This window comes from Mesocricetus auratus, unplaced genomic scaffold, assembly GCF_017639785.1.
Source record: "Mesocricetus auratus isolate SY011 unplaced genomic scaffold, BCM_Maur_2.0 Super-Scaffold_100019, whole genome shotgun sequence".
Taxonomy (NCBI): domain Eukaryota; kingdom Metazoa; phylum Chordata; class Mammalia; order Rodentia; family Cricetidae; genus Mesocricetus; species Mesocricetus auratus.
The window spans coordinates 24,750,586-24,894,764 of NW_024429200.1; the positions used below are offsets into that span (position 1 = coordinate 24,750,586).

General features: G+C 38.5%; 1 protein-coding gene across 5 annotated transcripts; it reads right to left on the minus strand.

The window, feature by feature from the left end:
• Nucleotides 1–36,833: 36,833 nt before the first annotated feature.
• Mdfic (MyoD family inhibitor domain containing) lies at nt 36,834–116,273 on the minus strand. Of its 5 annotated transcripts, none has more exons than XM_021233501.2 (5): nt 115,966–116,273; nt 115,509–115,706; nt 96,295–96,417; nt 65,618–65,896; nt 36,834–39,521 (listed from the first exon to the last, which is right to left on the minus strand). In XM_021233501.2, exons 2-5 carry the CDS (start codon nt 115,600–115,602, stop codon nt 39,274–39,276), a joined length of 744 nt encoding a protein of 247 aa, XP_021089160.1. In that variant the 5' UTR covers nt 115,603–115,706; nt 115,966–116,273; the 3' UTR covers nt 36,834–39,273. The 5 variants fall into 5 exon arrangements, with proteins under 5 accessions (XP_021089160.1, XP_012976600.1, XP_040584469.1 ...); XM_013121146.3 differs by having other exon boundaries at nt 115,509–115,709; XM_040728535.1 differs by lacking the exon at nt 115,966–116,273 and having other exon boundaries at nt 115,509–115,801.
• Between the last annotated feature and the right edge of the window lie 27,906 nt (nt 116,274–144,179).

Here is a 144,179-nt window from a genome sequence, read left to right on the forward strand (position 1 = left end):
AGAGGGAGGTGTATCTCTGTGAATTCAAGACTAGCCTGGTCTATAAAACGAGTTCCAGGATAACCAGAGCTACAAATAGAAAGCCTGTTTCAAAACAAAAAGCAAGCAAACAAACAGCAATAACAAAACAACAAACAACCCCCAGAGTAGAGTAGCCACCATTGGCTAAGGATAGACACAACGAAGTGAAGTTGTTTGTAATTACTTTACTTTACTGATTCTTTAGTGTTGGCCTCTGTGTCTGGCCAGAACAGCTTGTGTTGTCATGGGAATAGCAGCAGGAAAGGCCTAATTTCTTTGTGATGCTCTCTGAGTAATTCTCAGGTGGTTCCCACTGGGCAGCTTTTGAATTATTTTTCTAAAATTATATTGCCAATTGTCATCAAATCATCAAAGTTAGACTTTTACATTCTGAAAGCTTGTAACAGCAACATGCAATCTTCTGACTAAATGTAAATAATCTTATAACTCTGTTTGTTCCAATGTAGTCAAGGAGAAGGAAAAAACATCCTGTTGGCCACAGCTGGCATTGACAATGAGTAAATGAGGAAGACCAAAGATGAAAACCTTTCACTTCCCCACACAGTCTGACTAGAGCATAAAAGAGGTTAATTTGCCAAACAGCATGACACTGACCCTGGAGTTGCTTCAGTACATTAATCTTGTGCCCAAGTAGCAGGCTGGGAAAACTTGGCCTCCTGCACCTTAGAAGAACAATACGTAAACAAACATGGAGTAAAATTCTGAAATTACATCCAATGTTCTATGGGGCAGTTAACAATAGATCTGATGGAACCAGACAGACTGGGTTCAATGGCCAGAGCCCTTGTGCAAACTAAATCTGTGGTCTTGGGTGGTTTCTCCAACTTTGAGAACATCACCATTTGCAGAATGGTCTGAGGAATTTAAAATTAGGAATGTTGAATGAGTTAGGTATACAATGATCTTTCAGACATGTCTGGCCTCCAATAAGGACTGTACTTTTGAATTTGTTTTCCTTACTCATATGTCTATCCTTTTTTCTTAAATAGAGTCTCCTAGCTTAACTTAAGGTGACTTGGAAATTATAGTTCTCCTGCCTCAGCTTCTGGAATGCCAGGATTTCTCTGTGGACCACCTGCAAGCATTTTCCTTACAGTAGGACTGCTCACATTTGTCTTTTAACTTAGATTACTGTTTCAGACTCTTAAGCTACAACCCATATGTTACATCAGTGAATCCTCAACATTGAAGGATAATTGAAACAAAACAGCAGATACCAGGGCTTCTCTGAATGTAGCTGTCCCTTTTTTCTTCTGAGAAATGTCAGAAATAACAGGGGCAGTCACTTATTGTATTCTCATTCCCTGGAAGTTCAGATCTTAGTCTCACATAGCTAGGCTGCTGAATCCAAATTCCCCTATAACCAATCAAATTGTGTGGGCAAGCATGAAATCTTGGTTCAGAGGCTGGTGCACGATCTATGGGACTTTCAGAGCACCTTTCCTAGGCTTAACTTATTCTGGCTACTTGTTTCCTTAGTCCCATCACCCTGCTGCGTTCTTTCCTCGCTATCTATCCTTGACTCTGAACTCTGGCTTCAAAGTTGAAGAGCAAATCTAGAAAACTCACATTTTCTTTGTAATGTATTTAACAATTTCCCTAAGATTACAATCCTGATGTGGATTCAATCATAGTTTGTAGGAGGAGGTTTTTTTCATCGGGACTTATTAGTAATTATAAATGCTCAGCTGATAGCTTAGGCTGATCTCCAGCCAGCTCTTAAAACTTAAATTAACCCATTTCTATTAATCTGTGTGCTGCCCTGAGAATCATTTACCTCATTTATGAACCTCCCATGTTGCTTCTTCCTCGTTCAGCTTTCAACTCCTCCAACTCTACTCTCCTTCTTCCCAGCATTCTCTCGGCTCTAAAAGTCCTGCCTAGTCATTGGTTGATCACCATTTTTAACAATGGAAGAGCAAATCTTCACAGTGTACAGATAGATTATTCCATAGCAACAGTCAGGTACTTCTGCAGGTGAGTCTCTGACTGTGACACCCATGACTCTTCCAAGAAAAGAGGCAGAAAGAGAGCCATGGAGTTTTGCAAACTATCCACTCTGGACATCTTTTTGTCCACAAAGCAGCAAGGGATTTTTATCGACCTTAAAAATACAGTTCAAGGTTAGCACTCAAAAAATAAAGCAAAGACAAACAAACAAATAAACAAAAAACCACAGATCAAAGAAGCCAAAGGGCTAGAAAGGATTGGCACATTGCTAGTGAGGCAGTAAGTTGTATAGATAACATGAGCTGCTTTGTCATCATCATCATGATTCAAGAGTTCTAGGAGGATAAAGGAATTCTCTGCAAAGAATTATCCAACAGCATTAGAGGAATCAAATCTTAAGAAGAATGTGATATGTTATAATTTTGACATACACAGTAGGTTCTTGAAGCGAATGCAAGAACTTCAGCAAAGTTGGACTGCAAGCATGAAAAGTAATGTCACCAGCTGGTCTTTCTGGAGTGTATCAGATTTCTTCCTACTTCTTTGACTGCCTGCTTCCTCTTTCGCTGAAGGAATTCCTCATTGGCAGCCTTTTGTGTTTCCAGACCTACTTGGCACAGAATCTTGACTCACACTTCTCAGTGTATTCCATTTGGATGCTAACAGGTATTCCAAGTGTCCATTTCAGTGAGTTTCCAAAGTACAAACTACCTTAATCCTGTGAATTTTCTCTAGCATTGCCTCTTATAGTACCAAGTGGTCCTTAGAAGTCTACCATTATCCAGAAAAGACAACTGTAGAAAAAGTTAGTGGTATCTCTGTGCTGATGCTGCAAACACCGAAGATCATCAATTTCTTGACAATTATAAGATTAGTGAAATCTATGTGGACTCAGTGACTATATTCTGGGAACAATAGAGGCTCCCATTATCAATCCTCCATACAGCAGATTTGGATATTTCTGTTAGAGTCCATTACCAAGTAGGACAAAGGTTTGAGTTAAACAATTTTTGTTGTTCTCAAAGAGTTTTAAAAACATTTTATTTATAACAACTTCATCAGAATTTGGGTACATAAAGTGGGAAACGCACACACATGCACACATACATGTAGGGAGAAATTTAGTACTCCGCCATTAGCCATGTGGCATATTAGAGGCACAAACAGATGAGGTAATAAAAGGGTGGTTTACCACACTGCTAACCACACCCACTTTAGGATGTAGGCAGTGAACTACATCACTAGCCAGGCCCACTTTTGGGCATGGCTAGGGGCTTGTAAGGAGGAAGGAATAAAAGACTGAGTAGCAGAACCTCTCATCCCTATTTTTGGCTTCCATTTCAGTGGCGGGAAAAATACTCAACTCATCTGGGCTGCTTGTTCTTCTCTTTTGATTAATTTCTACAATAAAGAGTTACCTATACTCCCAATAAGTGTGCCATTTATCATTGCAGATTCACACACACAAAATAAAATAACAGAATACTTAAAATTGCCTCCAAGATAATACACACCAGTATATCAGTAATAGACACTTGATTAATATATACTACTTTCTAAACACATGCCCTACATTCTTTATTGTTATAAACTCAGATAATGACTTCTAAATTAAGGTAGCAGCCTTTTTGGGAGGGGATACACACACTAACCACTACTAGGTGCTTAAGACCATGACTATATAAATATGATGCTTTTCTGTATACATACAAGTCTGTAGTAAAGTTTTTTGTTGTTGTTTTGTGTGTTTTATTAACCAAAGGAATGGAAATTTGCTGTGAAATTGTGTCTTCTAGAAATGTCAAAAGCTAAACCTATTATACCTGTGAAGGCTCACCAACATGGCTGCCTAAACATAACCTGAACAAAAATGACACCAATGAGCATGCTAACATGCAAGGGAGAAATTTCATGAGACCTCAACCTTAGATAAACTACTACAATTAAAGAATGCTGATCGTGGGAGAAATTGTCTACTGTAGGGAAGAGCACACCAGCTGGTTATCTAATACCAAATGGTCAGCCCTGGACACATGACAAGTCAAGTTTAATTTACGTATTAGGAACAGTAAGAAGTTAATGACCATAATTAATAGTAAAACAGTGATTAAAAAATGTGTTATAATAAATATGTTAATGTTGTCTCCGTCTCATAATATCTTGCTATAATGTATTCACACTTAAGTGTTTGAGATGTGAAACAATACAAGGTAGTAAGTAGTAACTGTAGGTAACTAAAAAAATGAGAGGGAAACCAAGAGTATGAGGAAATTACTGTACTTTCTCCAACCCACTGTCAGTTTTTCACCTTGTTTCAATTATTTGTCCGTATTTTCTTGTCATTTGTCATCTTTTTGTTAACTTATTCATTATCTCCTGGCTTTTAATGATCTTAAATTACAGCTCATAAATTAAACTTTCAGTTTCAAACACAGGATTTAAGTTTTCACTAAGTGCTGTTCATGTCAGACTAAAATTAAGCTGGCCCATTTCTCTTATATTGCATATACAGATGAGGAAATGGGGTTTCGTTTTGTTATTTGATGTACTGGAAACAATGTTCTTGTTTAATGACAAAAACGAGAAGTGAGTCCTTAGCCTCCTCACTCTTATGAGTTGTTACTTCCCTTGTATGACAATTTGATTCTGTTAGTACGTTAAGAATGTGGTTTTCAGCCTTGAGTGCACATTAACACTGCCCGGGAACGTTTATGAAGCCCCAATACCCAGGTCACATGCTTCATCAATTATTCAGAACCAGTATACTTAGAATTATCTAGCATATTCTAAAGTGCACAAAATTGAGCTGCATTGTGTATGTCTGTTCATACATAAGTGAAATACAGGTATGGGAGACGAGGTTCAGAATTTGAGCTTCATTTAGGAGCAAATGAAGAATCAAGCCACATTTTAAAAGGCTTATTTGTAACATGATGGTTTTGTGCATATAATGAATGACAGCAAAGTGACTGGTTACTTACATAGTTCATGAAATAAGAGATAATAAAGACCTGGATTCAGGTGGCAGTGACACCATCTGGGGGACATTGAGAATGTCTGAGATGCTTATGGAAATAGTTTTACAAGACTTGGAAATACTGTATATGAAGACTACGGGGAGAAAAATTCCAGATCCTTGGCGATTGTGCCTCGCCCAATTCTGGGAGTAATTTGTTGCCCACATGTGGTAAATTAACACTTTGAATGACAGTGTGCCAATTTGCAAATTACTTCTTTCAGGGAATTAATGACTACAGAGTATAATCACCATGGCATTATTTTATTGGCATTAGCATTAATAAATATTTCATGAACTACCAAAAATTATAGTCTCAACATTTTGAAGAATAGACATTGTTCCAAAATATGAAATTCCAACTTTAGACTCTTACCAGAGACAACATATTTTCTAAATATTTATAAATAAAATAACAATTCATTTGAGTAGCAGATTAATTGAGATGAGTTTCAATTATACTTAATACTAAGTAGTTTTGTTTATGTAATTATGGTCTGAAGGGCTTGAGGAATCAAGCAGCATGATTTTTAGTGCTATTTAATTGTAACATTGGCAGATTCAAGACTAGGTCTCAATTGCCTTATCTATGAATCAAATAAAATACTTTGTATGTATGACAACAACAGTCCAATGAAGACTTCCCATTTAAGACAGAGAGCTACAGAGTCTTACCTTTGGGCACATTCTTCTGTTGTGTCTCTGCATTAATTGCTACCTACTGCAATAAAAAGCGTCTCTGATACGGACTGGCTGATGTACTAATATACAGGTTTAACAGTGTATCATTAGGCTTGTTGCTATGATCCTTTAGCAGAATAATAACATTAGATTGTCTCCTAAGCCTATTACCTATCTAGTTTCAGATTCTTAGTCCCTTTGACAACGCCATGTATTGGTTCCATCTCACAAAATGGGCCTTAAATCTAACCAAAATGTAGCTAGTTACTCCCATAACATTTGTCCCACTATGGTTCCAATACTGCTTGCAGGCAGGTCTCTGTTGTCGATCATGGGGTCTATAGCTGCACGAAACTGGTGATTGCTGTTTTCTTCCTATAGTTCGAAAGGTGCCTCTCGGTACCACAGTGGTCAATAGGGCCAAACTTCTAGTTTTAGACATTCATGGAAACAATATTTCCCATACTGATACATACATACAGTATTTCCAGGACTGATACATGCATGAATTCACAGAAACAGACCACACTCACAAGATTCGTATGGATTCGAAAGAGACAACATTCCTGCACTGAAAAGTGGAAGTACACAATATCCCACTCACAATCAAGAATCTATTTGTCATTGATACCTGCTAGGAAAGAGAAAAGCAATTTTCACCAATGGACTGTTACTTGGTATGTCAAGACACTACATGCCATGCCCTTTGCCAATGAGGACTTAGCCAACAGAATTATTTTGTGTATCTTTTGTGTCACTTTATTTTCACAGTTTTTGTCTTATTGACCTTTTCTTTTCTTTTGTTTATCTGTTTTAATTTTCTTTTTATGATGTTCTTTCTTCGTGTGATTTTTTTAGAGAAAGAGAGAGTACACGAAAGTAGATGGGTAGGGAGGTGGAAAGGATATAGGAAAATTCAAGTTTGGCGAAAGAATATGATAAATTCTATTACATGAAAAAAAATTCAGAAAACCATCTGAATCAGATATTTTACCATGTTAGGTTTTTCTCTGTTTACTCGTACTGTTGTGATTTTTCTTTTTTAATTGAAAATAGAGTTTTATTCACATACAATAATCCTGTTTGTAGTTTCTCCTCCCTGCTCTCCTCCTATACCCACTGCCATTCTGTCTCTCACTAGAAAGCATGAGCTTCTAACACATAACAACTGAACATGGCAAAGTGAAACGTAAAATGAAGCAAAATGTTCATATCAAAGTTGGACCTGTAGATTCAATAGGAGGAAAAGTATCCCAAGTACAGGCAAAAGAGTCAGAAGTCCTATGATAATACAAAGCTCATAGCTACAACATATTGAATTTCCAGCAAGTTGAAAAGATTTCTTCCTGGAACTAGGAAGAAATAAAAGAATCAGAAAACTATTCTTGAGCCTTTCTCATCCATGGTTTTATAAAAGCCCCCAAGCCTTGTGATACCAGGTTAAACTTTTTCTCTAATATTTTTAGAGTATTCTCTGGTACACATGATTTTGTTCCCATTTTCTTTTTTTTCTGTTGAGAATAGATTCTTCTCTCATATAATATATCTCAACCCCAATTACCCCTCTCCCTCCACACTTCCCAAGTCCCTTCTACTTCCCTTCTCCTCCAGATATGCTCCCTTCTGTTTCCTTTCAGGAAAGAGCAGACCTCCAAGAGACAACAACTAAACATGACAAAACAAGATACAATACGACAAGAGAAAAACCCTCACATGAGGCTGGACAAGGCACCCAATATGGGGGGAAAAATTCCAAGAGTCAGAGAGAGGCACAACTGGCCCCACTGTTAGAAGTCCCACACAACCACTGAGCTAACAGACATAAGACACACAGATATCCGAATACAGATCCATGCAGGTGCCATGCTTACTGCTTCAGCCTCTGGGAGACCATGTTAATCCTGACTTTCCATCTTCATATTTAGAGGAACAGATTTTGATAGGTTACTTAAGAGAAGTCAGAAAAGTGTGCTTTATACATACGGGAGGCATGCAATACAAAAGGGGGCACATTTCTTTTGGTACTTTTTCAGATATCTTTTCCACAATGGCTATATAGGCATATAAGCAAAATGACTGAATGATTCAGCAGGACTGACTTGACAAAGCACAGCAGCAAAGGGCAGCAAGTAAGAGAGTGACTCAGTCTTTTATTTTACTATCCTCTGATTCTGTAACACCAGATAAACAGTGACAGTATCACATGCCCCCAGACAGCATACCCTACCTCAGGAAAAGATTCTGCCAGACTTATCAAGGAATTATGAGGTAAACCTGACGAAACAAGGCACACTATCAACATTAACAAGGCATTTCTGAGTGGCCCATGAGCACCATTTCACAGATACCTGTCATTTAGACAAGCAAGTTGGGAGACTGTGTAAGATGTAAGTGCAAATGACAAGATCCCTGCATCAAGAATTAGAGGGCTTAGGATGCAAACAGATTAAAAAAAACTAGATTCTTAAAGGTAAGGTATGGTACTGAGGTCTTGTTTTAAAAAATGGCAAAATTATTTATTAGAAATAGTAAAGACAACTATAGACAATTGATTTGTAGCAATTAAATTATTTGAGCCCCAATTTGCCTTGATAGAACTTGCGTGCATAAATAAATAAATAAAAACACAATGGACAAAATAAATGGGATGGTATGTTGATGGGGAATATGTTATAGAAAGTGGGAAAATAGAGTCAAAGTCTAAGGTTTTAGGTTTATTGAGAGGATAAAATAGAAGAGTTAGGATAGACCTCATCTAAAAAGTGATGTGTGAACCAAGTCTGGGGAAATCAGAGGGCATCAGCCCAGGGAAAATGGGGAGGCACGGAGGGGAGGAGGGCCAAAGTTGTGCAAAGTCAGAATGAATGGTTCTCTGGGAATGTCAACGAATGAGGTGTAGATGAAGAACTGAGAAACACTGAGTAGAAGAAAGTCAGTCAACCACGAAGGTCAGAATACCGGAGCAGCTGTAAACAAGTCACATGATCAACTCAGAGCTAGTAGCCATCTTGAAGACTTTAACTTTGCCTCTCCTGGTGAAGAAACTGCATTATTGCCATAAAGCAGCTCAAAGTTCTGTGTTGAAAATAGTGTGGCATGACTAAAAGTACACTCAGGGCATAAGAGCTTATGTTGCTCTCTCAGAGGAGTGGAGTTGAATTCCTAGTACCCATGTCAAGTAGTTCATAGCCACTGATGCCCTGTCTGGGCTCCTCAGGTGCCAGCACTCACACCTGCTCATATCCCCCTCCCGCATATGCACATAAAAAATGAATTAAAAACATAGACTGAAAATTTAAAGGGCTAACCTTGCAGAAAGAAAAACTAGCACAGCTGTCACATAAGCACAGTTGTCGTGGAATACGCACAGAGCTTGCTGCATCTAGGGCATGTATCATGTACATTTTCCCCCAGGTTGACGTGTGTCCAAGACCACATAAAATACGGAACATCTTTTGGAAGGGAGAAGAAGGGCCATCCAAACTCGGTGATTCTGTTCCACTGGCTTGAAGTATATCCTTCTAAGAATTACAGTATTTTCATTTTTTTCTTTAAATTTGGGCTCTTGTTGTCCCCTGTGGATTTAAAAGCCATAACAACGTTCCTTTACTCTAACCTGGGCTATCATCCCTTGCCTCAAAACACCTGCCAGTTTCCACTTGGTCATATGTTATTTCCTCAAATCAGTGTTTCCTATATTTAACCTGTCAACATCCAATTTTAATTGTCTTAGTCAAGAGTCCACAAGTCTGTCAGCTCCTCTGGCCTGAAATCAGGAGCCTCTTGGATTCACAGCCCTTTGTCTCATCTGTCTTGGCAGTCTCTGAAAGGTTATAATGATTACTCTGAATAATTTCTTCTATGAATTAATCTTCTGTTTACATCTACACTCCTGTGCTGCTGAGGGAGTTTCCCAAGAGTCACCTTGCCATGTTGCTCCAATTCTACCTAAAGCTAATAAACAATATTTTCATTGACACATAAAATATTTCAAAGTACACAGTATAAGCTATTAGTTAGAGAAGAAGTCAAACGTTTGTAAATATTATTTAAAAGAGTCAAAGACAAATAATACTTTTGATGAAAACTGAAATTATGATTTTAGAAAAAACAGATACACAAAAACATTGGGAAGCTAGAAAAATGAAAATTACCCAACTTTTTTATGGCTCACAAGTTTAAAGTGGTTTTTTTCTGGGCTAAAATTGAAATGATAATAAGACCACATCCCACTTTGGCCTGCTGAAGGAAGGCTATGGTCTTTTTGCAGCTTCCTGGGACACCTGTACATGGAGCTCATGTATTCCTTCCATTTCAAATGCAAAAATGGCCTTCCTACTCTTAGGCACATTTTATATTTATCTTCTCACTTTTTTTTACCTTTTATTCCACATTTAATTGGTCTTTTGATTCCACCGAGAATACAAAGTTATTCCAGGGTTCCAGAACACAAACCTTTAATTTCCAGATTAGCTAATTAGCAATGGTGCCTGTATCCAATTTCCTCTAAACATGTAATATATAACTTAGTAACATGTATCATAATGTGTTCATAAGTTTTAGGAATTACAGAATGGATGTATTTGGGGGCCCAATAACTTATCTACAATAATATATTTAAAATTGTATAAATATATACATACTTTTATACATACAAAATCATCCAGATGATAGATGTCAATGTTTAATACACAGGTTTGAATAATAAAGCATAATTTTTTCATATAAAATTTCAGATCTTCTGGATTTAAACAATGACCATAAAGATCAGGAGGAAAAGCAGAGATATTTCAATTATTAATTTTTCTATTATATCTATCTGAACATCTTTCTATGCCTTTTAATGTTAATATTTTCCAAGTTGATAAATCAGATTTTTGCTTGTGTGTTTTTACTTCTGGTCTTCTCTTGCTGTTTTCCTTTTACATGACTTTCCTTTCACAGATGCCAGCCATCCTTCAAAATGAAGAGTTTTAACTTCAAAGCTTCCTTAGATCGTCACAGCATCCCCTCAACTGAAGTTCTATAACACAGCTTATACCATGAAATTGAACTACGAGCTTTGGTTGAGATTTGGAATTTAGTATCTGAACCTGCCAATAAGACGGGAAATGTAGATAACCAGTAACAACAAAATACCTCAAATTATTTTCTGAGGTATCACGTGAGACCGGTGGCAATGTAGTGCACACTTAGAAACATTTGTCAAATATACTGCTGATATTTGAGTCTCCATTATCAGGAACTTCCAACAAATTCAAAGAGCACTTGACAGTTAAAACTGTCAACTCCAGGGTTTTATTTTGTTTGTTCATTCATAAAAGCAAGTACCTACTCAATTGATGGGCTCTTTATTACAGACATTGGAAGGTTTGGAGAAATGATCATTTTTCTTCTTTTTTCATCCAGAGCGATACCTGAAGAAGAGGACACCAGGAGTCTTGATGTAGGTAGAGAGGACTTCTCAATACTTGAGATATTTAAAGCTCATCACTCCGTAGTATATTGATATTCTATTTTAAACAAAGTATTGTAAGCACTTTCTTTTCCTCGAGGCTTAAGATATTAACATTCAGATCTAGGAATAAAAGCTTTCTGAGTAATTATTTCAAAGATATAACTCAACACTGTGGTGCTATATTGTTTACAATCTAATAGTCAGTGAAGTCCAGAAAAGCAGCCTGTTATTTGCTCTTACCTCTACCAAGGCTGAAATGGAGGTCCTGTCTTCCTGACTGCAAACTGAATCTATCTTCAATGTGGCACAAATAATAAAAACCCAGAGACAGATATTGGGGTTCAAACTAAAGATCAGTAAAGCAAAACAGCCAGTTCTCACCTCTACCAATGCTTAGACCAAAGGGGCGATCCACTGAACCTCAGATTGCATCTCCAGACTGCACTGCTCTCCACCATGCCTCACAATCCTAGACTGCCTCCTAAGACTGCACTGGGATCCTTATGTTCTCTCTGGTGCTGAGATTAAAGGCGTGAGCTCTGTTTCTCTTTTGGACTGATTCACTTTCATGTAGTCCTGGGTGGTCTTGAAGTCACAGAGATCCATCTGCCACTGTCTCCTGAGTCCTTGGATTAAAGGTGTGTGCCACCACTGCCCAGATTCTATGGCTATGGCTAGCTATGCATTCTGATTGTCAGTGGCTTTATTACATCATAAACAATATAGCACCATACAACATAGCATAATAGAAACATAATTAACTCTACTGTTTTAAAATACTACACCTAAGCCACTTGGGTAGGTCACATCTTTGGGGGCATGACCAAAGAGTAAGATTGTGAATTTCAGGTGATTCCCATCTGTGCCTTAATTTAAATGAGAAATTACTTGGTCACATTCCAAAAGTTTTTATTCCATGGTCGTTGTATGTCTTTGGTTTCACCTTAGCTATACTTTTCACTATACTTTATCCTATTTAAGAAGTCATAATAAACTACTTGTGTTTCAGAATTCCTATTCATTAATAATTTTAGTGCCAGGTACCTGTCATGCATGTGTTCTTTACATTTTCATATTTTATTTTTCTTTGTTTTTTTTGGGGGGCCATGATTGTCCTGGAACTCACTATGTAAACCAAGCTGGCCTCGAACTCACAAAGATCTCCCTGCCTCTGCCTCCTGAGTGCTGGTGCACCACCACTGCCTGGACATTTTTATGTAATTTGTAAAGTAAAAACATCACTCATTTTTTACTGATTAAGAGTTTGAGCTTCAGCTTATATAATTTTTTAACCAGTAATTAGTATTTCTGTTGGAAATACTAACTATTCAGGTTAAACATTAATAAATCTTCAAAACTTGATCAATTAGAAAAATGCATAGGCAATGTAGTTGGCAATGCTACATATGCAAAACTTCATTAGGCTTTACTTAGCAGAATTCATGTGAATATGACTGATTGGAAAAAAGAGAATGGAATGTGTGAATAAAAGAAAATGAATGAGCTAAATTTAAAACAAAAATAATATGGCATAGCCCAGTGACGGGAAGAACAAGGGAGAAACTGAAGCTGATGCAGGGGGGAGGGAATTCCACTAGTATTAGACTATATTAATAAGAGCAATTGTGAATCTACCTCTGTTGTTTTACACACAAAGCTAAAACAGTTTCTGTGTGGGATGCTTCTCAACAGAAACACTAGTTGTCAAGAGTGGGCACTGAAGCAGCATCCTTAGTGTTGTCCATATGCAGTAGGGAGCGGGGGCAGTGTAGACTTTTGGCAGCTGTGCCTTGCTCAGTATTTATGTCTACCATGTTCATTTTTAAGCTTTGTTTACTCATAAAACCAAAATTTATAAAAATGGAAAATAGATTGTACTTAATATTCTTGGTATAATCCTTAATCTACTCATGTGGCAAAATCACACCTGTATTTTTGTCTTTTAAATATACGTGTCAGAAATTGTGTTCAATTCTTTAAAAAGCACAAAATCTTTCTGATGGGTATGAAGTAAATGACCTTCTTAATTTCTGGTTGTTTACTGTCAAAGCTTATCATGGGTCCTGTGGAATTTAGTCCTGATGTCTAGAACAATCAAATATATGCTAGCACACATGGATAATTAAAGTGATGTTAAGTTAAACCAGGACTGTTTAAGCCAGAGCTCTGGGTATCAGAAAGTCAAATAATAATCCTCTAGGCAAAGTACTTGATCAGATTAGTTTTCAATATTTTTATCAATAGTTTATGTTTTTGATGTTTATCTGAATCTTCCCTTCTCACCAGAATGACTGGCCTAAAGACTAAAGGAATATCAAGTGCAAAACATTTCAACATGATTTTCTTTGTTGTTGTTGACTAAATCTGGTTCTAATATGCAGAAGAATTTCCAAATATGACCCTGGAGAAAGGCAGAAAGCAAAAGCCAATGTGTTTCCCAAGGTATTATGGCTATCAGAAGGAAGTTCTAGTATTTCCTTATATACACACAATGTAAAATGAATCAAGATATGATGTCATGCTTTATTGCAATATTTATTTTCATTACAATTCACGTAGTTCATCAAGGTCAAAATGACACTAGTCTTACAAAAAATGTGGGATTTGAGTTACATCAATCATTTCTCACTCTTCAGAAAACAAACCACAAATTTTCACAAATTTAGGACATAATTCTGGGGAACAGATGGTCTCAAAATTCAAACATAAGTGGCAATATTTCTCTTTTTAAAAGCTTCATTGGAAAAAAGTTAACTTTTGTAGTTATATTGAAAAAAATGCAAAGACCAGGGCAGACAGTCCTTTTTTCTTTAGAAGTTGTAGAGGCCTTTTTTTCAACAGTGTGATTCCCTGACATCCCCCACTCTGCCATTCTGCTAAATTTCCTCTCACATCTTCTATACAGCCCCCTCCCACATACACAGGACAGAAGCCGAACAAGTGGAGAAGAAAATGATGAGAGTAATGCCGAGGGAAGACAGCAGCGTGGTTAACATCACAAGATCAGAGGGAGCCCAGAAGCAGAACCTAGAAAAATCCTTTCACAGCATGCAATATAGAACAAAAATCCCCAGAAAACTCAAATACTACTATTATCATGTTTCAAAACAAGAAAGCTAAGAAAGGTGACAAAAGGACCCAAGAAAGGATTGGACATACTTTCAGCCACCTGTGTGTCAGGTAGAAAGTTTTCATCAGGTCCCTTTAATTCTTTCCTTTGATGTATAAGCCCAATCAAGACAATAATGTGTCCTTGAACCAAAATGAATCTCCTATGATAGACTATCACTCTGGGTGATAAACAAAGCGTTTAAAGACACAAACTAGCTCTGTAGGTGGCCTTCACACACTCCAAGAAAGCTTTTGATTAAAATAAAAATGTAAGTAGGAGTAAAGTTGAAGGAAGTCACTCATCAAGTTTTATTTCATTTGGAAGACATAAACACAAGAATGAGACCTCTTTAACATCTCCACAAAGGCAGACAGATTGATCAAACAGTCAGGAAATAAAAAGGAAACACCTTCCCTTCAACTATCTAAGTGTTTTCAGTTTTAGGAGACTAAGCAAATGTAAAAGACCCTCTTAATAATTCTTTTCGGCTGTGTTCTCGAACTTGCTTGACAGTAGATAGGAGCATCTGTTCAATGGGCTTAGTAAGAAAGCTGAAAAGCAAATTTGACTTAAAGGAAGTCTGTGACTTCTGATCCAAATGCAATCTATTTTGAGGCAGCCTTCTCAGATCAAGAGGTGAATACGGGTGGGAAACCAAGTGAAGGCAACCAGAGAGCAACTGAAAGATGGAAGAACAATGGAAAGAAAAGCAAAGAAATGGGGGCCAGCTTTCAGCATGAAGAAGAGAAGTTCCGACGCGAAGGAATTTCTTCTCACACGTACCTGTAGACGTTGCTGATAAAAAACAGAACTGCTTGCCATCTGGTATGAATGAAAATATGGAGACACTACTTACTGTCAACGATTAAACAAAGTAAATATAACTGTTGCGGATGTGACCATTTTGGACAGAGTTCTGTTTGGCGTCTGGTTTACTGTGGGGAAAAAATGTCTAAAAACAATGCGACAAGGCTCAGTGACTAGCATTACAACACTTTCGCAGATTTCTCATCTCAATTCAGTTAGTAAGAGAAACCCAAAATTGAGGGCACTGGTAGTAAATTGGTTGTTTAATTTATGAGTGTGTCAGAAAGTTTCGAGTATGCATAGAACAATGCTCAACCAAAACATTTACACAAGGTCTCTTAAAGCACCACTTTTAAACAGCCACAAGTGAGAGGTAGCACAAAGTCACTGAAATTTGGGGGCTGACGGTTCCTTTTTATGTATTAAGGAAAATAGATAAGAAATGTAAACCACGAAAGAACCAGCATTTTCAACCTGCCACTTTGGTTTGCAGGTAGGTGGGTTTGATGATATGTAGGGAAAAGATGTTGGTGTAGAGTTCTCTGCAATAAAAAACTTTATAAAATGTCTTATTTTTCCTTGAAAACTGATAAAACATTTTGAACATCAGAAATTAAAGACATGTTGAAATGCCTGGTTATAAATCCTGTTTTTTGATGGCATCTAAAAATTAAATATTAGCTTTTAATTTAGTGTCTTGCTCTGAAATAAAAATGAACATAATTAGAAAATTGAACTCAAATTCTTCTGTGATTCTAATTATCAGGCCAATCCTGCAGATTGTGTGCAATCAGAAATTAACAATTCTTGATTTGTCTTAATAATAGAGGATTAGAGTGGCAAGAATAACTTAAATCAATATGAATCACACAAATATATTTAAACCAATGCTTTTCATTTTTTCACTTATCAAATAATACTTATTTTTTAAAAATTAAGTGTTGATAAGCACAGACACTTAGAAATATGCTAACAACCATTACTGTGTGTTTCTAAATGTTGCATAAAATATACTTGAAGTGTGACAAAGTACTAAGTGCTTGGGAGAAAAATCAAAAGCATCTGTAGTTATTTTGACCATGTTAATTCAAAACTTTAAAAAATACTTGTCCTATAAACATTTCTGCAAGTTTTTCCTGACACCAAATATTGAAACAAGAAATACAGAACAAAGCACGGACATTATGCTAAACTCACCAATTAGACAAAAGCACATTTAAGTATTAATTTGTTTTTGGGATAGAAAAAAAGAATGTGAGAGCAAGTGAAAGGAGAGAATGAAAGAGAGAAACACAGACAGAGGGAGAGACAGAGAGGGACAGATGGAGGATGGAGGATGACTATGGAGACACTATCTAGCTAAGAAGGAATATTTTATGAAAACTGATAGTAGCCTTTTTTATGAAAAGCAATTATTTCTTTCACGAAGGACATATTTTGGCTCTTAATATTTATTGTGACATTTTCCAGTTAGTCATTTTCTCCACAATTTAGTGGGGTTTTGTGTGTGTGTGTGTGTTTTGTGCTCAGCCTATAAAGTTTTGGTGAATATAAATTACTCTTTTCTTAGTGATTCCTTCCGTTGTGTTTAAACCTGAAATTCACTAATGATTTCTATAAAAAGTACAGTGCTATATGGATGCCATCTCTGGAGTAATAATTCTTACGTTTATGTCAAATTTTTTTACTATGTAAAATTATTAAGAGCTCCAAATATTTTAGATTTTTGATGCAGCATAACTTTTAATAAGCCAAAAGTTTGCAACTTAATGTTTCTGTGTGCTTCTTATGCAAATGCCCTCACAGTTAACCTCTTATATGATGTATACGTCTAAATCAAATAACCAACATTGGTACATTGCTGTTCATCACATCTAGACTCTGGGTTTTCCCAACTTTTCGACTAAAAACTTATGCCATTCAAATTTAAGTTCATAGTAAGAATGGCAGTAACTGCACTTGAAGAACAACAACAGCTCCTAACCACATCCTGACCTCATCACTTCAAAAAACTATTATAATATTCACTCCTTTTCCATAAGTAAACAGGTGAAGCTGCATTTTTCTTCTACATTCTAAGATACCATGTTGCAACAAAATGAAACCCTAAGCAAACATCAGACTGACTCCTCTATTGATTTAGACAGTGAAATCTTTCTTACAGTGTTTTGTTTACAATGTGTTGCTTTTGATCAAACTATAAGGTTTCTATGGAGTTTTTTATTGTTGTTTTGGCAATCATTTTCAGTATCTAGTAAGGAAACTATGGAAGGGCATAACCATCATAAAAGATTTCTGCCCCCTGTTTATTGGATCTCAACTGGTTTTGAACCATCTTAAGCATTGGTATGCTTCAAGGTCTTTGTAGAGGGAACATTTTCCTCCTAGTTAGTAGAATGCATCTTTCCCTCACTTCTTTCAGGTTCACCCACCAGAAATACCTTCCTTGACTATAGAAAGGAAGAAAGAAAGAATGAAGGAAAGAGAAAAGTAATCAAAACCCATTCAAATACAACAGTCCTTATTCCATTTATTATGTTTAATTAAAAGTATTAATAATGTGTATTTATGTATGCCTGTATAGAGGTATGTTAATGTTATTGCAGGTGCCCTCAGAAGCCAGAACAGGGTGCTGGATCCTCTGGAAATGGAGTTATAGGTGTCTGTGCTCTGTCTGTCTGGAATGCTGGGAACTGAACACCAGTTCCTACAAGAGCTCTACGTGGTCTTAACTGCTGAGACAGCCCTCCAGTATAGACCTTGTTTTTGTTGATGATTCTTTTTTGTTTTAGTTGTGCTGACTTTTTAAATTTTTTAATGTATTTGCCATTACATGCTAGTATGTCTACATGTGTATTTTCTCTTTCTCTTAGAATACAATCCTCTAACAATAGACTTTGCTTGAAAATATCTTAACAGTATATCTTTAGTAAAATTTTTATGCATGTTAAAGATTCTAATGAACACATTAGTTGTGGTAGAGAAGTCTGATTGTTCCAGCTTTGGGACACATAAGGATCACAAGCAATTCTTCTAGTAATAATCTTTTGATATTTGGTATTTATTAAAATCATCAGGATGCTGAAAGCTGTAATTTTTTTCAAGAAGAAAAATAGACTTAAATTGTGCAATATTAGTTGAGGTCACAGTCTCAGAAACAAAAACACTACATGTTCTCTCTTATATGATGATTTAGTCAATAATATGAATATATATAAGCAAAGGCACATGCGGACACAATATAATACGTGGAAAACACAACAAGAAAGGATAACTATTAGGGGATGTGGAATGATCACAAAAGTAATGCATGAGAGTTGTGAGAGAGCACATGAAGCCAAGTGTTTTTCTTGTTGGAACTGTCATGAAGTTTTCATTTTTGGAGATGGATGGGTGCATGCATAAATATTTAAGGGCTTAAAAACCAACATGCAGCTCCACAGCCTCAGAATGACTTTCTAACCGTACAGGAAGTCAGTGAGATACATAGTTCGTGGATCCAGTTAACTTTTGCGTGTGATATCTATTTTATTTGCAAGGTTTTTGAGTTAATAAAGTTTTACAGGATGGTTTGAAAACACTGTCTATCCTCAAACTTGTTTTGTGAAGGAATACAAAAATGATGAAAGTATGCAATGTATTTATTGTGACCATTTTATATGAGATCCAATTGATACACATCAATAAACAACAAATAATTTGAAGATGTTTCCATGACTGCCGGTTTGAGAAATTCAAAACTAGATTCTTTGACATCTGTACAATAGACCTGTCCAGAAAAAAAGGAGTTAACTGAATGGGAAAGCATTTCAAAGACTATAAGACTGATGTGAGACTATTTTTGGTATAAAATAGCAGCTTTAAGGGTAGGTCTTATAAAATCTTATATTTCTGCTTATTTTTTTCAAGCATCTCAAGTTGGGAAGCATTTGTCCACTGGCCTCATCTTAATAAGGGTACAGTTTATAGGCACACATTGCACACTACTAGAAAGAGCTGGAAATAGACTCTTGTTTTTTTATCTCAGGAAAAGGTTTGTTTAAGAATGTAATTTTGATGGTTTTCTAATTTATCCATAACTTGCTATGAAGCCCTAATACATATATATTTAATTTTAATTCACATTACAAATAAGTGACAATCTGAGAGCAAAGCACACAGTATTAGAAAAAAAGTCCTTCAAGGTCTGATTGCATTGTCCTTCACTAATTGTACCTAACAATTCATTCAAACTTTGAAACCTTTTTAAAAATTATGCTTTACATCATTTATAAATAACAATAGAAAATTAAAGGCCGTATGTTATATTTTGAGTTACTGTACACTCTTCTTAAAAGAAAAATATTATCAATGATAAAAAGATGTTTATTGGATTCTTGCTGTGTTATTTCTTACTTTTTAAAAGTGCTGGATCTTAGATGGCTATGACAGTCTCAAATAGAAATAATATCTCACTTTTAGTATAGAAAAGTTTTTGCACTTCAAAACTAAGCTTGCTGACTATCTTTCCCTTCTGCCTCTAATATGTCTGTCCTTCCCTGAACCCCCTATTATTTCCTGCTCTAAGAAAGTTTGGACCTTTATATTGTGGCCTTTATATCATACAATAATATTTGATATATGGCAATAGTATGTGCCTTTTTTTTGGTTTTTCAAGACAGGGTTTCTCTGTATTATTTTGGATGCTGTCCTGGAACTCGCTCTGTAGGCCAGGCTGGCCTCGAACTCACAGAGAACCACCTGCCTCTGCCTCCTGAGTGCTGGGATTAAAGGAATGTGCCACCAACGCTTGACTGTTATGTGAAGTATTGGGGAATGAAAGAAAATTCTGAGGTTGGATATATACCTAAAAGTGTCATAAAATCATGAAATCTTCTGTCCAAATAGAAATGATATTCTTAGAATGAGTTTTAAAATTTAGGTGTCTTATACAGCCTTATGGATAATCATACCCCATATATTTCCATGGTTCCATTTTAGTTTGTTTTCATTATGATACCATTGCATATTGTCGATCTAGTCTTTGAAGCTAATTATTCCTCGTCTCAAACACATTAGTAATGTGGTAAACCACATTTATAGGGCAAAGAATGATACAGAAGGAAGAGAGGTGAAGAAAGAGAAGGAGAGGGAGGAGGAGTAAGAGGAGGAGGAGGAGGAAGAGGAGGGAATTCATTATAAAGCAGGAAGGTGGTTGTGAATTTGAGGCCAATCTGGGTTACACAGTGAGTTCCAAGCTAGTAAGATTTTGTCTCAAAAAAAAATCCCAGACCAAACACCATAATAACAAATTAAATAAAAGCAACAACAACAAAAACCAAGCTCAGTGACTCTGCAGAAGAAAATGGAATCAAACCACATTGAAAATGAATGTGAGGTTGTAGGTTTGCATTCTTCTGATGTAGACAAGCAGAGCAGAAACTTCATTTACATTTACACAGAGAAGATTCCACACAATGAAGAGAACTTACCAGAACGTTCTTTGTTCCCAACACAATTTCTTATATGCTCTTCTGCCATTATGCATTGCAATTTACTGTGTCAGGTCGCTTGGCATATGATTGGTTCAAAGACACATACTTTGAGGGGCAGAAGAATCCAAGAACAATGCTATCAAGTCATTCACCTTTCAATACTTCATGGTATACAAGAATGTTTGCATAATGAGCATCACTGAGCAGAGATGTCGTCTCCTTCTGGAGCACAGAATGGTTCTTTATTGTCCAATAAATCAATTATCTCCTGTCAGCACAGAAGTAAATTGTAACTGGAAGCAACTCGATGTTTAGCACATACAGGAACGGCTTGATTGTCTTTGTAGAAATCTGAGGTCAGGGAACTGACACAAATTCTCGTACTATAGAGCAGTGTTTCCCAACCTCCCAATGCTGAGACCCTTTAATACAGTGCCTAGTATTGTGGACCCCCAACCATAAAATTATTTTCATTGCTATTTCATAACTGATGAATTTTAATGTAAGTATCTGTGTTTTCTTATGGTCTTAGGTGAATCTGTGACCGGTTGAGAACCAGTGCCTTAGACCATCCTACTGTTGTCAGTTCTGTCCCTACTTCTGAGGCTTTTTGTCTTCTGCTAGTATCCATGACTAGCATTTAGCTTGAAATTATGCTTTTACATCCTTCCCTGTTGACACTGTAAAGATATTGAAGGTTCTTTTGAAAGAATTATGTGGATAAACATCTTATAAATATTGTTATGGGAAGAAAGCTTTAAAACTACATATGTATAAACAAATATGCATCATTGTGCATGTTTATACACATTCACATTTATTTTGATGAATGTACACAAAATACAGACCCATTTTGAAGCTAATGTATACAAATAACCACATATATGTTTAAAGAAAGTTATGGGAGGCTATACAACAGACAGTTGTAAAGAATTACTGATCTCTTAGGAAAGAGAGATGATCAGACAACCAGGCTAGCAGTGGGAAAGCAATGAATAGGAAGGGAAAAAATGCCTGCAGTTGGATTGAAGTTCGTTCAGACTCTGGTAAAACAAACCACATAAATATAAGTAAATAGTAAATAAATAACAGTAAGTTGGGCAAATGTCTTTGCCAAATGGATTCCTTATCCACCAAGTTTCTTTAGTGGGATTATTCCATTGTGAAAAGATTCATCCTTATAAATAGATCTCAGATTTAGGAGTTTATGAGGAATTGTTCTTTGAAGATTGCAATGTAAATCATTGAACATTCCTTGATATAAATGGATATATTTCACTGTCTAAGTGCTTTTTTTTTTAATAAAAACCCACTTTCAAAGTCCAAATTTGGGAGCATCTAGCTAACTGTTGCATCCTGATTTTTCTTCAAAGTAATACAATTTTAATAAATCCTTCCATATATCCTGCGTATTTGTTAACTAGAACTGTCGTTTGACTTGGCCTACAGTTCTTTTCTCTTTGATTATATTGTGCTGCTGCTTCTTGGCTATATTTTACTTCTCTAACAAATATTCATTTGTTGAGAGTTTACTGGCTGATTTGCACACTTCCTAACACTCATACCACACTACCAGGTGACACTGTCTCCTGTTCCCTGCTTCCTCAGTTCATGACAGTATCCCTGTCATATAAACTAAATGTGAGTCCTTAGTCAATACTCTTCTTTGAAAGCAGCATTATTCAATGCTAAAAACAATCCTCAAATATTTCAAATTTGATATTCTAGTGTTAGACTTTTCCTTATTCCCCACCCCACAGCAAGCCCATGCTGCCTATCAAAGTGGTAATGCATTGGCCATTTCTGCATGTGTTTAGGATGGTACGTGACTGTGGTAGCCAGAGGTCTATTTTGGATATCTTCCTCTTTCACTCTATCTATCTTCCTAGATAGGATCTTTCAATGAATGTAGAGCTCACCAGTTTCCTAGACTGGCTTCTCACTGAGCTCTGGGGATTCACAGTGCTGGGGCTATGGAAGCACACCACTCCATTAGTTTCTTTGTGGACGGTAGGAATTGTAACATAGGGCCTCTAGCTCGCGAGCAAGCACTTTACCCACTGAACCAACCCTCCCAGCCCTATTCGACGGGTTGTCCCTAGTACTGTTTATCTTACTAATTTCCCATACCTTGTCTTGATGCCTTTATCACGAACAAGCTCTCCAAGATGAAAATTACACAAAACAAAAATCAACTTGGGGCCGGGCGTTGGTGGCGCACGCCTTTAATCCCAGCACTCGGGAGGCAGAGGCAGGCGGATCTCTGTGAGTTCGAGACCAGCCTGGACTACCAAGCGAGTTCCAGGACAGCCTACAAAGCCACAGAGAAACCCTGTCTCGAAAAACCAAAAAAAAAAAAAAAAATCAACTTGGGTACACTTTTTTTTTTTTTTTTTTTACAAGACAGGGTTTCTCTGTATTGTTTTGGAGGCTGTCGGTACATCCTGGCCTCGAACTCACAGAAATCTGCCTGCCTCTGCCTCTCGAGTGCTGGGATTATGGATACACTTTTGACTCCTTCTGTTTCTCTTATCAAATCCCTTCCCTTTGACATCAGCTTATCTAGGGATTGTCTGCTCCTACTCCACAGTCACTTCCCCCAGCCCCATTCATTGTCACAGCCTTGTTAGTCTCTGGAACTAGACACTCAACTTCCCTTGATATTGGTACAGCCTTAATTTTTTCCCCTAATACCTTCCTCCTTTCTGGTATCTTCCACCCGAGTTACATAGATATCCCCTCTAGCCTCACCTCTAGCTCTAAATTATCGCACTTAGAAAAACAACAAAATGCAAAACAAAAGCAAACACTGACCTAAGTAGGCTCAATTTATGGTTTTATTCTCTCCTTCAACCTGCCATTCTGTAGAGCTGTTTTTCAGCCAGGATACTTTCAGTATTCTCTGCTCTTACCACATTCTGTGATCTCTACCATGTCACAGATTTGTAAATGCCATTACTTCTGTTTGAATGACAGTCTTTCCTCTCTTGCTTTATCTCAAATCATTTGAAGACATCTTAGATAATATTTCCTTCCAAATTCTTGTTTCATTCAACTCTCAGCTTGCTGCAATTCACAACAGTTTTCAAGTTCCTCCAAGTAATTTCACCAAATCTCTTAAGGATGTATTCGTGTGCTGGAGACATGGCTCAGAGGTTAAGAATACTTGTTGCTCTTATCGATGATCCACTGGATTCCCAGTACCCACGTGGTGGTTGACAGTCACCCATAACTTTGAGTAGAGGAATTGATGTCCTTTTCTGACTTTTGTGGGCACCAAGCACACACACACATTCAAAATATACATATGAAATAAAATGAATAAATCTAATATAAACCTTAAAAGATTCGTTCACTATTTATTCACTTCAGTGTCTTTTTTATTTATTTGTTTGTTTTTGTTTTTTGTTTTGCTTTGTTTTTTGAGACAGGATTTCTCTGTGTAGTTTTACAGCCTGTGTTAATACTCTGTAGACAGGCTTGCCTTGAAGTCACAGAGATCCACCTGCCTCGACTCCTGAGTACTGGGATTAAAGTTGTGAACCATACATACCTCCTGGTCCGTTTACAGAGTCAACTGTAGTTTTTATCGTCTTCCCAATGCTTTGAAGGAAACTACCTCTTCAAACGCATATATCAAACTGAATTGAGGTGTCCCGGGGATGTCTACATGCTGGACACAAGTGTAGAAAAGGCAATGATGGGGTGAGGAGACCATATATAGGTAATTTTGGAGAAGTGAAAAGAGATTCATGAAAATGGGACTTCAAAACCGAAGAAAAGCCAGAAGCTATAAAAAGAAAAATGTCTGCAAAGAAAGAGCTGACCCAGAAGACACAAGGTCCAAGTTCAGACATGTCACTAATGTGAAAAAAGAGAATCTCCCATGAGTGACTCATGCTAAATTTCCCAGAAACTTCCACGGTTAGACTTGTATTTTCACAATTAATTTAGTTCACGATTTCAAGCTTATTCTCTCAGAATTATTGAACACATAAATGTAACAAGTACCTACGAATGTCAGGTAATTTACATGTGGCTCTCTTTTAGAAATGCTTTATGGACTGCCAAGTTCTCTTGGAAAGCCTTGGTGCTCTGGGTTTGTTACTCCAGAAAGCTTCTTTATCGGGATTTTTACCCTCTCATATTTTACCTGATTGGAGAGCCAGAATTCCATGAGCAGTGGTATTCAGCTGCCAAAAGTCTTTGAACCGTTCACAAATAAGAAAATCAACACACTCCACCACTCAGGCATCTTCAGAGGGCACAGTTTTGATTTAGACAGCTAATTCCTTTTGCCAGACAATACTGAACAGATGGAGATGATTTGAAATCCTTCCCCATCTTAATAAAGATGATATGTTGGAGAGATAGCAGATTGTTATGCTGTCCCAAATTTCTGAATTCTTAAGAAAGGGGATCTGTCATAACTCTTATAAAAGCTTATTTTCTTCCTGAGTGCTGTCTCACAGTACTTGCTAATCTATTGTGCTACAATTTGATGTTCTGTGGATATTTCTCCCCCAATACACTACCAACGGCCTCTGACAACATTTGCTGGGCACAGTATGAACGTTTTAATCTGTTCTCTATCTCTTCATGTTCTATGCATAACTGAGGTGTTCTCACACAGCTTTCATGTCTTGGAAAGAAAGAAGGAGATTTCTCACAGCAGTAACGTACTCACATATTTCTACAGAAATATCAGCAAACTTTCTTCATATCTGCTATCCAGGGAGGGTTCTGGGGTGATTTAGGTGGTTACAGCAAAACGAATATATACACATACATGTGTGTACATACTTAGCTCACCCAGGAGTAAGGGAATTTTATCTAGTCTAGTGGAAAGAAGATTAAAAATGCAAGTTTAGAAAATGTTACAAACCTAACTTTTAAAGTAAGTGAATACTGATGCATTGCAAACATAAACTTGGATAGTGTGCTTTTTCTTCTCTCTTGATAAAGCTTAGTGTAAGATATTAATATTTCATATTTTTATGCATATGCTCACACATATACAAGTTTCTCCCATTACCTTGTAGGAATTTCTGGACCATAAACTCTCTCTGAGAATTGATTCCACACTCCTTCAAATATGACTTTTCATAAGCCAACTCTTTTAAAAATATAACATTTCATGTATTTCCCAGACTATACATCAAATCTGTTGCACGCAAACATAATACTTTTACTACTTTCTTAGCGCATGGTGTTGAGAAGGAAAATTTTAATATATCGGTATGATATCTACATTAATGCAATGGCGGAATATTGAAACCACTTTTATCAGCCATGTTTCTCAAATGAAAGTGGCAGCTAATTTTTATGGTAGTTAAACTGTGAACCTGGCTCACAATCTTGCCTCTGTGGCTGTGCCCCTATGGTATTATTAAGGCAGTAGTCTTTATTCTTCATCTTAGACTTTCAAAGTTGCTATGGATATAAGAAGTCTATCATGTGGCCATGTCTATACCGGAAAATGTGTGCAGCAAATTCTTAATAGAATTCACAGGCCTTTCAAGAGATTGCAGTAAAATTTCCTGGCATTTCCAAGTCGGGTATACTGAGTTTGCTACTCTACCTGTTGCATGCCTGTCTTGCTCTCTGTATTATAACATTATATTTCAAACATCCATGTGTGAGTTTTCTTGTGGTGAGTGAAGACTGTCATTCAAATTTTGAGGTAAATATGGCAACAGTAAATCTTTCATGGAAAGTTACTGTTAGCAGCAGTAACTTTCTCTGAAAAAAAAGGCTCTTGCAATAAGCAAACTTCTCCTGTAAATGCTTGAGTGGCTTGGAAAGATATTATGCTCAAATATCCTTGTGCTTTTATGTGAATCAAGCATGCCAGATTCCTTGCTGCAATGCTGATAAACTCTTGTAGCACCCACAGTCAACAATATCTTTTCTTTAGCTGTCCTGATTCAATGAGTGACATTCGCTATTGGTAAATCCCCCACAGAGTAACTTGAGCTTACATGTGCCACGCCACAATGCTGGTAATGACAAGATCCGGAGGGGATTTGAAACCCTACCTCAACAAATTTATTTCTGTTTTTCAACATATATTCAAAGCAACACTTTGGCATTGTAATGTGATTCTTGACAGGGTAAGGTAAATTCATCATGCTAAACTGAAATGTTTCTGGCAGATGTCTACTCTGTAACAATCAAATTGAATGTAATGTAATATATGACAACCACAGTGCTACCTCTAGTTGTAAAACTTACAAGTGTAATACTTTATTAATGCAAACCTGGAACGCAATTACGCAATGCATTATCCCACCACGTTTTTTCATTTAGAAAACTTTTTGCAGACAGCTTGCCAACTTACAAACAATGGAAAAATTTTTAATGAATACGGGACGAAAAAGAAACTGTAACCTTTATATTTCAAAGATATTCAGGCATTTTGATACTTTTCAAAATCACATGCCTGTTGAAATTTAAGAAAGCATAAAAGTGAAATGCTTTCTCTTATTAAATACTAACTTTTGCTCTCCATGGAAAAAGTCATTGGTCCCAGATGAATGCTCTTCCTTAAGAGAAGAAATCATTAAAATGCCAACAATAAGCTGTGAACTCTTAAAAGTGGATAGTTTCTGCAATAACCTAAGTATGAACACCATCTATAAATTTCAACATAATTTATTGTATTTCAATTCTAAGCACCTAAAACATTTTTTAAAAGATGTCATCCAAATGAATAGTACCTTTTGGACTTCCTAATAAATTTAAAGGCTCAGCATGCGACTTCTAATCTATGGCATGCTCACTCAAAACAAAGACACTCATGGGATCCAAACACCAAACATTTTAAGTGTCTACAGCATATAGCTTTCCATGTTACAGTATTCAGACAGCAACAATTCCTGTTGCTTTGCTACTGATACTTTCAATAATTATTTCAAAGTATTTGCATGAACAAATAAGCTGCCAGTTCCTACTTGATGACCCAGTTTCCAGAGATAAATTGAGTTTCTGTTAGGGGATCTGCATTGACCCCCTTTAAGTATCTACCTCTCTCATTAGGAACAACTCCTGACACACCACTCTCCCTCAAAAAACCCACCAAGTGGCTTTCTTTCCATCTAATAGCTTCCTTTCTTTTGCCTTTATTGTGTTCTCCAAAGACTTCCTTAAAAGTCCTTAGGTATTTGCAACTCAAATTTAGATATTTACATTTGAAGTTAATTATTGAAAAAAAGCCGAAAGAGTCTTTCAATGTCTCCTTTATAATTATCTGTGAAAATTAAATAGATAAAATGGGTTGGGGTGTTTTATTAGGATTATGGAAAAATAATATATGACAGCTAGAATTCAAAGCAAGCTAGGTACCTCTCCAGGGCAGTAAACAGCCTCTCAGAACACAAAATTGGAACATCGCCAATTGGGAATTTGAATCACGTGATGCAAAAAGACAAATATTGGCAAGAATATAGTTTGGAAACTTTATTCACTAATTTTATTGCTGCTGGAGGCCAAGCAGAGATTTGAGTCATCGAATACCTAAGACTGGTGCCTGGAACTGAACTTACTTAATGTACTAGCTACAGAATTATTCACTTAGCCAATTGATTAGTTACCAGTATAGGAATGGTTAGTTGTTAGAGGTCAAGTTAGAGGTATGAGTAACTCAGTAGAGATCTTTCCTTTGAATATGCATCCCTCTTGTAAGCTGCTTAGTCAGTGTCAGATTTTGAACAGTTAAGTTTCCGTGTGTATTCCTAAAGACCAATAGCAGATGCTTGAGCATCTCTTCTTTACCAGGACCTCTGGATATCTTTGTCCATGTCACCTGCTCGTTTTATTCCTTTCACTTCTCTCACATTGAACCCATTTCTATGTATCTCATCTAGCATTCACCCTGTCTTTAATCTTATCACACCCCTGCACTTTGGCAGATAGGGAACATTAGTAGACTAGAGAATTGGAATATTTCATCCCTATTTGTCTCTTAAGATCAACTTCCAGACCATCACTTGTACAGCCATGGTTACTATACAAACTTATAAGGATTTTGGCAAAAGTTCTTAATATTGGTGATGCCGCTGTAAGAACCTTCAAATCCAACATCGTGTGCATAGAAACATAGCTTTTGTGTTTTGAAACAGAAATATTCTTTCAAAATTTGAGGAACTTGATTTAATTTAATATTCATATAATCCATATGAGACTACAGGACATGCTTAACAAATCTACTCACATGGGGCATGCTTTCTGTTAATCACGATTTTCAAATGGTCTTAGTTAAAGTCCCCCTGCCCTGCACATGTCCTTGAAAAGTCTTGCCATGGCTTGCACCAACATTTTGATAAATAAATCAATGCATAATGTTTCCAGGTTTGCTTCATCACCTCTGGTCCACCGCCTATATTGTATCCTTGATTCTGTCCTCATTTAACATCCTTGGAAGCTTCAGGTGCCCTGCAGGAAGGAGTCCAAACATTTCCAAAAAGCATTTCTAGTATTGCCTAGTGTGGCTCAGCTCTGTTTCTCACCTTCAGTCCTTCTCCATCCTGACCATTTACCATGACTTCAGAGTGTGCTGATGACTATGAACATTCTCCACATCCCAGTAGAATTATTTCCACTTTTGGCAAAAGGTCTGGGTTATCAGAAGGGTCCTATCACTCTCATCCCTCTGCTGTCAAGGGTGTCTGCACATCTCTATATTAACGCTCATTTACTTTCTCTAAACTCAGAACTTGTTGGCAAACACCATAATCACAGGGTCGTGTGTGCATCTGCATATTCATGTGTATGGACGCAGAGGACAGCATCTGCTGTTATTTCTCAAGCACAATCCACAGTGTTTTTGAGACAGAGTCTCTTATTGGCATAGAACTTGCCAAGTAGGCTAGGCTTCTTGTTTTTTCTTTTTTTTTCATATTTTTCCACATTTTGTTTAATTCTTCATAAATTATATGTACGTGCTTTCTTTTTTCTTTTTTTAAAATTTTTATTTTTAAATTTAAGTTAGAAACAAGGTTGCTTCCTATGTCAATTCCAGGTCCCTCTCCCTTTCCCTCCCCTCCTTCCACACCCTCCAACCAACCCTTCCAATAAGCCTTCATTTTCTCAGGGAGGGTTAGGCCCTCCATGGGGAGTGTCCATAGTCTGTTATTTCATCCAGGGCAGGGCCTAGACCCTCCCCCAAGATTGTAGGGTGAGAGTGTATCTCTCATTGTTAGATGGGCACCCAAAGTCCATTTGTATGCCCAGGATAAATACTGATCTACTACCCAAGGCCCAATAGATTAGCTAGGCCTCCTCACTGACTCTTACATTCAGGGGGTCTGAATCAGCCCCATGCTGGATTCCCAGGCATCAGCCTGGGATTCAATAGTTAACCCTTGTTCAGGTCAGCTGTTTCTGGGGGTTAAACCAGCCCAGTCTTAACCTCTTTGGTCATCAGTCCTCCCTCTCTGTCACTGGATTCCTTGAGTTCAGCTCAGTGTTTAGCTGTGGGAGTCTGCCTCTGTTTCCATCAGCCATTGAATGAAGGTTCTGTTTCCCAGAATATCTGGCCATGGGATTGTAGGCTGGCACTCCCCAGATCTATGTCTAAAATCCATATATGAGAGAGTACATTAGGCTAGGCTTCTTAACAAATGACTCAGGGATTCACCTGTCTCTACCTCCCCAGTATAAATAGTCAGTGCTATCACACCACTTTTTGCTTCAAGGGGACTTTCAAAGATGATCAATAGATGTTCCTTAACTAACTTTGTGAGTAAATGAGATGGCATTAAAACTATTACAGTTTACCTGTCTATGAGTGAACTGATACCCAAGCCTGTACTGGACCTATTTTAGTTCAAAAGTGCTATAATCGCTGAAGGCAAGCACACATAAGTTTTTTTATTACCATTGGTAAGTTTATTTAAATACCCTCAAATGGACACCTACTTGTGGTATGATTCATTTCTAGACTTGGATTTCTGCTATAAATCCTGCTATGTCTACTGATGTAGAATTGTTTCAGATTATGGGGGAAAGTAAAACTTCATGAAAGTCAGGGATACTACCACTTTCTTTGTAAACCCAGATGTAAACTGGAACATTCTGAGCAGTGATGCTCTTTTTTTTGCTTCCTCTAACCAAGTTTTAGTAGAATCAAACTACAGTATGAAAGATTATTAAAAGACAACATTGTTCAGGAGCCCTCTGGAGTGTCCAGTGTTCCACTTATTCTAGAATATTTGACTAGCGGTCCATGATAAAGACACCCAAACAGGCAAGGGATCCTCAGTGTTTATGCTTTGAAAAAAAATGGATAGTTCACTCAGAGTTCTTAAGTGAAGGGAGTCTATAGAAGACTGTTTGGAGAAGAACTATCTGTTGTAAGAACATGTCCAAAGGGACCGGAGTGTTAGATACCAACCAATCAGAAATGATTACTTCCAAAGCCTAGAGATGGAGGACAAGGTATTAGGAATCCACAGAAGGAGAAGCCTTGGGCAGAAAGCTTATGTATGGAGGAGGACAAACCACTGCCTATCAGAAATGAGCCAACATGCAGGATAGGAGTTAATAACAATGCCTTTCTTCCCCTTTTCATTTCTACCAGTGTCAGCCATCCACAGATGCCCACCAGAAAGCCAAGCACATAAAAGATGCAGAGGTGTTAGAGATATAGAAGGATGAATGACACTTGACTGGTATAAAAGGCATTGATAATAAGGCCCAGTCAGTAATCTATGTTATGCTGACTGACTCAGTGAAGGGTTAGTACATGCAATGGCAGTTAAGTACTTAAGTAGCTGATTTGATATATTGTTGAGAATCTAAACCAGTTTATTCATTCAAGTCAGGAAAGATGGGAGATAAGAAACATGACAGGTAGGTTTTCATGTCACTTTTCTAGGTTGAAGCAGAAGAGTAGTGATCAAATCTGTTTATTCTACTAAACAATGTGTGAGATTTCATAAGGCGTGGGCTGATATAAAGACATGACCCAAGAATACCAATTAAGTTTTCTTCCTTGCTTTATCAGCAGAGCAAGCATTACTTTGGGCAGGAAAGTCTAGTTTTATATCCCAGTTTTTTCATCTGTAAAATGGAGGTGAAAAAAATGTATATTCCAGAAGAAGTGTAGTGTTGAGAAGATCAAATAAGAAAATGGATTTGGTTTCCTTTTGAAAAGCTTAACAAGCTCTACAAATGTCAGTCTCTATCACTTGGGGATGCTATCTCACAAAGCTGGTCCCTGGGTATGTGCTTGCCAATCATCACGTCCTGTCTTTTGGACTATCTTTACTTAGCACATGGAGCACTTCACTCAACTCCAACTGAAACATCGCACACAAAGGAAAGATAAGCGTAGAGGAAATCCAAATGTGTTGGCAATACCACTGCATGTTAAAAAGAAAGAACGAGATTCATGTTGAACTTCGCTTCGGCCATGCATAGCTCCTCTTTCCATAGGTCCTATTAACTTCAAAGGGAGCTCCGTGCATGTAAATGATTATATTTATTGGATGCGCCAATCCTTCTTATCCTCCGGGCACAATTAGAAATATCATAGAAAATGAGTGTTAGAGGCTTGGATCCATATTTGATATTCTATGGGAAATTTCCCATCGTTACAGATGTTAAAAATCCTGTGCAACAGTCCTGCTATGAATTTGTAGTACTCACCATTTTATATCCTTGGAGTTACTTTTCCCCCTGTGGTTTTAGAATGATCTGCTTACAATGAAGGAAACTTAGTCTCTTTATGTCTGTATAGAGTGGTGGTAGGCTCTTTGCTGATATACAACTTGGTCTAATATAATACAAATTTAGACTGCATAGGCCCTGTCTCAAGGAACTGTTAGTGCCTTCCTAAGATTAGCCCATAAACACAGCAATTATGGTGTTGCTTTCATTTTACCTTGGGAACTGCTATCAGAGTCAATACCAAGATCTAAATTCCAGGATGCTCAGTTTCATATTCTATCCACTAGACTACACTGTGATTTCAGGATTCATTGTAAATTCAGGCATTATCTCTATCTTGTTACATAGTGAGTTTTCTCTGGGAGGAATCTCTTGAATCAATGAAAACCTCTTAGTGTGTACAGAGCCCCGTGCCTTTGACAGCAATTTGTTGCTTATTCACTCTATATTCAGGAGTCTTTCAAGATAATGGAAGTGTCTCCAAGACTGACTGTGACAAAGACCTGAATGTCCTCATTATGTTGTATCAGTAAATATAAAGAGCCTATAAATGCTACAGACACCTAGCCTCAGCAAAACTGTGGGTATGTGTTTGTGCGTTTATAAATTTATCTAAGAGGACAAGTTAATATTCAACTGTACAATGCTTTAAACTGTCACATGGAGGGAAATGAGCCTTTCAAAATAAATATAATAAATTGCTATGAGAGAATATTATAATTACATGATGAAAATATCTGTACTGTAACATACCCACATATAATTGGTGGACTTAAAGTTTCAAATCCTCCTGTAGTGCTTTGATAAGCAATTAGTTACAAAGATTCTTCTTTTCATGCCCACCTCGTACACCAACAAATAAAACTACATCAAAGTAATTTAGGTCCATCTTGAATTGTTCATAATAAATAAATAAGAAGAGGCTAACTTCAGTAAATATGTATAAAGGAAAATAATCTGAAGTCTATATAGCAATCAAATTTCTAGCGAAAATATGTGTAAGTGGGTTTATTTTGAAAGGAAAAGTCCTACTCCCAGTGTCATAACCAATTAAATTCTCCAGGTAATGACCCCATTTGCATAGTGAGCGGAACCCACAAGTGGGAATTTTAATGGGTACACCACCTGAGTGCAGTAATTGAGAGTGACACAACTTGAACTAGTTTTGTGCTTACCTCACTGAAAATTCTACTCAGATTATTTTGAATGTCAAGCTACAAGTCAAATTCCAAGATGATGGATTTGTTCTTTTTTAAGCACCAAGTTTGAATAAAAGAAATGCATTGCATATCTTTGCTTTAACTAATCTGTGTTTCTGTTTCTCCCCATTGCTTCATTTTCTTCAGTGACTGGAATTTAATTTTATTCATTAATTTGTGAATAATTAGATAAAAAGAAATAATGTCCTCAGTAGCTAAAGTGCTTTTGGATTGCAATTTAATGTACTTTTCCCAGAATATATGCTATATAGTTAAACTCACATAACGGTTTACTAAAAGGTAATTGTGTAAATATGCCCAATTATTCTTTCTGATGATCTAACAAAATTTAATGTAGTGAGTATTCTCAGATATTTCCCTTGTCCCTTACCCTGACGCTGATAAAACACACTTTCTTCAGAGCTGATCAGAGATGACTTGTCATCTGAAAGTGTTACTTCTAAGATATTCTCTGTATCTCTCGGGCACTATTCATGTCCTTGAAAGAACTGTGCACTCTGATTGAGGGATCAGATGACGGCCACATTAAATTATATAATAAAGGAGATTTTAAAACTCTAAGAGTCAGACGCATGATGAACTGTGCTTTCCAGGTTTTGAGGTGACATTCAAAATCTCTTTTGTTTCACTCTAAGATTGCTTTCAGTACTGTTTGTAGGTGTTTGACACTACTCAGCCACATCTGTAATTGGCATAGCATCCAGCAGACAGGCTCTGTACATCTTTACACTGCAACCTACCAAGTTAAGAAATGTATTGGTTCAATATAAAACAGCAGGCTGTTTTTAGACATAGTTACTAGTGCACAAGCTTTAATATGGCTTGGCTTCATCTTATAATGAGATCTTTTGGTTCCCTGCTCAACAGACTTTTATTCCTTTGGAAAAGGCTGTGAACTATGTCAAGTGGCTCGGATGCTTTTGTCCACCCTCTTTCTTGGCTTTGGAATGTAATTCCTTTGCTTCTAGCCCTTTATGCATCAGACAGAACTTAAGAACTGTTTCAGTTTTTCAAGTTCAACTTAGAATTTCTGTGTTTGAATTTGCTTTTTCCCCTATTCTGTTTAAAAAGAATAATTTCTTTCTCAACTAAATTTCACTATAGGGGCTGCCCAGAAGTAAATACCTAATTGTAGAGCTACACTTTCCTTTGTCTTCAACAGAGGCATCCTTAGCTGAGGTTGGCTAATGTGTCAAAAGACAGGTTTTGTAAAATGATCTCTTCATAGCAGATAAATGACTCTTGGTTTGTATTCATCAAATAAAGTAAGAGGAGCATCCAAAATAGAAATAATGCACAAACAACAGAACTAGGAATGTGAGCTTCTGTCCAACTGGGAGACACGGGACTACTTATCTGACAGTTGGCTGCTTCTGAGTTTTAGTTGTGGCCCTTGTGGAGAACATGCTGTGCCAGCATGATGAGAACAGTGTGGGACAGGTCTTTGCCCTGAAGGATTCTGGTTTTTAGCTGGGGGTGTGGTCATGACTTTGACCTTCTTCTCCAGATTAGCTGCTATTGTCACTAAAATTTGATCTCATAGGTAGTGTTTTTGGGCATCATCCCTTATCTTTTAAATATCTATCTATCTATCTGTCTATATCTATCTATCTATATGAGAGAGAGAGGCTGCATGAGTTTCCATGCACCATGTGCATACAGGTGTCAAGGGAGGGTGTCAGGTCCCCTGGAACTGGAGTTAGAAAGGTGGTTGTGAGTGCCCTGGTGTGAGTGCTGTTAACCAAACCTAGATTATTTTGAACATGGGTTCTCTGAAGGGGCAAGAAGTGCTCTTAACATTAAGCCACTTTCCCAGCTCCACAGATATGGACTTTTTAAAGGAAAAGCAGTAACATTGTTCACTGGGAATTTTTTTAGTAGTACCATACATGGTAAATGAAGTAACCAGTGACCATTTCTGCTAAACCAATTTCCATATTAGGGCTGTACAACAATGCCATTGTTCCCATAAACTTTTTTTTCTATTTTAAACCAATCCTCTAAAAATAATCTTAAATAGTTAAGCATTAATGGAAGCCTCTCTCAGGAGCTAATGTCCTCCCCCAGATATGTCAAGCTTCTTGCTTGGGTTGAAATTTCCTGAGCATCATGTTATTTCCTTGGGGTACCTAGTACCGATTCACTCACATACCAAAAACTTACAGAGATGAACACTGCAAGGAGTCCCCAGCAATAAAAAACACTTGGTTGAAACATAAGTAGATGTGAAGGAAAAACTAGCCATATATTAACCAGTGTTTCAAACAAATTGGCATGCTATTGCATTAGTGTAGGAAGAGGGGAAAAATAACATTTGATGAAATCTTATTTTCTCTCAGATTAGATGAAGCAATCCTATGGACCTATAATTCACAAGTAATTGAAAAGGTGGAAGGATTTGAAGTGTTAAATTAAAAATGATCTTAGCTGTGTTATTAATTAGTACCAAATATTAATTTTATATTAGTAAATGATTGATTAGGAATATGGATATACCTAAGAACTAAGTAGAATTGCAGAAGGCAAGCAATACAGTTCCTTGGCCGGAGCCTTGTTTGTTAGGTAGTGATCTTGGGTGTACAGAACTTGAGCATGGAGATTTTATGGATAGAGCATGAAAAGTTATTACATGGCCATTCTTTGATCTGGTCAGATAACACCTAATGTTTAGAAGAGTAAAATCGTTACAGGAGCCCACTGTAGAGACATAGAATAATTTGGGAGGGGTACTGATAGGAGGGAATGGAAGGGAGATTGCAGTCAGGATGTATTGTATGTAAAAACAAATTCTCATGAATAGTTTATACCACTGTTTTTGTTAAATCTCAACTTCAAAACATCTCCAAATATCTGCCATAGTTGTCTCAGGTAGAAAGACATCTGACAATGGGGTCTTACATAAAATTCATTGAAGGCAACACCCAATTTTGTAACTTGGAATACTTGAGCTTGCCATTCAGTGTCAGCATATACAAAACAATTTCTTCAGTTTCATAAATTAAAATGAATTTCTTAGATAAATAAATGAAATCAGTCTAGTAAAAAAGTAAATACTAGTGGGTCATTCATGACTAATTCCAGCACTTGGAAGGCTGAGAAGGGGGACTGCTTTGATATTGAAGTTACAGTGGGCTATATAATGAAGTGCAAATCAATCTTGGTTACTGTATGAAATCTTATCTCAGAAAAGGAAGAAAACAGGAAGGGAAGGATGGGCAGAGGGAGGGAGAAAATGGGTAGGAAGAGAGAGAGAAGGGAGAAGATAAGGAAGGGAAAAGGCGGGTGGAGGGAATGAAGGAAGGAAGAGCAGGAAAAAAGAAGCTTATATTTTACACTGTGAATATTCAAAAGAACACTGTATTTTCATAACAGGGCAGCAATGACTTGTGGATAAAATACCGCATATATTTCTCAGTTTATTACTGAGCATGAGCCTTGTGGTCTACATAAGAAGCTGGGAAAGACAGACTAGGAAATTTTTCGGGAAGAGATATAAAAGGGTAAAGAGATTTTTCAGGTTTTACATTATCATTGAAATTATTTAAATATAAGGCAACTAACATATTAATTATGTATAAAAGGATATTACAGCACAATAAAGAATTAATTTTTTAAATTTTACAATATCCAGGGTAATACAGCTCCAGTTTGAAAATATGCCACATTTAATAAGTGACAGAATATCTAACTGTAAACTATAGCAATTAGTCTTGACGGCCATAGGATTCAGCAAAACACTACATACTAAAATCCTAAAATATATTGAAACTGTTTTCACATTTGCCTATTTTTCTTTTGAATTATACAAGATGCCTTAAGGAATGGCTTGCCAGGAGTAGAGAACTGAAGAAAAGTCCTACATGTATTATGGAAATTAAATTCTAGTATTCACCAATGCTCAGTATTACAGAAAAACATTTTAAATCACTAACATTTACCTTGCAAATCATAGTGTGGCATATTTGAGCATCAGACAAACCCATCAGTTAAACAGTTTTACAGGATAACAAGTCAAATATTCCAACAATCATTAGGAGGCTTATCTACAAACAGATGCTTTTCTTCATCCTATGACATAAGCATAAGCGAACGTTGGGTATAGAAATACTACGATTCCCATTGTATTTGACACACCAAATGAAGAAGGCAGCTGTATATTAGCATTGCATTTAAACCAACATTTTAAAGTGAATGCGTGCATAAATTGCACTAGAAGGGGATTCACTTGCATTTCTTTTTCAAAGACTATTTAAAATAATAATTTAATTATAAGCTAGGCTTACTTTCAAAGGAAAAGTGAGCATTCTTATTCCTCATGTGAAAAAACAAAACAAAACAAAACTTCAGGTCTCCTAAAGGTCTAGAGGTCTAGGTTGGCTAAAGGCTTCCTAAAATGAATTGTTTTCAAATGGAACTGGAAAGAACCCCTAGTCCAAATATATTTTCAAGAGCCTACAAAGAATTAGTCAATGTAAACAAATTTTAAATTTGAAGGGAAAAAAATTCATGGGAGAATGTGTGTGAAACTGAACACTCAGCTTTCATATGAGCTGAATCCATTACTATGTAGTTAGTCTCATCACACACATACTTCTATATACTTTTAGTGTCTTTATAACCTGACACATTGGCATAATTTAATACACAATTGGAATACTGATACCTGGGGGTGGTGTTGGACATCTGAGCTCCCCCGTAGCCGATCTAAGATGCACATGCTTGTGAAATACAAAGACTATGGCTATAAGCCAACCAAAATAAATAGACCACCCCTAAACACTCCCACATAAAGAACCAAATCTTTCAAATACATGTGAGCTTTGGAAAAACCTCAAATCAGAATACTGGGATTTTTTTAATCTTAAAAAAACTAATTTAAATGAAAGTTGTTAAAAAGTGTTCTACATTTTTGGTAAAATATAGTTATGTTAACAAGGTATTATGTTTTCATTAAAATTTATAACACTTAAATTATGTGCAGAAAAGTGCATATTTGCATTAGTTCTGATTTTACAGTTTTAAGAAAGCCGTGTTGCTGAAATGTGCAGTGAAGGCACATTCTTTTTACTTGTTCGGAACATAAGACGGTTCAGGCCTCCGACCTTAAACTTTTTCCCATATTTAAGTAGCTCATCCTAAGGCATCCACAGTGCCGCACCCTCCTTCAAGCCTTCCTGAAAAGACCTGTTCTTCACTTCTGTTTATTCTTCTGGCCTCTTTCCTTTCCACTTCTGACGCCAGCACACCTTCTGGTTCACTCTTTACAGCTCCCACCCAGCTGTCCTCCACTACACTGCCTGCTGCTCTGAGAGAGCACAAGGACCTCCCTCAGCACCCTCTGGATAGAACACTGGAGGTGGGAAGCGCACAGAGAGACCAACATGGAAAGCTCCACATCTGTTTGCAGCTCTGCCCAATGAGTGTGCTTACTTAGAATGAGGAATATTCACTTTTAACCTCTAACAGATAAACATCAAAGATAAGCGATCCGGTTGAAATACCTACAGAGCAATGTCGGGTTTAGGGCAAAGAGCTGCTGAAAATGATTAGGAGAAACAGATATGTCAACAGAAAGAAGATTACAACATTGTTGGCTGTGTGTGTCAAAATGTCTTCAAATTATTATCATCTATGAAGAAGCTTCAAAAGCCAGTTAGTCAAAACTTCACATATTAAACCACATAGGTCTAGTGACAGAAAAAGAATTTCGGAGATTACTTAAAAATGAGTTAACAGTGCAAACACTGAGTTGCTTCACGAGAATCTTACCATGTGCTTTTCTTTCTCCTACAAGAAATATTGTAAAATTGTCTCCAGTTTTAATACAAACAAAAGATAAGTGTTTATGAAGGAAAGCAGATGCCACAGCATTCCATACAGATTTCTAAACAGTCCGAGGATTCACAACAGGCATCCATGATGCCACAGTCCATGTCACAAGGGCAGTTGCAGTCATCACCCATCTCGTCGCCACAGCAACAGCAGCAGGCTTCGGAGGTGCAGATGCCACATGAAGCTTGTCCAAGGACAATATTGCAGAGGGTCAGGAATTCACAGAACAAGCAGGCCAGGATACAGTGGACACAACAGTCTTCATTCACAGGCCAGAGGAGAGCACATAGTGGAGAGAGAAGGGACACAAAATATACATGTCATCCAAAGACTGTGGGAAAAAATAACTGGTCCCAGTTACAGCTCAAATGATACACCGCCCTAGACCTCTGTTGTTGATTGTGAGTTAGATGTACACCAAAGAGCTCAAGTTAAATTCTAGATGAGTGACCTGTAGATGTAGACACTGGACTAGAAATGTGAGCTGCGATTGCGTGCATGACTGCGCATGTGTGTTGGATTATCACTATGACCCACTGTGTCACGCCTCTTGGTCCCTGGTATCACTTCTCTGTATGTCTTACCAATTGTTCCTACAACCTACTGTTCTCAGTAGTACTCTGCTGAAATAAATTTCCAAAATAGAAAATGTATTTATTTGTTCCACACATAGGCTTCAAAACTGGAAAGAAAATTTATAAAAATATTAGACACGTTAATCATTAATTCAATATTTAAACTAGAGTCCATTAAACCATGATCCACATGTTTTCTTTTCCAATCAACTCACTTTCATTTTTCTTTTTTTGTTACAAAAACATTTTAAGAGAAACAGTGAGACTCTCTAGTTGGGTCCAACTATAATTGCCCATTTTAGGTACTTCTGAAAAGAAGGATAGAAAAAACCAAAAATTATAAAGTGGCTTTACCTCTGGTGACAAAGTACTTTAATCTCTATCATTTCTTGATGCCTTCCTAAGTAACACCATATTTTATAAACTGATAGGAAAAAACAAAAATGCCATATAGTATACTTATTATACATACTACTAACATATTTCTTTAAAAAATTGGGACATATTGAAGGATTACCTGGTGGTGATTTCTTGATCCCTTAACACATGTAATAGAATCATATGATTAATATTTGAGACATCTGCCCAAGATCTGGGATATTTATACTTTTTGTTTTGGCTTGGCTTGGTTTGGTTTTGCCAGACAGGGTTTCTCTGTAATGTTTTGGAGGCTGTCCTGGAACTTGCTCTGTAGACCTTGCTGGCCTCGAACTCACAGAGATCCACATGCCTCAGCCTCCCGAGATCATGAGTTAAATGGCAGGGGGAAGACCCAAAGAAGAAAGACACCTCAAAAGATGAAGTTGTTACAGGAAAATTACAGTTCACTAAACTCACCATCACCTGAAAGGCATGGATCTACACGGTTAATAGGGAGCCATCAGAACTAACACAACAACTAAAACCCAATTACACCCAAGCACTTTGGAGCCTCTAAAACATAAACAAAGAAAGCCAGTATACTAACAAGCACCTAAGGAAGCCACAAACCAAAACTTGTAATGATTACAGTGATATCAGATAAGATATCTGCACAAGTGTGTTCATCGTCTCCTTGCCAGAGAAATAAAAGAATGGATTCCTAAATTTTAGCACATCAACTACACAGTCATATTCATTAATTGCCAAAAGGGTTTTTGCTTTTCCAAAATTATGATTTAGCACAATGTAAAAGCTCACAGACACTGAGCACAAACAGTTGTATCAGTATTTATGACTGGCTAGTGGAGTCAAAGGCCACCCAAGACATTAAAATGGTGGGGATTTACAAAGCAAGAATTGATAGTAAGAATTTTCATTGGTAGAGCATGCCAAAAAGCACCATATTGGGAGGTAGAGGCAAAGAGCAGGAACTCCAGAGGAACCTTGACTTTAGCAGAACAATGCCTCCAAACAACAAACCACATCAACAACAAAAGGAGAAAATATCTGAGAAGGTAGCATACGTTTTACTTTATAATGTCAAGATTGGAGCATCATGAATCTGAGGGCAGCCTGGGGTACATAGAGAAGATCTGTCTAAAAAAATCAAATAAATAAGTCAAGTTCGGGAAGATGAACAGAGAAACAAAGTTTTAAAAAGATGAGGCCTCTGCCTACAAGTGGTTCACTGTCCAAAAAAAATTCCCTTTCCCTGGGTCCTTGAGGTTTTCAGTTTTTATGGTTTTATTCAGTCATGATTTGCAGTTTTTGCCAAAACTGTTTAACCTTTAAGAAGCCAACTGGGTTCTGGGAAGTTTGCCGATCCTAAACTGGGCCAAGCAAGAATTGTGCAATTCAGTGTACTGAGAGGCAGACTCGGCACAAGACTGACAGCTACTGTAAAATTAGCAAAAACAAAGGAACACAGCAGCAGCCAAGGTGCTAAGAAGAAAGCATAAAAGGAGATCTTTAGCAGGACTTTAGACTTAAACAGCATCGGCAAATACAACAAAAACATACTGTTATGAATTACTGCTGTCACTGTCCCAAGCCAAAGTCACCACTGGTACGCCTGTGCAACTGCCCATCTTGCAGGGCTCACACCACCCCTAAGGTAGCATCCAAAACCATAAACAGGCCTTAGCTACTGGGGGAAATAGTCTGTGACTGATCTCAGGAGCTCTGTTTTGTTGAAAACGAAACTGAAGGCTCTGTTTGGGAGAACCGCCAGTTTCTAATGAAAGCATCCCAGATTGATTTATCTGATCAGTATAAGGCCAAATACACTAGGAAATAAAGATATCAGGGAGGCAGTTTGTTAGAGCAAACAGTTGATCAAGAGCCTTCAAACAATACTTAGGATGGTAAAGTCAGGTTTACTATAGACAAGTCTTTTTTTTTTCTTTTTCATTTCTCATTGCTTCTTGATGAGACGTGGTATGACAGGTTCTCTTAATTTCTTGGAACAAAGACCCCAGCATCAGAAGTGGAACACAGGAACTAGCAGAGAGCAGAGAATTCTCAGAATCACCCATAACCCATTTTTGAGTGAAGGAAGATTTGTACGATCTTATCTTGATTAATCTGTAATAAAGTTTCCTATGACTTAAAGTGCTTGAAAATACTTTCCTTTCTGGGTAACGGACACGTAAGGGAGATGCTGAGAAGCAAGAGGCATGTTAGCATTCTGCAAGCCAAGGAAGCAATGCTGGATCAGAACTTGCAGAGTGATAGGTCACTAGTTATTGAGAAAACTGCTTTGAGACCAGGTCTGACTCTAGTTTTACCATCCAAGGTATAGAGTATCCAGAGTTCCCCACCTCCATGCTGAGTGGTGGTACAAACCATACAGGGGCTGGGCCTGACTGGCAGAGGGCATTCCTGGTCACAGATATTGCATCACTGTTCCCAGATATGACGACGCTGTGTTTGTTGTTTCTTAATAGAGAAAGCAGGCAGGTCACAGCCATAATGGCTGAGTGTCTAGCCTTTGCAAAACATCTAGCTGGTAGGGCCCAGACACAATCATCTCTAGGGAGTTCTGGTTTTCAAATGTGTGTGGGTAGGGCACAGCAGCTCGGCTGCAAGCAAATGCCTTAATGAAGACCAGGGATGCGTGGTATACCTGGCCCCAAGCCCTAGACTGACCACCTGCTGGCCTAGAGTGCCCTGGCTGCACAGAGCCCTCTGGCACATGGCAGTCCCTCGGGCTCTGGGCCATGGCTAGAAAACAGAGGCAACATTTTCCTAATGGCGAGGAAAGTGAGCTAGGTCAGAAGGTTTTTAAAAAGAAAGTTAGCGAAGAGTTGTATTTTCCACGCAGAGCCGACTTTGGGAAAATGAACAATAGTCTTTATTATCTTCTTTCTCCTAAACAAATTCAGAAGAATATTAGTGAAAAAAAGAAAGCCTGTCCTCCTGCACCCCACCAAGGGACTCCTCAAAAGTTCCCCTACCCCACATCCAAATTCTGGGATCCACCCAGTCTAAGGGAGGGGTTACCTACAGGTTACAGGCAGAGAGCATGCCACTGTGTTTCTTCTTTCTCTCTGTTCTTTATTCTGTTGCCAGTATTGTACACGGCTAATGCACTAAGCATTCCAAATCTCTTGGTCTCAAATTACAGCACTAGTTCAAGAGGTCTGTGTGAAGAGTTGTTTCAAAGTTTAGGAAGATAACACCCATATCAGAGGAATTATTGTTTTATAGAAGTTTAACACAGAAATCTGAAGAGGCATGGAGCTTTGGGTATTAGACATGTGTCTTTAAGATTTATTATGTCTTCTCCAGGCAGTGTGGTGCATGCCTTTAATCCTAGCACTTAGGAGGCAGAGGCAGGTAGATCTCTGTGAGTTCGAGGCTAGCCTGATTTATATAGTGAGTTCCAGGACAACTGGAGCTGTTACACAGAGAAATCCTGTCTCAAAAAATGAAAAACAACAACAACGACGACACAATTACCATATTTTTATTATTTCTTTACTGTGTGTATATATGACGTGTATGTAATTGCAAGTTCTTGTTTGCCACAGTATGTATGGAGATCAGAGGACAACTTACTGGGATCATTCTCTCCTTTTAGCATGTGGGTCCTGGGGGATCGAACTCAGGTCAACAGGTTTGGAGGCAAGCCACCTATACCTCCTGAGTCATCTTGCTAGGTCAGAGATACTTGTCCAACACATTTTACATGTGAAGTTAAGTCAGCGTCTGAATAGAGAGTGACTGAGATGTGGAAACAATAGCATTTGTTTACTGAATTAGCAGGTGGGCACTTGCTAAGAGCTAGGAGTGTGGCAGTGTGGTGGTGGTTGTGGTGGTGGTGGAGTTGGTGATAGTGGTGAAGGTGTCAGAATATTGAATCTAGGAAGACTACAACTCTCCTGTGTCTCACCAGCATCAGTTTTACACCAAGCTGGGACCAGTCTCCTCAAATCCAAGAAGGTCTGGGGAAAACTCTGCTCATAGCTCAGACACAAAAGCAGAGAAAGCTCCAAAATGTAATTCCAAGAGACCGACACTACAGAAGAGTGAAACAGAAAGCTAGCCAAAAAAATTAGTAATCTGTGTCTGGCTACAGCAGAAGATGTCAAAATAATAGTCTAGTTTTCCATATTTCAGTCGTTATCTATTTTCTTCAGAAGCTAGAAAGCAGGGAGGAAAGGGTAATATTATGCTTTAGTTGAGTGCATTCAGTGCTATTTTTAAGCTGGACAGTTGAAATATATCTAATGTAAGATTAAGTATAAGTTTTGGACAAGAAAATCTATAATACTTTATTTAATCACACACACACACACACACAACATTTTGAAGGCTGGCTAAATGGTTCAGAAGGTAAAACGTACTTGCCCCCAAGGTGGCTGATCTAAGTTCAATTCCCAAGATCCATGGGATAGGAGAGAACTGACTCTCATAAGTTGTCCTCTGACACACTCTCTGCATGTCATAATAAGTAGGAATACACACACACATCCAACATAAGTATAAAGAAAGTATTGTTTTTCTGGAAAGAGTAATGCCCCACAGTCTTCTCAAGGTGGTAATAATGCCTCTTATGGATAGGACAAAACAAACGAGAGTAAATACTCTAGTTTTAATGAAAACACATATGAATAAAAATTATGGAAAACTTCTTTCCAGATGGTAAATTTAATATTTTCCCCAATTTTATTTTCCAAACTGCATTTATGTCATAGCTAAAATTTTGGCTTGCTTCTTGTTATTTATAACTTTGGTTTAAGAATTGTGCAAGGCATATTTTGAAAGAAGCCAGGTTTTTTCTTTCTTTTTTTTTAATGGCAAAAGGCCCAGGATAACGTGCCCATTCCACTGTAACTGAAATGATGATGGTGATAATAAGAAAAGTAACACACTAGGCAGTCAGTTAAAATAGTCTATTACAGGTTGCCTATGTCCAAAATCTCCATGGCAGAGATAAGTGCACACGCAGAACAAAAGAACCCTTGAGTCACTTAGACTAAGGATGTCACAGGGCAGGGATCGGACACATTTCTCTGGGAACTTGCCTGGCCAGGGCTCAGCAGGAATACAAAGGGCAACTTTGCCATCCAAATTGTATAAATAGCCAAACAAGGCTACTGCTGCAGCCTGGCTCTCTCCTGCAGAGGCATGACAGCTTGTCCAGCAGGAGGCACTATGTCCTACAGGCAGGAGAAGTCTGATCTAGGAAGGGCCCAGGCTGTGTTCCCTAGCCTTGACAGAAGGGACAGCCCCTAACCAAAGAGTCACAGCAGTCTAACACACACACCAGGCAAGATGAAGAGACAGACAGAGTGAGACACTACCACGGGACAAGACACCAAAGCACAATTCAAAGCGGTGCACAGGAGGTAAATCCTATTATTTATGGAATTAATTTGTGAATCAAGCATGGTTGCTAGTCTTTCCGAATCACCCTGTCTCACCCTGTCTCATCTGTTAATGTGATGTGATGTTTTTTTCAAAGGCGCGATCACCAGCCTCTGATGCACAAGACAGCATGACACACAAATTATATGGTGTACATATCTCCATCTGAATTTAGTATCCCAACAATTCTGAAGCCAAAATAACCTACAGACGTGTTTGCCAGTGTCCTAAATGTGGCAGAAGCCTCGGGACCTGGCCTCCTAAACAAGACAAATTGCAGGCATGTCGATTACTTTAAATTGTGGAAGAGAAGATAAAAATAAAAACCCTCTCTGTGAGCTGATTCCCTGTACTCCATCCCCGCCACCCCCCAACTGAGCCTTCCCTCAGTCACAGCTCATTACTTGCTGCTGCCATTCACACGACAGACAAAAGGAAATGCTGTAAGTTTCCAGGTGGTGAAGCCTGTTTGTGTTTGTTTGAACCAGACTTTTAGCACAACAGGAAAAAACATACTTGGGGGCCCACAGACAAAAGGACATCAGTGTGTAGTCATCCTTCTGTCCTCACTAAGTGGCACAGTTGACAAATGTCATGCTCTTCAGGAGGACTGTGATGCTAGGAAGTTAAGACTAGCCAGCCTGGCTGTCTCACCAGTGGATTAAGAACTCCTGAGCAAGTCACTTGACTCTGTATCCATGTGCATACGTGGAGGGGTAACAACAGCCAGGCTCCTCTGAAGTGCTAAGACCCCAATACAGTGGAATCTATTATCCAAAAGAATTTATAAATAGATTTGTAAGTCTACCTTAGGGTCTTCTCTTGACCTTTTAGAGCCATTATTTTGCTTTTTGTGTTTGTTTGCTTGCTTGTTTTTTCAATATTCAATTATCTTTCTAAAAATGATTTATTTTTATTTGAGAGAGAGAGAGAGAGAGAGAGAGAGAGAGAGAGAGAGAGAGAGAGAGAGAGAGAGAGAGAGAGAGAGAGAGAGAGAGCAGCAGGAACTCAAGAAATCCCAAAGAGTTCCAGACCTCCCAGAACTAGAGTTACATAGGGATGGGAGCCACGTGATGTGTGTGGTAAGAGGTAAACTCAGTTCCTCTGCAAAAGCAGCAAGTGTTCTTAGCTTCTGAGCTGTATCTCAATGCAGCCTGCATTGTTCTTTTCCTCTGTGTGTGTGTGTGTGTGCTGTCTGTCTGTCTGTCTGTCTGTGCACAAATGTAAAGTTGTTGGTATCCATGGTACACACAGAAGCCAGAGTGTGACATCAGGTGTCCTGTTACATTACGCTCCTCTTTATCCACTCAAAACAGAGTATCTCAGAATTTTTGAGCTGGTCGGGCTGGCCAGAGAGCACTGTTGAGACTCTAACCTCAACCCCTAAAATGCTGGTGTTACGGGTGTATGTATTCACCATGTTTAGACTTTACATTGGTGCTAGAGACTCAAGCTCAAGTCTCATGTTTGTTAAGCAAGCACTGATCCATGTCACCAGGTGACTCTAACCTACTCATCTCTGTCCCAGCTCTTACTGAAATAGTTAAAGCACAACGAAAAGTTAATTAATGCTGAATAAAAGCACACTAAACTCCGGATGAGCCCGAGGACTGGATAGCCATAATATGCATGAACCATGACATACCAGAGACTTCAGGCAGAAGAAGTAGTCTCTGGAAATGTTGGGCTATAGCCAACATATAAACTATATCCTCTTGCCCACAGAAGACATACATGTCAGGTAGTATTAACAAGAGAAGACTTCTGAAACTGGCAAAATAGCAGGAAATGCAAGGAAAATAGTAGGAAATCCTGAATGACAAAATACTCTCATTGTTCATTCTCAGTGGAAGAACACAGAAAGAAGGCCTTGACTAAATCCAACAAAACTTACTGAGCACTGGGTTGCAAGACAGACACTGGTGTAGGTATACAGACAAGTCTCAGGAACATGTACTTACAGAGAACATAGTGGCAGTATAGTATGACAACTGTTCAGGTTCTGATAGAGCCATAGAGCTAGGGGAGGACTGACAAATCAGGCTGGCATACTGCTGATACATTGTGCTTCCTATTTTCCAGGCACTGCCAGGAGTAGTTTACAAATGCATCTTCATTAAACACAAAATTGTGTAAGATAGTTGCTATGATTATCCTTAGAAGAGAAATGAGTAGAAGATTCACTGTCAATTTAAATTTGCAAGATAGAACTGTGAACGGTGAAAGCAATGAGCACAGGGTTGATGGGGAAAGTCAGAGGGATTCATGAGCTACGTCTTGAAGAAGATATGCTATTGAGACCAAAAAAGAGGGGGGAGTTGAAGGTTGTTCCATCTAGCAGGAAAGTTATGCAAAGGAATGCAGCAAGGGTATTCTGATTTTTTTTGCTTGTTTGTTTTGTTTTGTTGTTTTTTTTATGTGATAGTTCCATTTTCTGGAGCTGGGTTAATCAGGAAGGAACCCTTCAATTTTCTATGTCAGAAGCAAGGAGTCATTGAGAACACACAGTCACAATCATAGCATCAGTGAGGTCATGAGGTGACTTTAAAGAGATATATGATAGAATTTGATATGACACTGGTTGAGGTAGCAAAGAAAAGAGAATAGTCAAATGTCACTTCCTGGTCTCTGGATCCATTTACTAAGGAAGACATCTAGATTTGTTATAAGGGTGTTTTGCAGTGTGACATGGCACCAACATGACTTACTTTACACCAGTATTCAAGGAGAGCTGATGCCTGACCTGGAACCTGGGAAGCAGAGAGAGCTGTAGTGAGTGGAAGTTGCTACAGTTATACAGCAAATGGCTTTGTGCAGTTCCCCAGGAAAAGGTATAGAGCAATAAGAGAAGAGATGAAAGACAGTAAAGGGGCTTGAGAGGAGAACAGCGGGAGAGCTGAGCTAGCAGAGGTGGGGAGTGGTTGTGGAATACTGTCGTCTTAATATATTATGGCTGTTCATGTCTTGAAATCAGAACAGCTGTGATTATCCATACAGAACCCTCACAAGAGTTAGCCCACTATATTCCCTTGGGGAGATGAGGCAGCTCTGGGGGGCCATAAACAGTTAATATTTGGGAGGAGTCTCTTCCTATATGTAGCCACCTATAAGTTCCCCATAATCCTCACAGGTGGTCCTATAAACACCCCCAATGAAATTCACTATTCACCAAGGTGAATGGAATCACTTCTTTGATGTGTCATGGTGCCCTGTCTGGAATGAACAGACATTTGTTTAAGTCTCCCCGGGAAAACTCACACAATAGGAGTTAACAAAGAATGAAAAAAACGGGGGAAGGGAGGTACCATAAAAGGAAGAGAAAGAAAAAATGTTTGAAGAGGTATGTCAGGTACTGTGGCCAGAGAAATTCCAGGGATATGGTAGGAGTGTAGGTGAATAGCAGAGAGATAAGGAGTGACAGAAAAGGGACAAAGAAGAGGCCACAAACATCAGAAATCTATCTATCTAGGGAACCAGAACCAGAAATGCAAAAGGATGAGTAACCCCAAAAAGATCACAAACACACACATCATATGCATGCACACACGCATAACATACATAATTCATTTACTGGCATGCATGTGCACACACACATGTTCATATGCATGCACACACACTTAACATAACACACAAGCTCAAATGTACACACACACACACACACACACACACACACACACACACACACACACACGTTTCCAGCCAGCAATATGTAAGGAAAGACTTGCAGTGGCAGGAAGTGAACTTTCCCTGGAAGACAAGCTACTCTTCTTTGAAGTAGAGGTAACAGGCTGAGGCTGAGAATTAGGTGAGCCTGAATGGGGATATGGGGCAGAGAGACCTTGAGGAAAAGATGGTGGCCTTTTCTGTCCTTGTAAAGTGACAGAATGAGATAACCACTGTGCAAAATGAGAGGGGTCAGGCCTGCTTGTCCTCCGAGCTCACTGTTGAGAACACTGGATTCCAGGGGCCAAGGATTGAAAAGTGAGGTGGTAGATGAGTTTGGGGCACACATTCTTTGCTGAGAGACTCTAAGAACCCTGTTCAGACTAAAGACCACGTGAGTATAATGGGAGTTGATTTTAAGGCCATCAAGATCTCTTCAGTAGTGTTACTCCCTGGAAAAGTCAGAAGTTGAAAGTGCAATATGGGTTTGTGTTTCAGAAAGCAGGTATGCCAGGTAATACCAGGGTCACAAGGTAGATCGAAGTTTCACTAAGACACCTTGTGGCCAAGGTGTACGAAGCACATAGGTGACAGTGTTAGGTAGGTGGGTGGATAAGGGTATAATTGATAGGTAGGTGATAGATGGCACAAATGATGGTGACAGACAGATGGATGACAGACATATGGATGCATGATACTAGATGCATAGATTATGATGATGGATAGATGCTAGATAAATAGGCGATAAACTTACCTTCATAGAAAATTGGGTTTCAAGAGTCAAGCTTCAGAATTAATTGTTTAGGACTTAGTTCTAATTTTTAGTTAAGGATACATGCATGTATTTGTACTAGTATATTTGAAGGTAGGCAAGGATGCCCTTGGAAACCAGAAGAAGGTGTTGGATACACTTGAACTGGAGTTACAGATGGTTGAACTCTACCCAACATGGGTGGTAGGATTTGAACTCCTATCCTCTGAAAGAACAAGGAGTGTTTCTTGTTGTTGTTGTTGTTTTTCCAAGACAGAGTATCTCAGTGTCACTGAACTCCTGCAACTCACTTTGTAGACCAGGCTGGCCTCAAACTCCACAGAGATCCGCCTGTATCTACTTCCTGAGAGTTAGAATGAAAGGGTGTGACACCACTACATGGTTAGGAGGTGTTCTTAATCACTGAACCACTCCTCCTGCCCTCAGATGTATTTCTAAAACTTCTCCTTTTTAGTCCTTTTTAAGCAATATAAAAGAAGAAGCACCTGATTAAAAAATTGGGACTTTCCCTTCCCAGTCTAGCACACAGGCTGTCCTTTGGTATGTACCAGTGACTCAATGCCAGTCACCTGAGTGGCGGACGGTAAAGCTGGCTTGCAGTTTCACAGGAAGATCTCTTGACAACTCACAAACGCCCACCCCCAGGAGTTATCTACCTCGGATATTGAAATGTTCTTTCTAAAATAACTATTCTTTTGTCACTCCAAAATGCAATTTCCGCATCACTCACTGAGTATAATTATTAAGAAAAAAATAAACTTCAACTTCTTGTGTCAAGTTTAAATGATGCTACGCTATGGGGATATTAGTCCCCAGGAGGTCCACTTGCTCTAGATTGATTTCCCCAGAGAAGTCACAGAAGAAACTTAGACAGACTTAATATGTCTCTGGAAAACTGTGTATTAATCCACTGTAGTCTTTTCTTTCAATTATCTTCACATTTCCCCAAACTCTTGATTTTTCAGTCTTCTAAGCAACAACTACTATTTACATGTCTGTTTTTCTTCTCCCTCAAAATGGGGTGCAGGATTTACTTCCCCAATCAAACTGTTTTTGAATTATTCTACTTTGCTCCTCCTATTGCCTCCCACGCCCACTTGATCAGCTGCTGCAAATTACCTCCTCAATGTCTCTTCACTGAATTCTAGGAGAGGAAGGGACACCAATAGCAATTCTCCCACTCTCTGCAGGGGCCTGAGGGCACACTCACTAAGCATCAGTTGAAATCACATGTGAAAATTTGCCTAAAAGTACTGAAATGTGCCACTAGGTTGTGGTTGATTTGAAGTGTTTTTCTCTTGTATTTATCTATAGAGATTTAAATAATGTTAACTCAAATATATCATATAAAAGTCACATATTCTATTTCTCTCTTACACTCTAACTGTTGTTGCTAGGTTTGGTAAAAATATGGCTTGGAAATATAAGCATGAAAATAACACTTAGAAATTTACTGTAGGGTTTTTTGTTATTTATTTTATTTAGACAAGTTTCTCTGTATAGCCTTGGATGTCCTGGAGCTCACTCTGTTTACCAGGCTGACCTCAGAGATTCACCTGCTACTGCTTTTCGGGTGCTGGAAATTAGGTGTGTGCTGCTTGGATGCTATAGATTTTTTTAAGGTGACTATCGGCATACGCCCTATAGTATCATTTCAAATTACTGAGAGTCCCCTCAAAAGCTGTTTGAAAAGTCTTTTTTCCTAAAGTGTGAAAAATGCACAGTTTATACAAATATACAACACATGCATGCTATAAGACAAATTATTTTCATTACAAGGAAATGTTAGGACTTTAAGGGAGCAAGAGCAAGTATCTCCATATTGTTTCTTGGTTTGCTTTTTGTTTTTTATGTGCCATGGGTAAAATGTTAAATATGTGAATTAAAATACACAGAACATTAGAGATAATCAATGATGTCAAATTACTTATACTATCAAAAGTTAAGGCACAATAAATATGTGTTTCTTTGTAAATATACTGAGAATATCTGGTAGCAATTAGATAGTTACTGTAATTCCATAATAAATATAAGCAGCATATATGATTTATGCATCTATGCAACTGTAATTCAAAATGAAAACTTCAGTGCATCTAGAATCTCTGAGAAAACACTTTACTGATTGTGCCTAAAAAGATGTTTCTAGAAAGGTTTGAACAAAGGGAAAAGACTGGCAGTGAATGGAGACAGTGGGCAGAGTACAAGGAGAATCCTAAGTGAACACCGACATAAATCTCTTTGCCTGCAGACTGCAGACATAATGTGTCCACTGCCACAGATTCCTGCAATCATGACTTCTCTGTTCTCAAGAAATGATCATTGTATTTTCGTGATCTAAAAATTTGATATGTATTAACACACACACATACACAGACACACATACACATGCACTGACAACACAGTACAGTGTCATTAATTCTCTCCCCTCTGACTTGCCCAACCTCATCATTATGCACCATCATAGACCCTACCCTTGAACTGTAAGCCATAATCAACCCTTCCTCAATTGCTTTTGTTGGGTATGTTGTCATAGCAATAAGAAGAGTAACTGGTACAATTACCCACCAAAGACCTCCATGAGTAAATCTCAGTGACTGTCTTGAAATTTTAGTTGCACATGACTCGTAAACACTCATTCCACAATCAAAACACTTTCTGCAGTTGGTTTCACAGATGGCTGTCTATTCCTTTTTGATGGATGTCTAGGTCACCTGTGCTCTCACCCATTTTTTTTTCATTTGCTGTCTTCCACACTACAAAGAAATGGTTCAGAATTCTGTTCTTGAGACGTTTCGGCACTTTCTTTCTTGGCAGTAGTTCTTAACCCTGAATCCATATTAGGATTATATGGAAAGTGTCCAAAGGATGCTGGCCTTTTGGACACACTCTATTCCCAATGAATCATGGCAAACCCACACTTAGACTTTATTTCCTGTTCCCTTCATCCTGACTACGATGAGTCAGCCATTATGTACACTCTTCCTTTATGGCCCATTGAAAATATCTCATACCATACACTCCAGCTCCCCATCCTACAACTCAGTGTAAATCAACAGTCATATACAGTATGGCAACCCAAAATCAACAAAACCAAACTTGTTCTTACCCCAAGACCAAACTTTCTTTTATCTCCAGTATCACACATAAGTTAGTGACAACTCCATTCTTCCTCTGGCTAAAATGCTGGGAATCATCCTTAATCCTTTTATCTCTTCTGTTGAAAGCATATTCTTCATCAGAGTCCATTCCACAATCAGTCCATATCCATAGCAACAACATCTCATGGCCTCCAGAAATGCCACACTGATGCTAACCCCTCACTTACCCTTTGAGTCCTGGCAAGAGCTCTAACAAAGAACCTTTCTTTGGGTGTTTTGTACTAGTAAACTGCTCTCAGCAAATAAGACATGGTAATGTTTAAAATCACCAAATCAGATCATGTCAGCACAATTTCATTAATACCTGCAGCAGGGGATCCTGTCTCAAAATCAAAACCTGCCACCGTGGCTCATTAAGTCCCATCATCAGTTCAGTTCTTAGAAACATTTGATTTTCAAGTAAAATACGTACATATATCTAATCTCTTAGTTACCGCAGGGATACCACAAGAGCTAACAAGATTTTATTATCTGTCTTTAAATCTTAGAAGAAAAAGAACAATTTTATCAGATTCTTAAATTAATTCAGTAACCCAACAGTTACTGTGTAAGACAAAACCACAATTAATCACAGTCCACAAGTAGAGTTTAAATATCAATATTTTCAAGTCTATGCTATGATACTAATTTGATGAAGAGTAGACCATGCTACAGCACACATTTGCTTTTGTGCTATAGCAGTTTCTCACAAATTGAAACACCCACACTTCAAGGAAAACACAAAAACTCAAGAAATATACAACTCAATAGCTTCAGGAAGTCACTGAAACTGACCAGATTCACTAGGGCCCTCTTTCCCAAATATATGTAAGCTGTAGAAATGGATGGGAAACACTGCCAGACAACCTGAGCTGCCTGGAAGAAGCTAAGCTAAGTGGAAAAGGCAAAGACAAAACTGAACTATCTGGAAAGGACACTCCAACTTGTTGAGTTGTTTGTGGGTTGTGGACTATGTTCCAGGCTTCTATCTTTTATGAGTTGTCACCTGTGCCAGGATGGGCTTGGGTGAAGTAGCTGCTTTTGAAGTATGTCTGCTCCCCTAAGAATCCCCTCACACATATACCTACAATTAACCTCAATGAACTTACTGCTTCACTAATTTGGACTTTGGTGGTATGCATACTGAGGTTTGTCATTGATTTCTTATCTGGGGTGAGTAACACTTGTTCACATATCCTTGGGAATACTGTCATAAAACATCTTTAAACATATGTTACAATCAACATATTGTGTTCTAGTTGTCAGGATTTACACAGTGGTTTTCTGATTCATCTTTCCTACATACAAGTTCTAAAGCTGCAACCATTTGTTCACTTTATGGCTTGCTTCATTGCTAGCTATTCTTTGCTTAAAAACTGTGACTAAATTCAACCTATGGCCTCATGAATATCAGTTCCAAAAGGTATCAAATCCCATGGAGATGTGGACCAAGACACAAAAGTCAGAAATGTGACAGTCATGAACACGACTCTTTTAATGCCTTCCATTCAATGGGATTAGTACTCTTACATAGGAGTGGGGACTTGAGAATCAGCAAACCTTCATCCCATATCAATCCATAGAGGTTACTCAGAAGGCTTCTAACATTAACCAAGCATATATCACATACAGAGCAGCGCCCCTGAGGTCCGTGATTCATCAAATGCTTCTCTGGTTGCTCAATTCTCTTGCTTGGATAATGTTTGTATATTTATTTAGCCTAGTGTGCTGAACTCAAGATCTACACTCCAAGAGAATTATGTGCTGGCTTGTGAAAAAGGTATGCTAATTACCTTTTTAAATCTTCCTCCCTTTTCTCTCTCATGGATATTTTCCACCCCTATGTAAACAAACTCAAATCTTTTTCATGTTGAAACAAAACAATATAAACGCAAGAAAACCAGTTCACTAGTTCGGTACTTTAGTCCTGGTCTGTTTTTCACTTACTTTTTTTTTTTGGTTTTTATTTTTACAAGGGTTCTTCTGCTCGTGTGTTTACTCATACCAGTGATCCACACTACTCTGGCTGCTACATGAAAATGGTTCTTAGAAGATTATTAAATAATATCCAAGCTGTTAAATCCAGTAGGATTATTTCAGAACTAATCTTACTTCACCTGCCAACAAAATGTGGTACAAGTGGGTAAGATCCGCTTCATGTTCTTAGAGTGTTTGTTCCCTGGACTCCTGACAATAGGCTATATAGTTGGTTTGTCTTCTCACCTTTCTTATTTCCTTTCAACGAAGTGGTCTTCCATTTCTCTCCAACTCTGAATCCTTCCAGGTTCCCATGTCAGTGTGGCATTGCTCAGACTTACTTTCTGTCTGATTTTGTCTCTGGAGAAAACTATGACATTACTGTGTTTGTCTCCAGCGGCTCTAGCACTTACACTCCCATGACAGCAAACTGGCCAGCCTCCGGGGGTCTGACACCTCCGACCTTCACTTGGAAATCTCTACTTAAGAATGGACTCTTCACAGTTTCAAATATGTGCTCTGTAAGAACAAATATTAAAGAGAATGTCTGTCCTACATTTTCTCTCAAGCCTCATGAGTGTGTTTCCAAATGCGCTTTGGAACTTTCCACTTGAATTATTTCAGACTGATCACATATAAGACCAGTCATGATCAGCTGCCAAATCCATTCAGCTATTCCTCCTGATTTTGTAATTTGCAGTCATTTTCCCAATGACCGGAAATAGGAAAGTAATGGCAGTACTGCCTAGAATGAGCATGTGACTTCGGTTCCTCTTCTACTTAGAATTATTCCTGGACCAAGACTTGCCCATCTATCTGGAACCCATGTGATGACCACCTCCAGGGCTTCTATTGCCCACATGTGGCACACAATTTAGGTTAAGAACAAATCTTCCTGTATAATTGCCTACTGTGCTTATAGAGTATGAACTGGTATCAAAACAAAAGAAAGGAAAAAGTAAAACAGACAGAGCACACACACACACACACACACACACACACACACACACACACACATACACACCCCTAGAGCTTTTACCACGTTACTAAAAATTATACTAAAAAGCATGATGTGCAAATAGGACCATAGGTTTCCTCGGCTCTTTCCATTTCTCTTGGCTCTGACTGCTCTCAACTCCCAAGCACCCCACCCCCTTAAAGCTTCCTGGCTGATCTATCTGTATCTCCATTGTTTGATTTCCTCCCCACCCATCTCCTGAGTGGATGCTGAGCTAATTTAAATGATTCTATCAGTTGCCTAAGACAAACTGACTACTAAACCAAAAGCCAGAAATTCCGTTGATGACCTCCACACACAGCTGGCAGCTTTTAACACCATTCCAGATAGCCTGCAAAGATGTTGATTATTATAACAAAGGGTTATAACAGAGAGAATTGAGTATGCTTTCAATATTTTTATGGTGGTGGTGAGTGTGTATGTTTGTGTGTGTGTGTGTATGTGTGGTTGTGTGTGGTGTGCTTTCAAGTTTCAGAACTTTGTCAAAGCTTTTCTATTTTTTTCCTAAATTCTAAATAAAGTTATGTAGATGTTTTATTTTGGCTTTACAGAAATACTTATTATAAAGCTTCTGATAATTGCTATAATTTCTTAAACATTTAAATATTTCAAATAAATAAAAAGAACAATACCTTACACCACACAAGCACTCACACACGAATGCATGCACATGTGTGCACCCACACATGCACACACACACAGACACACACACACACACACACACACACACACTACTTGCTGTTCCACTTGGTGTACAGAATGAGCAGTGGACTTAGCTTAATTCCTGTTCTCCAAAGCACTGACAAATACTGCACTGGAAAGCATAATTCTAAACCATTTACCCCAAATGGTATTTTGACATGCACTGGAAAACACTGTGCCCTAGAAAACAGAACACAACCAATCAAAACATCATCCAGGAAAATTAAGTACTTTGAGGAATGCCATGACATGTCTTTTCCAAGCCATGAAAAGCCTGCATCTGGATGCTCTGACTATAATACTGTGCTGATATCATAAACCCCTATTATTATCCATCCACACTAAAAACTGGCCTGCTATATCTACACTTGTAGGAAGTGCCTTTTGTATGGGGAAAGACCAAAGGTTTTAAAGTGTTACGAAACTCTGAATGAGCAGCTTAACTTAGATTTTGACACTTTACTCCAGGTTTTAAATTTTGGAATGTGTAAATTGTGTAAAACCTAAAATACTAATACTAATAATAACAAGAACAACAACTCATCAGTTGGGCAACAGTTTCCTTGAGGACATGCTATTGGCAAGGGGATGCCCAAACTTCTAGTACATTACAAAACCTGTCACAATATGAATGTCCAGAGAAATGCCTAAAAAGGAAGGAAGAGGAGGAGCCTGGGAGGGGCAAAACAAGGTCGTAGAGTCAGAATCTCCGAGAACAATGTAAAGAAGGGCAGGGCAGAAGAAGTTAAAACCACAAAGATTGGGCTTCAGTCCATCCCCAGGTCCAGACACCTCCACTGGAGCCTGTTAACTTCTGAAATTCAACAAGTCTCAAACCGTGTATTACTTGACTTACTGAAATGGGTCATCACTGAAGCACAGGAGGGCTGTAGGAGAATCAAAGTGAAGGCCACTGCACATACTGAGGTGCTTATTCCAAGTAAGAAGGTGCCCAGACCTACACAAGTGCACCTAAGGGTGCTCTAAACAATGGGATGAAAATACAGCATGAAACAATGTAGCCTACACAGTGACTCCTTCAGCAAGTCACACAGAATGCGTATGCATCTTCAGAACAGACACCTTGGCCACCTGTGCAATGATTCTTTCCTGTTCACTCCAGCATCATTTCTGCCACATTACCTTATCCACAAGACCAAATTATTTACGCAGTATTAACACAGTATTAATTCACAAAACTCCTTGTACCCTTGGATCCTTCTGTTTGACCACCAGTTTTAACTCTTAGCTTGACACAGTATAAAATCACCTGAGAAGAGAGTCTTAGTGAGGACATGTTTGGGTTAGATGGGCTTAGAGGGGCCTTTGTTGGAGACAGTCGGACAAGATTAAATGTAGGGAAACCAAACCCAAGTGGGCAACAACATTCCAGGGTATCAGTTCTAAATCATACAGTTATAAAGAAAGAGGGCTGAGCAATAAACATTTCTGCATACATGCTTATGTTCATTTTTCTTGGCACTGACTGTTGACAAGAGTGACTTTTTTAAAGTTCCAGTTGCCTTGAGTCCCTTGCTATAATGGACTATAATTGAAATTTTTGAACTAAAATAAAGCCTTTTTCCTGTAAACTGCATTTTGTAGGGTATTGTATCACATTAACAGAAAAAAAAGAAAGTCTGACTTCAACTCTCTAACTCAACTCTACCTTATCTTTCAAGGCCCCAGCCAGCACCTTTGCCAGGAAAGCATACCTTCTTGCCACCCACACCAGGACGCCTTAGTAATGATGCTCACAGAGCGCTAATGTTCACTGAACACTTACAACAGTCCTCTGACAGAGGTATGTATAACATACCCATTTTCCAGAGAAAACACTGAAACACAAACAGGCTAACAACTCATCCCCGAACATATCCTGGTCAAGTCAATGGTGGAGCCAATAAGCAAACCCAGGTAGACTATTTCCATAACTTGTATTCTAAACATCAGGCCACACCACCTCCACAAGAGTAAAAGTGAGATGCCCACAGTTGCTGCTGTAGACCCAACACTGTCTTTCTAAGCATCTATGTTCAATAAGATGCTGAAATTCAATGTGTACCTCTTACAAACACTGACTCGAGAATATCAAGTGTAGAGTACAAATAAATTATCAAACATCCCTGAAAAGAAAAACCTCTTAACAATATTTTAGTTGAAACCTAATTTTTATAGAGAAATATAGCTATAACTGGCACACCTAAAACATATTAGCATTTACCATCCCTATGATAAGAAAAGTGTCTTTAAAAATAATGAAAACCCTTGGCAATTTGAATATTAGATGACACTAAATTACACTATAATTATTTCAAAGGTCAAGAATCTTATACATTTAGTCTTAAATCTCTCCACCTGGGTGATGCAATCAGAAAATTTAAGTATGTATGAAAATATTTAATTATACAAAACAGGAAGAAATCTACTAATTTAATAACCTTTAAGTAAAATATGCTGTCTTCCCACATACATATTTTCCCTGTGCTACAAAAATGAACATTTTAGAAGAATTGTAATGAGCATTCTTCCTGCCAGCCTGGTTCCAGAGCCATGCCAACTCCAAATAACACACAGAGACTCTATTAGTTACAATGCTGTCGGCCAATGTCCAGGGCTTCTCATTGGCTAGTTGTGTCTTAAGCATTAACCCATGACTACTAATGTATACATTTCTATAAGGTCTTATTTTACAGAGTACAATAACCTCATGCGTCCTCTCTTCCCAGGATCTCATGCAGACTCTCCACTCTTTACTACACTTCCCAGAATCTTCCTTAACTCCTAGTGCCACCTATCTTGCTTTCCTATTGTCCAACAGTGCTTTATTTGTCAACCAATAAGACAAACATATGCACAGAAGGACTTCACCAATCATTAATAAGAACTTATAGAAATGTATATATTAGTAGTCATGGGTTAATACTTAAGACAGAACGAGTAATGAGAAGCCATGGACATTGCCTGACAGCATTGCAAGTAATAGAGTCTCTGTGTGTCATTTGGGATTGGCACGGCTCTGGGACCAGGGAGGCAGGAAGATGCTCATTACAATGGTGCCCAACGTGGGACATGGATTTCCACATAAACTTAAAAAAAAAGCTTAAAAAGGGATTTTAAAAACAAAGAAACAGCGACAAGCACAGCTTCTTGGTAGCAGCATTTCCTTAGATGGACACTGTTTTGCTAGAGACAAGCAGAAACTCATGCAGCTGCTTTAAGGACAGATTCGGCATATGTGGGAAAAAACTGCAGGGCTCCTTTAAGAGGCCCTGCTAACAATTCAATAGTAGTTGGGCAGTGGTGGTGCATGCCTTTAATCCCAGCACTCCAGAGGCAGAGGCAAGCAGATTTCCACAGAGAAACCCTGACTCAGAGAAGAAATGAAAAAAAAAAAGAAAGAAATAGAGTAATAAAAAAGCCATGTAAAAATGGAATTTACACAGAGAGTCTGGATACTGTATACTATTGCGTTGTCATTGAATTGTTTAATTGCTGTGGAAGGAACAACAGCTGCTAAAAGGCATTTGATTATCAATGCTGATGAATTGATCCAACTTATATATTTTGAAAATGCTTTGACGTCTAAATGTAAATATAAGGACAGATACTTGGGGAAAGAATTTCTGCTTTTGTTTCCACAGAAAATAAAACGTGTGGGTTCCTTCCAAACTAATGGGGTTTGATGAACCAAGACCTCCTGAAACAGTGTCCCAGGCAATCTACCATCTAAAATATCTGATGTAGCTGTGCAGACTACAAAAACAAGGACCTGGCCAGGTTTCTTAGTTTTGCCATGATCCCCATGGTATGGACAGTGCCCCAAACCATCAGGAAGCAGTTTGGAATGAATGTCACCCAAATTCCCAAATATTGTTTATAAATTTTTGTTTTCATTTAAATGGGGTTGCTTGTAAATAGTAATGATCACAGTCAATCTCTTTCTAAAGGGAAAAAATGGAATATGGTATAAAAATGAATACTTTGTAATGGTATGGTTTTTCATTTATTGATTTTTCATTTAAGGTCATTTTTGTGATATATATATATATACATATGTGCACATATATATATTTCTCTTGTTTAGATTTTTGTGTTTTTACAGCTCTTTTAAAATTAGATGTATAATTAAGTTCAGATTATAGATAGTTACCTCTAATAGTCAAAACTTATACTTAGGTTAGTTAAGTTTTCTAGATATACAGAGATGTATATATATTCTTCAAACCTTTCAAAGACTTACAGAATATATGGAATTTAAATGGTTTAAGGTTTTTCATGATAGTGAGACACAACTACTCCTGGCATACCAATTTCACCTGAGAGGAAGATGGGCATCGAAGAAACTCGTTATGGAGTTTGTTTTCAACATGGCAAGATTAGCCACTTGGGCAAGAAACTGCTTTTGCCTTTACTGTTTGGTAGACTGGACATACAAGACCCACAGGAAAGTGACTGCTAAACTTGATGGGACAGTTCTAAAGGGTTCCTGCTTCATAGAAGAGGCTGCCAGACATTCTACAGGACACAGAGGAAACAGACTGACAAACTGCTAATACAGGTGGACAGTTATACTTCCTGCTGTGCTCAGAAGTCTTCCAGACACACTGTGGCCTATGGGCTGAAGATGGATGCCCCAATGTCACAGAGGAACTTCGGATGACTGTCCAAGTAGCAAGATGTCTCTGTCAATTCTAGCGTTTACATATTATCCTTCTGTGGTCTTTGATGGAGTTGAAGACAGAGAGTTGTAATTATAATTGTTTTCCTTAGTTATGAAAAAAGCTAAGCTACATATAAGACTTTAGACTCATACAGATAGGATGGATGATAAAATACTTTCTTTAAATCTTAATAAATGTTAATTGACTAAATATTGTAACTATAGTTTTTACTTGATACTGAAGCCCTGGACATGGGCTGACAGCATCGTAACTAATAGAGTCTCTGTGTATTACTTGGGATTGGCACGGCTCTGGGACCAGGCTGGCAGGAAGAATGCTTGTTACAAAGAATATATGAGCTTTGTAAGTTTCAAGGGAGAGTAAGACACCATAGTTTGAAATAAATCAACACACCATGTATGAATAATTGGGAAATGGTAAGGCTACAGGCACCATTGAAAACACAACCAAGTCAGGAACACTCAGCATTTTCAGGAATCCAATCTCTTAGGAGAGGAAAACCAATATACAGCACAAGGGATTTAAGCACTTAAAGGCACACTGGGATGAATCTGTATGCCTCCAGCACAGTTGTATTGCCATTCATGCTGAAGGGATATTGGAGTGACAAGTAAATTATCTTTAATTCATATTATTTATTTATTTCATTAGTTAGCTTGAGTCTTTGAGGTAGTATCTCACTACATAAAGAAAACTGAATTATGTCTGGTGTCCTGAGAACTGGAACTGGAGCTACAGACAATTGTAAGCCTACGTGTGGATGCTAGTCTGGAGAATAGCAGCCAATGCTCTTAACCATTGAACGATCTCTCCTGCCCCTTGGGTTAGATCATTTTTGAAGCAGATTTGCCTTTAAGATTTTGGTTCCCTTTTTATAGCCGAGCTACCTCACATTCAGGACAGTCCTCACTTCATGAAATGTGGAGAAAGCTGAGACATTCCCAGATGAGAGGGCCACAGCAGAAATGGCTTTGCTCTGTTAGAATTGCCCCTGGCAGCAGAGGCCTCTATTACATCCTGGAACAGTGAATCCTGAATTGGTTTGGCATGTTGTATAAATAAACATGGATGGAATTTTTTAAGGCAATTTCAATGGAATGTTTTAATAGACTTTAAAAAAAACTGCTTCAGTTTGTTGGTTTGTTTGTTTGTGGATCTTTGTTTTTTTTTATTTTGGTAGGTAGGACCTTACTATCATGTATCCCTGGCTTGTCGAAAATTGGTTTTGAAGACCCAGTTGACATCAGACCTGTGATGTTTGCCTACATATAGGTGTCCAATCTTTTGTTTGTGTTTCACATTTTCTTAATCCTTTACCATGTATGATTATTCTCCATGCATCAAACTAACAACCAAGTACAATACAATATTATCTGAAGAACTCAAAAACAGCTATCAATGCCCACTTTGACATTGTGGTCTCTTTTTGGTTGTGATTTTTATATTGAATATAAATAATATTGAAAACTTGAGAGACACCTTTCTGGCTCAAATGACAAAAATAATATGTAGTTAATTCACAGTGATTCATTATGAATGGTTTCCACTGACCAACTATGGGAAACACCTTGAGTCGGGATGCATTGTCTGTACTCAGCTAAGGACTGGACTTCAGCATGGCTGAGTGTGAGGAGTGCTGACACAGTGCAGAAGACATTTCATCAGGCTCTTTAAGTGGTGTTGTCTCATCTAAGTAATGAGTGTCTTCTATGTACCAGAAACTGTCTACATGCTTTGCTCATGGGAACGCCTATCCTGCCCAGCCACACTATTGTTCTGTGAATTGCATGCAATTACCAAAATGTAAATGTGGGAACAGGTACAGAGGGGTTCAGAGAAGCTACCACAGTCAACAGGTTCAAGGTAAAACTAAACTTCCAAAGTAGATGTTCTCTGCCCATACTTGACCACTATATGCTATTTGCCTTTAAAGTTCATGGAAGTCAAATGAGGAGGTGAATGTGTGTAATCCTGAGGCAAGCGTTAAAGTCCCAATCTTAACCAAGAGCAAAATTCACAGAGATATCTAACTTGGAGATTACATGAAATATATGAAATGGGACAATGAAATTTTAATCTAGATTCAAAATCAAGATTACCAAGTATACAACTGCCTAAATTCTAGAAGCTAAAAGTGATGACATCGAGAGGACTCTGCAACATGTTCTGATGTTTTCCTTTGTGTTTCATACTCTTCATTCCCCCAATTTGATCTTAAATGTTATTTTGTGATAATTGCAGCCTATAAGGGACTTCCTGTATCCAAATATTTGCGGTCAATCTGAAGTAGAGATTGGAGGGCAGAGAAGAAGATGAGGACAGAATAAAGAAATGGAGGACAAAAAAAAAGACAGGAGAAAGGGAAGACATTTCATCATACACTGCTTCCTTTTATCCTCCATGCTACCTCCAAAGCTACATTCTTGCATTCCAAATAAATTCAAACACAATTAAAAGCAAGACCTACTGAAAAATTCCATAAGCTGTTTCAAGTAAGGCCGATACGACAATGTTATCAATTTTTAATATAAAATAAGTAAATATCAAATGGAAAACAAGAGCTGAAGAGCATAATAAGTAAATTCATATGTATAAAACAAGGAGATTCAATTGTATCCAATTATTTCAGCCAATCACCTAGAAGGGAAGATCCTCTAAAGAAAATTGCATTGCCTTCCCAACTCCTTGGAGAGCCAGTTTAGTTAACAGCCTACCTACACTTCAGAGATGACCATGCAGCTTACATGTCAAACTCATTTTCAAATGTCAATCATGTCCTTTTCAATCTAATTAGTTTGGAAAGTAGTGTCACTGACCTGGAACTATGCAGACCGTTTATTATCATATCATTTGATCAACCTAACACTTTGCCTCAGTTGAGCTTAGGACACCTGTAGCCAAAATGTAATATCCTTTCTCCTACTCATTACTGGTAAGTCTCAATACAATTCCCTATTTACAGCTCAATTTATCACTGTGAGTATGAATGGCCAACTTTACAGTAGCATTCCACGGAATCTTCTTTGAGATTTCATGGCAATTAAAATAGAAAGGTAAAGGAAATATACACAGATAGTTACTATATATGTATATATACATATAGGTACATGCATACATACATATTTTTGTTAGTACCAAATATATACAGCAGATTCAGGATTTTAGATAAGTAACTGCAGATGAGGAAAGTAGGGAGAACAGAAGGCCATGCACAGGCTGGGAGTAATTTACAATCTTAACTACACAGATTGGGTATTTGTTTCCTTTAATAGGACACAATGAACTACACAGAGAGACTTTGCAGGTTGTCATCATATTGGGTCCGCTTAATAGTAAGGAAAACCTGTCCTGGGTTCATGGTATTTAACCTGACTTTAACTCGGCTAGGGGCAGGTGAGGTAGCAATGAAAAAGAAATCATTACTAGCTGCCCAGAGGTCAGAGAGAGCATCGGCAAATGTGTAAGAGAGGAGCAAGAGGGCTGGGTGGGGCTCGAGTGGGTATGTGCTCCATGCGGGCAGCAAGGGAGCTGGAAGATGGCTCACGGAGTAGACACCCCTCGCCTGGTCCATTCTCCATCAAGACCAGGGAAATTACATGATCTTTTTCCTATTTCAGCTTTGCATATTAAGAATGAATTTGCAAGACAAAAATGCAAGCAAGTAATCTTATCTCCACTGCACAGCCTAACACATTGCACCAAGGAGGGAAAGAATACAGGCACTCTGATATGCCCCCCAAAATGGTATATTCATATTTTTAGCTGTGGCATTTTTAAGTGCACCTGTTATATTTAAAGTAATGACTAGTCACTGTAGGATGGTAATCTAAAAGCAAAGTCCTGGCCGCCAGATCTACCTTTTTTTTTAATCCTGGACTTTTATTGGAGGAAGTTAAGTGGATTTTACCCAAATTTATGTTTGTGCGATGGAAAGGCGAGAACGTTACTCATGTTTTCCAGATCAATTTAATACTACTGAATAATTTTACGCGAGGTGAAAAAAGCAAAAGATGAACATCTATCTCACACTTACCTTCCGGTGAGGAAGCAGACTTTTGGGAAAAGACAGCGTTTACTTTACTCTTCTTGTTGATATCATTGTTTACAGACAAGCTGGACTGAATTTTTCTATGCATTTTCTGAGAAACAGGAGCTGAAGTTCTGTGGTTATCTGTGGGTGCATGTTTGGCTCCGAGATGAATTCCATTCCCATTGCTCAGACTCGTGAGGCCCCCATTCTTTATCTTGTCTGCTTCCTCCTTGCTGGGCTCCTGTGTTGATGTCTGCAGCTGAGGCAGGGGCTGAGGTTGGGCTGAGTTAAAAAAAATAAGTTCATCTAGTTAAGCAAGATAATGCATAATTTTACAAAAGTGAAAAGATATATTTAAACACACAAATTCAAAAATACAGACTGCAGCTCTAATCCATGCTTATAAAACTGAAGAGGCTGGGGTGGGGCAGGGGACAAGTTAGTATAGAGGAGAGGAAGAAGGAAAAGGTGGAAAGGGTAGAGGAGGAATGTTCTAGAAGAAAGGAAGGTAGGGCTAGAAAGTAAAATAAAGGTTTAACAAAAATCACTAGGCAAAGGCATGTTTTGCTAATTTAAAATAACACTTAAATTAAAATCTCTTTTAAGAAAAGAAAGGCAGTTAAATACTGCTTCGGTGCAGGCTGCTCTTGTCTGTTGGTCTCCTAAGTGCTGCACATACAACAGCATGGTCTCAATATGAAACTCACCAATTACATTTTGAAATGAAAGGAACAACAAATTCAGGCATTCAAAGTCAGACAATAGTCCAACATAGTTTTCTTCCAAGAAATTCCGTTAACTTCATTTTAAATGAAACAAACTTGTTCAATCTGATACTGTGCAGTTGCCAAAAGCAAATCTAAGCACTTCATAAGAACTCATATTTGAGTCTGGACCAAGAGGAGGAGCCCACCTTCATTCCTCTTATTCAACACTACACCAGAAGTTCCAACAAAATAAATGAGCAAGTAAAAGACCATCCGAGTCCTAGAAAGGAGAACACAAACTTATGGAGTTGTGCACACTTAGGAATGAATGAATAATTTAAGTTCTGAAAGTTAAGAATTAATAAAGATATACTTAGGATAAACTGTACAAAGTAAATAGTATTCCAGTATACAATCCAAATGGCAATCAATTTTAACAAGTAAACAAGGAAAGAATTAGCTTTTCATCATAGGGAGAAAAACAAAATCCCAAACCCATTCCTAAAAACACTAATATAGTCATAGCTGAAGCAAAAAGAATGGGTAGACAGTTACAGGGATCAACAAAATGACAAAATATTATTGAAAAGCATATAAGTGCCTAAATAGTGAGCACAAGTATGTTCATTTTTATTACTTTGGTAATTCCTATTTTAGTTAGTATGGTTCCCACTAACATTTCTTTTGGTCCTTTAAAAAATGGCACTTAAGAAGCTGATCTCAAAATAAGGAAGAGGAAAAATACTACCAAAGAAATTTTAGGGAAGAAAAGTAAGTGTTGGTAGAACTTTAATTAGATATGGAATTGCACTATCAAATTCCAGTAGCTATAACACTGTGGCATTCAGCCATGCACAGACAAAAGTCAAGGGAGCAGAAGACTCCCAGATATGTAGATGCATGCACATACATACACATGTCTATGACATACAGACAAATTCCAGACCATCCACATGCCTATGTATGATAAGAAATTCTTTCTAGTTTAAAGTGGAAAGAAAGACTACCTTAATGGCATGATACTGAAAAGGCTAATGAAGTTAATTCTTTGGACACTGCATCATCGAACAATTGGTTGACTAATGACAATGTGTGTTGGCCACCATTACTGAACAGCTAGCTCCATGTGACCTCAGGACCAGCGTCTACAATGTAGCATCTTAAACAGGATATCCATTTCTTAGGAATGTGCAATCATTTGATTTTGAGAATCATATGCTTCTGCTTCTTGGAGCAACCAGAATGGCATTCTAACGACTGCCTTTGAAGCCAGTTATGCATATGCATTTCAAAAGATGCCAACGAAGAAAGTTAAACCTAATTTAGTGTTCTTTACAGTGCACTTTCTAACAATCTCTCCAAATAAATGGAATGTTTGAGCTTCTTCTTCTCTAAAACTAGTAACTCAAGCAATCTGAGTGCTTGGTTAAGTTGAAATGTCATTGACCAATGGTGGGTAACTCCTCATCAATCAGTCAAAAATGCCTTCTCATACTCCAGTCCAAATAACCAGAGAATCACTATGTAATAGTTAAACAGTCTCATTGAATAAAAAATGCAAGTGGTAAAAAAAACGAGTGTGTCCTGCCTCCAAATTCTAAACAATGATAAATTTGACCTTTCTTTGCATTTTTCATTCTACTAACAGAACTGCCTCTGCAAATTATGGGTTACAGCTGGAGTGCTAGTTTAATGCATCCTTAACGATTTATCTATGTTTCAATCTTCAAACCATATCTGTTTCTAGGGGCAGTTAAATGATAGCACTTTAATTTTTTGTTCCATTGTCACCTAATTATTTTTCTGTGGTTTTTGAATTACAGTTAAGTAACCAAATATTACCTCTTCACTTCATTTTTTTAAACATTAAAACATTTTTAGTTGAATGATCTTGGCCTAGGTGTGCAGTACATCAAATCAAAACTGGATAAGCTTTATCTTAGTCATCTCAATAGATGGGAAATGTAACTTGATTGATCGTTTTTCAAGGGTATGATTTTCATTTTATGGTCAAGTTGCAATTAAAACTAAACAGGAAACCTGGCTTTATTATCAAATGAAGAAAGAAACTGCCTGCCTGATTAAACCACAACTACTTGGCTTAAAATAGATTTCTTCTTATTGTGTACAAATCAAAAAAATCTAAAAAAGCATGCTAATTTGGGGGTGACACAATGCTTCTTAAAACACAGGCAACGCCTGGGGACCCTCGCTCCCTCTTTAATGATGCACCGTTCTCATTCAGCTGTCTTTCTTTTTTCAAATCTTTACATATGTGACAGCTCTCAAAAGTAGACCATACACCATCTGGCATTTTCCAGGGTATAACTTGTGCAAGTTCAGCTCTATTGGGAGTGTACCGCTATCTTCTGCCTGTGTTATAAAGGGACAATAGAGTGTAGAACTTAGGGGTTGTTTTGAATTATTCATTTTTTTGCCTGTATATTCAAGAAATTTTTACAAACTCTGCATTTTGTAATACATAATCGTATGCGTTAAAGGTACAAAGAAACTTTTTGACACCTCTTTTCCACAGAAGGCTGGCATTTTGTTTGATATATGAACATTCGGCATCTGTTATATCACTCCAAACAGGACGGGTGCTGCTACAAAAGACCCCATTTTAAATTTACTCTCTATGAGCGAAAAATGTATTCTCAATATTCAGGAATAAATGCAATACTTGTCAAAATTTCAAATACCAGGTATTAGAGCATTCAGCATCTTCAAACCTGAGTAGCGTTGGTCACCTGATCACCATATGTGTAAAGACATTTTTTATTCAACCACGGCTCACACAATGCAGCATGATTGTAATTTTAATATCTGTGATGAATAGTTACAAATGTCTTCAGAAATACTGTCCTTTCCAGGTTCAAATGTTTTCAATCAGGGAGGATTAGGTGTAACAGTTTTCAGTGGGAATAATAAACATGGGAATAAATGAGCCAATAGCATGAACTTCTTTTGATAATTAAAAAAACTCTAGGTGATATTGTAACTAGTAATAAGTATACATGAAACTCCAGTTATTGGCATAGCAATGGAAAGCCACATATTTCTCTAAGAGATAATCTATTACTGGGAGCAGATCATCTTCATTGCTGGTGTCCACACAAATCATATTCAATAAAATTACTAGTTAATTTAAATGGTTAATGTACACATAAACATCACACCAAGTCCCATTACTTTTCTTAGGGACATTTATAAGGTTTTTACTGGGGATGCAGTGACTACATGGTCACTACAGGATACACACATGTACATATACAATAATGGTAGAAATTTTATATATGCAATACTGTGTATGAATATATGAACAATTTATCATATTAAATGTTATTAAAAGATACCATTAATTCTTTTTGTTTTGTTTTGTTTTGTTTTATTTTTTGTTTGTTTTTCAAGACAGAGTTTCTCTGTGGTTTTGGAGGCTGTCCTGAACTAGCTGTTGTAGACCAGGTTGGTCTCTTTGAACTCAGAGATCCACCTGCCTCTGCCTCCTGAGTAGTGGGAATAAAAGGCATGTACCACTATCGACCAAGAAAGATACCACTCGTTCTAACACTTTATATGCAATAGTATCCTTAAATGGAAGATGAGATTTTTTTCAATATGACTCATGATAAATCTACACTATTTTTATTGCTACTTAGTATGAATTTAAGTAAAATCACTTATAGTCAAGGTAAAACAATTCCTCTCTTTCTTATCATCCAGTGCCAAGACTTTATCCATGTGCAAATCTGGGTGCACAGCCCATAAATACCTCCCAGTAGCAGACTCCTGGTACACTCTATACAACTTTTCTTTATACTCTTCCAAGGGCTTTGGGAAATGCCTTCTTTACCTCTTGAATTTCTGGACTCGTTTGGTCACATATCTTATTTTCTATCTTTGCTGTATCTAACGTATACATTTAACATATTAAATTATATTTTGGAATTCTTAAGTTTTTAGAACATCCATGAGTTTGCAATCCCAGTCAGGCACTGTGGCTCCCTGGATGTGAGTTCACTTTCTGACACATTGTACTTAGTTTAAAAAATTAACTCAATTGTAATTATTGTGTAATAAATCATCAGACCACAATAGAAAGGAGTACCATTCAAATTAAAAAAGGCAAAATGTTAAAATTGTTTGGAAAGGCACCTTGTTTATTGCTATTGCAATTCACAAAGGACAGTTAGAATATAATTAAACATATTTCGAAGGAGGAGACTAATGGCTTCCTGCAAATCCATTTCTGAGTTGTCCAAGATCATATTTACTCCCAACCCACCCTTGAAGTTAGATTCAGCAATTCATCCACATTCTCAAAGACAGACTTATTTCTATGCTGTTTCCAGGCCTGGCCCTGAGGGCTTGTATGTAGCTTGTCCTTAATGTGGCTGGCAGCCACCAAACTTTGACCACAGCTGAGGAGCATACTTCAGGGATTCTGAAGGAAGCAAACACTAGGAGCCTTCATGAAAGCGGTGGAGAGACTGACTTCCCAGGCTCATGCCTGTGTTTGTTCGTTTCTTTAACCTCACATTCAAAAACTTTTCTTATTGCCCTCATCTTTAAATTCTGTGATAGTGATAATAATTACTTCTTTTCCTAACGACCACTGGAAAAACAAATATCAAATAAATATACAAACATGACCTTGCATGTTCTGGGTAAAATGAAATAAGCATAATTTCAGAATAAGAATTTCAAAGAACATAAAGCATGTTTTCAATTAAGGTGTGTGTGTGTGTGTGTGTGTGTGTGTGTGTGCGTGTGTTATAGTTCTCAAAGTATAAATCAATGAAGAACAAGATCGTGCTACTTTTTTCCTTTCTAGGCATAGTTTCATATTCAAGTGAATGACAAGTTTGGCCTTATATCTTACTGTGCCTTGCAGTTTCTAGTTAACTCGCCTGAGTAAAAAGTCTCCCATATGTGAATTTGAAAAGTTCAAATTGCCGGGTTTGGTTATAGAGTGCCAACTACAAGTTTTATGTATGTTTTTAAAATATTCTTCTAGGATAATCTAATAGCATTATGGTATTTGCTATGGTATCTCTTTGCTTCCTGACTCAATACATACTTCTTTCACTGAGCCAACTGATAAAATTGACTGTCATCTACAATTATTATAATATATTATTGATAGTTATAGTGTGGATATACCTAAGAAAACAAATGCATAAGCATTTATACATAATTTACAGAAAAGAAGTTATACAAATGCTGCTTTATATTATCAAAACAACAAAGCAACTAAATAATCACCATAAAGGTATGACCTTCCTATAAGCTATTTTTTCTTTTTTTTTTAGGTTAAATTTAGATAAGAAACAAGGTTGTTTCACAAGTCAGTTCCAGGTCCCTCTCCCTTTCCCTCCTCTCCTCCCGTGATCCCCAACTCCCCCATTATCCCCTCATTTCCCCAGGGATGGTGACGCTCTCCGTGGGGGTGTCCATAGTCTGTCATTTCATATAGGGCAGGGCCTAGACCCTTCCCCAAGAGTTCAGGGTGAGAGTGCACCTCACATTGTTGGATGGGAGTCCAAAGTCCGTGTGTATACTCGGGATAGGTACTGATCTGCTGCCCAAGGCTCAATAGATTACCTAGGCCTCCTCACTGACACCCACATTCAGGGGGGCTTTATCAGTCCCATGCTGGATTCCCAGGCTGATGCCTGGGATTCAAGGGTTAACCTTTGTCAGGTCCTTCCTCTCTGTTACTGGCTTTCTTGAGTTCAGGTCAGTACTTAACCGAGGAAGTCTGCCTCTTCTTCGATCAGCCACTGAATGAAGTTTCTGTTTCCCAAACTCTCTGGCCATGGGATTGTAGGCTGGCACTCCCCAGATCTATGTCTAAAATCCATATATGAGAGAGTACATGCCATGTTTCTCTTTTTATGACTGGGTTACCTCACTCAGGATGGTTTCTTCTAGTGTCATCCATTTGCCTGCGAATCTCAGGATTCCATTGTTTTTTTCTGCTGAATAGTACTCCATTGTGTAAATATACCACATTTTCTCTATCCACTCTTTGGTTGAGGGACATCTAGGTTGCTTCCAAGTTCTGGCTATTACAAATAATGCTGCTATGAACATAGTGGAACAGACATCTTTGTTGTATGAATGGGCATCTTTTGGATATATGCCTAAGAGTGGAGTTGCTGGGTCTTGTGGTAGGTTTATTCCCATTTTTCTGAGGAATCTCCATACTGATTTCCAAAGTGGCTGAACCAGTTGGCACTCCCACCAGCAATGGAGGAGTGTCCAGCTTTCAACACATCCTCTCCAGCATAAATTGTCGTTGGTGTTTTTTATTTTAGCCACATAAATCTAAAATGGTGTGCCCCTCTATATCAGCGAATTTCAAACAGCCACTGACAGAGAGGTCACACCTTAGTGAATACATGAAAGGTTCATGTTTAGCCTCAAGGCACCTTTTGGCCACCCCTAGATAGAGGATTTCAAGGAGTGGCCTGAATAGCCAGTGTTCTAGACCCACTGAGGTGCAGAGAAACATGTGTGTTAGCTAAGTCGCAGTAGGCAAATTATTTGTTACCGTCTCAATTTAGTGTTCTACTTAAAATACAATAGTGGAAGTCAGAAATGTCAGACCACGGCAAATACCTCCCTGTGTCCCGCCTAGGAGTAACACAGAGATGGCGATTCTCCAGTGGACAAAGACTGGGATATGGGAACAGGGACTACCTGGAGCGAGCCTCACTACCACCAGAGGCAAGGCTGGTGTCAAGAAGCTGTTAAATAGTTAGGTTGGAGGAGGCCACAGAGTCTCACCTCCCCCTTGGACTGGCCACGGTACCGTCTCTTCCAACAGGCATACACCTGTGCTTGCTAGTTTCAAACATGAGGTGGCGTGGTCTACATGTTTACATTCCGACATCCCTCAGGATGTCAGATCACACGCCTCTTGACTGGTGGATCTCACAGAAGGCACCAGGAGGAGTGTCTTGTGACATTCTGGTAGAATGGAGACAGTCTGCAATCATAGGTGCAGTGAGAGAGATACCCAGGAGCCTTAGTTGGGGAGTTTCTTATTAAAAAAAAAAAAGCTGTTAAATGTGACTAAACGAGATCAGAAAAGGCCAGATCTCAGAAACAAACGTGAAAATGTACCATAAAAATCAGGGCCTCTATAAGGAAAAAAAAAAAGAATGAAGATCAGATCGAGAGAGACAGAGACAGGGAAACTGGGCTTCTCAAAAGAAAAAAAAATCCCTTGGGACTTTCCTGTTTTGAGGTAATCCCTGAATCTAAATATTTGTTAACAACTGGAGAAGGACTGCTAAGTCTCCTCCACAGGAATCTTCTCTGAAATGACTATGCTGGATACCAAACAAGGAAATCTTAGCGGAGTCTTCCAGTAAACAAACTCACTGCACACAGAACAGGGACCCACGTCAGGGAAGAAATTACAGGGGAATGCTGTACACAGCTTAGCTGATACCATCCTCACTACCAGGCATTCCATAGACCCACACTGTTCCTTTATCTGTACAGGAGCTCCCCTGTATCACCTTCACTGTGTCTTAACTAACATTCTTAAAGGATGAAAGCAAGTTATATCAACTTTGATCTAGGGTGGTCTTCCAAATCATTCCAGAACAGGGATAAGCATCACCCAGAGGTCTAAAGAAGAATATGTACTATCTACATGGCAAGCTTCTTGTGAGCAAAGATGAAGTGCAATGCTGTTCAGGAGAAGGAACAATTGGATCTCATAAGTAAAAGCAATGTGAAATTACATGAAAAGGAGAAAAAGGATCTGCTTGCAGACCCAAGCATAACTGTACCCTGGTGAGCTAAGGTCACCATTGCAGACATCTGCGTTGTTCTATTAACATCATCACTGTTGTCCTGGGGACAATACAGACACTGAGATGAGAATGGAATCTATATTTACTGACAGTAACTTCTGCAGCAATGAAGTGTTTTTAGTTACAGGCATTTGTACACAGAACTTGACAATCCAGGGTCTTCACTGACTCGCATTGACAGCAGAGTGTTCCTTAAGGATCCCATATTCCTCGAATTCCATCAACCTTATCTGGCACATACATGCTGACAAAGAGCCTTGTATGATGTTCAGCACCCAGTGGACACCCAGTGAAAATTAACTGATGATGATGAATTATACTTGCTTTTAAGCTGTCACTTGATCCTGGAATATAATAACCTTCCTGAATAAATCAAGCAACAGTTTGGTATTCAGTACCATTATAAACTTCATCCTTCACCTTCCTGAGCCTAGGGAATTGCTGTAAAAGCATAATATAAGGATGGTAGAACTGTAGCAAGAATTCTCTGTTATAACAAGGGAATTAAAGATTCAGTTACAGATACCGTAGAATGTGTGGAGAAATGCATCGAAAATGCTCACAAAGTAACCTTTCTGAAAAGTAGCATAAGAAAATTCACTTCCAATTATATATCTAAAAGATCCTTCCCATAATAAAAGCAAACTCAACCTAGGCTACAAGTAAGTCGAGTATTTCCTTGAGTACAGGGCAATGGATGTACAAAAGAAGCCACAGTTAAAAGATAGTCAAGTAGAAGAACCTAAGAAGCCAACAAAGTAATTCAATATTTAAGAAGGAAAACATATTCTTTAATAGCTTACATGAAATCACAACAACAATAAATCTGAAAAGAAACAACAGCTTTCACCAGCTCATAATCCCCAGGTTCACAGGTGAGTGACTGTGATGGCAAGAACGCCAATAAATTCCATTAAAATGTGGCCTGAAACTAAGAAACCTCTGTGCTTTAGCTCTTGCTATGTATGATGCTTCTGCTGAAATGACTTGGAAATTCAAGACTGAGAGCAAAGCTCTAAGAATTGACTCAAATATCAATCAGGTCCTAGTGATCACATCCGACTCCTACAGAGGACACTGACAACATCCTTCTACAAAGAACTACTGCATAACCTGCTCTCCTGCAGAACTGCCAATGGTATTAAAAGCAGTAATGCAAAGAAGTCTTCCCAAGTCATAAAGTCCATTCTCATGTGCACAAGTATGGATGTATATATGTGTAGCAGGTTCTAGCAGATACATTGCAGGAAAATAATTATGCAAAGGAATAAGGGAACAAAATACTGTTTTCTCAAGGTTAAAATTTTAATTCCTCAGTTATAAGATTGCTTTAATTTCTGGATCCTGATTTAGATTATTGTATCCATCAAATTGCAGTATTATTTGACAGAATAAAATATTATTTAAAACATAAGCATCAACAAGTGGCCATATACAGAGGGACAAAACCATTAACCATGCTTGAAGAGTCACAGATTGAGAGCATTTATATAAATGGTTCCTCTCCTAATTTCTCCATTAAAATATACTAAATCTGTCAAGGTCACTTTGGCTGCAAAATGGATGAAATAAGTCATTATAAAATATTTTTATGTACTATTCTAGGGACAAGGTACCTTGCAGGGAACAAATTTACAAAGAACTTACTGAAGAGTTTATGGGTGTTTAGGATCTCAAGTAACAATACATTCAAGGGTCATCCTTAGTAGTGCTAATTTCACATGTTGATGTCACTAGAGACAAAGATTCAAATGTAGGGAAAATAGCTATGAAAATGACATCACAGTTTTCCCATATTCCAGACTTCAGCATGAGCAATGTGTGGTACCTTCTAGCTGATCGCAATTCTTTATTCTTTCAATAGTCACTTTATCTACATTTCTACTGTTCTGTGCTCATGGACATAGTAGCTTCACTTTTGCAGTAAGCTGAGTTTGCTTTTGTTACGGGAAGGAAAACAAAACCAAAGTGAAACACTTTCAGATATACAATTTGGCCCACTCTGCGGAGAGACAGCAGCCTCAGCAAGTGTATATATAAACACGTCAGAAAGCACACTGAGCACACATGTTATTTTGTTTGCATGTAGCATGTTTAAATCACAGAATTCTGGAAAAGGAAAAACAAAGACAAAACTGAGATACAACTTCAGAAAACAAGGATAAAAGTGTAGCGAAACGAAACAGTAGATGAGAATAGGAGAGAATGAGAGATGAAAGAGGGTGAGAGAAAGGAAACCAGAAAGTGATGGAAACGGGATTGAGAAATGAAAGGACGTCTGAAAGCATCACAATTACACAAGTGAGTGTCCCTGAGGACCTGAACCACTTGTCCCCTGGAGCTGTGTGTTGCACACACATGACCCTGGTATGCTTCCTTTTGCCTTGGCAGCAGCAGTTTAAATCACTGTCATTTCTAACCTAAGTCATCAAGGCCTCCTAATCAGAGCTCTCTAGCTCTGGCCCACTTTCATATCACAAACAAACCAGAACCAAGTCAGAACCTGTTGGTCTTCCTGTCCTGATGAAAATTCCATGTTTATTGTTTAAGATAAAATCAATATTTTACTAACACCTTCCCAATAATGCCTCTTTCCCCTACCCTGCCATTTTCCTGGGCCCTAGATACGTGGACTTGTCCTACTTCTTAAAGAGGCCATCAGTCTTTCCAGGCCACTTGTGTATGGTTCTTTTCTGCCCACTGCCTTGGGATGTGCCAACCTATATCATATTTCATGTACTCGCTGCCTTTGTTAAACGGTCACCCTGACGTACATGTGGCTTGCTCCTCCTAGAATTTAGAGAAAACTGTACTTGAAAGTCTGCCATCTCCACCAAATGCTATGTTCCTCAACAACAAGCACCATGAATTCATCATTCGGTAATTCACCCAGCATACCTCTGTTAAGCCTGACATGCGTTTGTCATGTGCCTACAAAAGCTGCGCAGAATATCTGATCCACTACCTAGAACAACTGACATGAGAAAAAAATGATACAAGTAACAAGATAGAAGAAACAGCATTCTTCTGCAGCTCCCAATTTTAATTCTCTAAATAAAGTTCTAATAAGTACATAGTGCTCTCAGGGAAAGTTTGGGCAGAACTGCCTTTCCCTACACTCCCTAACAGAATTTGGCTTCTTCTTCTATCCCTTGGTCAAGTTCAGAATGTATCTAAATCCTGTAAATCCCCAACCACCCAGGATAGTCTGTAATTCATTAGGCCTATCATTATTTCTTATTCAAATGAGTGAGGAAACAAATGTCAAAATTATGTATTACCGTGAACTTCATATTAATTTCATATTAGAATAATATTACCATGTAGTCCAACAGTGGACAGAAAATCAAAAATAATTAGACATAATAAAAAATGAAACAAAAAATTTAGCACTTCAGATAAAAGGCTGTTGGTAGAGAACTGGGGTTTTGGGATTGTCCCTTTGTTTTGTTTTAGATGGTCTGCATTCTTTCACCAAGTGCTTATTGAATATATTTTAAGTATCAGACACAAAGCAAAGGCCAGTGAAACTGTGGCAAAAAACAAACCAACAAAAGTAGTGCTCGACTGAAAATGATGGTGATTATTACAAAGTAAAAAATACCACTGGAAACGGTATTTTCCCAACAACAAGAAAAAGAATTCATTCTGGAAGGCTACAAAGGGTATCTCAACAAACAGCTGAAGGAAAAGGGGCCTCACAAAGAGGAGGGACAGGAATCCGGCCAGACGAAAGCTGGCAAAGCCTTGAGGCACAACAGACCTCGGGGCTTCTGCTGACCCGAAAGGAAGACAATGTGGCTGGGGAATTCACACACTGCCCTTTGGACAGTCTATTTATCACCTAATTAAAACTATAAACATTAATAGATATGCTGGAACAGAACACACAGATGTGCCTCCATCACTGTTCCTGGCAATATTTTTCTGGATATTGTACCTCCTTACCATAAGTCCATTACTGCAGTAAATTATTCATTTACAAGACCACTCTCAATTTCCACTGACCAGAAGTTGGCATAAATACTCTGATTTGATTCAAGACACTCCCAACATAAGGCTCTTAGGAAGTTACCGAACACAGCCATCAACAATATACAAATGTAAAATGAAGTCACAACTTGGATTATTAGGAAACGTTTACAGAAATCTTACACTTTAATTACCTTCCAAAAACAAAAGACATATATCCATGCCTCTGAAATGGACTAATCAGTTTATTCTGCAATTCCATGAAATTTGATCTCAAGTGCCATAGTCGAGCATGAAAGATATGATGCTTTTTCAACAGTAAAAGAAGTTTGAAAGAATTAAACTGGGTTTTTTTGTTTATTTTGTTTTGTTTTCTCAGATTTTAGGATTGAGACTATTATACTGGTTTGTTTTTAACCTTATATTTTCCTAAGCCATGTTCCTTTATCAGTTAAGGGGCATAAGCCTCTGGCAATTGTTCTCAAACTTTGTGCAACTCCAGAGAACTGAAGAGCATATTTACCTCACGTGATCCTTTCTCCGGGAACTATCTCATCTCTTCCAGAATACACTATGCTCCAGAAGGACAAACGGAAGACAGGAACATAGTTAGAATGCTGATCACCAGCACTTTCTCAAAAAGTCAAATTACCAGAAAACACATAGGCAGTTTGACAGGAAGTGAGTGAGTTTGTCTACGTGAGCTTTATAAACTTCCTATTAGTGTCTAGTAATTTCTTCCTATTAATATAGCCTTAAAATCCCTCATGTGAATTTCAAATTGCAAGTAGTTGGTACACATCCTTAACCATAAACAAAGCTCATTATCAAGAATTACCTATAGCCCCCATTCCAGCATCCTTGGACAATTCTTTACCTCTCTTATTCAACTTCAATCTGTCAACTGGAAAATACAGGTTAAACATATCAATTCCTATGGCATCGCCCTCATCCATAATATTCCAAAAGCATAGGTCTGACACTCATTGCCAAGAAGTAAGCATGCAATATGCATATGCCTTAATATCCAGAAATCCAGTGAAAAAGAATAACAGTGTAAAGATTCATGGGACTTGTAAGTTTGAAAACTATGGCATCCAAATAATATCTTTGTGGGAGAGTTGACTCAGCAGTTAAAAAACTTGCTGTTTTGATAAAAACCAGGTTTGATTCCCAGTGCACACATGGCAGTTGCCAACAATCTGTAACTCAAGTCCTAGGGGATCCAGTGCACTTTCATGATCTCCTGGGACATCAGGCAGGATGTGGTACACACATAAATGCAAGCAAAACACTAATGCACATAAAACAACAAAATAAACCAAAAAGCAAATAATATCTATCAATGACACTCTATATTTTTTCCTAAAGAAACAAGTGCAAAATGGTGCAAAGAGTAACATCTTATCTAGAAAGAGTGTTTGTGAGCAAAATCAATCTGCAGGAGTAATGAAAGCTATTGGGTACTTTCCTAAATGTTTACAACAACAAACAGTACTACTACCATGCTGCTACAGTGACAATAACTATCAGCAGTGTGTAAGATTATATCTCTGCATTTCTTATCATTTTTGCTCTTCCAAATGGAAAAGCACTGAACAAAAAGGAATATGAAAATAAACATTTTCTGTATCGGATTCACACCATCTGCTCCATGAGAATAAATGGGTAAGAGAGAGTGGGTAAAAAGAGTATGTGTCAGAGCAGAGAGGAGAAGGGAGGGAGTTTCTTTCTTTCTTTCTTTCTTTCTTTCTTTCTTTCTTTCTTTCTTTCTTTTTTTTTGAGATGGGGTCTCACTATCTGTCCCTGTCTGGCTGGCTACTCAGATCTGATGCAGATAATACAGATTAAGAGACCAGGCTGGTATTGAGCTTCATCTGGCCTCCTCTCCCAAGTGTTAGAATTAAAGGCTCATGCCACTATATCCAGCCACTTTATTTGTTTTGTTTGTTTGTTTTTTGAGGCAGGGTTTCTCGGTGTAGCTCTGACTGTCCTGGAACTTGCTCTTTAGACCAGATTTCCCCTAAACTCACCTGTCTCTGCCTCCTTGGTGCTGAGATTGGAGGAATGAGCCACAACCACCTGGCTAGGTTTCTGTTTGCTTGTTTGTTTAAGTTCATGTACTATTACAAAAATGTTAACCCATATTAAACATGAGTGGTAATACATAATACACTGATGTTTTTGTTGACGCCCACCTTTCCAATCTGATAACACATGTCATGATTTAACACTCGAAGCTAACCTCAAGTAGGCGCTTCTCAGTGAAATGGTGTCTTGCTTCATACTTTGCAGATAATCTGGTCAGAAACATTTCTGAGTCTCTTAAGATTACGTAACAGAAACCCCCATCAGATCTTCTGGTCACTTCTCCCAGAGTGCTGAGTAACCAGTAAGATGTGGAGTCATACATTGCTTTTCTCCCTTGATTCCACTCTGAGTCTCCACATAGGCCTGAAAAGGCTGTGTTTCTATAACATCATAGCTTTCAGCGTGCCCACATGTCTTCCTCTAGCCCTATTATAGAACTGCCCATCGCTGAGGATTTGGATGGTGAAGCGAATATTTAGATCTCTTTACCAACTGCATGATGGGGAGAGAATGCATGCCTCCAACTATATATCCAAGTTGGCAGAACTTGAGATTAAAAGACAGAGAGGCTTGTCCACTGTCCCATAATAAGTGAGTCTCATTTAGAAATAGAATCTAAGTCACATGACACTACCCCTCCCTAAGCCTCCCTTCTAGATACATAAAAATCTCTCTCTGTGTCTTGCTGTTGGACGCCACCACCTCCACCTTTGCTGTGTCTGAACCCTGTCAACCCTGCTACTAGCAAATTAAATTTGAGGCCATTACTTCATTTTCAAGCTAATTGACTAATGGCATATGCGTTTTCTCTTTTTATATAAATACTATGTTGCTCTTATCTGTCAATGATGGCTCTCGCATTTCTTTCAAAGTCTTCATACATTATCCTTATAGTATGGGTATTTCCAGCACACTCATCAGGTGGACTGTGGCACCCTAATAGGTAGAAACTATCTGAGGTGAAACCGCTTTTTAGGAAGATTTACAAGAGTCGGGCCTGTGAATAAGGAATCTTCATTGTGACACTTTCCAAAGGACAACGTTTTAATGTGCTGTGCCAAAAGGCTATCACAGAGATGTGTTCAGGGTGGGGATACATATGGTAACAAGCTGATCTTCCAAAGAGAGTGTTCACACATATTTCACCTTTCTCACTCATATGCAAAGAAAAAAAAAGGCAGTGTTAGTTAAGAAGGAGAAGAATAAAGCCATCCCTAAAGGATGCCCCCAATCCCAAAGAATGCTATTTTAAAACTACAAACAATCCATTTTTCAATTCACTGTAATTTAGTGTTTCACATACTAAAATGGACACTAAGATCCGTCATTATTACTGACCAGCCTCTAATCATTCCCACTCAGTCTTGCCAAAGCTGTAGATTCTGACTCTGAAAACAGATATTTAGGCTCAAAATGTGGAGTGGTTAGCCTTTGTTTTTAGTTTTTTAAAAAGTTAACTGCAGAAGATGAGCACTCCCATATGGGCTTTCCACATTAAGTAGATACTCTGGGAACTGTACCATTCAGTTGTTTTCAATGTTTCTACCTTAATACCACAGACATGATGAAGAAAACAAGTTATTAAAGACTTCTCCCAGGCAGTGCTGTACTGAGCCCCTGTTTTCTTTAAATTTAGAGAAGAGAAGGAAAAGGATCATGAAATCAAGGCTTACCAAAACAAGTAATCATGAGGAAAATAAAACCCAAGGAGTGATGTGTAGAACACTGTTATGGGTTCCATTTTTCAAGAAGAAAGTTTGTGTCTTAATAAATTATTTTTAATAAAAGATAACGATTATAATACTTATCAGCTTCAGAGTGCAAATTTCAAAAAGGCTTAAGGCTCAATATGGTGGCACACACCTTTAATCCCAGTACTTAAGAGGTAGAGGCAGGCTAATCTCCATGAACTCAACACTGGCCTTGTCTAGACAGCAAGTTTCAGGCCACTCAGGGTTATATACTGAGACCCTGTCTTAAAAGGAACAAAATATGGAGAATTCATTTTTGTGAAGTTTTATTATTTCTATGGAGAATCCAGAAATATGTGATTATTCATGGTAATATGTTCTCTATTACATATTTCTTTGCTATATGACATCTATTGTTATAGACTATGTCATGACTTATTTTATCCATTCTAACTTATTGTGCCTTGGAGACATTTTAAGTTGTGGTCATTTATTGAGGGCACTGCTTTGGATGCATTTAATAAAAGCCACAGCAAGGGTGAGGCGCTATGATACTTTGGGGGCCATAAGCGGGGGAGCAATTGAACAACTATTCATGTATGTAGTATTCTGTATACTGTAGCCTCCTTGGCTTCCATGGTGAACACACAATCTTCACAGACTCTTCCTCCACGCAAGGATGACTGGAAAGTCTACCACACAAACCCATTCAGAATATGCATTCCCTGCAAAAAATCATTTCCTTCCAAAGAAGCTCGTCCTTCCCTTTTACTTAAGACACTCAACATGCTATAACCTCGATTTTCCCTTTCTTCCCCATTGTTCATTTCATGATTCTCAGTTTTCTTACTCAATGAATGCTGACTTTTCTGCAGTAGTCCATTAGCATCGAAATACCCATCATAAATTAAATAACCAATCCCTACTTAGAGCTAAATACTGTCATGCCATAGGGTTAGGTTCACTGACTAGAAACAATGGCATCAGACATTGTATAAAAGTAGTGTTTTTTCAGAGGCTCTATACACTGCCTACAATGCTTGTTTTAGCCACTGTCTTAAAAAAGCAAACTATGAGCCTTTATATCATAAGAATTGTTTAAAATTGTGCCTAATAAATCTTCTCAGTCTCCCACTGAATTTCCACTGAAAGAAATAGCTGATATTGCACAAAGTTTTGAAATACACTGTTCTCCAAAGTGTATGCTTCATCAGCAATTTATTTTAACATCCACATCTCCCTCTCAAAGGGAATTGAAGCTAATTATGTGTTGTCCCAAATGCCAAGATACCACTGATACCATATGGATTGATATATTCTTCAAAAAGCTGACTTTTCTCTTATTAACATGACTCTTAGGTAAACTGTATTTCTCTTGCCAAAGACCTCACTTTCCTCCAAGAACAAACTCTAGATGTAGTAGTTAAGAAGATATTCTTTCCAATTTATCTACAAACACTTGATTAGAGACTGCGTATTCCACGCATCTTTAACTGAAGGAGAATGCTTACTCTAATTCAAGACACAGAATCAAAAGAAGATGAAAGAGGCAGGTGTGTGTAATTCTTCAGAAAATTAGATAAAATGATTTTCATCTTCAAAATTTCACTCATATATAAGGTAAACTTTGATTTTTATTTAATGTATCAAGGATACTAAGACAATCAAATAATTCCTTAAGATTACATCTAAAAGCTCTGAAGTCCTTTCATTGTGCCATTTAACAACGCTACATGTGCAAATTAGACAGTTTTTTTTCAATATGATAAGACTGACAAGCCATGCATAGTGAAACTAAAAGTAAGAAACACATCTGAACAATGTTCAAGAAAACAACTTCCCCAAAGGACTATGGGATAAAAAAAGAAGCTGTACCAGCGCTACCCAACAACCACACAGATGGGGTTTTAGTGGTTTTATCAATCACAGGAAACTGCACTTTTTTTAAGGCAAACGTTCAAGCTGATAACTAATGCTGGGATTATTCTTCAGATGCTTCTCTTCTGGGGCAGTGTGTTCAAGTGCAAACCCAACTGGTTTCTTCGCACAGTGGAATTATCCTGAGAACTCATGGATGCCTAAGTTCCACTCCCATATGATTCCAAGTTAATTGGTTTGGGCGGGACCTGGAAAGTTGTCTGTTAAGCTAACATGAAGAGTGGGAGCCACTGCTTCCCACAGAGGGATGTGAGCATAGAATCTTGTCCCTGCCCCACCTATGTCTTCAGCTTCAGTCTTCAAGATTTCTTCTTACTGAAAATGGAAAGTCATTTTTATAAAGAATGGCACATACCAAGGTGCTTACATCTCACTTGAAATGAGACTAAGTTCCAAGTTTGGAAAACCAAAGTAGTTTCTTTTCTAAGATGTTAAGTTTATATTAGCCCTAGAAATTGTCTTGACTTTATCCGAACAAAGATGAAATATGGAAGGTGTGTAGTCTGTCACAATTGTTCCAATATATTCCTCCAGATCAATACAAAGGTAGGCTACAGACTCATGGGTAGTGATGGTAAAGCAGAAGGAACTCTCAACTAAGGAGGAAGACTAGAATTTGTCTTGAAATACACTTTAGGAAAACTGCCTGCCTCATCTTGGTGATTTTAATGTGAGCTCTAGATGACCTTAAGCATCACAGAATCCCTCCTCACCCTTTTCTCTGACAAACGACAAAAAAAAAAACTTTCATTTATTCAGCAATGACCACCGAAGTGATGAAACAAACTCAGCATGACCCTGTCCTGGACAGTGCAATTCACTGAGATGCCAACCAACTACACTCTAAGGATACCTCAGTCTAGCAGTGGATAAGAGGGTCACCCACAAGCAGGCTGCCATTTCAAAACCGGTGTGCTCTTCCTGAGAGAGAGGCAGATAAGCCCTATCCCAATGAGAGGAAAAGACAAAGCCCTTGCTGGCTAGCTAAACATATGAGAGAAACACAAAGGAAGCTCAGCCCAGAAGGAGGAGGAAAAGCCCACACATATTCACGAAAGGAAGTGGTGACATCAAAAGCAGGACCAGTTTTAGTCCCAGATTCATCACCCAGAATCATCCACTTAAAGTTTCCTGTGGTTCTGGGATTTCCACAATTCCCATGACTTAGAGCTGGGGGACAATAAGCATGGATTTGAGTGAAGTCACAAATTGTGGCAATGGCCAAAAAGGGAAAGAGGATTGAATGAAGCAGGATGGGGATATCTGGGGAAGCTTCAGAACTGGCAATATAAAAAGGAATGATATGCAAAGCCTCACATCAGTTAAGGGATTCATGGACACCCAAGAGAAGGGCAAGTCAAGCTCATTATAGAGGCATACAATGAAACTAGAGGCAGAGAGGGAGGGAATGTCCTTCAGGATTTGTGTCCCATCAAACACTACAGAAAGGACAAGAAAGGAAATTAGTCTACTGGAAAATGACCATCAAGCATAAAAGAACTTTGAGTGGTCACTATTTAACCCTTGTAGAACAAAAACCAAAATGGGTTCAGCCATTATCCCTATGGTGCAGAAATGGGTGTGAATACCAGGAGCTTGTGCTTAGCTAAAACCTAAAGTATTATAGTGATGAACATTATAATCTGAGTCCTTTAACAACAGTAAGTGTCACAAAAGAAAAGAGCTGGACTAGTTTTACAGTAGAACTGGGAACAATGAAGCAGGGGTGTATTGATTGAAATAGAGAGCACATTTTTACAAGGACCAATTCTTCCATGGCACAATCACAGAAGAGAAGGGGAACAAAGGAGGGAAAAGAACACACAACAGATAAAGTATATTTACTTCTAAGGCCAAGTCCTGGAAGAAACAAGAGAATGAATTTCTGATTTCCAAAATGTTAGGTGGCGCAGATTTTAGAGCTAATAAAGACCAAGGCATTGTCCACATTTGTAAAATAGCAGAAGTGAAGTAAATGCCTCACAGAAGTGAAGAAAATGTCATTTCAGTGACATTAAAACAAGCCCCGGGTCAGCCCAACCCTAGGGATTCATGACTCAGATGCTGAGATGCTACTCAAGAGTTCATATGTGACCTACAGGTTGAGGCTGAAATGTGCATGCTGGGTGAAGAGTCATGCTCACAACATATTCTGACTCACTAAGCTTCAGCTGTCTGGCTGCTACTGTTAGCTGGAAATCTCTTACGTTAAGTGTACAGGGACTACATACACAACCAACGTCACATTTAAAAGCATTCAAACACGAAGATTTTATTTAATCAATCTTTAATACCCATTTGGAACTTAGAGAAAAGTCAGTATTATACAAGTCATCTTTAAAAAGGATATTTTTAAACAAACATATAAGTGTTGTATAATAAAATTTATTTCATTGGGTCTTAAGTCTTGAAATTTAAAACATTTAAAAATTAACCAAGTTATCTAAAATGGCAGTTGCGTGAATGTAAGTAAAAATTATCAATCTTTAAAGGAAATAGTCAAAACAAACATCAGCCACCTTAACTTAGCCCAAGTATTGAAAACCTGAATATAGGAAGATAGATTTAACTTTGTTTCCAATAACATATCATTGTATATAGAATCATTTAGCTTCATTTAAAAAGTGGGATGTGTTGTTGCTCTTATCACTCTCTGTGACTATGGCAGCAGCTTTGTAATGTCAAAGGAATGGTGAGAGGATACCCTGCAAAGGTGGGCTGCCACTAAAGGACTGGAGACAAGAAATGGCAGGCAGCATCCAGAGATGAGATGAATGGCCATTTTCTGGTTACACTGGCATGAATCAATTATTCATGACAATTTGAGATGGTGGGAATCTCTCTTTCTAACATTTTCCAGGCCAAGTTCTCACAAGTTCTCAAGAGCCATGGCAAATGTATTTAATTAAATAATGCTCCAAAGCAGAACGCATTTCTGTATCCGATCCCCTCTATGTTTCACTTAATGTAATTTTCACCCTCTAATAGTGCCATTTGACTGCATTAAAGGCGATTCCCCCTGGTTTTTGTGTATCGTGCTGCTGAACCCAAGAAACTTGGGAAGAGTTCAGCTTTTAATGGAGAACTGAGAAGCAAAGATTTGCTACTGACTCCTGAGGACTAGTTGAAAGAAACAGGACAAGTTATAGCATTGATTCTTCCCTCTGCTGTGGCAAAAAAGGAAACCCAACTTCTGAAAGGGCTTAAAAGAGGTTTCCACAACCTCTCTCGTTCGATACACCCTCACCATCTGTTCTGAGCCATGAACTAAACTGAAAGCAAGTCTCACCTTCCTCTAGGCTGTGGCTGGTGCAGGTAGAGAAAGACACATGGGTGTGCAGAGATTGTCATACAGAGTTCCTGCTCCCACAGCCATAGCAGCTACTCAGCGTTATGACTAAGAGTACAACTGATATGCCTACACCCTGAATTGCAAGAACTCAATGAGAAGCAAATTATAAAGTTAGGATACAGCTGTGTTTCATACGTAGCCAAACTAGACCCCTGCTCCTTCATGACTATCACTCCATCTTTACCCAGCTTTACTGACCTGTGACCTCTGTGAATATCTGTGGTTCTTAAAATGGCCCAGCACTGGGTTTGTGCTCTGCTTCTGTTTTCTTGAGTTCATAGTTGTTTTTAATGAGTCAGTCTCCTTCCCCCCCAACACACATCATTTTGTATTTGCTCCCCATCCCCCACATTGAGTAAGGGTTCCTACCTTTTTCAGACCCCGAAGCAATTTAAATTTCCTAGCTTCCTTAAAAACTTACAACTAGCCTATACAAGCTTGGGTGGGCTCTCTGATGTCTTGGGAAGCTGATCCTTACCCTGATATTTTTGCTATGCGAGAGAACTTTCTTTTTGTTAATCAGTATTATTGTATTGTGTTTAACGTAGTTAGATAATTCACTTGAGGAGGTGAACAGAAATGCAGAGTACAGTACACAGAATATTAAATGGATACCCTCTTCACCTATATGCCTCCACTCAATTTCCCAGTACTCTCTGAGAAAACTACCATAAGGCATATATATGACCATACTACTATCTTAAGGTATATGGTTAACCATATACCTTGTAGAAAGGAAATATAAAGGTAATATTATATACACAGATACAGGTAGATATAAATATCTATATCCTGAAGGTAATATCCATCATGATATATATATATGTATATGTATATATGTATATATATGTGTGTGTGTGTTTCCATTCCAATTGTGTATTTACTATACTAGATGGAAAAGCATCCTCAGATTTTTATGATAATGAACAACAGGAGCTCCAAATAATCTGTATCACTTCCCGCTGTTTGCGAGGCTGTAATTTGGGGATCTCAAGCTACTATCTCCACATAGGCAGAGGCAAGCACAAAGTAGCAAACCACAGATATGATGTATTGAGTAGGTGCAGTACAACAGGAAGGCTCAACACAGAACCCAGACGAAACTTACAGGCAGCTAAAACCCCATCTTTGTCTTTTATTGGGTGTGTTAACAGGAACAAACACCTACATCTCTATGTCCCTGTTATGTAACATGGAAATTTGTAAAAAGTCTTCAAAGCTTTTATTGGCACTACCCCTCTGAGTTTGCCATGAACCATTTCAGGTGTTCATCCTCAGGGCCTCACTCGGGCCCTGATCTCACCTGAGATGGTTCCAACTTAACACCGGAAATCCTTACTTTTCATTATATTCAACCTTATCTTCCTATCCATCTACAACAGCTAGTGTTCTCTTGATTCTTAAAGAGTAGAAACCTTTCTGGAATATTAACCTTTGCTCTTTAGATGTAACTCTCTGTATGTCTTCTTTCCCCTACACCCGTGGCTCAACCCTCTGTTGACAGGTCCTTAAATGCTTTGTCCCATTGTCCTTGCATAACGACTGATTTTTGTTCAAACCCAAACCCTCGCCATCATTCCCAGCACTGGCTCCTTCATCCCATCCATCTGGCTGATTGCACCTCACAAAACAATGAATCTAGTGAATAATGTCAAGTGGTTCTCATCTGTAATCTCCGAACTGGAGAGACTGAGGCAGGAAGGCACCATGAGTTTGAAGTTAGCCTGGGCTACACAGTGAGTCCCAAACCAGTCTTGGCCAGAGTGAAACCCTATTGAGAGATGAGAGGGGGAAGCTAAGAGAACTCTACTTCCTCCTTCTTCTTTCCTGCACTCCTATACAACATAATCTAGACCACACATCTTCCTTTCTTGTTTCTTGTTGTGACTGACACAACAGTCTTATCATTAGTCTATTATAACTTCGACCTTTCTATTTTCATTTTTCTTCCCAAGTATTAAAAAAATCAGTACAAAATAAATTCACAATTAAAAAAGTATAAACCTTACCAGGTCATAACTCCAACATTATTAGCCTTCATTTAACAAATTCTTTCCCTCTCATGTCCAAAATTGTGCCATGCCCCAGGCTTGTAACACACACACACACACACACACACACACACACACACACACACCACTGTGGGGGTGTGTGCAGATTCTGCTTCAGTTTTGGTAGAATCACACACATGGCTTCCTCTGGAAAGCTCTCTCTAATGCCCTCTCCCATGTGAAGACTTGGATTTCTCCCACATGTACATAGAGGAGCCCTGCACTTCTCCCTGTGGTATTGCTAACACAAACAATCATATCAGGGGAAACTGTCCCTCCCTTAAGATCATAAATTTCTCATGCAGAAGCCATACCTTCATTGATCTTGATTAATCTCCAGTACAACCAAGTAGCAAACTAAACACTCGGTCATAATTTACTCTTTACTCCTTTTTCAAAGTTGTATTTTAATTCCAAATTGTAAAAGTTTAATATAAAAACACAGTCTACAAAAAAAGTAAATAATTTCTGTACAAGTTCTCAGAATGTTCAGATCCAGGAAGTTTGAGGTTGGAGAACTAAAATTATCTAGACCACAGCATCTGTGGTCTTGATAATTAAATGTTATTTATTTCTTCAAAGCTTTACATTTTTCAGATGATCTCTATGATAATTCCCAGGCCTCAGTTCTTCTTAGAGGCTTGAAAAATTTACCAATGAGAAGGAACCAAATCTAATGCCCTCAGGAGCCAGTACTACCTACCTCATCTTGGGCCAGGAAGGATCAAAATACTTTAGGAATATCAAGAACTTGAAATTTTTTGGTGGACAAAAGTATGGTATGTCTACCAAACTAGTGAGGTTGGCAGAATTTTAATTTTTAGGGAAAATCAAGAGTTTTATATTTCTTTTTTTTTTTGGATTAATTTAGCAGCATTTATTTTTTTTCTTTTTCTTTTCATTAATATTTTTTTTATTTTCCATTTTAAATTTAGATAAGAAACAAGGTTGCTTCACAAGTCAGTACGAGGTCCCTCTCCCTTTCCCTCCCCTCCTCCCGTGCCCTCCCCCCATCCCCCCCAGTTATCCCCTCATTCCCCCAGGGAGGGTGAGGCCCTCCATGGGGGTGTCCATAGTCTGTCATTTCATATAGGGCAGGGCCTAGACCCTTCCCCAAGAGTTTTATATTTCTTAATAAAAGTATGTTATAGAAATATACATACATACTTGGCAAAAAGAATATGTCCACAAACTGGAATTAACCAAAAGGTTTCCAGTTTGTTACCATACTTCACTCTCTCACATGGCTGACATCGAATTTTATTTACAGCAACATCCAAGGAGAACACTGGATGTTAGTAACAGGAATCTTCAAAAGTCCTTTTCATCCTAATAACCAGGACCTCTGTGGTGGTCAGTTTTGATTGTCACCTTGACAAAGTCTAGAGTCACCTGGGAAAATAGTCTCAATGAGAGACTATCTATAATAGGTTCACCTGTGGATGAGTGTGGGTTGGGTTGTCTTGATAATACTTTAATTGAGATGGTGAGACCTACCCACTACGGGCAGCATCATTCTATAGGCAAGGTCTCTTGAATTGTGTAAGAGTGGGGAAAGCAACTGAATAACTAGCATACAGATATTAATTCATGCCCTTTGCTCCTGACTATAGATAGATATGACTAGCTGCTTCAATTTCCTGCCACCTTGAATTCCCCACCATGCTCTACCGTAACCTGAAATTGAGAGTCAAATAATCCTTCCCTGCCCAAATAAAAAGTATGATGTGGACCAAAAGCCAAATATCCTAGTATATGATGGGGAACATATATAAATAAATTAGACCAAACATAACAGTATAAGAACAATAATGATAACAATTGTAATTTGCATAACACAGAGAACTTTAAAGTATAGTCAAACAGTCATCACAAAAACAACTATGTGTTCTTATCCTATAATTACCTAAAGAGGTAGTTTCTCACCCTTCCTAATGCTGTTAAACTTTAATATATTTCTTCATGTTGTACTGACCCCCAACCCTAAAATTATTTTGTTGTGACTTCAAAACATAATTTTGCTGTTATGAACTGTAATGTAAATATCTGATTTGCAGGATATCTGGTATCTGATTCCTGTAAAGGGTTAATCCCCAAAAAGAGTTGTGACCCACACGTTGAGAACCACTGATCTAGAAAAAAGAAAAAGAAATGTGGCTTGGGGAAAGATAAAGAGGCATATATACAAACATCTGTTTCCATAAGTGCAACTCAGTCTTTTGTACACTCTGCATAATGGTTTATAAACATCTTGCTATTATATAACACCTTAAAATTCATAACCAACTGGATGCAGGCAACTGTGGCCATTGACACCATGGATGTCAGAAGAGTTTGTCTCTGTATCTTAGTGCTTCCAAGCATTTAGCTCAATGGAATTATGATGAGTAGGAAAAATATCTTAAAATTCATAGCTGTGCTCAAGAATAATGTTAACAGTGCACACTGATGAGCTCACACCATCAGTTCCTCCCTTAGCTGTGTGCTGACTAACCATCAGTGGAACACAGAAGAGGTTAAAATAGTAGAACATCAAAAGAGGAATCATGCTTATACACCTGGAAACTAAACCATTAGCTTGATTTTTATAAAAATTAATGATCAAATGTTTTGCTCTAGGACAATAAGAAAAGCAGCTGTATGTATTAATGGGTGAAAATACTTGATCAGTACAGTGAACAACAGAGAATCTGCCCAGTGCTGAAATAGATGAGAAAGGGACACAGAGAAATTCAAAAACCAGACTGACTTGAGCCCAATACTTATCAGAGACATAAAGGAGCATGAAGTGTGAGGCGATGCCTGAGGGCACTAAGAAGCATGGTTACCTACCTAATTATTTAATTAATTTATTTATTCATTATAGCCTAGCCTAGTTTCACCTCTCTTCTCTCCTCCTCATCCCTCCCCCACCCCCTCTGTTCCTAAGCCCCAATCCACTCCTCCATTTCTGTTTAGGAAAGGGGCATGTCTGCCACACAAATATCAACAAAACTTTATAAAAGCTATATCTACCAGTCCTTGCTAGGTACTACGTTAATGGGGGATAATTTTTAGTTTCATATAAACTGAACTCTTGAAAGCCAAATAATAGTTGTTGAATGTGCATTCAAACAAGAGAGCTTCAGAAAACACTTAAATCGAAACCTCTTCAAACTCTGTCTTTACCATGGAAATAAGAAGTGCTTTAAGTATACGACAGTATGCCCGAGTACCTGCCTTTCTTTCAGCATTTTACACACAGGCAGAATCCCCTAGAGTGATGGAATGGCGTTCATTAGGAGTGATCAGCTTGAAGCTGGCAGAGGCTTAGAAAAGAAATAATAGAGTTCCTAACAGCAGAGCCTGTTGATATGGAGAGGAGATTCAGATGATGCCAAGAGGAAGATTTCAAGTAGGAGGCTGAGTAGAAAGGCAAGGAGTTGGGGCTCCAGCACCATAGGGCGGGTGAGTGTGAGCTGCAGTGTGGTTTGCATTCTCCTCCCAATTAAGTGCTTACTATTATGAGAGCTAAAAACTCTTCAAAATGAATAAATGGGTTAAACAGAATGGGGATTACCATTTAAGTAGAGCATTCTAACTTTGCTTCAGATCATGGGAATTCTAGAAAATCACAAAGGAGAGAATTAGTTGAACCAAACAGTGTAATTTAATGGGGAATTTATTTTAGAAGAGGAGCTGAGGAAAATTTCTGGAGTGAAGTAATGGCATTTAGAGTTAGAGGTATTTGTGTACAGAGCAATGTCCATGGATAAAGTTTAGTAATAGGAATATTCAGAAAGACCTAGAACAATCTGCCATGGAGACCTCAGGCACTTTATAAAGAGGAACAAAGAAAAATGTAAGCACTTCATACGAAATAACTAAGATAATAGAATTTGACCTAAATTAAACTAAAACGTTACTTACACATGCTGCCTGCCTGTCAATAGAGGAACACATGTGTATACATGTACATTCACATATAAGTGAATATACACATATGTACACAAATATACACATGCACACATGAACATCTACATATATACATATACATATGCACTCTTTTCTACCTCAGAAATCACCCCCAAGATCATTCCTTTTTTAGTATAATTAAAATATACAATTTTGCCCATTACTGTCATGGATTTTTGTGTATTATGGTATGAATAGAAAATTAATATTAACTAAAATGTCACTACACTACAATGTATATTTCATGAAGTCAGAAAAATGGTGATTACTAAAACACACTATTAAAAGGTATAGCTTCAAATTATATCACGCATCAAACATGCTCTTCTAAAGGGAAAACCAAATTCTCAGCCCATGATCTCAGAAAAATAAGTTTTTGTAAAGTCTGAAATTTAAAATATATCCCAGAAATTAAATTACATACCAAAATATTTTCTCAGAATATAAATGCCTTTTAAGCATTTTAAAGGATCTTAAAAAGAAACCCATAAAATAGAAACTTTCCAATTGTAAAATTTCCTCAGAAAATCTCTATTGTGCTTTCAATTCTTTGCTAATTTAAGTTTTTTTAACAAGCTTAAGTGGCTAGAGCTATCTCTCTCTCTCTGCACTCTCTCTCTCTTCCTTTTTTACATTTAAATTTCATAAGAAAGAGATTCACAAGGCACATTCCCTCACTAGACTCTGTGTGGCCTGTTTATTCGAAATGCTTCATTCCATATGGATTTCTTCTCTTTTATTTATTACACCCAGGAAGGATTTTCTCTAATAAGTTAGCCACTCAGGGGCAGCAGATTTGAATTGCAAGCCTTCAAATCACAGTACCACACCTGTCACCTGCCACATATCTTCTAGAAGCACCAAAGAAAACCTCAAACTTGCTTGTGGCACAGGCGCCAACTCTGTGTGAACCTCAAGCAGGTGGTCCGCAGAGGTCAAAGTTAAAGTTCGTGGAATAATTTAGAAACAGGTCTCAGCTTGGATCTCATTTATGAAGCTCGAGAATACACCCTCTAATTAGAATGCAATTTCCAAAGCAGCCACTCCCTTGACTTTCCAGGGTAAGTTTCATTCTCAGCAAAGAAAAGAAAAACAACCTCTTCACATTGCCTGATAACTGTCCGTTATAAATTATGCCTTAAATATCCAATAAAGAAGGCAGGAGGTATCCTGGGCAATGGAGACAACACATGAGCCATCATGAACCACTCTCAAGAACAGATAAAGAAAATTCAGTCAGATTCGACAGTTGCTCTCTGCCCCTGTGACTTTTGCAGCTGAAGCTCTCCCATGGAAGATTGGAAAAAAAATGAATGGGTTGTAGTTTGAAATGGTTCCCACACCCCAGCCGTCCTCTTTTCTTTCTGATGACCTCTCCATCCGTCAACCCTAGCATCTCAGTGGGATCTCTCACATCAGATCTGTGGAAGCCAGCTGCCCTGTTCTTCCAGGGTGCTCAGGGAGCCACACAGGACTCCTGGAACAGGACTGAGCCAGAGTTGAGTCACGGCAGACATTTCCTTCCAGCCCAGTGGAGTTCTGAGCCATGGGCTCCTTTCCCAAGGCCTATTGTTATTACAAAAGACCGGCTGAGCCTCCAAATGTGCTGAACAGTAAAGCAAGACAAAAACACCCATCTCCCCTAACCTGAGAGGCAGACTTTGAACTAGGCAGAAATGGCTGAGGACTCTGCTCTGGAAGGCCAAGAAGGAAAGGCAGACAGACAGCTACATGGAGGTCAAAATCAGCATGGACTCGCAGATGCTACCACAATAGCAAACTTCTTGATGCTGTCTAGAATGAAGTCGAGTTTAAAACACTGTGCGTTGTTCCACTTCAAATGTTTCTTACACATCCAACAAGACAGCCTTCGTCTAGAAAAGTGTGACTGGGAAAAATAGCAAAAATAAGGTTTTTGAATTTTTGATCCTCATTCAGAGTCAGCTGTTCAACCCCAAGTAGTTGGAAATGCTGGCCAGCCCGGGTTTCCAGGGGGCATTACAGGCCGTGTCCATTATTTTCCCATATCTATTTATCTGCCAAATGTCCTAGCATTACTCTCGTAGGAGGAGACAGACCTCCAGATCTCTTCATTCTTTCTGTGAACCTAAACATTTGTTCCCAGATGCTCCAGTGTCCCATGGCACATACTGCATCATTATCTCAGTAAGGAAACTATTTCCTGCAGTATGTCCACTTAAACCAGCAAAGACAATGGAAAGAGTAATTCACTTGAAATCTTGCCTTTTGAACAATATGAATTCAGCGTCTAAAATAAGCTCTACCAAATTGCAAACAGCTTTAACACGTAAATCCCATTCTTCAAGTCCTTACGCAACACTATATTTCGGGTTTTGTCTTAAGTGATCTTAATTACCTTTTCCTGTGTGAACTTTAGAAAAGATTAGAGAAATAAATCAATAAAATGGAACACTTAAAATTCTGTTTCTACACAAAGAGAAAAAAGGGGAGGGACTACACAGGTCTCCAATAAGTAGAGCTTTAATTCTCTATGTACCTTAGTGCAAAGTCTAGAGATTGGACGTAAGTTCCATAGGCTCTAAGGCAGAAGTCTAAAAAAAGTCACATTCTGAACACAACTCAAAAGATACCAGCATTTTAGAACATTCTCAGAGTAAAATAAATATGCCAGTGCTTTAGAAATGCTCTATAAAGCAATCCTGGGGGTGGGCATTACAAATAGTAACATGAAAACAGTTTTGGCAGTACTTGCCAAATGATTAGTGACCACAAGAGCATTGTCCTTTAGATCTCATTTGGTTTTCTTAGTGTCACAGTCCAACGTATACTTAAAGATACCTGATTCATTGAGTTCTCATTGGAGAAAGAGCTAACTTTGACTAAATCTTAATCTAACACCAGGGTATGCCATTTACAGATCAGTTCTTCCATTCTAAAGAAAGTATGGGAACTTATAGAATATTTACCACCTAACTTTAGCTCTGATGTTTTAGTACCAAGAAAAATACTTTCAGATTTATAGATGTGTAGCAAAATAACTTGGGAAGGCAACTGAAGGTATATCATAGTCTTATCTCTGAATCACTCAAATTTTCTCTTATGATACTTACTTCTGATGAGTTCACCATCTGAAGGATTTCCCCAAGCAGACTGGTCCCTCATCAGTCCATACGTGGAGTGGCTACAGGTAGCTTGACTTAAATCTTTCTCAGTATTTTCCTCATGACATTTCTCTGAAAAAGATTAAACATTTATTACCATTTGATGAATGCTACATGTATTTATGTATTTTCTCTTTTCAGTTTTTGTTTTTTGTTTGAGAGTTTTTGTTGGTTTTGTTTATTTGTTTTTTGTTTGTTTGAGACAGTAGCTCATAGAGCAGAGGCCTGGAATTCACTATGTAGTAGATGATGACCTCCTGAACTTTCTACCACCACCCTCAACTGTTGGAATCAGAGGTGTGCACCACCAAACATGGATAAAATTTTTCTTGCTGCTTCCAAGTTTGTCATAGCTTAAGGAAATAGAATTATACCATTATAGACTGTTGCATATGTTATTGGCTCAATAACATTTGTTGAACACCTAATGATCTTTTCATCATTAAAGAAAGGCTCACAATAAACTAAAATCTGTCAAGATTGTAGTAAATAAATTTTAGCATGGCAAGTGATCTGTCATCATAGGGAAATGTAGAAAGGTTACATCAAGGATAAGGGTGAGTCCATAAGAGATAGGGGTAGGTGAGACAGAAAAAGCATCAAAGGAGAAGTGACTACAAATGATGGAGATGAAAGCCAGACCACAGCTGAATGAGAAGTGACTGGGCAGTCAGGATATAGGAAACAAGTACAGAGAGAGTTCTCTCTGTAGAAACTGAAGGAAAAAGTCAAAGAGTGCACAACGCTTCCTTAGAGATGGAAGTATCAAGGATGAGAGGTTGATGTGTAGGATTATGAGTCCTCAGGTGGAAAGATAACATGTAAGGAAATGGGATGTCTTGTTGGGAGCATAAGTCAAGCAACACACAACCTATAACACAAGGTAGAATGCATGCTATGAAAGGTCCAGAAGAACTAAAGGGGTTCAAAAGAAAGGGAAAAAAATCTCATCAGGATTCAGAGATCAAGAAGGACACTTTAGAGAAAAGAGCACATTGGATGGTTTCTAAAAGATTAGAAGAACTTCAAAAGTCACATGGGAGAAAGGTGGAGGAACAGCATGGGAAAACTCCAAAGCAGACACTTGGCCAAAGGTCCCAGATCTGGGCTCTGAAGTGCTTTCAGAAGGACCAGAGGTTAAGACTGTAAAGTTCTCATGAAGCCATATGTGGATATTTGAATGCCAATGGGAAGTCTGGACGGAATTCAAAATCAAGATGAGCAAATCAAAGTAACCATTGAAGCTTTGTGAAATGCCTAAGCAAAGCTATGTATTAAGGAGAGTTGTAAACAGGTATATGTGTGCCTCAATCCTAATTGGCTGGAGAACATTTTTGAAAAGCAGATTCCCAGGCTTCAATGAATAATTCTATTTGGTATGTGTGATAAGGATCTATCCTCGGGGTGATTTACAGTCCCTATGTCCTTCAAATGTTCACTTAATATCTGAGGAGGGGGATAAGAAAAGGGTGAAAGAGAGGAGGAAAAATTGGGGGTCAAACAGACAGAGACAGAGTGACAGAAACAAGACATTTGCATCTGAATGCTAATTGCCCTTGTAGGAGCACATGTTGATGGAGCTGCAGGAAAAGGTTCTGGAAACATTCTGAAATGCTATGAGGTCAAAACTTGTTAGAGGAAATGCGTAACTTGAGGCTTCACAGCATGCCCCACCTACCATTCATTCTCAGCTTCCTGAGTGCAGATGAAATGTAAGTAGGCAGCTTCCTGTTTCTGCCTGAGGGCCTTTTCTGCCTGCTGCCATGTCGTTCATGCCATGTGGGACTGTATTTCTCCAAAAGAAACCTTTTCTCCCTGAAGAAGTCTTTGTCAGGGCACTTTATCATAGCAACAGAAATGGAACTATCACAGGCTCTGAAAGGGAGACTGAGCAAAGTTCAAATAGACACCGATGATCATTTAACAGGATGACATAATAGAAAAGGTGACAGATCTGAGAAACTATGTAAGGTATGCACAGATAAACAGATGCAGTTGGGAATGACAAAATTTTTAATCTGAGTTTGATGTTAAAGATCGGAAAAATGGCAGAATAACATATTCATTACATACACAGAATGCATATAGTGGTGTATTCAAATGTTTAGTCATTTCATTGGGTGATGTTCGTACCTTAAAAGATAACACATTACCCAGCCTTCATGCAGTTCATAGTCTAGGTGACACATTCAATCCTGAGTATCTGAATGTGTACACCTCAAAGAAAGGTACAGCTAGTCTGTAGCAAGTGGTTGAGGTCCTGAGTAGATGTGAATTGTTGGACTTGAGCCAGCCATGTCAAGAGCCAAAGCCTTAGACCCACAGGGAATTGGCACATTCCATATCAGGTGAGGCTCAGAAAGTTCAAGAAACCTTTCTCGGGTACAAGAATGAATATTCACAGTGTCTACAGTAATATATGTCATATCCTCCCCCTTTACACCCTGAAGACTGCTCCCCTAGAAAAACTGTTTCTAGTCAGATTACCTACACCTGCCTCCATGATTCAGCTGTTTACCATAAACCTGTCTCCATGCTCAACGATCTGTGATAAAGACAGGCTTCCAGCGTACTGTGGCTTCTTCATCAGAAAGTCCAGTGCACCGGATCTCGAGCTGTTCTGTGTCCCCCTGTGTTTTGTCTTTTCTTCATTTTCTTGCTGCCCTAATCAGGTCAATCCCTGGAATCATGCTGGACTCACGCTAAGCATCTTCTTAAACTTCCATTGTTGAAGCATTTCCAATCACTGAGCTCATCAGAAGGGAGAATCTATTTAAAAAGAGTCTGTATCATTGGGAAGCAGTCAGAAAAACTTTAAACTGCACAATGTCAAGCTATGGAGGCAGACATGAAAGACTCACACTGAAGATTTTAGTCAGTCTTTATATCATTTTTAGTAGAAGGAACGAATTTCTACATATGCAAAAAATCTCATGTATCATAGATATTTCACAACAAATAAACAATTCTGCCACAAAACATATTTCAACACATGAAAAATAGATGGATATGAATGCAGGACTAAAGCCAGAGGCTAACATTGCTACCAAAAAAATGGGCCTTTCATGCTAAACATTTTTAGACTGCAAAACCATATTCAAACATCAGTAAAATAAAAATTAAAAGCATTTTAAACCAATATGTTCTAGATTTATGTAACATTTACTCAGCATTATCACATGGAAAATGTAATCTTCATGAGATGTGTTAGTTTCAATTAAAATCTTAACTTTCTTAAACAACTCCAGAAGTCTTTACTGCTATAGTCAACTCAGGCCTTTTGGAGATTATCAGTAAAAAAAGATTTTCTACAATCTCACCAGTATACATGAACTAGCTTATCAGCAGTCCTACATACTCATACTGTTACGTAGCTGACTGCCGCCAGGTGTCATGCTAGTAGGCTTGATTCAATTAGTAACTTTAATTGAAGCTGAATGAAATTAATTATATAATTTTGAGCTGTTCAAGTTTAATTCCATTAGAATTAATTCATGAAACCAAGGCATTATAAAGCATTGCTGACTAAAAGAAACTAGGTATGAATAAAGCCTCTAGACACACTTGACGCATATTTGAATCCTGTCCAATATTCGAGTGCTAAGCACACACCCTCTCGACTCCTTGCTGAATAAATGGCAATGCCACGTGGTCCATGCACACATGGATTTACAATGATGCAACCTACTGCCAAGTGGTAGGGGATGGGGGGCGCATTAAGAGTTCTTCCTACCCCCAATTCTTGTTAAGAGGTAGTTTATCATGCTTTTTTTAAGAAAAGAGTTTTCTTATCTGGAAATTCTAGATTGAGATGATCTCAAATGTCCTGAAGTTAAAAAATACACCCTGTTTCTCCTGATATAGATAATAAATTCTGGGCAGTTCCTGTGACATCACAATCACCAGCATATCCAACTTTGTCTCCTTTGAAAACTAAATATCTTTCCTTGAATGCTGGTCCCTAGTGTGTACTAGGATGATGCATTGCACAGCCCACAGCAAGGTCCAGAAAAGGTTCCCAGTAAAAGCTTAAATTGTCTTCAGCTAATTCTTTACTTGGGTCAATTAAAGTTCTGTGGTCACTTGTCTGTTCCAGGCCTAGTTAATGCTCGCACATCATTTCTCTGTATTAGTTTACATCTCCTCAGCTTAATGGAAAGCCAGATATTGGCCTTGTAAATAGTGGGTATTACAGGCATCACTGAAGAAAGGGAAGGATGAGAGAAAGAGGGATTCACTGACAGGTAATCATCTGTGTCAGGGAGAATAACATTCAACAGAATCAACCTTTTCAACTGGCCTTGGCAGTCTCTCTTACTTAAAAAAATAAAATAATAGCAGAGGACTGTTATCAGTGTAGGTTTGCTGTGTCACTTCTGCATTGGAAAGCCAAGGGTTCAATACATTGTGTTCTGGACATATGAAGATTTGTGGTAGCAACTGAGATACTATGTGTGGGCCTATTATGTAGACCACCAGCACCAACTGATTTCCCTAGCATAGGACCTAGCTTGTATTTTGCTATAAGATTTAACAGGTATAATCAATGGGCTCTTCTTCTCTGTGTCGTGGGTCATTCTCCTAAGCCATGGCTCTTGGTTTTGGTGCTGGATCAGTACCATGTAGAGAACCTCAGGCCACAATCAGATGCATACACCCCCAACCTTAAGAGGATCTGGTTCAGGAGGTCTTGGTGGATGGAAGGTCAATATCAAAATGAAATGTGACCAAGTAAGATTCATATCTTACTAGTCATCTCTTCAGCACAAGAGTCCAAGGAATCAAAAAATCAAAGTTTATGCAATCATCTAATTAACACATCTCAGGCTGGAGAAACGGCTCAGAGGTTGAGAGCACTGGCTGCTCTTTCAGAGGATCCAGGTTCAATTCCCAGCACTCACATGTCAGCTCACAACTGCCTGTCACTCGAGTTCCAGGGGATCTGACACCCTCACACCAATTCACTAAAATTAAATAATGAACACATCTCTATCAAGTTATATTTCGTTGTCAGGACAAATATGAACATACAAACTTTGAATGATTTATAATATTAATCAGTTCTATTGATATATTGGCTAAAATAAATATATTTTAGATACCGTAAGTTGAAAGCCTTTTAAAACTACCATGGGCCAAAGGATTGAGGTATACTTGTGGGTGTGCCCAGCTTTTTAGTGTTCCTCCTCTGCATGGAAAAATGAAAAACAATCCTTGCATAAGCAAGAAGACCATGTCCCTGACAACAAATCTCTCAGCTAGGGAGACCAAGCACATCCCATGAAACAATCAAGCCCCAACAAAACAGAAGGTGATGGAAACTGTCCAGGGTCAGACTTCTGGCTCCAAGGATAACAGCTGTGTGAGCAGGGCAAGGCCCTAGTCTCCTCCTCTTCTGTGTGGGGAAATGCAGGTGTTGTGCTGCCAAGGCCTTCTCACACTCAGACTGTGTGACTCTGCCTCTGCACAAGGGTCAACAATGGAGTCCAAATATCCCTACACTCTAAAGGATTCCATTGGAACAAACATCAGAGAAGACTTTGTGGACAGCGGGCTTGAGTTAATTCTGAGAAAGTGACAGGCATGAATTAAGTTAAAGAGAAGGCCAAAGGAGGAAAATAAAGTCCTAAATGATCAATTTAAATACACTATTTCCTCCTCCAAAATGACCGTCTATCTAACATGATCATGATATATGCCCTTTTATGTTTTTGTTTCTTTTCTAAAGTTCAGCAGCCCCCCTCCAATCTTGATAATTTCTGCTGAGGGAGAATGGGAAAAGATCCAAGTAAATATAATTTCTATTTAATTTAAAATTCTACAACATTTTACCTAGCTGGTATGAAAAATTCAAATCCTATTAGTATTACTTATCTCAGACAGTTGAGGAAATAAAATAATTAATTAGTAACAAGAAAGAAAAATTAACAACAAGAAAGAAAAATCTAAGAACATTAGATGAATTGAATAATAATTCAGGTAAAATTTATATATGTCATAAAACAGCCACTCACTTGATATGTGGTTATTCAGTATTTTCTAAGAGAAAGATAAAAATGCTTTGTTTTGTTGAAGGAAAAAATTTAATGAATTTTTGTGATTACAGTATTGTTCTGGGAATTTCAGTAGGTTTTAATATGTAATATTTAGTTGATCTTCAAAATGATCAGTGATATAATTAGGAAGAAAACACCAGGTCAGTTCTACTGAAGAGAGAACAGTATGTCTCAGAGTCAGATGCTGAAATGGAGCAGGGTGACAATGGCAGAGGTGGAGAGGGTCTTGTCCTCAGCTGATTCCATCAGAGAAAGCTCATTGCTCACTCAGCCATTCTCCGAGAATGTATGGAGGGACAGCACATGGGAACATGGTCTGCTCTTAGTCTGGTATTCGGGTTAGTTGTTCTTTATTTTGAACATGAGTATGCCATCAGGTAATCTACATTTAGTTAAAACTCTGTCTTTTGTAGACAGAACTAGTGAGCTCAACAACTTCTACTAGACAATTAACAAAACTATTAAACAGGGGATGTTTCCACCAATTTATATGCAAGCATACATATTATTCCAATAGTTGATCCCCCCTCTGTGTGTATGTGTATATGTGTGTGTGTGTGTGTGTGTGTGTGTGTGTATGTGTATGTCTGTGTGTACTTGAATGTGTGTGGGTGTACTCACCCATGTATGTGAATGTGGACACAGGAAGATGACATTTTTCCTATATTCTTCCTTCACTATTTTATTTATTATTGGAGACAAGGTCTCTCACTGAACACAAAGTTCACTATTTTGGCAGCAGTGGCTATCCAGTGACACCAGGACCCTGCAGTGTCCACAACGTATCCCTATGCCTATCTTTAATGTGAGTTCTGAGTAGCAAAACTCCAGTCCTTGTGCTTACACAGCAAGCACCTTACCCATTGAGCCATTTCTCCTGCCCTAAAAACTGAATGTTTTAACAAATAATGGTAACAAGAGGACATAGAAACTTGCTTCATAATGAACTAGGCTTAGCAAAGTTATTGTACTTGATTAAACTTTGAGACACTATCAAGTTCTGAACACACACAGTCATGCAAGAAGTAAAAATAATGCCATAATTTTCCATCAAAGTTATTTGCATCCTTTTCCGTCAAGAAAAAGGATTCTTTAGGGTCTTAGGATAGACATGATACCCCTAATGCATACTCTGCACTAGAGAAATACTTGAGAGCACAGGTTAGAGACCAGTGTGCTACACGACTGGGACCATCACTAACAATGGGAATTCTATGAAAATTATTCTTTGTGTCTATTCTTCATCTTTAAGACAAGAACAATAAGGGTACCTAGATCATAAGATGATATCAAACTAAACAGAAACATGTCTAGAAAGAAGTGTCCTGTTTATAGTAAGGGTTCATTCACAGTAGCTATTACTGGTTTGGGTTTTTGTATTTTAACATAACCATCTTTCAAAGTCCTGCTTTGGAAGTACCATGGGGAAGCTATTGATGACACTTTGTAATCCCCTTCTGAAACACATCTGTACACTGTATAAGGAAAAGTACTGTCCTCTGAGAAGTTGTGTTATTTTTCCCCCTTTGTGGAGAAGGCAGTTGTAAGAGGAGGAAAAATTTACAAGTCAGTTTCATAGACAAATTTGGATATGTGTATCAGACTTAGTAGTCAGTACTCACACAGTCGGGCTTTTCCTCGGCCTTTGCTATTATTCTGTTTTAATTTTTTTATTTGTACAATCATGTCTTCTCAACTATTCTGCTGAACTAGGCAAAGGTATGTGTGAATTCACAAAGCAATCATCGAATATGCTTTCCTCTTGTTATCTGAATGCTATTTGCTTACTTAATGAAAGTGTAAATAATGACAGACTTTGGAAACTATCTTTACAATTTCCTCTAGACCTTAATAAGTGTCCAAAGTACACACATTTTTATGGAAAACAGAATACAGACTTCTGTGTGTGCTTAAATTTAGGGACATTTACAAGTTAGGCCTCATATACTTTAATTAAGTACACGATAGTCTATAACAGATAGTTTCCAAAATATCTATGTTGTCACCATTTACAAACCTATACCTACATGTGCTGTATCTATAAAACTTGTCTGGTATAACTTCACTTTATTTTCCACTCAAATCCCAGATAATTTGTATGTATTTTTGTTGACAAAATCATAAGAAATCTGCTAAAAAAATTGAAAAACTCTGTGGCTATATTTTTCCCAGAGGCATGTAAACTTTAAAAGCAAAAAAAAAAAAAGATAAGGCAGTTTTCTGGAAGACCTGGGGCCTGGAATTTCACTTCTTCACTGATCCAAAAAAAAAAAAAAAACAAACAAAAGAAACCCTCAAACCTAAGGACCTTTACAGAACAAGACAAATCGGACTTTCTTTGTCCAGTCTTCTCAATGGATTACCACCTGCTTATCCAAAAACCATGTCAAGATCACATATACACCTTAACTCACAAACAAGTATATACATAAACAAGTATATACATAATTACAGATAAATTATGAGTGTTTATGGACTGAATGCTTAAGTCAATTCAGCCAATTCATCATTAACCAGGATTTTACAAACTGGCAAGATTTCAGGCAGATCTAAAATGCATTCCTTCTTTCTTAGGGATTCCTTCTTAAACATGTGATTACATTCAAAATGGGAAAAACAAAACAAAGCAAAAATTAAACAACTTTAAATGACAGCAACCCACACAGCTTACCTACTGGTGCAGCCAATGGGGGCATAAGCGAAAAGGAAAATTTTTACCATCCCCCCAAAAAAGTATTAGTGATTGAATATGAACATTAAAAGAAGGTATAAAATGCATCAATATCTCAATAAACGTCCACTCTTAAAAGCAGGGAGTTGGGGAGAGTTGCTGGGGGTGGTTAGATTAAAATTTGATAAGAGGAAGACAGTATATTGCCTTTGTCATCTTAATCTCCATTACACTCATAATCCAATGAAGGTACATTTATTACATCTGACCCTGACACAGGGAAGTTCCTGTTTTCCCAAATTCTCGAGTTTAATAATATTACTTGACCAAGAACACTCACACTACAGTCAAACATTAAAAGGTTCATGGATTGTAGCATTACTGTCTTAGAGATCTCCAGAATGACTCATAACACAAATTCAGATGAAAGTGTTCAACATCCCTGGGTTATTAAATACCCAGCATCCCCCTGAACTGGCAAAAGATACAGACTTTGGTCTTTCAGGAGAAATGAACTAGCTAAAGTAGAAGCAGCAGCAAGCTACAGTTGGGAATCACTTTCCTCATGTAGGCTAATGCCATCTCCGATAACTTTCATTCATTGGCTTTGTTGTGTTGTTCACAAAACTGACTAGCAAACAAATCTAAGTAAATTGTTACCCTTGTGTTACGTGACTACTATGTTTTTAAAATTGTCTATTGTTCTCTCTCTCCTATGATAAATGCCCCCAGTTCATTCACTGATTTTGTGTTCAAGATGCCCTTATGGGCAAAACAGTATTAACCTCACCTAGAAGACATCTTGTCAGGAAGCGCTCCATGTAACTGACTGCTGAAATCCCCAGATTTGATGCCCACAGTTGCTTCCTTACTTAGCAGTCTATGAACACCGTGTAGAATGAAACAAAACTCTGACATCTTCCCCTGTGTCTACAAGATGATACTCATCTTTAATCTTGGCAAGATCACCTTCTTTTCTTTGTTTCTCCTTTTTAAACTATTATTACTGTGTACTACTTGTACATAATAATAGGTTTCATTTTTATCCATGCACATAGCGTACTTTAGAATCACTCCTTCAGTGGTCTCAGTTTTAAATGCTTTACTGGTAACTCCCGGTTATTTCATCAGGACCGCATTCCTTTTCTGGATCTCTGGTCATGCAATGAACTCTTATTTGGCACTTCTTACAAGACTGAAGGCCACTGAGACTCAACAAAGAGCCAAAGGGGTTGTTTAATCTGTAACAGCATTTCAAATCTGAAAAGTCTGACTTTGAAGTAAATACGTAAGAGATGAAAGAGCAACAGAGTGGGCCACTTCAAGTTTGGTAAAGACACAAACAAAATAATGACGCATAAATTAAAAGTATATTGAAATTGATTTCTTGCACTTCATAATAATTGATAGGGTTTTATAAAGTCAGCAGGCATAGTCTCTGCTAATTTTGGTAAATGCCTACACCAGAAGCCTCTCATATAATTCTCTAACCCATCTTTGGGACCCTCTTAGCCCTAACTCCAGGATGCTACAATTGTTGAATTCTCGTGTGAAGCCACCAACCCATTTCTATCTAGCTCTGCAATCTTCCTCATGTCTTTACCTTTCACACCTTCAGCAGCTACAGGATGACACTGTGTGGCTCTTTCATTCTAGATATGTGTGCACCTATCCTCCTTAGCAATGAAGACTTGCTTTTCCCAAATGCCTGCGTATCTCTATGTCTTCCTGAAGTCTGCATCCTGGTCAATAGCAGGAAGAGAATCATCACCCGCATTTTACTTTCCAGTGTTCCTCATGCTTTAAACATTAATTAGCTGCCATTCCTGTTAGTTTCAACTCCTCAATGTCTCACAAATCTACATGCACTGCCAGGGTATCCAGCCTTTTCATTCCCAACCAGAAGCACTTTCCTCTCAGCAAAAATCCACACACCATTCCTTAATCAAGAATCACACAGAAAATGTATTTTTTGTTCTCAAATGGTGCTACTTGTTTTTATATGTCTTATATGAAAAACATGCTAAATGTTTGCTTGCTAAATAAGCAAACAACAACCAAAATTGCTTTCCACACACCATATTGATCATGACCAGAGAGTTATTTTAACATCGTTCCTACTTGAATGTTGTCAAATCTTATGCTGTTTTCTCATACTCAATCATTAATTTACCTTTTATTTAGAAATGGTGTGAAACCTTCCAGAACAGAACTTATAACTCGGGTAATAAAACAAGATAGCAGCAGGTCTGTATTCATAAATGATCTAAAGGTCAGACTTTGGTCCATTATTAGAAGGATCAGGAAAGCTATGCTTTGGGTAGAGAAGCAGAGGCAAGCTGGCTCCTGGGCACTTCACCACCTAACAGTGCCTGACACCTGCTCCAACACAAGTTGCCTTATTCTAAGTGTCAGCTCTTCACAGTTCAAACCAAAATAAATGAGTAAATAAATAAGTCCCAAGGTCTGTGTTGTACATTCTTCAACTGAGGTCACTAGCAAAACTACCCCCACAAACCAAACCTTTCTGGTCATCCTGAGAGTCTTTCCCAATTGTAAGAAGATGAGCTCCAAAATTTGACCACTCATGTGACAACTAATCTCAATTCATCTGTCACAAGTTCTTGCAGTAATATTTAAATGATATGTAAATGAGGACTGCAATTCCTTTTGGCAGTCTTCTCCAGCTCCTTCACCAATTTGAATGTGCCTTATGGGTACAGCTTTTCACATAGGTGTTCCTAATCTTCATGGGATATGGTTCATAGCAGGCACACAAAACACTTGGGGACAGGGTTTTCCCTTTCAAAGGTCAATGCTAAAACGTAAGTGCTAGGATAAAAACTCATTTCCAGCTTCATTGCTGAGACTACAAAAAGGTTGAGCAGAGAGGCACATGTATGTGAGTCATCTTTCTTCAGATCATGTGGGCGTGAATCTGAAAACAGAAGTAGACTGTGAGTAGAAACCACAAGCAAAATTAAAATCGGGTTAAAATAACTCCGTTGGTAGTAGTTCCTGCTTACTGGATTTATGAGTGATCTGAAATAAAATCTATAAACTAGAAATCATAACGGCTTCAAGGTTGAAGGGCTTTTCTCCATCAGGGTGTGCGTGCTAAGCTGAAAGAAAGGCCAGACCTTGAAATCACTTCCTAAGGAGCTACTGTTACTGGAAGCAGGACAGAGTGGGGAGAGGGAAGGAGGGAACAAAGTAAGGAGGGAGACAAATCAAAAATACTAGTTCATATACACAATATCTGACTGAACTAGAAGGGCTACCACCTCTTCAGTCTGTCCCCAAAGAATCGCCAACATTAAAAAATGTCCCAAAGTTTAGAACCAGGCAACCTATAAACAGTGGTCTTTTAACAAAACCTGAACACAAATATTTAGGGATAAGAACAGAAATCACTTGATTTAGCTTCTGCTATCACACGAGAGAATTGTGACATGATCTCATGCAGTTAAATGGAATTTTTCCCTGTTATTTGTTATTGTTCTAAACAATTTTCCATTTTCAAATGTCATAACTTAAACTATGCCAATTTATGTTTCCTTATTTTTTACCCAGTCTTTTATTACTATGAAAATATAATACTGGTAGAGTGCACTGTTATTTGGCTTTCTTTCCATGAAATCATCTCAACCAGATCCAGGAAATAAGGTTGAAAGAAACAGGAAAAGTCCTAACACACCCCAAAATTCCACAGCATTCCCTCACATGCCTGCAAAGATCACTGGATTGTGTGTATCAAATCCTTGAATGCCAACTGACCAAACAAAGCAGCCTTCACTCAGCTGGAAACTTCACCTGCCTATGGCAATTTTTACTAGCTCTGGAGCTCTCTGGAGTTGTCTTCCTCTCCCTCCCTTTCTCTGTCCTCCTCTACCAGCCTGGAGTGAAGATCAATGAGCACACACACACTCCCTCCACATTTCCTTTTTTGAGAGATTTGTCCTTTGTCCCTCTTTCCCCCATTGCTTCTGAAATTCTGACAACTTCCACGCCTATGCCAATTCCAAAATCCATTGTCTCTGCTTCTATTACCAAGCCCCCACATGTTCCCTTCTGAGAAAGGCAGTCAACCATGCTGATCCATAGCCAGTAGAATTCATGCCAGTCATTCTTAGCTAAGCCCTAGGTCTTACTGAGCAGCCTGGGGGTTGCATCAGATTGATTCCCTCTTGAATACTTTCCCACAAATATCAAATGTCCTGACTCATTCTACCCTCCCTTGCTCTTTACAAATTCTACTGTCTCCTTTACTGAGAAGACCTAGGCCTTCAACAGTCTCCTTAATCAAATTTTCTCCAGATTACAGCTTAAGCCTTTTCCCCCACACCATTTCAAAGGGAAGCATTTCAAACTCTCTAAAGCCTTTCTAGAATTTGACTCTTTTTGGCTACAAGTGCTCACCACAACACATCCACAAATCATGGGTATGTTATATTTTGATCCCTGACCTGAATTTTCCTCTCAGGGAGATGTCATGAGAATTCTCAACATTGGAGAAGTCTATCCTTTGTCATTTGTAAATGACAGTTCTTATCTCCTGTAACCAATAATATTCAGTACTTCTGGGGGGACCATCATGTACTCTTTCTCTGTATCCTTTTTCCACTTCTATCCCAGGTGCAGCCTTTCCTCAAGATTCTGACTTCAGAGCCTGTCCTACCTCCATGATTTAGAATTCCTCATCTATGCATCTGACAATCACCTCCACCTAGTTACAAAAACAGTTTTCAGCTACGTATTGGTGACCCTGACTATGTACTATGTGTCCTGAACCCAACACAATCAAAACAAGATGGCAAGGCTCCTGCACTTTGCCATGCTAATGACAAAAAAATCTATAGACAGCCTTAAATCCTACCTTTTCTACAGCTTCCACACTACATAGCATAAACATAACAACAACATCCATTTAATTCATTAACATGTGTGAAAATGTACTTGAACTCAAAAGAATCAAAGGTAAGGGACTCTCAAAAGTCATCAATGGTCATCTGTTTATACAGCCATTCTTAAATCTTTCCTCAGTGCTCCTATCACTGGTGCTGCCCTTAAGTCTTCTACCCTTTTCCAGGTTACTATAGTGACCTTCTAGATAATTGTCACTTCTACTCTTGCCCCATCTGTAAAATCACCCTTGAATTGTCATCAGGTTTGTTCTCCTAAAAAAACACCAGTTATGTCTTCCCCTTTCCTCTCCCAAAGAACCTTCAGTGGCTCACTAATATCAACAAGAAAAGTGTTCATGTTGCCGAGCAGAGCAATCAAGTCTCCTGACACAGACCATACCCAGTCTTTATTGTTATTTTCACTGTCATTTTCTGCTCCTTCACAAAACCCATGCAATTATCTGTCTGGAGTATCCAACCTTCTGCCATCCACCCTCCCGAGTGAGTCATGTGTCCTATCATCTCATCACTGAGTCCTATGACCATGCCACTAAGCCCAAGTTACATTAAATTTTCTTGATGATTTTGCCAAATTCCAACTGGAGATACTTTGTGCCTTCCATCTTCTGTCACTGCCTCTATTATGATACCCATTTGTTTTTGACATGGTAGCCACCTGCCCAGTTCATACCAGGCTAAACCATAAAATACGTTTTTTTCCTACTGTTTAATTAAGGCAGTTCAAATTCTCCAAATGATTTAATAAACACATAGGTCCATTACTTTTATCTCACTCATTCCTTCTTCTTTCCCTCCTTTCCTTTATTTCTTTTCCTTTGTTCTTGGATTTTTTTCCAGTTTGCATTCTTTGACTCATTTGACTCTTCTTAGCAAAGGGGAAAACAATGCAGTGATTCTGACAAGCTTTGTCCGCATAGAGTGAAACTTAAAAAATGAGCATCACTCCCCTCATACATATGAAAGCATTAGAACTTTGGGTTCCAAGGTGCTTAAAAATGTCCTCACATCGCCTTTAAATCCAGACAAGTCTCCACTTATTTTCCTTGTTTTCTCCATCCTTGTTTAAGCATATACATGTGAGAGGTGTTTTAAGACAGCTTCTACTGGGTTTATTTTTATTCTTCATTATTTGTTTGTGGCTACAAGTATTGTAATACTATGTTGTCTGGGATTTACCATAAAAAGCAGGAAAGTTTTTGATAAAATTTATTTCTAAGAATTTTGCAAGAATTATTAGGGAGATAAATATAATTTACCACTACTTGTAGGAAAAAATATAATGCAGGTTCCAAGAGTCAAGCACACAAATGAACAGGACTCATGTGAAAGCTGAGGGTTGTCTTCTGTGTCTTGCTGGGCAGTAGTGGCTCCAAGAAGTTATGAAGGAATGCAGGACAAAGACATCTACCGAGGAGGCAAAGGGACTGTCAGAATCCTGATATTCATTATGGCATGCCTTCAACTTTCCTCTTCTATCTCTTTTTATAATGTTTAAGAGTTCCTTTATTTTAGAGTATATGATTTTGAAGGTCAGAAATACTTTGAGAATGGACTGAGTTATAGAACCAAAAGTTGGGGGAACATCAGTAGAGAGTTTGCATAGAGTAACAAAATTTAAATTTTGGGCTTCTTTTTATAGCTATTTGAATAGTCTCTCTTCCACCCCAACCCACCCAGATGTAAAAGAAGAAACTGTTCTCTTCTAAAAGTCAATATAATTCGTCTTTGGGAGTAAAGGATCTAATTAATAAGCCTTAGCTTTAGATAGAATCAAGTAGCAGCTAGAACTTGCGTAGATGCAGATTCATTGATTTTTCTACCCAGAGAATCTGATTACATGCTGGAGTAAAGACAAAATTCCTGCTACACCCAAGAAATAAGAACAGAAGATTTTTCTGTCTAAGCCATTATTGCCTTTGGGCAGGTCATTCATTATTGTGGGAATGTACTCTCAGGTGTCATGTAGGATGCTGAGCAGTATTTGAATCCCTGGCCTCTGCTCACCGGATGTTAGTAACACACACTGTCACATTAGGACCACCTAACATATCTCCAGATATAGTCAAATGTCTCCCTGAGGGTGAAATCATCTCCCTGGTTGAGTCCAATGACAGAAGCTGTCCAAAGATAACACATTTTGAGAAATGCCATCTGTAAAAGACATAAAACAACATGACAAAAGTAGGGAACTTCAGATATGTACAAGCTCGCAGTATATAAATTGAAATAAACAGGCTTGCTCCAAAGGAAATCTGATTAACTTCATGAACTCCCGACAACTCAGCTAAGCGTCTAAGTCGGAGCTCTTCTTATGCAGTTTCAACTTGAAGAGCCTCTCCCTTGCTTCTATTTTAGATTATTTTTAATTAACTTCACTGGCATTTTGCATCCTGCTATGAAAAGTCTGCTTAATAGTCTCAGAGGACTCTCCCTAGAGAGAAGAGTACATTAAATCACACATTATCACATTAAAGTATATACCAGCCCTGAGTTCAATGGTCTACATCTTGGCAAATGCAGTAGGGTGGGGGTTGGGACGGAAACAGGCTCAAGTGATTCACAATATCCAGAGCCTATTAACTTCTGTGCATCTGCCCCATGTGAAAAGGTTGTATTGATTCTCTATTTCAACCACATTTATCACAGTGGCATACATTTTACAATGTGTGCTCCACCTCATTTCTAGTTAATCTCTGTGTGGAGGACAATCGCCATATGGAACAAGTCCCTTAAATTCTTTGGAAGTCATTTTCCTCATCTAAAAGCAAACAGATTGGGTTAAATTATTTCTAAAGATGCTGCTATGTATAAATCACAAGTTCATGAATGAAGCACTTTAAATTAAAAGTCTCTTTCAATTACAATACTGCAAGATAACAGAAAGAGCATTTAAATGCTTAATCAAATGGAAAACAAAATGGCAATGGAAGGAATCATGTATACAAACCCATTATCTCAAAATAACAAGTGTGGCCCAAATTGCCTTTTACCTACCAAGGCATTTAGACAGGAATTTTGCATGGGAACACAACTCAATATTTCAGAAGTCAGTCATAAGCAGGAAAATCATTTTAAGACACACTAACTTTCTGTTTTCAAAAGCAGGGACAACAAATCAGAGGCCATATCCAGCCTCCAGACATGATTGTTACTTTAGCACAAACAAACAAACAAAAACCACTCAATTAGTTCCTACAAAATGATGAAGCAATACACATAAGTTTCTAGATTCCCAGTAATTCTAGGGACATCACAAGACAGGAACTCACAGGGATAGAACTAACCAGGGCTATCTCCGGGCCCATGAGCTCTCCTGGTCCCTGAAACCCAGTGATACCTCATCGGCCACCTGTCTGGTTGCCACTTACAGCCTGCAGCATGCAAACTCTTCACTCCATAACACCTTTCAGAACATACCAGAAAGAGTTATGGTGTCTATAAGGCTTTCAAAGGGATAGGAAAGCTCACAGAAGTACAGCATAATGGTAAACATTTGGAGGTGTTCTCTCAGTGGAGAAAATCTTTCTAGCTCAGTGCTGAAAAGTAGTGTGCCATGCTCTTAAATTTCCAAATAACACCATCTTAGAGGACCTAAAACTGATTCCAAAATTTGATTAGGAGGTTCAAGCTAGATAAAAATCCTAAAATTACTTCCAATTTTTAAGAGTTATTCCTTGGGTTAACTTAATGGATAGTTCATTGCAACACACTAAGTATGATGTTACATATATGACCACAATGTACATGTAATATCTATGTCTAACTCTACAGAAGACAGTCAGTATTTTCTTTTTTAAACAAAATTTTCTTCTGTGTATGCCCCTAAAGTATTATATTTTTCCATTAAATTTAATGTACAGAATTTTAAAACTAAGTTTCAATTAACTAAACTACTTCCTACTATGTTTAGACACTATGTTTTGTTCTTCAGAAGGGATAATAAAGAATGATAAGGGAAGAAGGTAGGAAAATTTGGGAAAGGTTAATTTTCAGTTACAATAGAAAATTGGTTATCCATAGAGAGAATGTGCATGCTGTATACAGCCAGCATTTAACCTTAGGCCCTTTTAGATGCCCAGCTTCTTGTACTCAGATCATGTGATACCAAGTAGTTTGTATAACATAGGTGCAGTAGTTCTTCTAGCTGATTTTAAAAAAATCCATAGTGTTAACATGGAAAATGGTGCCTATTAACTATTTCCAAATCAAATTGTTTTCCTCGGGTGTTTCATGCTGACGTTTGGCATAAGCATTGTTTAACAATAGTGATTAATGGCCCAAGTGGGAATATAAACAGCCTATCAATGAGGCCATATGACTGCTGAAGGCATGCCTCATGACACCAAAATGATTGTGTTGACAATGCAATGTGTATAAAATGGGCTGCTTCTGAGAAAACATATGTTTATCATTTTTGTTTTTTTGCTTTTCTGAAGCTAATCATTTGAATTCTCTCTGTTAAAGAAATGAGTCACTCTTCTAAAACAAAATGATAAACATAACTCAATTTAACAGCCCCAGTTGCCAGAACATTTCAATTTAAGCATGGAAGCTTGATGCTCTTATCTGCTGTGGCTAGAGCAGCAACTTCTTGACCATTTTTTCTTAAAACAAACAAACAAACAAAACAACAACAACAACAAATAAAACAAACAAACAAACAAAAACCCTTAAGACACTCTATATATTGGAGTCCTGGGGGGAGGAGCAAATTTTAGGCAGGCTTAAAAACAAGAGTATACAGTAGGTTTTGGAGACCCAGAAAGTTATCTGGTGCAAGCCAGTCAGAGCTCTCCTTATTTGAATTGTCCTTACAGGAAAAGCTAAGCTACCAGGAAACAACTGAACTATATAACCTTCAAAGGTGATACAGTCAATGTTTTAAAATGTTGTATGGAAGTTCCCCAGAAGCAAAAATATTATTTTCCCTTTGGAAGAACACAAAAGAGCTAATTCATTCTTGGAACATGATTCATTTAAAACATGTTTATTTCCAAACAAAAGCTATTGAAAACATATGCAGGAGCCATTCCAAAAGCAAGTGGTCCCAGAAACCCAGATGGTTAACCTGATGGAGCCTACAAGAACCAGAAAGGATGAGAAGAGCCCATGCTTGTTCAGAGAGTAGACGCAGCCATGCATGAGAAAAGGACAGGAGAACTTAAAAGAACTAGACAAGAGTTCGAGACCTCAGCTTACCCACCCCACCCCAGCAATCCCCCACCCCGAGTAGCAGGCCAAGAAATGCATAGGCAAAAGGTACAAGTCATCTAGTCCTGTTTCTCACAAGGAAGGGGGAGTGGAGGGACCAGGGACCCCGCCCTCCTATCCGGTTGTTGATCTGGGGCAGGGATCCTTGGTTGGGCAAATTCGTTTAAGTAACATGAAGTGTGCAAAAGTTCACAAGTACGAAGCTGGACACAATCCTCAGAGTATCGCCAGTACCACCACCACCCCACCCGTAGGTGTGCCCTGCAACCCCAGCCCGAAATTTGCTAAGCGCTCACTCACCGAGGGCCGGGGAGCCCAGCCGGCCGCCGCCCGCCTCGGCCGCGCGTTGCTGCCCCGCGGGCCCGGGAGCGAGGACTTCGCCCGCTCCGGACATGGGCCGTGCTCCCTCCGAGCCCGCGCCGCGCCGCTGCCGCCTGCAGCCGCCCGCGGGGCGCACCGACCCCGGCTGCTTAGGTGTTGGGTGCAGGAAACTGACTGCTTCTGGCGGGAAAAGCAAAGGGGACAGCGGGGCGAACTGTTTTTAGACAGCAGCACGCTGCCGCGGCGGGCCATTCCCTCCCCCCTCCCTGTCCCTCCTCCAACTCCACCCCGGGGAAGTTAGGATTTGAAAGCAGCGGAGGGGACGGTGCGAGCGGGACGCGCGGGGCGGGAAGGGACGCATCGGGACCTAGCGGGCTGAGTGACCCGAGGGGAGGGGACCCGAGCCCCCCCTCCCTCACCAGCAACTTCCACCTACCTCGGCATCACCGCCCCAAGGCCGATCTGAACCCCTTCCTCTCGCAGCCTACAGTCATCAAGACTCGGGGAGCGGCCGCATAGCGTCCGGGCGGCCTGACCACGTCCAGTCCCGACGCCCGGGTTCAGGCCAGACGTCGCAGTGGCCGTGACAGTGGCAGTCACAGCGGACACTGACTCCGTGCACTCCGCCCCCTCCCTCCAGCCAGCTCACTGGGGCCAGCCCTACTCTGGGAGGACTTCAGGATCCACTTGTGAACTTCTTTCACCCTGAAGCTGCCACTCCTACACTCTTCAAACACTTCTCTCTCTGTGGCTCCCTTTCATCATATCCGGATTGGGGTGGCCTCGAACTCTTGGCAGACGGCCCACGTGGCTGGGGGGCGGCTCGACCTAGGTTTGGCCCTACTCTCCCTTATGGAGGGAGCTGTCTGGGTCAGGAGGCCAGAGTTGGACAGGCCTGAATCAGGATCTCCACTCCAGGTCCATAGAGGTTTGGGAAAACAGGGAGGGAACTGGCCTTGGCAATTCAGAAGTCTCCAGATAATGCTGGGAAAGTTCCCCCAACTCCATTTTCAATCCTGCCTACCAAAGAACTATTAAATCTAGAGGAATGCCCCAGGGAAACAGTCTTTGAAACCAAGGAAGTGTGTGTGTAGGGTGTGTGTGTGTGTGTGTGTGTGTGTGTGGTGTGGTGTGTGCTTGCACATACTCTGGCTTCCCTGGTAATATGAAAAACAGTATGCATTTAAAACCTTGTTCCCAGGAACTTATTTAATCTCTTCATCTTCACTTTATTTTTGGCTTCTTACTTAGGTCAAACAGGATTCCTGATCCTGTAAAACCAGTTACAGTCCCACTCAGCCACCGACAGCACCCAGGAGTGCAAGGTTAACATACCTGAGGACATCTGTCCTACTACAGGTTAAATACCTCCCGGGTCTAGTGTCCTCTGGGAAAAGCTAAACTGTGGTCACAAGGAAAGAGGTCATCAGCCATGGGCTTCTAAATGAAATGTTCTGACTGCAGCCGATTCCAAGGGGCTAAGAACAAGTGTAATTAGGAATAAAGTACTGTATCATATCTGGCTATGTTTGCTTTTGCGCTGAGTGAAATGCAGAATTCAGTTGAGGAGCTCTCAGGAGAGCACACCTATGGATGGATTGTCCAGGACAAGAGGAGAGTCCCCAGTGTTATCAAAACGGAAGAAACTTAGTGGATTCACCTTCTCTCTAGCCCTGTCATTGCTAATACACCAGGAATGTTGTCAGCAAAAAGAGACCGTTTAAGGTCTTTTCACGGGACTCAAAATATCCATTTTTCTCCTGTAAAGAACCAGTATGTTCAAACTTGAATTCAATTACCCTGAGAAATCAGCCTTCAAAGGTTCTGGAGACAGGTATTTGGATTATGCTCCCAGAAAGGTAAATGACATTTTACTCAATGACCTATAGCTAATAGGCATGCCCCTCCTTTAATTCAATTTGGAGATTCATAGATGGCACTGTAAAAGGTGCCTTAACTCTCTTGAGAGTGTGTCAAGGGTCTAGACTATGTGGAATCTATTTGTTAGGAGCAGGTCAGTTGTGAGGAAGAGAACATAGGCATTAAAGAACACAGGAAACTTGTACTCTCCACAGCATAGTCTTTACTTACAGGAGTTAGTGGAAAAGTTCTAGAAAGTTTTCCTTTGTCCCCTTACTGTTTATCTCCTTGTTTAGTTATGGAGAAATTACAGCTTGCTTATACAAAGTTAAAATGAATTTTTGTGTGGGTCTTTGTTAGAACAAGCATATGTGTCATGGTGCCTATGCGGAGGTCAGAGGGTGGCCTCTGGTATCTGACCTTATTTTCCACTTTTTTGAAACAGGATGTGTTGTTCCTGGCAGCATACACCAGGGTAGCTGACCCTTAAACTCCCAGCTATTTTCATCTCTCTAATGACTTTCTTTCTGCAGAACATCAGAATTACAGCCTTACATCTATGGAGATACTCAACCCCTCACACTTGCGCGCAAGCCATTCTCCCACAGAACCTTCTCCACGATAAATATTTGCTCATTGAATTGCACACTGTATTTCATTTTTACATATGGCACACAATACCTAGCTTTCCTGATAAGATGAGGAGCATTTGTAATCTTGATCTGCTTTCACCACACCTTGCATTAAATGTAAACAGCTTGCACTCGTAGGGAAGAAATAAAAGCCAAATAAAAATATTAGGAACAAATGGAAAACTGTTGTAGTGTCACCAGGTTGATTAAACGCTGTATCTAGGTCTTGTGTAACTTTGAGTGTGTCAGTCATATACTCTGTGCTTTGGTTGCCTCTTAAAGGGAGAGAAATAAGAGAAAGTCTTTTAAGTTTCTCCATGAAGACTCGATTAGGTTATGTTATACCCGTATCACAGTTGGAAAACTGCCTGGTATGTGGCAAATGCTTGAAATTATTAACACTTGCTATCACAGAAGAGAGTAGAATACCGAGTAACAGAGCGCGAGGTGAAGGAGGGGATGGAGAAAGAGCGGCCGATGTGTATAGCATCTAGACGTGGGGTAATAACTTTTACAGCTGTATATCACACTAAGGCAAATAGGCTTGACAACAATTACTTATTTGCTTAAAATAGCACATCCAGAGGAGTTTCCAAGATGAAGGAATGATAAATATACAACTACTATGCATTAATAAAGAATAAACAGTTTCAATATTAACATGACTCTGTGGTGCAGCAGAAGCATTTATTTTCCTGATAAAACAAGCATGAGGTATTGACTGTCACCAGGACCACATCAAAATAATTCGTAATAGGCTCAGGCTCAGTCAGTGAGTTCAATCACCAGAATTCATGTTAAGAAGCCAGGCGTGGCAGCATGCACTTGTAATCCCAGTGCTATGGAAAGGGGAGGTCAGGCAGCACAGCCTAATTACAGGAGATCCAAGCTAGTAAGAGACCCTGGCTCAAAACCAGGGGTGGATTTGGCAGATGGGGCTTCTGGATTCTGTTTTGCATACATATACACATTCAAGGCAATTATGTCATGTACTTTATACAGGTTGTATCAGTGAATTCTTACATTAGCCTTGCTGGGGTTCGAGCTCAGGTTTGAGAACTCTGGGCTTGTCTCTGGGCCTCATGCCATGAGCCCGGTGTCTACAATATCAGGAGTTAAGTGCATGTTACTGACAATTCCCGAGCTTTGCTCTCCTCTCTTCTTGCTGCATGATCTTATTCAGGCCTCACTGCTTGGCTCCCGGTGAGTAACCCAATGCCCATCTCTCACTCTCTCATTCCATGTCATGGAGTGTTCATGTTTCCCTTCCAATTCATATGTTGAAATCCTAATTCCCAGTGTGACAGGATTAGCAGTAGTAGTTAGGTAATGATATTAGTGGCCTTATACAATGACACTGTAGTTTTTTTTTTTGTCATAGCAATACAAGCATGTTCCTGAGCCTCCCTTTCTAATGCCTTGATGATTAGCATTCAGTCAAAGAAACTGGAGAGCACAAACACTCAGACCAGAGCATGAGCTTGTACTCTGGAAATTAGTGTGTTTGGGGGTGGAGGGGGTGTGTATTAGCATGTCAGAAAATCAGAGTGGAGGTCAGAGACCTCCTTCTACCCTGTGGGATCACAGAATGAAATTCAGGTGTCAGGCTTGGTGGCAAGATCTTTTGGCTTCTGAGCCATCTCACTGGTCTTAAATTGTTGTCAATACCACCAAGGGTTGCTGTATAAAATAACTGGGAAGCAATGAGATGCTCAACTATGAGATCAGAAATAATACCGGTGATAAGAATAGAGCCAAAGAAGAAGAGGTAAGATGAAGACTAGAGGAATAAAGGTTTCTTTGTCTAAGGGTTTGTAAGCAATACAACACCTGCAGTGATGAAACTATCCAGAGAAGCAGACTTAGCTACCCACGTGAATGGCGTAAGACCTACAAGGCATCCAGGGAGAACCTTGCAGCAGGCTACTGGGTGTGCATCTAGAACACCAGCATACCACTGGTGCTTTGCTAGCTGGGTGTGGCAAGAGTGCCCACAATCAGAGAGCTTACATAGCTATGTTCTCAAGTCAAATGTGTCCTCCTGGCCTGTCTGTTTCTCCACCCCTTCGTATTTCCTGGATGAGAAAATCCCAAGTAGCTGGGCACCACTGGTACCAGTGCCCCATTTGGTGTACTAAGTATCTTTGGTTGATTCTTGTACCAGAGTTTTCCATGTTGTAGCACACAGCAATTTAAATGGGTAGAAATATGCTGTGGAGGCCAGCCTTTCAGTAGAACTCAACTCATTAATACTAGATCAAAGCCCCCTGCCATAAACATCCCAGTGTGCCCTGTAACCATTCTTCATGAGGGACGCAAAAAAATTTAATGATATATATGCACATGTGAAAAGGAGTTTGCAAGTTGGGACAATAACATTATGAAGCATTCTATGGACTTGTTAATTCTCATCCTTTATTTATTACATATTCATGAGGCATTTCAAGCACCTAGGTCATATGTTCAGCTCTGAAAATAACTTTGATGTTTGAAAACGATCTTTTGTCTGCACAAAGTTTTATATGTCCACCTAACATCAAAGTTAGCATACTCTCAAGTAGATATCTAAACCAGAGTTCTGTAAATAGAGTGCAATACAAGCAGAAAATATTAAAATGAGCATGTGTGCCTGTTTTCACATATTATATTTTTAGTATTATAGGCTACAAGACATACTATAAGCACTTGTATGTAATTTATAAATGAAATACATTGAAGGTTGAGACTCAAATATTTCATCAGTTGCTTTTTTAAAAACAAGTGAATTTGGGCCAGTGAGAAGGCTCAGCAGGTAAAAGCATCTAATGACTTCAGTCTAGAACACAACATGGGGAGGAGGGAAGGGAAGATTTGACTCCTGAAAGTTGTCTCTTACCTCTGTATGCATGGCATGGCATATGTGTGGAGCCCCCTCTCTTTTATAAGATTAATAACCATTGCTATTATAGATATATCTTCAGAATAAGTGACTTAAGTGTTTAAAGTTCTTTCAGGAAAATTCAGTGGCTTATTCCCAGACTGAACCAAAGTGTTTTGTTTTTTTCCCCCAGAGAATATAAATCTCAGGTTTATGTTGAGCCACAACTTTGGAACCTTCCAAACCCAAGAATATAAAAACTAGACATGGATACCAATACTTTTCCCCAGCTTTCACAAAACACCAGCAAGGACCGCATACCTTCTCAAGTTGTATTTATTTGTTCCTTGGTGAGGACAGGCCAACTAAACACACTATCTTCTACTAAACACACTATCTTCTACCATTCTTACTCAGTAATTTGGAAGAAGAAAACAGGGTACAGGGGGCTTTGAGGAGGAAGGACAAGCTAAGGGAGCTATTAGGTTAGTGAAATGGCAGCAGGAGAAATGACAGGTGACTGACAGGAAAGATAGGGAAGAATAAACGTGTCATAACAACCGCCTCTGTGAATTCAGCACAGTGGAGGCAGTGTTCCTAAGGAGGGCCAGAGTCATTAGGAAGGGAGTCACTGGTGGGAGTGTCCTATTCTATTTTTCAAGGAATCAGGTCAGTGTTTTTAAATTTGAGAAAAAAATCTACTTAAAAGAACGTTTAAATGAAAAACGAAAAGTAGTTTTACTGACAGTTGTGAATTCTACACAGTGACAATTTTGTAGCTGCAAGGGAAATAAACTACCTTGATTTAGGGCCACATTGCTTTAACTGTGTGGCTCTGACTGCCAGGGTCCTGACTGAAGGAGAAAGGCTCAGGGAACAGGTGTATGGAATTCCATTCTACAAATAAGATACCAGATTCTCAATATGTGGTGGTATTCTAAATTTTTAAGTAGGACTAGAAAGATGGCTCAGTCGATACTGTGTGTGGTGCCCAATTCTAAGGACCTATGTTCAGATCCCATAATAAGCCAGGACTCCCGTTTCTGTAATCACAATATTGCAGGAAGAGGGCAGAGACAAGTTGATACTAGAAGATAACTGGCCAATAGATCTGGTGGAAATGTAAGTCCTGGTCTACATATGTTCAAACACAGGTGAACACACACACACACAGACACACACACACACACACACACACACACACACACACACGAGAGGGTGACTTGATACAAACAAACAAACAAAAGTAAACTTTCTTCGTTCAGTTTAACAATCAAAGCACATGGCAAATGCAAGCATGCAGAGAAAATACTTTTAAAAAATATATTTCTGGCAACCTCTAGGTAGAGGAGGGGCAGGGGAATGCAGTAGAGTAGGGAGTGCAGTAGGAGTGAATATTCATGTCATTAAGGTACCACCGGAAGACACAGAAAGCGGTATCTAAGTGCTCATACGTGGGTGTGGGGGGCCCAGGGACTGCTTCTGAGAGGAAAACACACCAAACCTGGTGTTTCTCGTGAGTCAAATGCACCTGTCAAAGAGGTCAGGGAATTCCAGAGAGAAGAGAAATCAGCTGCAAAAGCCCAGACGTGTGGAAGCCCCAGAGAAGTTAAATGACTGAGCATTGAGACACCAGAGCTAGCACCTGAAACCCAATTTCCACCCATGCAAGCTTCCTCCATTTCTTCTAGAACACATGCAAATGAACTCATCATTTCTAAACGACTGTGAAGCAAGGACTCACCGAATGTTTTAGTGGGGAGTTTCCAAAGGTTTTGTTATTGTTGTTGAGAATGTGTGGATAGAGATTATGTACAAGAGTTTGACTTGTCCTTCCCCTCCAAACTTGCAGTCAGTCTCTCTTTTGGCCGGCTGGCTGACTTCTCTGGCCCCAGGGCCACTTGCCTTCATGGTCTCTACTTGTGTTCTACATGAAGAGATGGGAAGCATATGGTGGTATTTATGACATAAGGAAAATGTGCTTGATAGATCCAGTAAACAGTAAGCAGATCGCTGATTCACACATAAAAAGTGAGCCACAGATACTAGGAGGAGAGTGGTGGGTAAGTGGGGAAGCAGAGAATCCCTGAAAATGACAGCAGGACAGCTGTCCTGCTGAGTCTGCTATTATATCCTAAGTATGATGTTCATGGCAACATATTGTAAATAACATAGGAGCTGGAGACCCCTGAACTAGCAAAGAGAACTCATTTCACACCTGACATTTAAACTAGTGCTAATATGTCTCAAAATTCTGAATTAAGAAATGGGCAGCAAATAACACACATAGGATTGTAGCTAAAACGTGTGGTTTACTTCCTCCTGAGACTGCTTTTGCTTATGGCCCAAATACTTGAGTCTGCTTGTAGGCATGATCCTGCCAGAAGTAGGACTTTGGGAAAATGAGTGGATAAAGAGGAATCTAAGTGATCAGTGTGGGTGATCTGGTTGGTAGATGTGTGATTTGGTGGCCCCCTTAGGAAAATGTAGAAACAAGGAAATGAACCATTTTTGGAAGAAGGAGATCATTGGAAGCATGCCTTTGGCTTTAACCTCTGTGATATGACTGATGATCTAAACGAGAAAGTCCCCATAGTTTCATATATTTGAATACGTGGTCCCCAGCTGAAAAGTAGGTTGGAACAGCTTAGCAACATGGCCTTGTTGGAGGAGGTATGTCATCGGGGATGGGGTTTGAAGTTTCCAAAGATTTATGTGATTCGTTGTGCTCTTTCTGATTAATGTTTGTAGATGAAGATGTGAGCTCTCCGCTGTTCCTTCCTGTTTACTACGTAAGAGGCACTGGGACTTGGGAGAACGGAACAGATGGATGAGGTCCACTAGTCTCATGCAGCATGAAGCTTTATTCAGAGCATTGGACAATTTATGCTCTGAGGTTTAAGAGGAGTCACCTGAGTCAAGTATAGAGTCACAGGGGCAGGCCACACCTGGCAACAACTTGGTTTCCCACAAAGGCATGGAAAGAAACAATAACAGCCAACTGTAATGAGTGACTCAAGTAAACTCGCTTCTATCTGCACCATGTGAGGGGCAGGAAAACATAAGTGAAGAACAATTATGAGTTTTTGAAGAAACTGACATCACTACACTCTTGTCTTTTTTTCTTGGAGTTTTCTCACAAGCACTCAGAATTCTTTTCACAGGACTGCATTCTTGGACCATATTGTGACAACTTCACACAGCCATCTTGACTCTTACACTCTGAAATCAAAGCTAAATTAAGCACTTTCTTTTGTAAGTTTCCTTGGTCTTGGTGATTTATTATGGTTATATAAAAGAAACCAAGAAAACTCCATTTGTTCTCTTTGCTTCCTGACCACAACGAGGTGAGAAATGTTACTTTGCCATGCTTTCTTACCCAATGAGGTATTACCTTATGGCTCAAACTTATGAAGTAAGACAGTACTGGATTGAAGCCTCCGGAATAGTGAGCCAAATCTTTTCTTTTTTAAAAGTTGTTTGCTCAGGCATTTTATAGCAACAAAAGGGAAAGTCATAGTTTGTTAGCTTGGTGCTCTTGTGGGCCTCCTAACAGTGGGAGCATATCTATCTCAGACTCTTTTGCCTGTTTTTTGGACCCTATTCCTTCTACTGGGTTTCCTCATCCAGTCTTAATGCAAAGGTAGGTACCTAGTCTTATTGCAACTTGGTTTGCCATATTTCATTGCTCCCTGGGAGGCCTAACCTTTTCTGAAGCGAAATGGAGAAGTGGATGGAGGGTTGTTGATGAAGAGGTGGGTAAGAAGGACTGAGATGGAAGAGAAAAGAATAAACTGCAGTTGGGATATATGAGAGAAGAATAAATTTAAAAATAAAATCAAAAGAGAGAACTTAGTGACACAAAGACTCCTTACTTGTGATTCTGTATTCTCAATTCTAAACTCTGAACAATTATGTGTGAAGCTTTACTCGGAATGAATTTGACTTTACACACTCATTAAAGGTATGAGCAATGCAGTTGTCTTTACTCCAGAAGACACAATTCTACCCCTGTGTACTCACAGTCCATCCAAAATATACAGGCCTCTTAATGGGGGCACATAAGATTATTTACTGCAATGTTAGTACTAATACTACTATGAATAACAATAACCACAATAAAAATACTACTACAATTTCAGACAGTCCAACAAAGTTATCAGAAGAAAAGAAGATGTTGTGAATGTATATGGGAGGAGGTACATTACATGCATCCTAATAATCTGCCAGAGAAATCACTACAATTTTTTCTTTTTCTTATAACAGTAATAGCAGACCTGTGATGGATTGAAATAAAATGGCCCCCATAGGGAGTGTGGCTCTATTAGAAATTATAGCTTTGTTGGAGTAGGTATTGCCTTTTTGGAGGAAGGGTGTCACTCTGGGGTGGGCTTTGAGGTTTCTTTCGCTCAAGCTATGCTCAATGTGACGCACAGTTGCTTCTACTGACTGTGGACCAGAATGTAGAACTCTCAGCTCCTTTTCTAGCACCATGTCTGCCCGCATGCTGCTGCGCCACCTGTCATGACAATAATGGACTAAAGCTCTGAACTGTAAGACAACCCCAATTAAATGTCTTCCTTTATAAGTGTTGCCATGGTCATGGTGTCTCTTCACAGCAATAGAGACCCTAAGATACCATCATAATTGAACCATCAATCTATAAAAGGGCATATTTCTCCTTATCCAAGCTGCACAGCACAATGTAGTCAGCTGAATGGTTACCCTTAAGATATATTTCAGCCTGCTAATAGATAGAAGATGCAAGTATTAACTTATTTATCAAGTAAGAGTCCTTGAAAGTGAGGCCAAGCCAAATATGTTAAGATATATACAAAATCCTGTACTATACACATTGTGCTAGTTTTATGTCAACTTGATACAAAGTCGAGTAACATCAGCAGAAGAAACCTCAATTCAAAAAAGGCTTCCATAAGATTGGTCTGTAGAACATTTTCTTAATTAGTGATGAAGCTGGGAGGACCCAACCCATTGTGAGTGATGCATCCTTCTTGGTGTTCCTGGGTACTATAAGTAGTCTGGATGTTGCAAAAGGATCAATCCTCCAAGGCCTCTGCATCAGCTCCTGCCTTCACCTTCCCACCCTGTCTAGTTCTTGCCTTGATGATCAATGATGAGCAGTGATTCGAAGTGTAAGCCCAATAAACCCTTTCCCCCACAGTTCCTTCTGGGAATGCTGTTTCATCACAGCCATAATAAGACATACCCAAATATACTTTCTTTGTAATAGACACATGGACAAGACAGTCATAAAGGAGAAATTTGTGAAGATGGATATACAGATTGAAACTAAATGGACACAAGCCAAGGAACCTGGCAACCATCAGAAACTAGTAGAGGCAGAGGCAGGTTTCCCTGGAGCCTAGATAGATATTGACCTTATCAACATCTTCATTTTAGATTTCTGGCCTTGAATATTTAGCGTTGTTGTTTTAATCTACTGATTTGAGGATTATTTGCTATGATAGCCAAAGAAATGAATACAAATCATTTTATAAATCTAAAACTGAGGCTATTTATGGCTGGGGTATTTGAATTAAATTGAATTGTTTAAAAATTTCTGTTCTCTTACTGCGAAGAAAGAAATCAATAAACTACATTTATGAAGTGACTCAAACTTTCCACCACAACCCATTTCCCAGCCATCTGTGTACCTACTCTAACATCTTGGTAACTCTTAACATTAGTTAAAATGATATGCACAAAGAACTTGTTCTTCTCATATTTCAATTTACCACTGAGATCACTGTATAATAGGTATTAATGTATCACTATCCATATTCTATAAATTGAAAAACTTGGACTTTACATAAAATCAGTATTTAATTATCCTTCAGATATTTATCAAGAGTATGCTCTATATCAGACCTCCTGAAGTTCCTGAAATAAAGTGAAAAATGAAATGAGTATTGTCCTTGTAAAGTTTAGTCTTTACCCAGCTAAACAATAACAAAGTAAACACACATAAGCAGATGTAAGTATAAATAATAATTCATGATTAAATTGATATAATGATGTGTGTATAGTGTGAGGATACAGCCATAGACAAAGTCACCACTCTAAAAGATATTTAAAATAAAGTATGGGAAATGGTCAATGAGTAGATAATTGAAATGTAGTAAAATTTATCTGAGGAAATATGAGTTAAGCCCTGTGGTAGAACAGAAGATGGAGTTTAAAAACCAATTTGAGGAGATGTCCTGGATAAGAGGTCCTGGATAACCATGGGGACAAGGAAAGGAAGGACAAAGTAATCAGCTAGTTCTGGGCTCAGGTGGAGGGGGAGATCAGGAATCTCTAAACTTCAGGTCCATCCCATGGTATGTCTCACAAAAAGTGTGCCTCACTACAAATTCCAAATGCTTAAATTATCTCAGATCTCTAGTGGAGGACTTTCTGTGCTAATTTTTCTTCACTTTAACAAGATCTTTTATTCAGTTTCACTAAGAAAACAACCAATTTGAAGTGTGTCAAAAGATTTTAGTAGCCGTTTGATGTCAGTAAAAGCCTATCTTATCTCCAACTTGAAAAAAAAAAAGACTGGCATGAGTAGGAAGAGAGGCTGCTTAGAGCACTCTTAAAAATATTACATGAACTGCACCATCAATATCACTGGAATATTGCCTCATTCCATAGGTCCCACAGTTCTGACAGAGTACGACAAGGGTTGGTCATGTCTCCTTCCAGTCTATATTCTTCGTTTTGTTTGGTTCTCAAGAGCACCAAATGATTTCTGGGGTACTATATGATCAACAGAATAGTATTTGGAAACTCTGCTGATGAATGAAAGATAATTTGTAAGCAAAAGAATTTGTCTGAAACTTCTAAAGATTCAACTGTTGAACAATGGAAAAACAAAATATTGAAGCTGGGTAAAATGTGGTTCATGTGTCGGCTGGTGTCAAAGATTATAAGAAAAATGTAAGTTGCAATGAATCATTGCAAAGTTTTAAAAAATGGTGCTTTTTTACTTTTCTGGTTTTAGGGGCATTGTCTTGGCATGATCTAGATGCGATTGAACTTCCTACATAGCCCTGATTATCCTATTAGTGATCCTCTTGCCCCAGCCTTACATGTACTAACTTTGCAGATATTTATAACCATGCCAAACTGTAAAGTCTCTTCTGAAGATTCTGTTTTGTTTGACTGGAGACAAAGAGCAGTCTTCTCTTAAATTGTAAATTAAGGACTCCATATATGATCTCGCAGTGTTACAGACACTGAACATCCATACAAATATGAATAATTTCAAAACTACAAAGAAGCAACTTCTTAGAACTCAGCAAATATTTTGTTTTCTGATAGTTTCATGTTATAGGGTACCCAAGATTTTGATTTATGTTTATTGTTTGTATTCATGTGTGTATGTCTGTAAGAGTGGAGGCTTGTGGTGACATCTTGTTTGTGCAAGTAAAGCCTGCCTGAAGATCAGAGGGCAGAGTTAGACACTAGCTAACCATAGAGGCCTGGAGGTCTGTACAGACAGACAGGAAGTAACATGGCTGGGCAGAGAAAGGAATATAGGCGGAAGGAACCAAGAACTAGGACTTTTCCTCTGGGAAGCGAGTAAGGAAAAGCTGGTTTTGGCTTGCTCCTTCTTCTCTCTGATCTCTCATCATTTTCCTCTATATCTGGCTCCGGGCTTTTATTATTAAGACTATTAGAACTCATTTTACAAAGACTATATGAGCTCAGGTACTCACAGGAGCCAGCAATGAATACTGAACACTGAAATTATAGATGATTTTAAGATATCAGATGTGGGTGCAGGAAAACAAACTCAGGTCCTCTGGAAGGACAGCATGGGACTTCCTCACTGAGCTTCTCTGCCCAGACCCTGTAATTTATCAGTTTGAAAGGAAAAACTTCAGAATTCAGTAGTTACTTTTAGTACTCTTATATGATTTTGTTCACTGACATATCCATCCAATAACAATGGATTGTTCCTGTTGCCCAGTTACATGTATGTATTATAGACTATTAATATGCACCATGCACAGAGCTCTATTTCTGAAAATAATTCAGCCATTTAAGTTTTTAAATTAACCTTATATATTCTATGCTGTATTTTCTTAGAATTCAATTTTACAAAACACAATGCAAGTTGAATCATTTAAATAAAGATGTTTGAGGGTCATCTTAATCTAGTTGTTTGATTTTTTTAATTTGTGAGTTAGTTACTATATGGTGATTTCAAAGAAAAACAGTAGCAAAGTTAGGTTATTTTTTCCCACTTGCAATCTGTGTTTATGTCATATACCTTATGTTATGAAGGTATATTTAAAAGTTGATCTATTAGAATGAAAACATTGTTATGCACCTGCATCCCCTTGGGGCTTGACCACCACTCATGTACAGACAAGAATTCCTCTGGTTCAGCAGCCCCTTCTCCTCCTCATCCACTTTAGGCATTCCATCCTGCCAAACTCCTTCTTATGACTCCAGACTTGCTCCCTCCCAGGGCAACCACACTCAGCAGGGACCCAAGTAGGCTAGGAGAGCGCTCCTTCCCCTCCTCCATTCTGGACTCTAGGGTACCCTGAGTCCTGCCTCTGCTGCCCACTTCAGCACCTAATCTAGTAGAACAAACAAAGATCTATATAGGGAAATGTATCAACTTGATAAGCTATTTGAGAAACAATTTGAGTGAAGCAGTCTTGTTATTGTCTAAAATAGTGCCAAGAAAATGTTTCAAAATGTCATAGTCATTATCTGAGAAATAAATTGAGACTAATGAGTCTTTTTGATAAAGCTCAAGAACAAACATTTCTTGAAATAACAACACAAAACCTAGTTGAACAAATGTATTAGTAATTTCTTATTATTGTCCATAAAGTCTAGCAAATATAATACAAATGGAAATTAATGACTTCAGATATTATGTCAGTGGCGACAAGTGAGAAAACCCTTTTTTGCTGTAAATAGATGGAATGTGAAGCACTGAAAAACTGATAACACAGTGGCGTCCATCACTGCCATGTGGAAGGACAGAAGATAATTTCTTAAATATGTATCTTTTCTCTAAATTGGCAATAAGACACTAGAAATGAAGATGAGAATATGTCAATTCACTTTTCCCTGTTCTGTGACAACTCCTGACCACAGCACCTTAGAGAATAAAATGTTTTTGACTTGCTGCTTAAGACAGGATAGAGTCCCCAGCAATGGGAGGACATGGAGGTGAGGGCAGGAGGTATTCCTTCACGTGGCATCCTGCATCAGGAAGCAGAGAGAGGCAGGGGCTAATGCCCTGATGGTGTATTTCTTTTCTTCTTTTTATTCAGTCAAAGACTAGGAAACTGTGCCACTAGAATTCAAGGTGAGTTTTCCCTTCTCCCTAAACACCTCTGGAAACATCCCCAGAGACACACCTACAGGTTGATCTAGTGTTCCAAGCCCAGTCACAAGGAAAACAGGATTAGCTCTCAGAGATAGCATTGCTCCTTCCTCTATAGTGCTCAGGGTTTTTCAGTTGCTAGAAATAAACTCAACAAGATAGGTGACCTGTGAAGAAGTTTTGTTTAAAAGCCATAAGATGATCTGGACAATGGGTTTATAACCTTAAATGAGAAGTTGCACTGTGATAATATATTTTCTCTTAAAAGTAATCAATACATCAATTGTTGTAACAGTTACAACTTTAGTTTCATTTTCCCTTTATTTTGGGTCAAAATCATCTTTAAAGTGTAGGAAGAATTGCCGAAGAACAGCTGCATTTGTCTACCCCTGCCTCACTCCTCCCCAAACGATGTTACATAAAGAGAACGTTAGTGTTGATTGATACTGACTTGCCTATTAGCAAAACATTTCTCTATGGTCATAGCAATGAAATCAGCACAATATTGACAGGGAGATTGTAGAGAGAAGCCTTTTCCTTGCCAGCCGCTTTCGTTTTTCCCCACCAGTCGCCTGGGCTCTGCCACGTTGTAGTCCCCAAATAACACACAAGATGCTGTATTAGTTATGAAGCTGTTGGCCATTTGCTTGATTTTTTTACTGGCTATCTCTGACTTAAGTATTTACCCCATAATTGTTATTCTAAGTATTTCTCTTAGAAAAGGTCTGGACTTCTTACCCCTATGTGGCTACATGGTGACTCCCTGTGTTTCTCCTATGCAGAGTCCTCCTAGATTCCTAGTCCCACCTATCTTGCTTCCCTATTGGCCAACAGTGCTTTATTGGCATATACACAGGACTTCCCCATCAGGAGATGAACCAAAAGATTAAGAAATTATGTATGTATTAAATTTTCATAATATTTTCAAGTGTGTATGTAATTTTTTAAAGTATTTTCTGTCTTCATATTTCAATATGAAACATACAATTGCTTGCACAACAATTGATCCTGCTGCAGTATACTATTGTAATGATGAGTCTCAGTTTTCAGGTTGACAAGACTTGGAATCAAGTAAAAGACAACTTTCAGTGAGGGCTTATCTGAGAATCCACCTTAAATGTGTGAGCTAGTGAAAGCAAGATGGCTCAGTTGCTACAAAGGCACCTACCACTAAGCATCAGGACCTGAGCTCGATTCACAGGATCCATGTGGTAGAAACAGAAAGCTGACTCCCAAAAGTTGTCCTCTGAATAAATGCAGGCTGTACCATGTGTGTACTCCTACTCTTATACACACAGGAATACAAAATAAAAAATGTAAGCTGCATTTAGGAATAAATGTACATATAATTATTTAATTATCAGCAATTAAAGAAAAAGGGACCATAAACTTAAGAGCTTAGCAAGAGTACATGGGAGGGCTTGGAGAGAGGAAAATAAGTGAGGAAAATGATGTAATTATATGATAATTTGTATATATTGTCCAGGATCTTTAAAAATGTAAATAAAAATTAAGAAAATTAAATGTGAGTGGCACCAGTTTGTTGAGTTCCAGTTCTGGACTTCATAAAGAGGGGAAAGCACATTGAGGGTGAGGAATTCTTTCCTACTTCCTGACTTTAATTCACCATGATCAACATCCTCAAGTCCCCGTCAGTACTATTTCCCCACAGTGGTAAATTGTACCCACTCTACTGACAGACAAAATAAAATATTCTTCCTGTAAGTCGCTTTCTTCAAGACATTTTATTATAGCAATAAGAAAAGTCACCAAAACAATTCTCTACCTTGAAAATGGTAAAGTTAGAATTATTTAAATAATAAGTATGGTGCTGATTAATTTTATGTCAACTTGACATAAGCTAGAGTCATTTTGGAAGAGGAACTACAACTGAGAAATCGCTCCTATTAGATTGGCCTGTGAGCACATCTGTAGGGAATTTACCTGTTTAGTGACTGATGTGGAGGCCTCAGACCATTCGGCCAGTGCCACTCCAGGCTGGCCATGGTAAGTGTTTTATGTAAGCAGACTGAGCAGTCTTCAGGAGCAATCCAATATGCAGTATTTTTTTTTTCATGACCTCTGTGTCAGCTCCCACTTTCATGTTTCTGCTTTTAGTTTATGCTCTGACTTGCTTCAGTTATGGCCATCAATTTGATATAAAAATAAACATTTAAAATGCAAAATAAGACAACATAAATGACTTTAATCATAAGAAAATAAATATATGTCTACTTACTACATCAAAAGTTTAGAATATTTTTATTTATACCTATCTACCTACTGTAACTTCCTACAGGAATACAATTCCTGTGAATAAGTGAGTTTACACATATCATTTTGCTTATAGCAATATTGTACTTAAAGAAAAGAAATGGAAAAAATTTGGTTAATAATTCAATTAAACTTATTGTGCCACAGTCCACATTGCATATTAGTATGCAGTCACTAAAGAAAAAGAATTAAAGTTCAGTTGAAACAATTCCCATTGATGCTGTTATGCTACAAAAACAATATGCAAAGACATGCATCTAGCATAGCATTTTACAGAACATAGACCAAAACAAGCAAGAGAACATTAGGTACAGATGTGAGTAAACACCATGCCTGTGTATTACATAACTCCAGGGGTTCCATTTACACACGCGAAAAGTTACAATACGCTAGCAATATATGCTTGTGCAATTGTTTGTAACATGGCTGTAATGCTATTTCAGGTGTAAATTCAGATGTGAAAATACACAAAGATAAAGATGAATTTAAATATGACTGCATATAAAAACACAGATGTGTGAAGTCCAGGCTGGTAGCATGGGTTACTCACTCTAGGCAGAAAGGAACACATGAAGGAAGGCACTTTAGTGAAAGAATACTGGAGAAGGGCAGAGGGGAGAAAAAGACTCCAAACATATTAACACTTAACTAAAACACATACTAGACCTATCTATGCATATATTAGTTCATATTTGTATGATACACAAATATTAAGAAATTATACCCTAGCCATTTCTAAAGTAAAAGATGACTTTTTTTTTAAATTTGTGCCTAATACTCCCTTAGCACTTTACCTGGATCAATTCGTGGGAATGATTGTCACTGTCTACACAAATTTAGTTTTTCATAAGCTTATTTTTTTCTCAATCCTCTTCAACTTCTCCACTAAAAATTCAAGTATAAGTTTGTTTATTGTTCACTTATCTATTTGTTTCTGTATGAGTGGCACTCATTCCTTATTTACTGCAGCAGAGTCTACATGGTTTTCCACACACGCTCCAAGTTTTAGCACGGATTGGAGTGTGCTCCTCCTTGCTTTATGAGAAATTATTCTAAATTTGATGGCTTAAAAACACTAACATTTACAAGGACATGTCTGTAGGTCAGGGTTTGGACATGTGTCTTCTGTCTCTAGGTCTCTCAGACAACAATGGCAATTATCTCTGAGATGAGTGGAAACAATGCACTTCCTAACTCACTCACATTGATAAGAGAATTCAGTCCCTTGTGGGTGGCTGGTCGAAGGATCTCTCTGTAAGCTGTGTCACAGTCACAGAAGGCTGCAAGAGGGCAAAGAGAGGCTGCCAGGAGGACAAAGCACAAGACAGCAGTCTTCTGGAACCTAATTATGACAGTGCAACAGTCACTTTTACTGTGTTCTGTTCAGTTGGATCATAGTGTTACTGGATCAAACCTGCCCTGGACACCATGAGTTACCCCAGGGACTCGGAGGCGCCTCAGAAGCCTGCCCACACAGTGTGCTTAAGCAGTGTGACAGCCATGTGGTACTCACCACTGTTCGCCTGTACAGATGCTGTAGTGCTTCACAGCTCTGTAGAAAACAACAGCAAGCTGCTTTCCAAATCTGCACCTTAACAACTTATTGTGATGGGATTGCTTTTCTAGGCACTCCTTTGAAGAAATCTTTGCTCAAACCCAGATCACAGACTTTCCATTTTGCCTTATGTTAATTTTAGTAAATTGTATTTAAGTACTTAGATATTTTTCACATACAATTATTTTTAAAAATTCTTTTGTTATTTTAATGTCCAAAAGATACGATTTGACAGACTATCATATTTCTATATTTCTGTCATGCTTTTTTATCTGTAAAGCTAATATCATACCATTTTTTATGTTTTCAAGGAATCAGTGTTTCATTAAAAATATCCATACTGCTTGCCTGTTTAAGTTATTTCTAGTTTTCCTTCTCTTTTTCTATGTATATTGGCCTTACTTTGTTCTATTTTTTCTAGGTTTCTAAGCTGCATCATCAACTCAGAGCTTCCATATTTTCTTGTTTATTACTGTATGTATTCATTCTTCCCCCTACCCCCTCTCTCTGTCTGTCTCTCTCTCTCCGTGGTCTATCATCTGACTTCCTGTGTAGACAAAGCCAGCCTTAAATTTCTGCTCCTTCCTCTGCCTCTGAAGTACTCTTCTTTCACATATAAAGACTCAAAGCAATTGTATTTCCTCTAAACAGTGCTTTAGCTTGTATAACAAGCTCTATCATGGAGATTGTTATATTATTCAGTTAATTTTTTCCAGTTTCCATTGCTATTTCTTACAAATTGCTTGCCAGTTATCCATTAGATTACTGTTGCTTATTGACCACTGGATATGCTATTTTATAAACTTATAATAATTTTATATTATTCCATTTCTTTTAAACACATTGAATACTGGTTAAATGTCCTTCATATACTATGTATTGGCAAAAATACATTCTTTTTTGATATAGTGTTCTGAAAATATCGGTTGCTTAAATTTACACTATTCTTTCAATATTCTTTGTGTTTATTTGTATTGTGTCTAGTTCTTCTATGTCAATAACAAACTCTTCACTGATGCAATTTTCTTGTTTCACAATATTTAGTTTTATATAGCAGAACTCTTTAGTCATCTCTTGTGACTATTAATGCCAATGTTAGCCTTTGAAAGTGAAGTACTGACTCCAAGACTCCAGAAAGTCAGCATACTCATGTTCACTATTTGCCACAGAATCTAAGCATTCTTCAGTGTGAATATTCTGATATTTTGTCCACCCCTCAGGGTCCATCTATAAGACTTGGTGCAAGGTGAAATAATTTAAGAATGCAAAGCCCTGTGGCCTCTGCTGTGAAACCTAAAGTCCTTTTGATCTTGCCTAGGGATCCTCTAGTTTCACGTAGTGTGTGGGACACAATAGACAACTAATTTAAAGATTCATAAGTGGGAAAGTTGAATTTCAGACACTATGTTCTTCTATAGTGATAGAATTCTTTGTTTCTTGTCTAATTCTACCTATTGTGGGTTAAATAAGGAGCCATACAGGAGACAAGTGGAAGGACAGGCAGGAGGCCTCTGGAAGGATTTGGAAGGCATCATGAACTCCATGTTCTGATTTTCCAAAGCAGAATGACCACACGTGATCTCTTGGAGCTTTTCCTTTCTATCTGTGGTTGAGGATCTGACACCCTCCTTTGGCCACCACAGGCACCCACATACATATCTACAAGCAAACACATAATATAAACAAAATTACAATAACACTTTAAAATATTTCTATGTGAACTAGGTAATGTTCCTGTAACAAAATATTAATATTCAAAAGGTTACTAAATTTTTAGCATATATTTAATGTGTATTCAGACTCACAGCATAGCATATCCCTTTTTCTTACTTGGTTGATATTGTATAAGAATTTAAACAAGTCGTGGACTCTAAGGATTTTTTTGATGGTTAGTACATATTTAAATCATAACATAGTCTTATTTAATGCATATTGAGAACATATGTTATAACAATTCCTTTGGAGTCAGTATCCACCTATAACATGAATGCATTTTTAATAGAAGAATATATTTACATATTATGAGTGCATCACACAGAACTGACTATTCTATCGTTCATTAAATGCTGTTCTTAAATGTTATAGTAAAAATTAACAGAAAACCCAAGTTTCCAGGATATAACATTATCATTTCAAAACATAATACATTCTATACAAGTAAAAAACTTAATAACTTCCTTTGCAATGAACATTCTCACTATGAACTAATTTAAATCCTTTATTCTTATGAACCCTGAAACAGACTTCAAATTTGGAATAAATTTCCCAAAGTTCCCATATTTTGCAAGATATAAATGAATTTTAGACATTTACCCAAGTGGATAGCATCAGAGTTCAGAACGAGATTTCAAAATGACCTGAACTTACAGTAGAAGCCACCAAACATAGCCTATAGCTTCCTGAGAAATTTTTGCAGATCAGTTTCTTGCTAAGAAAATCAGAATAAGAGTTATTTGTGTTAGTTTATTAATCTTGGATATTATTGTAGGGCAGTCAACAAAATGGAGTGATATTAAGAAAGTCAACGGAGTCCCTGACTCAGATAGCATGCACAAGTAAGCCAGACAGGGTTCTGTCACTGAGAGGGGGGAGTGGACCCAGGGATTGAAGCCTTAATCAAGCAGCTATCTGCAATTGATAGACACTGGCAGAAAAAAAATCCTAGGACCTTCACCCAGTAGCTGATGGAAGCAGAGGCAGACACCCACAGCTTAACACTGAACTGAACTCCTGGAATCCAGTTGCAGAAAGGGAGGAGTGATGAGCAAATCAAGACCAGGCTGGAGAAACCCACAGAAAGAGCTGACCTGAACAAGGGGGAACTCACCAACCCTAGATTGATAGCTAGGAAACCAGCATAGGACCGACCCAGACCCCCTGATTGTGGGTGTTAGTTAGGATGTCTGGGCAATCTATGAAGTCTCTGGCAGTGGATCAGTATTTATACCTAGTATTCGAATGGACTTTGGGAGCCCACTCCACATCGAGGGATATTCCCTTAGCCTAGACACATGGCGGAGGCAGAGGCAGGCAGATCTCTGTGAGTCCGAGGCCAGGCTGGACTGACAGCCTCCAAAACAATACAGAGAAACCCTGTCTCATAAAAACCAAAGGGAAAAAAAAGATAGATTTTAAGCATTCACTATGTTATGTAAGTCCCCAACCTCACTGTACTCTTTCATCTGTGTTTTGGTTTTCTCTGTGTTTCCATCTTTTCTCTAGCATTCTGCTCAGTGCTCAGTGGTAGCAGACTCATGCTGTGTCTCTGCCCAAGATTCCCAGTATACTGCTTTATATTCCTTCAGGAAGAATCTTCTTATGCTGCTTATGATAAATGGAGAAAAAAGATAAATATTGCATAACACATTCATAATTCTTACCCTTGGAAGGCTGAGGCAGGAGAATGTCATCATGAGTTCAAGAACTATGGTGTCCATGTGACACTTTGCCCAAGTACCCAAAATGAAGCAAAATACTAACTTACTGTTCTAAATAGACTTCTAAAATGATATGTTAATAATATATACACTTTCTCCTACATACTAGAGCCTTTTTATCTTTGTCTTTTGTCTTCAAATCTATCCCCTTCTATAAGCAGAAATGAAGAAGCTCTCATAAACATCTGTATTGCAGGTATAAAACTTGTTCCTGAAGATTCAAAACTCAATGGAAGAAACAGTAATTTGGAAACAAACTATGGCAAAAGGTAGGAAAAACTTCAATAAAGAAATAATATCAGAAAATAATTGAGGACAACTATTTCTTCTCCTAGGGAGAGTGAAAGTAGTCCAAGTCCACATGGATACTGTGCCTTCCCAAGGTAGATACCACCTTCACACTGATTATTTACCTCAGAGGACTAACCATCTTGAAAGAATTTACATGATACTTGTTACCTCACAATTATTTTTCTCTATTTCTGGTTCCCTCACCAAACAGCTGCAACTTGAGTTTTCTGAACCAGTAGGTCCTGCCTTTTGTAATGTGAATGTTTCTGACCTGGCAGGTCCCACTGAAATTCTCTGCCCCAGATGAACACACAGATGCTATATTAACTATAAAGCTGTTGGCCATTGGCTATCTATGGTTTCTTAATGGTTAGCTGTGTCTTAATTACTACCCATCCTTTACTACTAATCTATTTAGTATTTCCTCATGTCCTATCTTACCGGAGAAAGGTCCTCTGGCGTCCTACACTGTTCAGTGTGTCCGCAGAAAAGAGAGAGAAAAGAGCAATTTCCTGTTTGTCCCTGCTTATATACTGATTCTACCCAGTTATATCACTTCTGGGGTCAAATGATGACTCTGCTCTGCCTACACTTCCCATAATTCTCCTTGTCTCTTAGTCCTACATATCATCCTGCCTGGCCAATTAGTTTTATTCATCAACCAATAAGACAAACATATGCACAGAAGAACATTCCCCATCAAACATCCATGGGAGAGCACAAAGTTTAGAAATTAATTCAGAAGGAAGCAACCAGCAATCCTCAGTCCTCCAGTTAGCTTATAAAACTGAACAGCAAGGATGGCGTGACTGTAAACCTGGACACAGTCTCATCTCCTCACTAGGGAAATTCTATACCACAAAGTAAGATATGATGTCATGAGTAATGAAATCACACACGTTTTCACAGTTCTTAGTTTTCATTAAATAAGTGAAAACATTACTTCAAAGGAGCACACAGATTTGACCAATAACAATGAATGTGAGTCACCACTTTCCCCAATGGTCTCCACTAATGTAAGTATGACTCATCACCTCCCAGAAATGAAAAGAGAAGCCTTACCCTAATTCCCTGACAATCAGCATGCTTTCTTTTGCATTCTCCCCCATTGATACATGTCCCAAACACTTATTACTTCATTCCTGAACTTCTGGAATACTGTAGGTTTTCTGTGTGTTTTTTTCTTTGTCAAGTCATTAGAGCATGAAAACACTTAAGTCTTCCTGATAATGCCGAAATATGTTTAGACTGTTTAGTATCATACTGTCGAATAGTTCGTTTAAAATAGATTTTAAACCTTCAGCCTGTTATGTAAGCCTCCAGCCTCACTGTGCTCATTCACCTGTGTTTTTGTCTTTTCTCTGGCATTCTGCTCATGGTTCAATGGTAGCAGACTCATGCTACATGTTTGCCTTAGGTTCCTCTTCTGTCCACCTTTCCAAATTCTGCCTCTTCTAGTTTACCCAGTAATGTTGACATTTTCATCTTCTGAATTATATTCCTCGGAAAGATTGTGAACATGGCTTCTGGGCACTCAGTGGAGCAAGACTGATCTCATTTACGGTCCTTCACAGGCAGCTGCTTTCTCCTTGATTCACAGATGCTAAGAACATACTGAGGCTTCAAGTGACCCTACTGTCTGCCGGATAGAACGAGCCTAATGCCTGGCTGTGAATAAAGCTCACAGGCCAGATATGCTGGAGTGATTAAAACAGGTGTCCTAGCTTACAGATTCAAGTCACCTAAGAATTATCTCTGAGATCTCAGATGCAAGAGCCAACAACACATGTATGAGTTGGACTTTTTGTAATTTGTTTCCACCAGCCACGGGTGATACAGGAACCTAACACCAACAATCTATGTTATAGGGAATGGGTGACTGAAGATAGAAAGGAGCCCATTATTTTTCTGCTATGCAAAGAATCTGTGAAGTGTAACTAAACTGTAAAAGTCAGTTCAAATGATTTCTTTTTTTTTTTTTTTTTTTTTTTTTGGTTTTTACGAGACAGGGTTTCTCTGCATTGTTTCAGAGGCTATCGGTCCAGCCCGGCCTCGACTCACAGAGATCTGCCTGCCTCTGCCTCCCGAGTGCTGGGATTAAAGGCATGCGCCACCACCGCCCGGCTCAAATGATTTCTTGAATACCACCTAGGATGAGAAAATTTTGAGGATTTTGTCTTGTTTCTCTTTACCGCGTTGTCAGTGATTCACATCCAATAAAACATATAATAGTTTGCCTGTAAGTAACAAACCAATTTCCCAGCACTTTATCCCATATTATTTAAAATTTAGAAAGGAAGTGGAAAATATAGACTACATGGGAAATTAGTTTGGGTTCAGTCTGACTATTCAGTTCAGTGACTAGGAAAGCAATTCTGACTAGGGAACTAAAGTTATACCTACTCAGAAGGTAGGCACTTAATACATTCACATGGGAAACACGCATTCCTAAGCCCTTTATTATGGACTAAACAACAGTGAACTAAGTTTCATGGAATTGAATGCCAGAGTTAACACTTGCTAAGGTTTGGAGGCACACCAATTGTGAAAGGTACTTCCTATAGTAACAAGGAGGTTAGGAGTCTGACCCGCTGTGAGAAACAAAACATAGTGTAACATATACTGAAACCACTTGACAGACTTTATCTCCTTTGGATTGTCATGGAGAAGACAGACTTTTAACTGTGAGTCCTTTTGCTGGAGGTGGTGCAATTAATCAGTGTATTACTCTCTGGGGGTAAGCAGGAATCCCTGTTTCACACTTAGTACATATTTATTTTTCCTTAAGAAACTGATGACTCAAAACTAGGCTAATGTACATAAGATACTTTGTAGCTTGGATCCAAATTTAAATCAGAGGATACAGTGTGCTTGCATTTTGTAATGAGGGTTAATGATGGTCCTCCTTTTAGTGACCTTCATGAGGCAGTCTCTGGGACCATGAGCTTGAGATATTTGTAGTATCTGGTCATTACATCTCTTGTATACCCTTAACATAGAAAACTCTACTTCAGAGCCAGAAAGAATGAATTTTTCATTATTCATTAGATTTGTACCATGCTTTCAGACACAAGACATTTTGATTGAGTTTTCTTAGGTGACGACAACAATTGTAGCAATGTGTCTACTAAAAGAGGTGGCTAGTCACTGGAAGCTTGTATTTAAAAACATGTGTAACAAGATGTCTGGTTTAATTTTTTATTAAGATTACATCTGGTTAAATTTATCATAGCTTTTTTGAAGCCCATTCCCTATGGTAGTATGCCAAGCTCAGCCTTAATGCATGTGTGAGTATCCTGATCCTACTCCAAATTAATGTGCCAGACTTTGTTCACTCTTCATGGGAGACATTACCTGTGAGGAGGAGTGGATAGATAATGGGTTGGGGAGGAAGGGGGCAGGAGGAGGGGTGGGAGGGAGAACTGTGGTTGGAATGTAAAATGAAATTTAAAAAATAAATTATAAAAAAATTACCATAGCTTCTCCAAATGAAGCAAGCAAGAAAAAAAATCTGTGGAAACACTAACAAAAGCATAAATGAAACTAATTCTTGTAGGAACTGCTACAGAGTTCAAATGAATTTTTCATACTTTCCATAAATGTGTAACTGATTGTGTAAGACTTCCTTTGAGGTTTAAGCTCTTCTTCAGATATAGTCCACTTACAAATGACACAAGATACACAGTGGAATAGTCCCAGAAGAGGAAGAAACACAAAGTCCTCTACATGAGAGGTTGTCTCTGTTCTCAAATTACGGAAAAAGGAACCAGAATTCCCTTTTCATTTTAGAAAACTGATGAACACAAAGGTGTCAATGTTTAGATGGGCGGTGGTAGTACATGCCTTTAATCCCAGCATGGTAGTCCAGCCAGGTCTACAAAGCTACACATAGAAACCTTGTTTCGAAAAACAAACACAAACAAGCAAAAAAACAAAATAAGGTGCCAATGTTTAACTGAAGGCACAAAATTCTGTAAAGTTAAGTTTATATAACTCAGTGCTTCAAGTGCTAAATATTTGCAAAATGGGGTCATCAAATTAGCTTTTCAACAAAGTAAAATACAGTGGCATTGTGAAAAAGATATAATTCAGAAAATAGTAAAACATTCTATAAATTATGTTGGTTACATTTTGACAAACTTGGCACAAGTAGAGTCATAAGAGTGTGTCAGTTGAGCAACTGCCTACCTCAGAATAGCCTATAGGCAAGCATATAGGATATAATCTTGATTAATGATTGATGTGGGAGGGCCTGCTCCTGTTGTTTGTGCCATCCCAAGGCAGGTGGACCTAGGAGGGATAATAAGCTGGCTAATCGAAAGGAAGACCTGTCCATTTCTGAATGGAAGAGGAGTGGATGGGGTTAGAGGGAGGAAACGGGAAAAGAGGAGGGAGGGGAAGCTGTGGTTGGTACGTAAAATAAGTGAAAAAAATAAAAGAAAATAGAGGTGGTTGAGCACAATTTTAGCAGAAGTCAGTAAGCAGTTTCTTCCATGGTTCTGCCTCTGTTCCTGTTAGAGTCCCAGCCCTTGATTTCCCTAAATTAACTACTGTAATTGGGGTGCATAAAGCAACTATCCCTTTCTTTTCCCGGGATTTTATGGTATTTCACAACAATAAGTACACACACACACACACACACACACACACACACACACATACGCGCCTTTCCAACCACAAACTCCAAACTAAGCTAAAGACATGTGTAATGCTAAAGAAGTTAGTATTATAAGAATGTAAAATTTCGATCCCAGCAGCAGGAGGCAAGGCACCCCTGCAGCCTAGTCTCCTCCACCACAGATGGGACCAGATAAACCAGGGCCCATTTCAGGACCTCCTGCTTGTGTTTGGGGACTGCCACTGCGGCTTCCATACCAGCAGCAGGAGCCAATGCATCACATCCCAGCATCTTAGTCTCCTGCCCCACCCCAGGTGACTAACATTATCAAGGCCTGTCTCCAGGCCACACTTCTGTGCCTAGGATCTACCCCTGGGGCTCCCATCCATCCCAGCGTGATGCAAAACACGCCAGCATCCTAGTCCATTTCTCCACCCACAAGACCAGGAAGTGGAGAGTTACCAGAACATTTGACTTGCCTACACCCACCAGAAGGGAACCCTGGTCCCACACCCACCAGGAGAGGAAGAGGCACTTTCTGGAGCCCACTGCAAGAATAGATGGGAAGGAGACAATATAAAAACAAAACCAGCAACAGAAAAAGCATTATGACACCCCCAGAGTCCAGAGACTCTACACAACCAAGACTGGAACACCCCAACACAAGTAAACCAGAAGAGAATGACATTAAAAACAACTTCTTGAAAATGATAGAGGCTCTCAAAGAGGATATGAGAAAATCCCTTAAAGAAATGGAAGAAAAAACAATCCAAAAATGGAAGAAATGGAAGAAAAGACAAAGCAAAAATTGAAAGAAACAATTCAAACAGTGCAAGGGCTGAAATCTGAAATAGAAACAATAAAAAAAAAACACGGTCTGAAGGAATACTGGAAATAGAAATCAGGGAACACAGTCAGATAATACAGATGAAAGCATAACCAACAGAATACATGAGATGGAAGAGAGAATCTCAGGTGTTGAAGATACACAAGGAGAATTAGATTAATCAACCAAAGAAAAATTTAAGTCCAAGAAATCACTAACACAAAATGTCCACGAAATATGGGAAACTATGAAAAGACCAAACTTAAAAATAATAGGTATAGAAGAATATGAAGAAACCCACCTCAAGGGGGCAGAAAACATATTCAACAAAATCATAGAAGAAAACTTTCCCAACCTAAAGAAAGACATGCCAATGAAAGTACAAGAAGCTTTCAGAACACCAAATAGAGTGGACCAAAAAAAATCCCCTCGACACATAATAATCAAGACTCCAAGCATACAGAATAAAGAAAGAATATTAAGAGCAGCTAGGGAAAAAGGCCAAGTAACATATAAAGTCAAACCTATCAGAATTATACCTGACTTCTCCATGGAAACTATGAAAGCCAGAAAGTCCTGGATAGATATTCTATCAACATTAAGAGACCATGGATACCAGCCAAGACTACTATATCCAGCAAAGATTTTAATCAATATAGATGAAGAAAACAAGATATTTCATGACAAAACCAGATTTAAACAATACATATCCCTTAACCCAGCCCTACAGAAAACCCCAACCCAAGGGAGTTAATTACAACTATAAAATCATAGGCAATAGATAATTCCACTTTACCAACAGGCAAAAGAAAAAGTGATGGAAATCCACACAATTCCAACAACAACAACCATTCCAAAACAAACAAGAATGAGCTATCAATGGTCACTAATATCCCTCAATATTAATGGTCTTAACTTGCCCATAAAAAGACACACGTTAAC

What these genes read in the sequence shown, in the direction of transcription:
- Mdfic (XM_040728534.1), bottom strand. Translation starts at nt 98,192, where the DNA reads ATGATAAAGTGCCCTGACAAAGACTTCTTCAGGGAGAAAAGGTTTCTT. An exon ending in CAGGAAGCTGAGAATGAATG is followed by an intron (nt 96,418 to 98,023) that starts GTAGGTGGGGCA and finishes AATCTTTTTCAG; the next exon opens with AGAAATGTCATGAGGAAAAT. An exon ending in GTCTGCTTCCTCACCGGAAG is followed by an intron (nt 39,522 to 65,617) that starts GTAAGTGTGAGA and finishes CTGTGAATGAAG; the next exon opens with ACTGTTGTGTCCACTGTATC.